At 50.2% G+C, this 115705-nt stretch overlaps 2 protein-coding genes across 3 annotated transcripts; one reads left to right on the top strand and one right to left on the bottom strand.

Annotated features, from left to right (window-relative positions):
* Positions 1 to 24606: 24606 nt before the first annotated feature.
* On the top strand, positions 24607 to 37412 carry Tbata (thymus, brain and testes associated). Of its 2 annotated transcripts, XM_041656481.1 has the most exons (10): positions 24622 to 24668; positions 25922 to 26160; positions 28619 to 28774; positions 29739 to 29802; positions 31337 to 31364; positions 32169 to 32339; positions 34119 to 34200; positions 34952 to 35096; positions 36385 to 36437; positions 37285 to 37412. In XM_041656481.1, the coding sequence occupies exons 1-10, from the start codon at positions 24622 to 24624 to the stop codon at positions 37368 to 37370; spliced, it is 1071 nt and encodes a 356-aa protein (XP_041512415.1). In that variant the 3' UTR covers positions 37371 to 37412. The 2 variants fall into 2 exon arrangements, with proteins under 2 accessions (XP_041512417.1, XP_041512415.1); XM_041656483.1 differs by lacking the exon at positions 31337 to 31364 and having other exon boundaries at positions 24607 to 24668; positions 29739 to 29860; positions 32163 to 32339.
* A 7720-nt stretch (positions 37413 to 45132) lies between these two features.
* Positions 45133 to 111848, bottom strand: Adamts14 (ADAM metallopeptidase with thrombospondin type 1 motif 14). Its single transcript, XM_041656010.1, has 22 exons — positions 111625 to 111848; positions 109609 to 110009; positions 94722 to 94878; positions 89792 to 89982; positions 75154 to 75237; positions 74528 to 74675; positions 72211 to 72316; positions 70338 to 70481; positions 69307 to 69439; positions 67928 to 68041; positions 66208 to 66356; positions 63129 to 63304; positions 59437 to 59570; positions 58986 to 59109; positions 57988 to 58068; positions 55080 to 55243; positions 53082 to 53250; positions 52547 to 52679; positions 50675 to 50882; positions 49406 to 49535; positions 48598 to 48708; positions 45133 to 47116 (listed from the first exon to the last, which is right to left on the bottom strand). Exons 1-22 carry the CDS (start codon positions 111704 to 111706, stop codon positions 46650 to 46652), a joined length of 3606 nt encoding a protein of 1201 aa, XP_041511944.1. The 5' UTR covers positions 111707 to 111848; the 3' UTR covers positions 45133 to 46649.
* Positions 111849 to 115705: the final 3857 nt, after the last annotated feature.

Here is a 115705-nt window from a genome sequence, read left to right as displayed (position 1 = left end):
GGTTCCCAAGTGCCTATAACTCCAGATCCACAGGGTCTGACATTCTCCTCTGGCCTCTGAGAGCATTCATAGACACTTGGCAAACACACACACACATTTACACATAAAAATAACCTGAACCTGGTGTGGTGGTTCACTCCTGTAACCCCAGCATTCAAGAGGCTCAAGAAGGAACATTGCTTCAAAGCAAGACTCCTACTCCCCTACACCACCTCCACCCCCACATACTGGACACAGCTGGTCACCTCCTGCCAGTGCAGGCCTGCACCACCTCCACCCCCACATACTGGACACAGCTGGTCACTTCCTGCCAGTGCGGGCCTGCAGACAAGACAAATCTCAGCAACCACTTGACCTGTAAAGGGATTTTACCGAGTGTCTTAGGGTTACTTATTGTTGTGATGAAATACCATGACTAAAGAAACTTGGGGAGGAAAGGGTTCATTTGGCTTACACTCCCACAGCACTGGTCATCACTGGAGGAAGTCAGGACAGGAACTCAAGCAGGAGCAATGGTGTCCATGGAGGAGTGCTGCTTGATGACTTGTTCGGTCTACTTTCTTTTTTTTTTTTTTTTTTGGATTTTTCGAGACAGGGTTTCTCCGTAGCTTTTTGGTTCCTGTCCTGGAACTAGCTCTTGTAGACCAGGCTGGCCTCGAACTCACAGAGATCCGTCTGCCTCTGCCTCCAGAGTGCTGGGATTAAAGGCGTGCGCCACCACCGCCCGGCTTCGGTCCACTTTCTTATAGAACCCAGGATCACCAGCCCAGGGATGGCACCACCATAGACTGGGCACTCCCCCATCAATCACTAATTAAGAAAATGTAGCCCACATCTGATCTCATGGAGGGATTTTCTTTCCTTTTTTTTTTTATTTGTTTGTTGGTTGGTTGGTTTTCTTTCTCTTTCTTTTTTTCTTTTTCTTTTTGGTTTTTCAAGACAGGGTTTCTCTGTGTATCCCTGGCTCTCCTTTAACTTGGTCTGTAGACCAGGCTGGCCTCAAACTCAGAGATCCACCTGCCTCTGCCTCTTCTAAGTATTGGGATTAAAGGCATGCAGCAGCACCACCCGGTCATGGAGGCATTTTTTTTTTTAGATTGAGGTTCCTTCCTTTCAAATGATTTGCTTGTGTCAAGGCGACATAAAACCGTCCTGCACATTGAGCGAGCAAGGGATTGGCCCTTTGTCTCTTTTCTGTGATTTTCCTACCAAGGTTGATGGTGACTGATGAAAAACAACATGGCAACTTGGTTCATGGAAATACCACCCCAGCCTTTAAGCCCCCAAAGGAAACGGAGGGCAAATAGTTTACTGGGCAGTAGAGCAAACAGCAAATACTGGACAGAGATGGTGTTTCAGAGCCAAGCTGGGATAACTGGGATCACTACTATTCAAGGATCTCATTAGCATCACAAAGGTCACCCTTCACACCAGGTGGGGGAAAAAAAACAACTGCCTCTCAAATAAGTTTGGTGGGGGGCTGGAGAGGTGGCTTAGAGGTTAAGAGCACTGACTGCTCTTCCAGAGGTCCTGAGTTCAATTCCCAGCAACCACATGGTGGCTCACAACCATCTGTAATGAGATCTGGTGCCCTCTTCTGGCATGCGGGCATACATGGAGGCTGAACACTGTGTACATAATAAATACATCTTTAAAAAAAAAAAAAACAAATAAGTTTGGTGAAACTTGGTGAAGCAGATGGCAGTATAGTTATAGCAATGACTTATATGGTAGGCTTTTTAAGTGATACCTGGATGGAATGGAAATGTCCCCATGAAGATACCTAATTTCATCCCCTTGTGAATGGTGATACTTTTGTTTTATTTTGTTTTCAAGACAGGGTTTCTCTGTGTAGCTCTTGTTGTCCTGGAACTCACTCTATAGACCAGGCTGGTCTTGAGCTCCACCTGCGTTGACCTCCAGAATGCTGGGATTAAAGGAGCGCGCCACCACTGCCCAGCATGAATGGTGATACTTAAAAAAGGCTGTCATTAGCAGCGCCATCCTTATCGTCATGGGGTGTGTCTAGGAGGGAACACTTTGCCTCCTCTGCACCCCATGGCAGCTACCCTCAGTCCCCCAAAGAAGTCTGGCAGGCTGTCTGGATCCTTCCTCACCCTTATACAACCAAAACTCCCAGGCATCTCTCTCTGCCATGCAGATCCCCCGGGCCAGCCCCTGATGCCCACATACCTCTGCACTCTTACTGTGTGTTCTCAGGGGTGTAAGGGCTATGATGTTCCAGCACCCTTCCAATGCCTGTTCCTCAAGAGTTACACCAGGCCTGTCCTACATATTGCCCATCCCGTTTTGTTTTTTACTTCTTCAGGTCGGAGGTACTGCCCCCAGCCCTCTAATTAACTGCCATCTCTAAGCGTACAATCATTTAGTACTTCCGAATGTCCCCTCTGTGTGTACACACGTGTGTGTGGCTGTGCATGAGTGCAGAGGTCTGAGGATGATGCTGAACAATCAAGCCCCCGTGATTCACCTGTCTGAGCCCCCTACCACCACCCCAATGTTGTTGAGCATGGCTATGTCCATGTTTCTGCATGGTACTGGGGATCTGAACTGAAGTCTTCATGCTTGCACCAGCTAAGCCATCTCTCTAGCCCCTCATTCTTGAATCTAGAATTCAGGCTTCCAGGTGACCAGAGGGCCATATCCAATCCTCCCCACCCCATGCATCTGATTCTTCACACAAATACAAACCAATTCAGCCATCTTGACTGATCTGATCTTTCAGGAAGAACTATGCTAAGAGCCTCCGTGTACAGGCTCGTTTCCTGCCCCGACTTGTCCAGATCTCTTGATTCTCCTTTGCAACTGACAAACAAAGGCACAGAGAGACCAGAAAAGATGACATCTTCCACAGACGCACGAGGGGAAGTGAAGTTTGGCAGCAAAGCCAAGGCTTCAGACTTCAAATGAAGCTGGGGGAGACTTGTTGATTATTCACATTTATGAATTAAAAACAAAGAGTGAGAGAGGGCCTTCGGCTATTTGTCTGATGGACTCCAGAGAGCACACAACAACACCGAGGCTGGAGAGGGAGCAACTCCTGGCAGCTTCCAGCAGAGTGGAGACTGCAGCACGGGTCCAGGCTTGCAGGCCTGCAGGCTTACACCCGCACAGTCCCCGTCGGTCCCTGAAGTAGCTTGCCCTCCCACGTGGGGTGGGAAAGGGGGAGACTAACTAAAACCTAAAACTTTGGGGCCCTCCTCCCACCCACCATCCTTCAATCTGTGGAATAACATCAGGGGGCCTTGGCCAGCTGGTGAGAGGTAGGGCTGCCTAAAGCCCCCTCAAGCACATTGTCCTTTCCCAAGAACAGCTTTGGCATCCTCTGGGAACTTGTTAGAAACTCGGGGTTTTAGAACCCCAATCCAGACCTCAATTAGTACCTACACTGTAGCAAGATTCCCAGATACTCTGTACATAACAAGATCTGAGAAAAAAAAAAAAAAAAAAAACCTCACCCTGCCCACCCCTCACCCTGCTAGCAGAGAAAAATGATGTTCTTAAGACGCATTTGTTCGCAGTTGTTTATGGAGTTTAATGAAAAACCATATGTCAGTGAAGGGGGAACTGAGGGCCCCCAAACTGCCCTTTGATACCCTTGGTGCCTCCCTAGATAATAGGAGACTGAGAGGGACTAAATGCAGCTGGGAACCGGTAAAAAGCAGACCGTCTTCCTGATTGAGAGTCTAGGGAAGGAAGGAAGCCACTCTGGGATTTTTTCCCCCACGTGGTGTCTTCAGTTTAGGCTGGGAGGATCTCACTGCAGTACCTGCACCTACCGATTGTGAAAAGCACTCACACCAGCACATCTGGTTCTGCTGAAAATGATAGCCATCCATGGCCAATAAGTGGTATCTCCTCCATATACAGGGGCACATCATCTCCCAAGCACACTTCCTCTTCGCCTTTTCCTCCTCCTCTTCTTTTCTTTTTCTTTTTCCTTCCTTCCTTCCTTTCTTTTCTTTTTCTTTTTCTTTTTTTGAGGGGGGACAAGTTCTCTCTGTGTATCTCTGGCTGACAGTCCTCAGTCCTGGAATTCACTCTATAGACAGGCTGACCTTGAACTCACAGAGATCCACCTGCCTCTGCCAGGGAGCTGTGTGTGTGTGTGTGTGTGTGTGTGTGTGTGTGTGTTTGTATATGCATGAGTGTATGTATGTGTGTACATATATGTCTATATGAGTGTGTGTGTATACAGGGCTGTAGAGAGATCTGAGATTTGTGGTTTCTGAGATCCCGCTGAAAAGGAATCTGGGAAAGTGAAAATACCCCAACAGTGGGCAGATAAACAGAACAAAAGTCACATGATTATATCATGGGATTCCAAGCAGGAGCCCCACAAATATGAGCCCGGAAGAAGGAACAAATCAAGAAAGTAACCCACAGAATCCAACGAAGAGTTCATAAGCAGTTAGGCATGGTGGTGCACACCTTTAATACCAGCACTGGGGAGGCAGAGGCAAACAGATCTCTGTGAGTTCAAAGCCAGTCTGGTCTCCAGGACAGTCAGCAATACATAAAGAAATCATCTCAACAAAGAAGAAAGAAAGAAAGAAAGAAAGAAAGAAAGAAAGAAAGAAAGAAAGAAGTTTATAAAACCATCATAACCAGACAGGGGCCAGAAACAGGCTTGTAGGTCCAGCAGCAGGCTGAGTTCATTACAACCTCTGAAGCCACAACCGAGATTAGCCAATGGCAAAGCAGGCCGACACAGCTGGAGGCGGGGGGCGGGGGGGGGGGTTGCCTAGAGAACAAAGCAGGTGCCTGGTCATTGCCATGAGACTAGAAGCAGAGAGGAGAAGTGAGTCACTGCACTCCCATGGCTAAAGTGACCCCCTGGTCTACCTAGGGTCAGTCTCAGTCATGTTTTAGGTACCAATCCCGAAAATCACTGTGAGCAAGCCATCACAAAACTGAGACCAGTTTTCCAAGGAAGTCCCACCCTTCCCAAAGATGCCTACTATGGGCAAAACATCAAAAACCGTGACTTTCTCAAAAGCTAAACAAATAGAAACTTCCTTAGGCAGAAGGAAGTCAGTGAGCCCTACAACAAAACCGCTTTGAAGACAGCCCAGCTGTACTCAAACACATCACGAGGTCGCCAGCTAGCCCCTCCCCCAGCCCCACTCCAATACAGAAAATTTAAAACTTTCCAATAAATAAAATAATTTGGACAGCAATAAAAGACGCTCTGGTTAAACTGCGCATCACGGCCTGAAACACAGCTTAAATAGCTTGGATCTTACTCTGGATGCCTGTGCTCTTCTTACCCAGCATCCTCCTTAACCAACATACAAGTTCCTTTTTCCTCACCGCCAGCCAGCCAGGTCCATGTGAGGGGTGGATGCTGTGTTTATTGTCAATGTGTTCACTATTCTTTGAGGTAAAAGGGGAATCACCCTCCTTTAAATCCTGTCCAACTTCTTTGCGCGATACAAAGTTACATATTGGGACTCAGAGAGATGACTCTGAAAGTAGAGACACTTGCTGCCAAGTCCTGGGACCTGAGTTCCATCCCTGGAATCCACTTGGTGGAAAGCGAGAACTGACTTCACAAGACATTCTCTGAACACACACACAAATGTAATTTTAAAAAACATACTAAAGTTAACACAACTGTAAGAAGCAAGGTGAGCACTCGACAGTGGTAGCATATGCCTTTAATCCCATCACTTAGGAGGCAGAGGCAGGCTGATCTCTGTGAGTTGGCTTCAAACTCACTCTGTGGTCAAGGTTGACCCTGAACTGATCTCTTCCTTCTTCCATCTCCCAAGGGCTAGCCTGATAGGTGTTTGACACCATGCTCATAGTTATACAGTGCTAAGGCTCAAACCCAGGGCTTTTGTGCATGTTAAACAAGCATTCTACCAACTAAACTGTAGTCACAACCCAGGGCTTTTGCGCATGTTAAACAAGCATTCTACCAACTCAGCTGTATTCACAAGCTGTTTTACTTTAGTTTTAGTGTGTGTGTGTGTATGTGTGTGTCTTTGTTTTGATTTTGTAGATAGGGTCACATGTTGCTCAAGCTGGCCTTAAATTTTATATGTAGCTGGGGATGGCCTCATTCTTGATCTTCCTGCCTCCCCCTCCAGAGTCCTGGAGTCACATATGTGTACCACCATGTCTGATTCCATGGCTTCTTTGGAAAGCATTGAATTTTTCTCTTGATTCTGTCTTATCAGAGTGCTGCTCCTAGCAATGCAGGGGTTGTCAGACATGTCTAATGGAATAAGGCACAGGCAAGTTGTTTTAACTGTCTGAGCTGGGCTTTCGTGACTCTCAAATGAGAGCTTATCACGTCTCTCTTGGGGCTATTGTAAGAGCTGTGCCCCGGCACCCACACTGTGCCTGCCTCTCCAGTTGACATTTACAAATCGTATTCCACCTTCTTCTGCCATCACCAGGTCCCTGTCAGAGTTCTGTGATGAGCTAAGCCCGGTCCAGCCTGTCACGTTAGGTCTGACCTCCATTCCTTACAGACCCACCAGCCTTGCAAGGTTCATCTGAGTACCAAGCTACCAGTTGCCTACAGGTTTTACTCCTCACAGGTGTGTATGTCCCCAGCCCTATCAGATCCAATACTTTCATCTTTCTAATTCCCTTTTACTATCCCAAAATCACATTAAAAATGTTTTCTGTTTGTTGATATATTTTTACAGGGGAAGCTGTATGACATGATGTGTGTGTCAAGGACAGGGGACAACTTACAGGAACCTATGTGTGTCCCAGGTACTGAACTCTGGCAGTGGGCACCCTTCACTGCTGAGCCATCTGCCAGCCCCTCAAAATCAATTTCCTACAAACTTTAGAGGAAAGGTTCTTGTTTTTTTTTTTTTGTTTTGTTTTGTTTTGTTTTGTTTTTTTTAACCTTCTGAAGGTTTGAGGATTTATCTATGGTAGGCAGATGAACAAGAGAGAAACCATACGATTATCTCATGGGATTCCAAGCAGAAGCCCCATAAGTAAAAGCCTCGAAGGAATCTAGATGATTGAGATTTAGCTAGCATCCTGAGCCACAGAGAGGAATGGAGCTTTGGGTGTGTGCCGAGGATGGTGGGACAATACTTGGCGTGGCAGAAGTGAGGGAACACACAATCAAGGAAGGTTGTCTTGTGAGGCACGGAAAAGGTCCCTCAGGGGGCCGCCATTAGAACAGGTGACAATGTCTGTGACACTACCCCCAGTCTCTGCCCTGGGTAATGCGACTGCTGTGGAAAGGGTGTGACAGGTGAGTCTTGTTGGATCTCCAGGAAGATAAGAAACTTTCAGAGAAAGCCTCTCCTTGCATTTCCAAGAAAAAAAGGGCGTGAGGTAGAAGCAGGAGGAGGAGGGTGTGAGGTGGGAGCAGGAGGAGGAGGAGGGTGGGAGCCAGGAGGAGGAGGGTGTGAGGTGGGAACAGGAGGAGGGTGTGGAGGGTGGGAGGTGGGAGCAGGAGGAGGAGGAGGAGGGTGTGTAGGGTGGGAGGTGGGAGCAGAAAGAGGCCAGAAGCACCTTGGTTGAAAGCACTCAGCAGTCAAAACTATAGGAGGAGTGTCCCAGAACCATAACACACTATCATCACAAAGGGAAGAGCTACACACACAGGCCAGTTACTATGTGAGTAGCCTTGTCATAGGATATGTAATTTTCCAAAACTACTGGGCTGGAGAAAGGTCTCAGTGGCTAAGGGCAGTTGCTGCTCTTTCAGGGGACATGCGTTGGAGTCAGACAACTCACAGCTGTAACACCAGCTCCAGCAGATCTGACCTCTGCAGGCACCCACATGCACCTTTGTGTACACACACACACACACACGTACACACACACACACACACACACACACACACACACACAGTACATCTTTACCAGATAAGACTTGACAAAATTTCAAACACTAGCTTGCAACACTGTAAAGGTATTCCTTCCTGGAAGAGTAAATAATAAAGCCAATCCTTCCCCCAAAAAAGTAAAACACCACTGCTGAGCATGATATTACACCCTTTTGATTTCAGCACTTAGGAGGTTGAGGCAGGAGGATCCTAAGTTTGAGGCCAGTCTTGGCTACATAGTAAGTGCCAAGCCAGACTGAACTACACTTGTGACTGTTTCAAAAAACAAAGCATAAGCAGGAACAATGTAAAGGAACAAAGCACTGCTTTTCATATATGAAGGGAAGCTAAAATTTGGATCCTGTGCCTTAGAATATTCTGGCAAAATGAATGGTGTACAGGCCTTCATCCTGAGGGGCTGTGTTCTGTCACCGGGCACCAAAGGAGCCGCTTCTGTCATTGTAATCACAAGTTTTCTCATCTCCGGGATGCTACAGAGGGAGCCTGCATGCATGTTTGTACACAATGTGTGTGCAATGCCGGCAGAAGCCAAGAGAGCATCTGATCCTCTGAAACTGGGGTTACAGATGATGGTAAGCTGTTATGTGGGGGCCAGGAACTGAACCCAGGTCCTTTGGAAGACTAGCCTGTGCTTTTAATTGCTGAGCCAAATCTCCAGCCCTGCTTTACATTTGGGGTGGGGGCAGGGAACAGAGTCGGGGGCAGGGACAAGCTAGCCTCAAACTCACTATGTAGGCAAGGCTGGCCTGCCTCCAGCTCCAAGTGCTAGGATTACAGGCATGTACCACCATGCTCAGCCTCCAAAGAACTTTTCAAAGTCCCCATGTTGAGATTTTCCTACAGTGGATAAAGAATGGAATCCTTGGCTATGTGCATGTTGCCCACTTCCAGGTAAAAGCTGGTGATTTTTACTTCCATCTCTTCCTATGCCTTGGTCCTACAGCTAGCAGAGACTGAACCCAGAACTCCTGATATTTAACCCCGGAACGCAGGCCCAGAAAACACAGTTGTTTTCTTGCGTTGGCTTTGAGAATATGTGCTATACAGCTTTAAATGCACCACTTGCCCTCTTTGGGTTTCAGTTCCCTCATCTCAAAACCGAGCGTGTTGGTACAAACCGGTAATCCAAGTATTCGGAAAGCTGAGGCAGGAAGCTCTCTAGTTGAAGGCTTGAGTCGCATTGTGAGACCCTATCTTACTCTTTTTACCCCCACTTAAAAATATTGAAGAACATGATTGGGTAGAGAGGGGAAACTTCTCTCCACGTCTGTGGTTTTTTTGAATTCTTCACAGCCTACTTGGGTTTCACTTCTCAGTGGTCTGTTTGGTAACTCTGGGTTCCTAGGAAGGGCTGTCTGTCATGCAATCATTTGTTGGAGAAGCATCTGCCCTGGTCTTGCTGGGAGGAGGAGCAGTACAGCCAGATGCCCTGGGAGACCAAGCTGGCTCCCTACCTTGTTTGCACAGACAGCCTAGGATAACCTAAGTCCGGGGTAAACAGAGGACCAATAAATTATTGCAAACCTAGGCACACAGTTTCTCCTGGTATGCCCCTGTAGAACCAGTTTTCAGGGTGACTCAGAGAGGCTGGACTCAGGGAAGGCAAGGCAGTACCGAAGTCTCCAGTTCAGAGGTCAGGAGAGTCAGCAGTTTCCACCACACCAGGTGATGAAAAGTCATTTATTATCTGTAAAGACTGAATGCAAAAACAGAGTATTTAAGTAGAGGTGGAAGGGTCAAAACAGGCTCAAGGCCGGGCTGCCTGGTCTGGGTAGCAAATTCCAGGCTAACCAGTGCTACATAGTGAGACTCTGTCTGTAAAAAAACTAAAAGGCCAGGTGGTGGTGGTGCACACCTTTAATCCCAGCACTCAGGAGGCAGAGGCAGCAGATGGATCTCTGTAAATTCAAGGCCAACCTAGTCCACAAAGATAATTCTAGGGCAGCAAAGAAACTCTGCCTGGGATGGATAGAGAGACAGATAGATGACAGACAGAAAGACAGACAGACAGATAAAAGAATAAATAAATAATAAATAAGCAAGCAAACGAAATAAATAAATAAATAAATGAGCAAGCAAGCAAGCAAACAAACAAAATGCCTGAGAAGATGGCTCAAGAGGTAAAGTACTTATCATGCAAACATGAGGACCTAACTCTTTGAGCACCCAGAACACAGACTTGAGCTTTAGAGCACACGATGCTTTTGCATCAGACCCAGGTTCGATCTCCAGCACCCACGTGGCAGCTCACAACCGCTCATAACTCCAGTTCCAGGAGATCCAGCACTTTCTGTTGGCTTCCATAAAGGTGCAAGTATTCACATGGTGCACAGACACGCATACAGCCAAAATATCCATACACATAAAATAATTTTTTATAAATTAAAACCTAAAAATAAAAAGCTGGACACAATAGTGTATGCCTATATCCTCTACTAGGGGGAGGGGCAGAGAGCTAGAATTTCTGCACTTTATTGGCCAACCAGCAAGTCTAGGTGAATCAATGAGCCAGCCCCAAGTTCAGTAAGAGACCCTGCCTCAATGAATAAGTTAGAGAACAATTAAGGAAGACACTCAAGGTTGACCCAGGGTCTCTACATGAACACATACTCACACACACACCACAAACTGGTCTCTACATAAATACACCCATACACACACACACACACACACACACACACACGCGCGCGCGCCACAAAACTAAACGTGAAAATTTTTCTCCAGAGGGTTTTTTTTTTTTCAAAAAAGTCTAAACAGCTGGATGGTGGTAGCACATGCCTTTAATCCCAGCACTCGGGAGGCAGAGGCAGGCGGATCTCTGTGAGTTCAAGACCAGCCTAGTCTACAAGAGCTAGTTCCTTGTTTAGTGGCACTGGCCTAAACAGAAGGATTTTACACAGTCCCAGCCAAGTACACTGGCAACTAAGGATTAGCCAGGCAGAGACAGGCAGGAAAGGCTCTAGCTGAGCAAAGTGTACTTGTTCGACCACTGGTGGGGGCAGAAAAGCCAGTGTGGCCAAAGACAAGACCAAAGGAGGGCCTGGCGTGCAGGTCAGCGGCCACAGATGCATAGGGCCATATATGGCCAGTGTGTCTGCCTTCAGCTGCCCCAGGTAGGTCACGTGACTGCCACCTGGGAATGTAAGCCATAGGCTCAAACATCCGCTCATTCAACTATTGAAATGCTAGGTGTCAATACCTTGGGTGTGGAGGATCTCACTGAGCAAAACAGAGCTCTGCCCCTGTCTGGTGGGAGGAGGCAGATAAGCATCATAAACAAGTTTCTTTTTTTTTCTTTTTTTTTTTTTTTTTTTTTTGGTTTTTTTCGAGACAGTGTTTCTCTGTGGTTTTGGAGCCTGTCCTGGAACTAGCTCTTGTAGACCAGGCTGGTCTCGAACTCACAGAGATCCACCTGCCTCTGCCTCCCGAGTGCTGGGATTAAAGGCGTGCGCCACCACCGCCCGGCCATAAACAAGTTTCTATATGTTGCCTTAGAGCGTGCTGGGGCCCTGGGAAACACAGCAATGAGATAGAATACTGGAACAGAGAGGGTGGAGCTTCGGGCCAGAGGTCATGGGCACTACAACTTTAAGATTTCCCAAGGCAAGACAAATACCCTTTTACCCTCCATAAATTCTCTCAATTTTACTTACTAATCTAGATCATTTATTAGTTGCTTATTTTGAGGTAGTTATCATTTTAATTTTATTTTTGGCAGTGCTGGCAATCAAGTCCAAAGCCTCACACATGGCAGTCAGGTCAGGCCTGCGCAACAAGGACTTTACCAACCGCGCTATCTCCGCATCCCTAATGGGCTATACATTTAACTCTCTGCAGCAGAACTGGGCCTCTCCCTAACCTTCAGCTTTCTGATTTCATGGTTTCCCATCAGTCAGAATCAGCACATTCGTAACCAACAGGGCGGTGTCTGTGCCGATGCTAAGACTATCTCTACTGGATGAGTTATGGCCCTGGTCTTCCCTGTGTTGAACGCCTAATCCTCGAGTCCCCAGACTGTAACTACCAGAAAATGAAATCATGGGGCTGGAGAGACGGCTCCACACTGACTCTTCTTTCAGAGGACCCAGGTTCAGTTCCCAGCACCCACATGGTGGCTCACAACTGTAACTTCAGTTCTTGGGGGCCCGGCCCCCTCACACAGACATACATGCAGGTAAAACACCACATGCACAGAAAAAAAATTTAAAAAATAAAGAAAAATAAAATTATTGTAGACACAGTTTGTAGTCCCGGGACAGGCCGGGTGCCTAGCCCCAAATGACTGGTGTAATTTGGGACAGCAAGATGGCTCAGTGGGTAAAGACACTTGTTCTTCAAGCCTGGTGGACTGAGTTCATATCTCAGAGTTCATGTGAAGGCAGAGGAGAGAACTGACTCTGATGTTGTCCTCTGACTGCATATACCTTACCCCCCCCCCAACACACACACACACACACACACAGAGGATTATTGTGTGTATACATGCATGGTTTGTGTGTGTGTGCCTCTGTGTGATTTCTTGAGACAGTGTTTCCTTGTGTAACTCGGGCTGTCCTGGAACTCACTGTGTATACCAGGCTGGCCTCAAACTCACAGCGATCCACCTGCCTCTGGATCTCAAGAGCTGGGGCTAAAGGCGTGCACCACCATGGTGGGCAAGAATACTTTTTTAAAGTAAATTTAAAAAGGAAACATTTGAACAGCTGTGGGAAGGAGGTGATGGCTTTAAGGCAAATCACCAGGAGGTAAAAAATAGACAGGAGGGCTGGAGAGATGGCTCAGAGGTTAAGAGCATTGCCTCCTCTTCCAAAGGTCCTGAGTTCAATTCCCAGCAACCACATGGTAGCTCACAATCATCTATAATGGGGTCTGGTGCCCTCTTCTGGCCTGCAGACATACACACAGACAGAATATTATATACATAATAAATAAATATTTTTTTTTTTTTTTGGGACACTTGCTTCAGTTTTAATTTTTATCAGTCCTATTTCCTTGGAGAATGAGTGAGCAAGAGTTTGAGATTTAGTTGAAAACATAATCTATGTCTTTTTTATTTCTAAAATTTGCCCGCAAAGCAGGCAAAAGCAAGGGTCAAGACGTTGGTAAGAGTCCTTTCCTCTCCATTTCCCAGATGTCCGTGGGTGACTTCAGAACAAGAGCAGAACTATAGCGCGGCAGAGGCGAGGTTGGGGACAAACTAGAGCATATGGCAGCAGGAACTGGGGGTGGGGCTGACAAACACTCAGGTCAGGGAAGAGAGAGAGCTTAGAGAAGAACATTTCTTGACTGATAAAGCACCAAGTAGTTTTCCTTCTGAAGAATGGACGTGGTCTTGATGAAGACATTTTTTACATCATATCAGATCACACGTCAACATTTATTATTTCCACTGGAGACCTTTGATGGTTATGATATTGTCAACTTGACAGAATCTATGAGATGGCTAAGGAACACTCCACATACAGTTTCTGTATAATTATTTCGGGTAAAGCTAGCCATGCGGGCGGCCGCATGCCAGGGACGCAGCCCTGCCGCTCGTAACACAACAAACGAGGGCAGCTAGCTTTCTCCTTTCAGTTCAGGACCGCACTCACACAGGACTTCCATCTCCATTAGGGACTGCCTTCCCACCTCAACCAGTGCAGACGAGAAACACTCACACGAATGTCCCCAGAAGTTGTCTCCTTGGTGATCGTATAAATAAATATTTTTTAAAAATAGACAGGAGACACCTTCCTCTCCAATCTTCGAAGAACCCAGCACCTTGATTTCAGACCTCTAGAACTGTAAGACAATAAGTTTCTGTTATTCACAGTGGTATTTTATCTCAACATCCTACTTAACTAATGAATAGATCTAGATTTTCAGGTTGTCCAGCTAAGCTTGCCCTGCCGTGTTTAGATGTGCACTCCCCCACCACCACAAAAGATCAGGTGTTGTAAATGTCCTCAATGCAAGAATGCGAGGGTGGGGGGTCCTTAAGAAGCTCTGACCTGGTGAATGAATTCCTAATGTCGGTATCATCTTCAAATTCTTCCTCCTCTTGCTCTCTCTGTCTCTCTTTGCCCTCCCGCTGGAGGATGACAGAGTCAGACGGCCCTTAGTAGATGCTGACCCCTGGATCTTGGACTTCCAGCCTCCGACATCATGAGCCAATAAATTTCTGATTGTTATAAATTTCCCAACCTGTGAGTGTACTGTCAAAGCAACATATGGGACAATAAGAACCACAAGCCCTCAGGCTCCAAAACCACAGAGAAACCCTGTCTCAAAAAACCAAAAAAAAAAAAAAAAAAAAAAAAGAACCACAGCCCTGAGAGGCTGGCAAGGGAGAAAGGGAGATAGGACAAGTGCCAGGGCCATTCTCGGTACAAATAGCTTCCTGTTCCCTTTGAATATCAGTGGGGACACTGGGCTGGGAGGTAGCCAGAGCCCTGCTCTAACCACTGCCTACCTGGTTCCTGATGGACAAGCAGCCTGCAGTTAGCCTTTGGGGATCGGCTTGAAGGGGCGGCTATTCTCAACTATTGAGTATAAATAGGAGCATGTGCTGCCAGGGGCACTGAGAGGAAACTGCTTGCTCAGACGTATTCTAAAGGTCCGCTCTTACTGTCGACCCAGACACCTAGCACTCCTCACTAGTGTACCGTCTTAGAGTCAGTTTGAACTGGTTTCTTTTACCAGTCCCTCCCACACAGAAATCCTTTCCTTTCAAACAAACAATCTGCAGCAACAAAGCCTTCCTGCTGACCCCAGGAAAAACTTGCAGGGTTTCTAGTTGAGAACAGAAGGTCCTGCGGGGATTGCCCAACATCTCTGGATGCAACACACAACCATAAAAAAACCAAACCCCAAGGCTTGTTGGCAGAGAATCAGTCATAGGACGTGCATCAGTGAGGGTCAATGGAGGTTGCCTGGGCCTTACCCCAGGCCATGTGGAAAGCTCTTGACTGGTAGGAATTTGGTACATGGTAAACTAGGGCTGTAGTCACCTGTTAGAGGATGGTTCAGGTCTACCAGTGAAGCCCACCATATCTGGAGAAGACATCAAAAAATAAAGACACAATCCAGAGCCTGGTTAACTGAAGCTGTTCTTGGACTTGGTACTTCAGGTCCCTTATAATCAGCCTCTGCCTCGTTTTACTCTTTTTTTTTCTTTCGAGATAGGTTTCTTTATTTAGCTTTGGTGCCTGTCCTGGAACTCCCTCTGTAGACCAGGCTGGCCTCAAACTCACAGAGATCTACCTGCCTCTGCCTTACAAGTGCTGGGATTAAAGGCATGCGCCACCCCTGCCTGGCTTAATTTACCTTTTCTCCTTTGTCTTCCTCACCCTTGGACGGCACTCCTGCATGATGTCTCCCCGCTATGTGAGGTGCCTGTGGAGGCTGGAAGAGGGTGTCAGGTTTCCTGGAACTGGAGGCACAGACAATTGTAAGCTGCCAAGTAAATTCTAGAAATGACAACCCAGGTCCTCTGCAAAAGTACCAGAGGTCTGAATCGCTGAACTGCCTCTCAAGCCCAGTGATTTCTTCACCTTTATAAACTCTTTAGCCTATTTCAATGTATCTCATAAATGATTCTGGGACTATCCTGGAAAGGGTGATCATAGAAAAAAAAAAGAGTGGCTGCATTGTGTGACTAGAACAAGACTACCTGGAAGTCTCTAGAAACACATATTTCAGCTAATATTAAGAACTTTCCAAGCCAGGCGGTGGTGGCGCACGCCTTTAATCCCAGCACTCGGGAGGCAGAGGCAAGCGGATCTCTGTGAGTTTGAGGCCAGCCTGCCTGGTCTACGAGAGCTAGTTCCGTTCCAGGACAGGAACCAAAAGCTATGGAGAAACCCTGTCTCGAAAAATCAAAAAACAAAACAAAAAAAAAAAACAAAAAAAAAAAAAAGAGAAAGAACTTTCCAGGCAACAGAACTATATCACAAACTTCAAGGCAAGCTTGGGGTACAGAGTTACTGAAGACTGTATACACCATCAAGAATGAGGCAGGGATCCAGGCAAGAAGAAGATAAATGGATTGGATAAACACTTGAAACTGGTTGGTTGATTGGTTGATTGTTTGATTCATTCATTCATTTGCTGATACTGAGCACCAGGTGTCATGGCAAGAACTTGCAAGGCCAGCACAAAACAAACACACCCCGTAGCTAACACACATATCAAGGTCACATGCTGGGTGACAAACAAGACAAAGGAAGCCTTTGACTTCCTGGAGTTTATAAGCTTGCAGAAGAGATACATATAATTATGAGGACCATTGGGCACCAAGAAAAACGTGGGCAGAGAACTAGGGTGAAGGCCAAAGAAAAGACATTTCAGTTGAAAAGGACCACCTGTAGAAAGCTTGTTTGTGCCTGACCTTGAACTTTCTAAAGAGTTCAGGTGCCTTCTTCTGGCTCGCACCTGCTCTTCTGGTTCACTAAGTCTTTTCTGTGTCGGCTTAGCCTAGCCCATGTGTGTCAGTCCTGGAACTGAGAGTCCTGCTCCAATGACAGGTAACCAGGCTGGTCGGCCCAGAGGACACAGGTGGGCTGCAGCCACGCCTCCCTCTTTCTTACCAACTCCACTGAAAGGCTAGCACAGACTTCAGGGTGAAAGGGCACCAGTAATGCTAGGGCATGTGCCAAGAGTCAGGCAAAGACTCAGGTTTCAGAGCAGCCAGCCAGCCCTCATTAGAGCAACTCAGTGACACTGGCCAGCATCCAAAGCAGAATGCATCCAACCTGTGAGACAAGGGCATGTGGGTACAAGAGTTCTTCCCACACACTCAAAGAGAATAACACCAAAATACAGCAGCTATTTTCAAAATATCTGCTTCATTGTGATAAACAGTAGGCTAGGTCTCATGCAGGCTATTCATATAGGCATTATATAATCACCAGACAGCCCCCATACGATGGGCAGAATCATTGCCCCTGTTTTGGAGAAGCTGCCGAAGTGTATCCATAGCCACACAGGTACTGAATGGTGACCCGAGTGTCTCTGGAGCCTGGGCTTCTCATCTGTTCTGGGAACCCTCTCACGAAGTTAGATGAGAGCCCACTTAAGCATAGTGAGTCAAAGTGAGCTGCCCTCTCCAAGTTCCAAATGCAAGTAAGCCCTCACCAGAGTGCAGTGTAGCCAGAGAAGAGGCTAAACTGTGAGTTTACAGCAGGAACAGAGCGAGAAGATATGCAAAGGGAAAGAAAGCGTGTTCCTGTCACAGAGAGGTAGTTAAATCCATATAGCCACATTAGAAAGATATAACAAAGCTCACAAAAATACAGCACTCGGTCATGTGAAGCCTAGCGGTGGTAGTGCACACCTTTAATCCAGCACTCAGGAGGCAGAGGCAAGGGGTTGTCTGTGAGTTACAAGCCAGCTGGTCTACAGAGCAAGTTTTAGGACAGCCAGGGTTACACAGAGAAACCCTGTCTGGAAATTAAAAAGGGTGCCCTTGAAAGAACAATACAAAGGCCCCTGTCCCTCCTGGAAAACCCTGACATTGTACAGCACAGTAGCTTGGCTGTGCTCCGAATCCTGCTGCATCTGCTCAGGCTACCTTCTCCACTATGCCAAGATGATTCGTGGGGTATCCACGGGCACTCAACCCACCCTGGCCAAGATGCAGGAGATAGGAGATAGCTATCAGAGGACGTCAAGCTTGAAGAAATCAGGAAGTTCTCTCAGGTGGTGTCCTGAGCAAAGTCCTTCACAAAGATCACTGGTAGGTGTTTGTAGGTGAGTCTCCTCAGGAAGACAAGCCCTTGACCCTGTTTAGAGGTCAAATACTTGATGAACTGACCTACTTCTAATTCTAATTCCTTAGTCTCTGTACTCGCCACACTCTGCTTCCTGGCAGGCAGATACCTGAGAGTTGAGGCCAGTCAGAGCTACACAGTGAGAATCTGTCTAAACACACACTTACAAACTCAAAAGCACAAACAAACATCCAACACCAACCAACAAATCGATAGGCATTGGTATCTTCTAAAGATTGCACTTCTCCTCACAGACCAGGGATTGATTCCTACTAAATCTCAGAAAGCTCTTGTAGGCAAGAAGAGTACTCTAAAATAGATACAGAAAAGGCAAAAGGCTAAGAATAGCCAAGGAAATTTTAAAAACCAGGAGAGGTGCTCATGGTTAAGAGTACTTGCTCTTGCAGGAAACCCAGGGTTCAAGTCCCAGCACCCATACATATGGTGGCTCACAGTTGTCTGAAACTCCAGTTCCAGGGGATCTAGTGCCCTCTTCTGACCTCTGTGGGCACCAGGCACACAGGTGATACCAGATAAACATGCAGGCAAAACACTCTTATACCTAAATAAAAATAAATCTTCAAAACAAAACAAAACAAGAAAAATCCAGAGCTAGTAGTCTTAGACTACTAGGTGTCAAGATTGCTTTAAACTGGCCTTGGGGCTGCAAGTTTATAATCCCAGCCTAAGGCAGAGGGTGGAAAGTTCAAGGCTAGTCTGTACAAACAAAAAGACCTCAAAGAGTACAAAGTAGAGCAAGGGTTTCAAATATAGCCTAGAGAGATAGCACTGGACTAGCACAAAAAAAAAGGAAGAAAGGAAGGAGCAAAAGAGAGGAGAGGAGAGGAGAGAGGGAGGGAAGGAGGAGGGAAGGAAGAAGAGAAGGAGGGAGGGAGTCAGGGAAAGATGTACATAAAGTGGCAATGATTAAGAACAGGCAGGCTTAGTGTAACAACTCAACAAACAGGAAGTTCAGAGAGATTCAGAAGTAAGGGTGCTTTGTGTTGTTGCTTTTAAATTTTTATTACATTTTCATTTGTGTGTGAAGGAGTCTGTGTGTGTGTGTGTGTGTGTGTGTGTGTGAGTGTGAATGCATGGGAGTGAGTGTGTATGTATGTGTGTTATGTGTGTGAGAGTGTGTGTGCGCATGAGAGAGAGGGAGAAGGAGAGGGAGAGAGAGTCCGTCTAGGTCAGAGGATAACTGGCAGGAGTCTGTTTTCTCCTTAATCCCGTAGGTTCTAGAGATTGAACTCAGATCATCAGGTTTGCCAATTGACATCACCCACTGGACCATCTTGTCAGCTTTGTTTGTTCTTGAAAGAGTTTCACTTTGTAGCCCAGACTAACCTTGAGCTCAAAGCAATCTTACCATAACCGCCTAAATGCTACAATTACAGGCATGAAGCACTATGCCAGCCCAAATAAGTATTTATTTGGAAAATATATCTTACCATTATCCTATGCCATACACAAAATCTGTCTCCAGTTGACCATAGATTCAAATTTCAAAGATAAACCAAACAATGTTCTAGAAAATGACATGGAAAATAGCTTCATAACCTCGGGTAGTCAAAACTATTAAGGATAAGAAGGATAATTGGACTATGATGAAATTAGAAAAATTTATCTTTACCAGAAGAATATGTTAGAGCTGGCATGGTGGTGTATACTTGTAATGTCAACACTCAGAGCTGAGACTGGAGACTCTTAAGTGACTTAGGGAGACCTTTCCTCTTGAGAGCCCATGGCCCCAAGTTCAATCCCCAGCTAGGGGTGAGGAGAACAGAAAACCAACAAATTAGAGATGGAGACATTTACAACCTAAAGACCTCCCTGGTCACAAGTTTCACTGGGTTGAGGGTTAAGTGAGATATAAGATCTGGAAGGGCTGTCACAGTGTTTGGCACACAGGAAGCCAGCCAAAATTTCTCATGGTGGGGGAGCTTATTGTGAAATTATTGTCAGGAAGACGTGCTACTTACAGGCACGATCAACGGTAAGCCTTTAAATTGGTAGAAGGCACTAAGCCCTGTGCCTTCTGTTTCAATACGAATTCATAATTATTTGACTAGGACAGGAACAAAATGATTGACCTCTTGAGATGTCACTCTTGTTCTGTGTCTTCTGTCAAGTCTAACATTATTTCTCTTCTACTGAGAGACTGAGACAGAGGACTCGCCCTCAAACCACTCCCAGGTGGATCTCCTTCCCTCCCTCCCTCCCTCCCTCCCTCCCTCCCTCCTTCCTTCCTTCCTTCCTTTCTTCTTTCCTTTCTTTCCTATTTATTCTAGATAGGATCTCTCTGTTTAGTCCAGGCTGGAGGTAATCCTCCTGCCTCAGTCTTCAAATGCAGCTCTGCTCACTCCTCTCTCCAACACTACTCAGGGAAGGGTCTGAGGGATCTCTTGCTCCTCTGAAAACCTGTCCTTAAGATGCTTAAGCTACCACTGGCCTTCCCCACCCCAGCCAGCAGCACTATGCGTACAGACCCTGCTGCAGCTCTGTATACAATGGAAGCATTAAAGGACACTCTGTGGGGAGGTTGGGAGGGGAGTTTCCCTTAGCTGTGTCAGCACTTGGTGAGAAATCCCCCTAGAGTGCTGGAACCCGCAGCGAGGGGGCTGGGGCTGATCACAGGACAAGCAAGAGGGACTTTTAAGCTGGTTCCCAAAGGGTCACCTGAACCTGGCAGAGGCAGGTCCACGAAAAGTCCCTTTTTAGGGAGACAGTGTTTTCCACTTAATGGGTGTGGAGAAGCTGGAAGCAAGGGCAAAGTCAGAGGCCTCCCTTCTCTGCAGTGGCCTGAGTCCCCCTTCAGCAGGGAGGGGCAGAGCAGTGGAAGAGCTTAGGTTTGCCCATAGCTGTCCATTTCAACCCCTCGTTCCCTGGGGACTTACCCACAGATGCCTCGGAACACTGACGTGAGCCAACCCTGACACAAAGCAACCCCATCCGTTTTGAAAATCAGCTAATTCCTTAGGTCAGCTTCCAGACGCTTTCTCAAGCCTTCTTGGCTTGCAGAGCCTATACACAAGCTTCCCAGCCCGTGATAGCCCCGGGACCAAGGATTGACCTTGCTCTTACTTAACATTATTCTGGTTGAACTTCAGAGAAACAAAGTGAATCATCACAAAAGGTAGTTATGGACAAAGAGGTCACCCTTCTGTAGATCCTGCTTCCACTTAGTGCCCGACAATGGTAGTCATCATCGTCCTTGTGAACATCTGTTTTGTGTGTGCACACATGTGCAGGTACAAGTGAACACACGTGTGTACATGAAGGTCAGAGAGCAACCTTATGTATCATTTGTTGGGCATCATCCACTTTTTGGTTTGTTTTGCTTTCGAGGCAGGATCTCTCCCTAACCTAGAACTTACCAAGTAGGCTAGGTGTCCTAGCCGGGTTACTGTACTCTGATGAAACGCCTCGACCAAAGCGACTGGAGGAGGAGAGAGCTCACGCTTCTACCTCACTCTCCATCACTGGAGGAAATCAGGACAGGAACCCAAACAGGGTGGGGACCTGGAGGCAGGAGCTGATGCAGAGGCCATGGAGGAGGCCTGGCTTTCTCCCCCTGGCTTGCTCAACTTGCTTTTCTATAGAACCCAGGACCACCAGCCCAGGGGTGGCCCCTTCCACAATGGGCTGGACCCTCCCCTGTCAATCACTAAGTAAGAAAATGACCTATAGTCTAGCCTACAGTTCAATCTTAAGGAGGTCTTTTCTTAATGGAGGTTCCCTCCTCTCTGATGACTCTAACTTGTGTCAAAAATAAAAAATTAGCCAGCCTAGTATGCTTGGCCCAAGAGTGTCAAGAAGCCACCTAAATCAGTCTGCCTGGTGCTGGGATTATAGCTATGGCAATACTATAGCCCAGATCTTTTTTTGTTGTTTGTTTTGTTTTTTTGTTTGTTTGTTTGTTTAGTTGGTTGGCTTATCAAGACAAGGTATCTCTGTGTAACAGTCCTGGAATTAGCTCACGTAGATCAGGCTGCTTCAGACTCACAGAGATCCGCCTGACTCTGCTTCCCTAGTGCTGGGACTAAAGGCGTGCACCACTATCACCTGGTTGGTTTTGATTTTTTGAGACAGGGTTTCTCAGGGTAGCTCTGGCTACAGAGAACTTGGAAGAACTTGCTCTGTAGACCATGCTGGCTTCAAACTCACAAAGATTTGCCTGCCTCTATCTCCTGAGTGCTAGGATTAAAGGTGTGTGCTACTACTGCCCAGTTTTTTCTTTTTAAAATAATTTATTTGTGTCAGATGGTGGTGGCATGTGCCTTTAATCTCAGAACTCAGGAGGCAGAGGCAGGCAGATCTCTGTGAGTTCGAGGCCAGCCTGGTCTACAAGAGCTAGTTCTAGGACAGTCAGAACCGTTACACAGAGAAACCCTGTCTCGGAAAAAAAAAACCCAAATAATAATAATAATTTATTTGTATTTTATGTGCATTGGTGGTTTGCCTGCATGTATGTCTACGTGAGGGTGTCGAATCCCCTGGAAATGGAGTTACAGACAGTTGTGTGTCACCAAGTGGGTGCTGGGAATTGAACCCAGGTCCTTTGGAAAAGCTGTCAGTGCTCTTAACCCATCTCTCCAGCCCTCTCCCCCCCACTTTTAACAACTCCCATGAGTACTGATCCCAAGAATCAAAGCTCACAGAGGCAGACTGTGATACAGGCAGCATCTGGCTGTATCAAACTAGCAAGACCAGAATCTAACCTAGCCAGAATCCTTGGCCAGATTTTCTCCCTCCATCTGCTGCTGACGGGTTGGACCAGGTAGTCAAGCTTCTTGTCTGGGTCTCCATTGGAAGTGCTTGCATAGGAAGTGGAGGAGGAGTTTCATGGGACAAGAGAAAATCCTTTATGAACTGTCTACCCCCCATGGAGGTGGGGGAGAAAGGTGCTGAGCTATGTTCTGGAGTTGTGGGGAAGGGGTAACCTAGCAACCCCTGGACTCTGCACAGTCACAATGCAACAGCTTTGTTAACAGTTCCGACAAGCTTTACCCTTGATTAGTCTTCTTGTCCGTCCTGGTAAGGCACCAGGGGCTTCTTGCTCATATGCTGTAGGGACATCTTCCTGGTAAGTCCTCTGGAGGCAGGAAATGAAATAGGCTCTCGCTCTAGGTGAGGACAAAGGAACGGGGCATAAGAGGGCATCTTGTGGTTAGCTTGGTGGTTACCTTCAGATCTCTTGTACCTGACTGTCAGGGAGCCCAGGGTCAAAGGCAGAGGAGAGCAGGGATGGGCTACAGTGACCTCATCTGTTGCCCCTGTTAGGTCCCTACTGACCCCTCTAGTGTGGGTGGTGAGCTCATTGAAGCAGTTTAATGGGTCACGTCTAACATGCATAAAGCTAAAACACACACACATACACAAACCAAATAAACAAAAATCACAAGAAGCAAGTATCCATGTGCATCACATGTATAGCTACTGTTTTAGAGTTTCCCATATCCATTGCACATGCTCTCTCTCTCTCTCTCTCTCTCTCTCTCTCTCTCACACACACACACACACACACACACACACACACACACACACACACACACGAACACACACGAATTGAGACCAGGGGAAAACTGGATTTCATGTTGTTGTGAGGTCAAAAGCATTAGAAAGTTTCTAAAGAGTACCTTTTCCTGTAGGCGGGTGGATGAGGGACTTCCAAAGGCCCTGTCTTCAAGCATGAAGCATCTAAGCATCTAAGAACCCAGCCCCTGCCATCTCTGATACCTGCCTGAGGTTTCCTGAGGAGGGAGCCCCTCTCTCACTGCTTTTAGACAAACCATCAGGAGCCTGTGAATCAGATGCTGGATGCTGGTCCTTGGCTGTGCAGCCTTAAATGAGGCAAGCCATCATTTACTCACCGGATGGAGATGGCACTGAGGCTTCCCAGAGAGCCTTGCAGTTCTGTGTCCCTGAGAGCCATTCTCAGAATACACTCAGTCCCGTCCCTCGCACTTGCATCGACTCAATCATAATTCTTGGTTTTTGACATCTGTCACCTTTCATCCATTTTCTTTAATTGGTTTGCTTAACAGCGCACTGACCTGTAGTCTGGTACAAGAACGACGGCATCACCAGTATCACATCTCCTGTGTCCTCTTCTCCTCCTTGTCCTACTCTACTTGTAGGAGCTGGTTTTTCTCTTTCCATCATATGGATTGCAGGGATTAAAGTCAGGTGTGGTGACAGGTGCCTAAAACTGTTGAGCCATCTTGCTGTCCCCGTGAAACTTTGTTTTTAAAAAGTATTCCCAAGCTGGGCATGGTGGAGGAGCTTTTAATTCCGGCACTCTGGAGTCAGAGGCAGATGGAACTCCGGGTTTGAGGCCAAGGCTGGCCTGGTCTACATATCAAGTTCTAGGCTAACTAGGGCTATTTTAGTAAGAGACCCTGTATCAGTGGTTCTCAACCTTCCTAATGCTGCAAATGACCCTAACCATCAAATTTTGTTGCTAGTTCATAGCTAATTTTTTTGCTACCGTTAAAAATCGTAATATAAATATCTGATATGCAACCCCTGGGAAAGGCTCATTTGACCCCCAAAGGGGCCGTGACCCACAGGCTGAGAATTGTTAGCCCATGTGGTTTTCTAAATCATGCTAAGCACCATGTGTGTAAGATTTATCCATGCTGTGGCCATCACTATGGTTCGTTGCTTCTCACAACACTCTAAAAGCTCCATGGTCTGAACATAGCCCAGGCTCACTCATGCTTCCAGATATATGTGATGGCATTGTGTTTTGTTTTTTTGTTTTGTTTTGTTTTATTTGCTGTTTTGGACCCTCTGAACAGCAGTCTTGCAGACAAATAGTGTTGCACATCTGTAGGAGTTTTTCTCATGTCTGGGAGGGTAACCACTGGGCGATATAGTGTTTTACTACATACTGTCCCCTTCTCCCCTCAGATTGCCTGTTCCAGTTTGTGCACCCACCACCAGTCCACCAGAGCTGCGCCATCTATCGAGAACACTGGCATTAGGATTTTAGTCTCGTTGCAAACCCTGTGATGACTACGGAGGTGAAAACCCAGTTGACTGAGCAACCACTAGTGAGGTGAGGGCCTAAATGCACACAGGCCAGATAGGAGTGTGGGGGAAGTTGAGGCAGGATAGAAAACAAAGGTAGCCTTGGAGGAACTTGGTAAACAGGGGTCCAAGTTCTAGGAAAGACCCTCCGTCACCTTGGAATGCCTTGTACCAGGGCCTGGGTGCTGAGTTGGCATGGGTCTCTGAACTACACGCAAGGAGGCAGCTGGAGCACAGGAGTTCCAGAGTTTCCAGTGGCTTCCCCTTATTTGGGGGTAGAGGAGGCTACTAACTGCCACTTCAGAGAAGCTTTATTTCTTTAAGTCCTAGACTACCTAGAGCTGAAAGGAAAATGGAACAGGAAACTCAGGGAACAGCCCAGTGACATCCTCCCAGGAATCAGGAAAGGCACCCCTGGCTTAGCATATTTCCAGCTCACCTCCACTCAACCAAGGGACCTCCCTCTAGTCAGGGCCAGCAGGAGAGGGAAGTACAGAAAGCCACCAGGCAGGTGGTACAGCAGGTTCTCCTGGGATACCTTTGGCTCTAGACTGACCTCCTCCTCATCCTTCAGGGACAGAGGCTAAGCGTCCTCTGATCCTGGGGCTGAGGTGCGGTGCTGGGAACCTGAGACAGCTGGTCTCCAGCCTAGCCCAACAAGACAAGAGCTGGACACTTCTCTGCCTCCTCCCCCCACTCCCCCCGCTGTATCTTTGGTGTCAGCTCAGCATCTTCTGGGAGGGATCACATGGGGAAAGGACTCGCTGGGACTAGCCTGACCTTGGCTCTAGTCCTAACCCCTGAGTGCTGAGTCTAAGATAAGAACAGCACAGGGGAGGGTGACAACCTGAAGCTGCTTCTTGGGATTGCCAAAATTTTGGTTTGGGGAGAGACTTCTAATGGGGCCAGCCTCTGTTCCCAGAGAATATATAGAGAAGGGGCTTTTTGGCGCATCCTAGGGGTGTAGTGACTAGGTGGGTCTGAGGCTTCTCTTTCTGGTTTTAGATCTGGTCTCAGGAAGAAAGCAGGGATCCTGGGAGGTTCCATCTGCCCTCTGACAGATGAACCCCAGCTCCCTACCAAGACAGAGGCTCACTGGGATCGGATGGCATCACTGGGAAAGGATTCTGGGGGAACAAAGCTTTGGGGGTTATAGGGTGGGGGTGCCACGAAGGCAGATTTCAGCCTCTGAGACTTGGGTTCTATGATAGGCACTTGAGTCCTGAGGCCCCGTGAGCCAGAGGAAACACCATTCGCCTCTCTTTAACCATCCTCCTTCAGTCCAAAGGCAGAGCCCGAGCCCAAGAAAAAACCAGAGCACTTTCCGAAGAGCCACGGGGATGTGGGATTCCAGAAAGAGCCTGTGGTCCCAGGCATTGTGGATTTCGAGTTGATCCAAGAGGAGCTGAAGACCTCCTCTAAGCCCCAAACACCAAGTGCCTATCGCTTCGGACGCCTCAGCCACCACTCCTTCTTCTCCCGGCACCACCCCCAGCCACAGCGTGTGACACACATCCAAGGTAAGGCCAAGTGGGCAGAATCTTGCTACAGGGCCCGGCAGAAGTGGGTATTACTAATTGGTCACGAAATCTGGTATAGAGGCGCGCATTCTTATCCATTTTCCGGCGAAGCCTAGAGGGCATGGGGCCTGAGGGGCATCCCACGGCTGCCCAGTGGCCAAGCCAGGACTGACCTGGGGGATTGGAGGAAAGTGCAGGCTGCAAGGGCATATCAGAGGTGTCCCCTACAGAATTCCCAACCCTCTGAATCAGAGAAAGGGATGAAGGTCTCATCCCCCAGAACGAGACGCTCTGACTTCTGACACTGGCTGCCTCGTCCTTTTTGCCATCCATCCATCCACTCATCCATCCGCAGCATATACAGAGTGTGAACTACAGATCACTTGTCTGGACTCCAAAGACATGACAATAGGCAGAACAGACCACTGTCACTGCTGTCCTGGAGCTTACATCCAGCTGGGAAGGATGGGACATAGATTAGCTGTCACAGTCAGGTTCCAGAGGGGGAGATGGTCACCCTCAAAAGGTTGTCAGAGGAGTCCTAGTCAGTGATAAGATATTGAGAAAGATTAAAGGAAGCAAGCGTGGGAGCCAGAATCAATCAAGCACTAGAATGTCCTGCAGAGGGACACAATGGCCCTGGCTCTGTTGGAGGTACAGCAGGAGAGCCCCTTGGGTGTCTGGAGCAGAGTCAGAAGTAGAAGGGAAGAGATGGTTTCAGAGAGACATTGGAGCTGGATCAGGTGGACCCTGCAGGCCATTGGTGCTGTCTTAAGTCACCTCAGCTTGGCATGTGTATACTTGTATAATGCTGGCATCTGGAAGGCAGAGGCAGAAGGATCGCCACCATAAGTTTAAGGCCACCCTGGTCTACCTAAGAGGTCCTGCCTAGCCTGAGCCACCTAGGGAGATTCTGTCTAAAACTTGTAATAACAATCACTTCACTGCATCAAGTGGGGGCCATTGGGAGGGTGGCAGTACAGAAGTGACCATGAGAGGTATTTATACAAGGTCCCGCTGGCCTGGATGGAAGCCAAACCATCAGGCTGTGGGAGATTCCACAGCTCTAGTCTAATGGTACAGAAGGAAGAACCCCTAGGATGTTGACCACTGACTGAAAGTGAAGCATAGGGCAGATAGGCAGCGACATCATTCCTTAATCAGAGTATACAAATACCAAGAAGCCATCAAGGGTCAGTGGAGTAGGGGATAGAGTTGGGGAGGAGCCACAGATGGAGGAAAACAGCCCCAACAGCCTGGGGAGACGCACTGTGAGAGCCATTTGAGAAAAAAAAAAAACAATGCATTGTGAAGACACAGAGTTTTGGATTAAGAGGTTGAAAAGACTGGGAGACATTAGAGAAGAAGAGAAGAAGCTGAAGAGTCTGGAGAAGCCAGGAGAGTGAGGATCCTGGGACCAAAGCAGTCAAGGCCTAGCCAAGCTTGGTGGCCTAGGTTTATAATCCGAGAGCTGCGGAGGTGGAGACAGGAGGATCCCCAGTGCTCATGGGCCAGCCATCCTAGCTAGATGGGTAAACTGTGCACCAATGAGAGGCTTTATCTCAAATAAAACAAGGTAGATGGTGCCCGGGGAACAAGAGCCAAGGTCATTGTCTGCATACACGTGAACATGCACAGGTATGTCTGTGTACACACACAGACACGTGTACATGCATGCACGCATGCACGTGCGCTGTTTGATTTTGTGTGTATAGTGTGTGCACGCACATTCACGTCTGTGAATTCAGACGTGAATGTGTATGCACCTATGCCTAGGTATGCATGTGGAGGTCAGAGGACCATCTCAGGGGTCAATCCTTGCCTTCCATCTTGTTTGATACAGAGTGTCTTTGTTTTTCCACTGCGTATGCCAGGCTAGTTGGCCGGCAAGCTTCCTGAATATTTTCCCTCTACCCTTCCCCACCTCCCCAGATTATAGATGCTCACACTATGCATCTGGTTTTTATGTGGATCCTGGACATTCAAACTCAGATCCTCCCATTTGCATGGCAAGTGCTTTTACTAAGCGGTCTTCCCAGTCCCTTTTTTTTTAAACCATGAGTCTAGGTACTGAACTCAAATCCTCTTGTTTCCAAGGCAAGCACGTACCAGCTGAACTATTTCCCTGGCCCCCCCAGTCTTCATCTTTGAGCCGCCTACAATTCATTGACTTGTCACAGGAAGCCAGAAGGACCTCAGGAAGTCCCACAAAGGCCTGACTCTGTCTTGCATCTTCCCAGCTCACTGAAGACCCTGAGTAGATCCTCCATGTTCGTGTACCCATGAGCATGGTGGTTGCTGGTCTAGGGTTTTGACTATGATGACGTGAGTTTGCCGTTACAGGAAGAGGAGCACTTGAAGCACTCTCTGGCCCTCATTACTTCTTTCCAGATCCCTGGAGCTCCTGGGAGTCCTCCAGCCCCCCCCCCCCAAACCAAAGGTCTTGTCTCCCCTGCAGATCTCACCGGGAAGCCTGTGTGTATGGTCAGGGACGAGTTCTCTTTGGCACCCGTGACTCAGTCGGCACTCTTATCCAGCTGTCTGATGGGGATGCCCACCATCTCAGTCCCCATTGGGGACCCACAGTCCAACCGGAACCCCCAGCTTCCTCCTGGTGAGTACTTGGGCCACACCCTTCTATCTGAAGGTTCATACTTCTCCCAAAGTGTGAGGCTGGGCAGGGGCCTGAGACGGAAAGGGACATTGCCCTTCAATGGGCCTTCCTTTCTGTGTTGTTCCCCAGGCCCTAATCCCCTGGATTTGAGGGGTTTTGTTTTGTTTGGGTTTTTCAAGACAAGGTTTCTTTGTGTAGCTTTGGAGCCTGTCCTGGAACTCGCTCTGTAGACCAGGCTGGCCTCGAACTCACAGAGATTCGCCTGCCTCTGCCTCCCGAGTTACTGGGATTAAAGGCGTGCGCCGCCACTGCCCAGTTGAATTTGAGATATTTGAGGAGTAACAAAGAGCTGGAGTCAAACTGATTTTGGACACAGTCATATGACTTGGAGCTAGAGACAAGAGTGACACTTGTAATATTTAGTGACTTGTGCGCAGGCAGCAGTGTTTCAGCCCCCTAGCTGCTTTGTTGGAGGGACTTTAGAGGCCAAGCCCTACTTTTCTGCTGCTAAGGTTTGGGAGGGTCAGGAGGGTGGGGTTGTGGTAGAAATCCTGTTGGAACGGAACAGGGAACAGGGTGACAGCTAGCGCAGGGCAGAGAAGTCGGAGGGCTGGCTGAGGGATACTATACCTGTCTAGAAAACAGTTCAACGTCTTAACAACAGACGTGACCTCTTTTCTGAATCTCGGTGTTGGCTCCAGGCATCTAAAAGGGAAGAGAAGCCAGATCAAACTGCTGGTGTTTAGGCACGGTAGCCTAATGCCCTCCAGCCTCCCCCAGAGAAGACTCAGGGAGACTGTCAACATTAGCAACCCTTATTCCACTGTGGTTTCTAATGCTTCTCCCTCCGGGGCAGAAAGGCTTGTAACGTGGAGGGGGCACTTCCGCCTAGAATCTTTCCCCCGTGATGGCACGGGGAGGGCAAACAGGGCCCCCCCCCCAAGATCTTGTCCTGTCCTCTCAGACCTCTGGAAGAAAAATCTAAAGGACCTAGCTTCCCGAGTGGCTGTCTTCACTAAGGAAAACGAGTCACGGACTAACGAGGCTGGTGCTGAACCAAAGAGCGAGCCTGGAAAGAAAGCCTTGGTGAGTCCCTCCAAAGCTCTGCCACTGGCATGAGAGGGGGTGCTCCTAAGGGGGGCACAAAATCACACCTAGCAGAGAAATCCAAGAAGGGTCCCCAGAAGCACCCTCTAGGGTCATCCATAGTTGCCTATGGGGATTTGGGACACCTTTAGGGAACGGAGCCTGGAGCACAGGGTAGAAGTGGGTAGCGATGGAGAGGTGAGGGGAAGACTTTGAGTGTGGAAGGAAGAATTTCTATCAAACTTCCCCACACAGGTTAGCATTCAAGCTCCTCTGGTGTGGAGAACAGTTGGAGGTTTTCAGACAGAATGGGGATGACTTCACAGGTGTCCTTCAGGGACAAAGTGGTAAAGGCAGGTGGTCTTGGGACAGACCTTTGTAATGGAGTGTGTTTTGGGGTAGTACACGTGTAGAGGGGGGGCATGGCTGCTTGTCCCTGCTTGCAACTGATGCACTGAAGTGCTCAGGATAACACAGCCAAGCGTGCAGGTCTGGTTTTCTTTAAAATGTGGAGAAAATAGCTGTGGTGATTACTTCTCTGATCTCAGCATCAGGGAGACAGAGGCATGGCTGCACACTTATGGCGTAGCCTGTTCTGCACAGCAAGTTCCAGGCCTGTCGGGGCTGCTCACTAAGGGCTTGTCTCAAACCAAATAAAAGCAAAGAAAAACAATGGGGGAGGGGGTGTTTACATGCTTTAGCTGGAATTACATTGGCAGGAGGCTCTAAGCCTGCCTTGTACCCAGCATTTTCCAGGGCAGAAAAAGGGTGTCAAGGGCTGGGAAGGCAGCTCATTCAGAAAGCACTTGCCAAAAAAGAAAGAAAAGCACTTACTTAAGAGCATGGTGGAGCATGCAATCTATCCCTCCCAATCCCTCCAGAGGCAGAGGTTCTGGGATCGGGAAGCTTTGTGAGTTTGAGACCAACCTGGTCTACACAGCGAGTTTTAATACAGCCAGGTCTATGTAGAGAGACCGTCATTCAAAAGCAAAAAGTACTTGCCTCCTAAGCCTGAAGACCTGAGTTCAATCCTCAAAACCCACGTTTAAAAAGCCTGAAGGGCCAGGCGATGGTGGCGCACGGCTTTAATCCCAGCACTCGGGAGGCAGAGGCAGGTGGATCTCTGTGAGTTCGAGACCAGCCTGGTCTACAAGAGCTAGTTCCAGGACAGGCTCCAAAGCCACAGAGAAACCCTGTCTCGAAAAACAAAAACAAAAACAAAAACAAAAAACAAAACAAACAAAAAAAAAAGCCTGAAGGTGGGAGCAGGGGGCTGGCTGGAGGAATGGCTCTCCAGCCAGTTAAGAGTGCTATTTGCAGGCAGGTGGTGAAGCACACCTTTAATCACAGCACTCGGGAGGCACAGGCAGGCAGATCTCTGTGAGTTCAAGGCCAGCCTGGACTACTTGAGCGAGAGCCAGGAGAGGCTCCAAAGCTACAGAGAAACCCTGTCTAGAAAGAAAGAGAGAAAGAAAGAAAGAAAGAAAGAAAGAAGAAAGAAAGAGTGCTGTTTGCTATTACCAAGGATCCAGATTCAATCCCAGGAATCTACAGGGTAGCTCACAACCATTTGTAATTCCAGTTCCAAGGGATCAGCAGAGGTCACTGCACACATGCGGTGCACTCCAGACATGCAAACATTTGCACACATGAAATTAATCTTTAAAAAAAAATCCTGACATAGCAATGCATGCTTGTAATCTTTACTCTAGAGAGGCAGAGATAAGTGATTTCCAGGCCAGTGAAGGACCTTATTTTGGTGGGGGACAGGGGGGAAGAATGAGGACTGACACTTGAGGTTGTCCTCTGACCTCTCTGCACACGCATACACACTTGAGCAAACATGTGTACCTGTATACACATGAAAATGCAAAAACACAGGCAGACACACATGCACACAGGCAGACACACATGCACACAGGTAGACATACATGCACATAGGCAGACACACACGCACTCACAGAGAGGTAGCAGGCAGAGAATAAAGGACGTTAAGCTGTGAGTGTGAGGAACAGACCTCAGATACAGGAGCAGCTGAGCTTGGAATCAGGGTTGACACAGGGGTCTTGGCCCGGGATACTGCTCCCACACCTCCGACTTGCCTCTGGAGGAGAACGAAGACCACTGGGGCTATAGTCATCCAACCCTGGGATGCTGGGTTAGGATGCAGAAGGAGCCAGGGAGGACCTGGGACAGGATGGAGACGGCTTGATAGCATCCTAGGCCTGGCCTCTTCTTCATTTTCCCCCTGCCTTCTCCCACTTTCGTCAGCTCCTAGAGTCTCTTGTCACTTTCCTTCTAGCCAAAGGAAGAGCCTCCTGTGAGGGAGCAGGGGGCAAAGTACTCAGCCGAGACTGGTAGGCTTATCCCGGCTTCCAGCCAAGCTCTTAGCCGCCGCAGCCGCCAGGGCCAGCGGGGCCACCCTTCTGCCAGAGACGGAGGAGCCCAAGCCTCCGTTCTGGAGGACCAGGAGCTACTGGTAAGCCCTACTCTTGAGGCAGGGACTGCAGTGTTCTCAGCCTCCAGGATCCCAGGTCTTCCAGCCAGCACCCTCCTGGCCTGCCTTAGGGTGGCTTCTCCAGAGACAGTGCCCCCTAAGACCACAAAGACCATGCCCCAGGAGTCAGCGTCCTGGGCTCTGAGCTCCTCTGCTTCTAGACAGCCTGCTGTCATCCTGACCCTCTCTGTGTAAGTCCTCTCTCGTGGGTCATTGGTTAAACTGGGAGCACGGCTATGTTAGCACTGCATTACCACAGAAGCAGCTCTCCAGGGTCAGCATCCACCGCTCTTGAGAAAGTGGCCCAAGGACTGAGAACCTAGGAGAGGGAAGGGCCTGCCCAGAGCATTCTCAATCTACAGCCTGCAAGGCTAGCCTGGACTGGGCTTCCTGTGGTCTTTTCCTCATCGAGTCTGGAAATGAGCCCCCAATGTGCAGCAGTGGACAAGGGCATCAGTGATCCCTGGGAGCGTGCATGCATGTCCCCCAGAGCCAAAGTGCCACCACCTCTCACTGAAGGGTAGTGCTTTTAGGCCCAGCAACATGGGTAGACCAGACAGATCTCAGGATCCCCATTCAACCCACAAAGAGGTTTAGGCTCTTTTGGGTGATGTTTTGTGGCCAGGTCTCCCAGCGGATGGCCAGCATAGCCAGGCTAGAATCGGTACTTTCTCCACCATAGGGCAGCTACATCGCATCTGGAGTTAGGTTCTCAGGTCCCATGGGGAGGGGGCCCAGGGCAGGTAAGGAGGATGGGAAGAATGGGGAAGGGCCAAAGGGCAGTTCAGGGTGGGTGCTGCAAGTGGGTGCTGGGTGGGTGGGTTGGGAGGATAGGGTGGGCATCTAGCAGATACAGACCTGAGGGAGAAGCCCAACCCAGTTCCTACTCCACCAACGATAAGGTGGGCCTGCCAGGGTCTGATAGACCCCTCCAGGTCCTTGGGGAGGCTGCCTGGAAAGGGCTGAGGGAACCCTACTTTCCTAGGACTCCCAGAGCTCCACCTCCTACGGCGGGCCCCCCCTCCAGCCCTCCATAGATACAGCTGCCACCTGCAACTTGGCCTAGGAGGTCCCCAGAGCACATCCTGGACACAGCTGGACCATATACTGCCGCTACTTGCCTGGAGGAGACAGGGGAAGCCACTGGCTGAGGAGGCAGCTAGGAGTCGAGAGTCCCAGCTGCTTCGCTGGATGGAGCCCCTCATTAGGCACCTGGCAGAAACAATCTACTCTCGCCAGCAGGCTGCCTACAGCGAGTCCCCCACCTCCCGGAAAACATATCCAGATTCTGGGCGCTCCCGGGTGGGGAGGCCTTTGGGATGCCCCAAACCACCACCCAAAAGATCCAAGAATGCAACACTCGGTGCGTCTCTGAGGTGGTGACTGGTCAGCACTGATTTTGCTGTCCCAGTGAGGGGCCCTAGGTTCCAACCAGCCCAGTGGAGACTATGGGGCTGAGAGGTCTAACCTGTCCCGTGTCTGAGGCTTGATTCTGTTCTCAAGTCCCCGCAGGACACCTTCCTTTCTCAAGGCCTCACAAAGAGCAATTTCACAGGGACAATTCTGAGAAAAAGTCCCCCTCATCAAAGTGCTAGGTCTCATGGAGGAACCTTTAGGAGGAAGCATTTTAGCCAAGCATGTGGCCCGGGGACCCCATGTCAAGGGGAGGAGGCTGCTGTTCCCTGACCCACGTTTGCCTGCACTTCTGGCTGGAGTGTGACAGGGGCTCCCACTGACTGCAGCCTGTCCTCTTTCACATAGATCTTGGAGCTTCTTTGTCAGATTCTACAGATGGATTCTTTAAGTGCCATTCAGTTCTGGCTGCTCTATGCGCCACCAAAGGGTGAGGACACCATAATGCGGCCCCCTCTCCATGTGGAGGGGGGCTACCCATTCCTTGCCCTTGTTCCTGATCCTGCAGGACAGATGTCACTCAGCCTTTTCTCTTTTCTCCTTGGGAGTCCCAAAGCATCCCAGAGGCTTCCCATTATCATTCCTCCCTCCTCCCCTACTTCCTGGCAGCATTTCTGTGGCCCTGTTCTTTGGAGGGGGTCCCTCTTTAGTAATGGCCTCAGACATAGGTGTCTGGACGGGGAAAACAGATAAAGATTGTTCCCAGCAGACCCAGCCCCTCCCGGTCACTGTAGGAAACATGCACATAAGTGCAAATACCAGAACACATAGGCTTGTGCAGAGAGCCCACAGATACATGTCTGCTTCGGAACAGTGAGGGAGTGGGGTGAATCCCCAGGGAACGAGTTTATAAGCTCACTAGAGGAAGGGATGGGAAAAAGGAAGAGTTGGAGGGCAGGGGAGATAAATCCCAGATTTCCAAATGTGATCCAGGAGGGAGGAAAGGAGGTGGGAGGAGCGGAAGGAGCCAAGTCCAAAGTGCAAATGGCTCTCATGGTAGGAGAGGGCGATGTAGAGGTAAGGGCTCAGCACACAGCTACAAGCACTGTGAGGATCTTCCTTGGGAGCGGGGGCCTATGAGGAGATGAAGGATGATTAGAGGAAGATGTCCTTCACCAGGGCTGGGACCAGCTGGTTGAGATAGGAAAGGGGCTGAGGACACTGCCCTGTGCTATTTATAGAAAAAGACTTGGCGCTGGGACTTCTGCAGACGGCGGTGGCTCAGCTCATCCCCCAGTCCCTCCCAACCCTCCTAGAGGAGAAGCTCTTGAACCAGCTCCAAGAGCTTCAAGAACCTCCTCAAGAGATACAACAGGCAACCTACAGGTGGGCTCCGGGCCCCTCATCTGCTCTTCTGTTTCCAGAACCACGCCCTGGGGGTCAGCATCTGCCTACCCTGGCTTTGTGACCCCACCTGTAATCCCAGCACCATAGCAAGGGGAAATGAAGGCAGGATCCTTGAAGAAGGCTGGGCTAGATGTGTCTGTGTGCTTCAGATGCAGTAGAGAGATCCTGCCTCAAGGAGTAGGGTGGGGAACACCCATGTGGGTGCAAGACGTCTGGTCCTCACACGCTAATACAGCAAGAGCCTTATGCACTTAGTCATCTTCCCAGCTGAACACCGAGGACTGGAAACTGCAAAGTTGGGAGACTGAGAAAAGACCATCTCAGGAGGTGGGAGGTGCCCAGGGCCTGGTGGTCAAGAATGAACAGACTGCAGGGATTAAATTTTGGGGTGCTGGGGCATGGTTAAGAAAGTGGCTTAGGTTTGGAGGAGGCATATTTTGGTGGGTGGTTGTTTTATGGGTCAGGCTGGCCTCAAACCGGCTTTGTACCTGAAGATGACCTTGAGCTCAACCCTCCTGCTCTGCCTCCTGAGTGCTGGGATTACAGGTGTTTACCAAACAGCGCTGGGGATGGAACCCAGAGCTTCCCACGCGTTAGGCTAGCATTCTACCACCTGAGCTACAACCCCTGCCCTGGGGCATAGGTTCTTGCTTGGGTCCTAGAGCTGGTTTTCTTTTTCTGCTTGAGAGAAGAAAGGATGCTCAGGAGCTGGGGTTCATCGGTAGATAGTTGTATAGGCCCCGGGTTCAATTCCTACTGCTGCAACACACAGTAAACATACCAGCGGAAGAAGAGGACAACAGGGAAGGCAAGCATTACTGTGCTCAGAGGTGAGACCCCAAGTTGGCCTCTTCACCTCTCTCTCAAGCCTCCTGCCAGAGGTGTGGGGGAACTGACGTGGCTGTGTGAAGGGTAACAATAGCTAACAGATCACATGAGGCAGAAAAACATTAGTCACTTGTCCAGAATTAGCTTGACAGACAAGAGGCTGTGGGATAGACCATAGCCCTGGCTATCTCAGACAAGAGGACCTTGGTACCCCATGGCTACAGCAGACACACAATCACAACTGTCTGCTTCCTGCTTTGGAGGTGCAGGAGGCTGTCTGGGTCCATCTGTGGACAGTTCCGCACCAGCTCTTCAGGAGGGGTGTCTTGCCTCTTCTAAGAGCTGGTGGCTGACCACACCTCTGCCACCTCCCAACTCCTAACCAACCTACCGTCTGTAGACTGGGTCTCCCAAGCCTGTCATTTGTATTTGGTTATAGTCCATCCCTGAAGAAGACGAAGACGCCGCCTCTATCCAAGACGGAGAAACCAGGTAAGAGCCCTCAAAGGGAGCTGTTTATTCTAGAGGCTCACTGAGGCCAGCTCTGGCTAGATTCCTGCCCAAGGAAGTTGGGTTACTTCTTTAATGCAGCAAATATTTATTGCATGCTTACTGTGTGTCAGGTTCTGGCGAGTCATGAGGAAAGAATTGGGACAAGTCCTATGTGATTGGGGCTTATATCTTAGAGAGGAAGTATACAAAGGGCAGAACCCCCAGGAGGACAGCAGGTTAACTGGGAGGAGCTCCCTATCCTGAGCCACAGAAATATCCAGGGAAGGCCTTGGATTAGAGCTCCCCATGCCTGGAATACTTATGGAAGAATAAGTTGGTTGGGGTATCCAGGCCTTCTGGGTGGAGGAGAGCAGTATGAGGTAAGACAAGCCTGGGCCTGTCTTTTGAAGAGTGTAGGACACTCTGGAGGGAGTAGGATGTAGTATGTCCCTGTGGTCACTGTGCAAGGCATGGATGGGGGTGGTGGTGGCAAGAGGGGACAAGGGAGCCCAGAGAGGAGGCCTTTGGAGGAGACATAGTATCTTAGACCAGACAGTGTGGGGACAGCTGGAAGGGAGAGTATGCCTGTCGACAGTGGATATGATTCTCCTTTGTCAGTGTGTAGCGTCCCAAGGGCCCAGAAGCGTGTCTGGCATGCAGTAGGTGCTTGACTCGTGTTTGGTATCCAGATTTAAAAAAAAAAAAAAAAAAGGACCGGGGAGTGGCAGGACTCACAGAAGTGAGCTAGTTTGTCCCAAGTCCCCCACTGAACTGAAGGCAATGCTGGCTTTGACATTGCCCTACCTCCCTGTCAGCTCTCTCATCTCTTGCCTCTCCCCTCCTCCAGAGTTCATTGGCAAAGCCCAAGTCCTCCGCGTGCATTCCAGCGAGGACTCAGAGGAGAAAACGACCAAGTCAAAGGCCGAGAGCTGAGGAACACAACCCAGAGCCCGGAGACTTCTGTCTAGCTCAAAGGCAGCTTCTAAGCTTGGGGCTGGGGGCTCCTGTCGCGCTATGTCAATGCCAGCCCCTGGTCTCCAGCCACACTCTACTAAATAAAATGCAGCTTTCCCCGGACGACGGCAGTTCTACCCTACCGCAAGATGGTTTTAGATGATTTTACTCTAGAAGTGTGGAGCTCCCTGCCATGGAGAAAGCCCAGGGTACCACTCACAGTTAGCAACGATCTTCCCATCAGTTAATGTAATCAAGATAATCTCCCACAGGCAAGCCCAGAGGCCTGTCCTGTGGGTGATTCTAGATCAGAGATTCTCAACCTATAGGTCACAACCGCTCTGGGGGGCCACCTATCAGATATGTACATCATGAATCATAACAGTAGCAAAATTACAGTTATGAAATAGAAGCAAAAATAAAAATAATTATATGGTTGGGGTATTAAGGGGTCACAGCAGTAGGAAGGTTGAGAACCGCTGCTCTAGATCCTGCCAGACTGACGACTAACATAAACCTTCACAGTCACCATGCCTGGCTCCAGCTTTCACTATTTAAGTGCCCCACTTTTAAAGCCCTTGGTCACCCTGTTGGTTAATTATTTCCCCCCAGTGGTGGTATAAGTGACAGCTGTGCCCATGGCTGCCTCTCTGGCTTTATCGTCATTCTGCCACTAGCTGCTTCCACATTTACCCCCCATCCATTTTTGGAAAATGTGGTCAAATATAACAGGCAAGTTATCATCTTAGCCACCCAGAAGGTGTGGTGGTTTGAACAAGAATGACCACCTTAGGCTCATAGATTTAGAGGCCCAGGGAGTGGCACTATTTGAACGGATTAGTAGCTGTGGCCTGTTGGACAAAGTGTGTCAATGAGTGTGGGCTTTGAGGTTTCAAAAGTCCATGCAGGGCCCAGTCTGTCTGTCTGTCTCTCTCCCTCCCCCTTTGCCCGTGGATCCAGATGTAGAACTCTCAGCTACCTCTCCAGCACTATGTCTGTCTGCTATGAAAATGGACTAAACCTCTGAAACTGTAACCAGCCCAATTAAATGCTTTCTTTTATAAGAGTTGCTGTGGTCATGGTGTCTCTTCACCACAACAGAACACTGACAAAGACAGAAGGGCAGTGGTCCCTCCATTGTGGGACCATCATCCATCTTTGAGGCTATTCCATCTTGCAGAAGTGAAACTCTGCACCTAAAGACTTAGTCTTGTCTAGTTGAACTACTACTACAAATATGTATTGGATTAGGTAATTCATAGACTACCGAAGTCCATTTTGAGCTCTGGAGATTGAAAAGCCCAAGGTTAAGGCTTGGGTAGGTTTGGGGCCTGGTAAGGACCTGTCACTCCTAGACGGTACCTTCTGTATGCCATGTGTGGCAGAATGGGAAGACACACTCCCATGAGCCCCTTTATAAGGGTCCCTATTCACTTCCTATTCATGGAGACAGAACCTGCATGAGACAACCCTTCCCAAAGGCCTACGTTTCAAATTGAGACAGGGGCTCACCATTTAACCCAGACAGGCTTTGAACTCCAAATCCTCTTGCTTCAGTCTATAAAGTGCTGGGGCTACAAACTGTGAGCCACCATGCCTGGTTAAGTACCAATTTCTTAATACTACCAGCCACCTTGGGGACACTACTTAATATTATCACCTTCCAACATATGAATTTGGGAGGGTAGGTGGGGAACCATAACGCCCACAAAACAGTAAGCCCCCACTCCCCTCTTCTCGACTATTGGAAACCACGCTCCAGTTTTGTGTCTGAGAGTGGAATAGTTCCCAGGCGTCCACTAGTACAATCCTCTTTGTCTTTCTGTGTCAGGTTTATTTTGCTTGGCATAACTTCTTCAAGAGTCAAACAAGTTGTGACGTGTGTCACAGTCGCCTGCCACCTGCTTTTACTGGTGTAGCAGTCAAGCTCTCCCGCCCGGACCACACAGCGTCATCAAGGTCTGAGCCCCACCGAGGATCTGTTCATAGCATAGGGCACATAAATACCATCACCTCTCTTCACTAACAGGTGAACTAACAAAGTATCCACATAGTAAAAGAATCCTAGACGACACTTGCCTCAATAATAAACAACCCCAGTTGGCATGAAAACCCTGACACTATGGTGGGCCTGTCTTTAATTTCTCAAGGTGTACTCCTGGGGGGGGGGGGGAGCTGCCACTGTAGATTCTCATGGTTTCAGTCCCTGGTCAGTGGCTACCCTGCTCTAGGCCTGAGAGGCAGAGCGTCAGGACAACAAATGAGAGGTAGAGGCGGATGCTCATTGCAGCCAAGAAGCAGAGAGAACAGAATGGAGGCTGGGACAAGACGGAGCCTCCAAGGACATGCCCCCTCCATTGGGTGCCTCCCTGCAGCTAGTCCTCAAGTTCCCATCCCAACCCCAAAAGTTCCCATCGCCTCCCAACAACTGGAATCCATCAATGGGTTAGTCCCGAGGTAGGAGCAATTTAATCACTTGGAGTTGAAAAGGTTTAGCAATTTGCAGGTTCGGGGAGGGCGACTCTACCTGGCATGTCCACTCTCCTCTTCCAAGGTTTGCATAAAGGCCAGCTCTGTCCAACCAGAGCCTAGTCCTTTGGCACAGGACTGGTTAATGGGGGTAGTTAAGTACTGGGCCAAGCACAAGCTACTTGGGAAGATTTTGTGCTGAACGTCACAGGATGCTGTCTATCACTGGTCATCACCGCTCCATGGAGACAAGTGCCGGACACATCTCACTGTTTGTCCCTGGTTCTCTCACATTCGTTCCCGTACAGGAAGTGTTAAAATACCAAGTGTTGCTGGGTTGTTGCGGTGCACGCCTTTAATCCCAGTAGCAGAGGCAAGGAGATCTCTGTGTTCAAGGCCAGCCTAGTCTAGGGGGCAAATTCCAGGGTGGCCAAGGCTACCCGCAGAAATCCTGTCTTAAAAAACAAAAACCAAAGACAAGTGCTAATAAGTGTTCATTTTTATGCTTACCATCTTCACCGTAAGAGCACAGCTCAGAAGCATCAAGAATGTTCTAACTGTTAGGGAATCTTCCTCATCCTCTCCCAGAGCAGCAAAACTGAACCTCCACTGCCATTAAGCAGGAACTCTCCTCCCTCCTCCAAGCCACTCCCAGCCCTGGTTCTTTGTTTTGGTTCCCACTGTTTGGCTGTGCCTTTGGAGCACCTGGAGTTTCCTGACTGGCTTATTCCACCTCACAATGCTTTCAAGGTTCATTTAAGTAGCGTTTAGGTCAGGATTTCCTACCTTTTGGAGGCTAAATAATATTCCACCACGTGGACAGATCACATATTTTGGGTTGGTGTTGGGGTGTGTGTACGCGCGCATGAGAGCACACTCCCGTGCGTGTGTGTGTGTGTGTGTGTGTGTGTTGCACTTGCTAGGAAACTGCTCTACTGCTGTGGAATATTATTTTTACTAGGCAAAGATGTGTTACATTTGTTTATGCTGCAGAGTAGTTAACTGTGTAAAGGTGTGTTCCTTTTTTTTATGCTGCATTTGTTTAATGATATAAAGATGTGTTGCATCTGGTTCACATTGCCTGCCTAAGGCACCTGTTGCTCTAATTAAAAGGTCAATATCCATAGCTAGGCAGAAGAGGGATAGACAAGGCTGGCTGGCAGAGGGAATACATAGGAGGAGAAATCTAGGCTCGGGAGAAGAAGAGAATGAGGGGAAAGAAAGGGACATGCCTAGGGCAAGAAGTCAGGCAACTGCCAGACGGACAGATTTGAGTAGCAGCGAAAGTAACTTATACAGAAGGAAAGAAAAGCAAAACGCCCCAAGGCAAAAGGTAGATAAAGAGAAATCAGCTACTTTAAGTTAAAAGAGCTTTCCAGAAACGAGGCTAAGCCAGGCTGATTATTCAAAACTAGTAAGTCTCTGTGCCATGACTTGGGAGCTGGTTGGTGGCCCCAAAGAAAAAGCCTGGTACACTCTCCCACTAAGTTCCCTGTCCTGCCCCTGGACCACATTGTTGATGTATTATTCCTCTGATAGATGATGTTAGGCGGGTCCCACTTTTGCCTGTTGTTTTCTCTGGGGATAAGCATCACAAGGATAGCAGGCAGAGTGCTGTGAGTTTGAGGCCAGCCTGGTCTACAAGAGCTAGTCCAGTCCAAAGCCACAGAGAAACCCTGTCTCGAAAAACAAAACAAAACCCAAAAACAACAACAAAATGAACTGGGTAGGGGGGAGAGGATCTGGAAGGACTTGGGGAAGGGAAAGATTGTGAAATAGAAAAAAAGTAATGTAAATTAAAAGGTCCCAATTACTCTAAATGAAACAAAATGTTCCTCTGCAACACCTCAGTTCATCTATTCGGCTACCAAGAGCATTCTGATCACACCTTGGAGAGTGCTGATGGGAAGAGATGGCGAAATAGTGCTACAGTGAAAATAGTTCTGTGGACATACACAGGAATGTTCCAGTGCCTGGTTCTCCCACTCAGTTGACTTGCTCAACAATCAGTCCCCTCCCCCGTTCCACTTCACTAGATGAGAAAGGGACAGAGAAACATTTTCATCAGTGACAGGGAAGTCTGTCCCACAGTCTGGCTTCAAACGCAGGACAGACAGGGAGCATGGCCTTGAACTCTTGATCTTTGTGTTTCCACATCCCCTGCGCTGGGACTACAGGTATGCAACCAAGCCTGGTTTCATCTTCAATTCTTAAATATTTAATCTACACAGAACAATTAGGAGGTTGATACTCTTGTTAAAATTAGATAAGGCGCTTAAAGAAACAATGTGTGGGCTTGGGAGACTGCTGAATGACCTGGGTTTGGATACTCAGAACCCACAGAAAAGCTAGGCACATCAGTGTACATCTGTAACCCCGGCACTTCTGTCGAGATGGGCGAGAGAGACAGGGGATTATTTAGAAGCCCACGGGTCAGCTCTTCTGGTACACAACGCGGTAGAGCACAAGGGACCCTGTCTCAAAAGAAGGCTAGGACTGACACCTGAGGTCTTCTGACCTCCACACACATGGGCGTAATAATAGCAGCGATCTTACCATGAGGACTCAAAGACATAATCTATAGAAAGTGCTATACAGGATGCTGCTTTTAACAGGCATTAGTGGTCCATGCTTTTAATCAACACACAAATCAAAAAACAACTCAGGCCCAGAGAGGGCTGAAGTGCTTGTTTTGAACATACACCACCAGACCTGAATCTGCTCTGGACACTACAGGAGTGCCCGGTTATTGTTCTTGGCAAAAGCTCTCAGGCAGTACACCCTTGTTTTCATGGTTTGCCTGGAGTTCAAGAGCCCTACTTAGCTCTCTCACAGGCCCTGGCTGCCCACTCTGGAGTACTCTGACACCCCATGCTCAATGATCCTGCGCCAGCAGCCTCCAGGCTGGGAGAAGTTCCCAGGCTCTTTCCATGTCTCTTGGCCGCACCATTGCCCGGTGAGTGTCTAGCTCAATTGCCTCTTTTGCAGTAGTGAAGCCTGCTGGAAGGGAAGCTATGCCCGTAGTCACACAGTAGGAAGCTCAGTGACACCCCTGTTAGGCCTTTATTCATAGACCTGCTTTTCAGTTATGCTGTTTTCAAGGCAGTCAAGATAAATAAGTGTATTCCCCCCCACACACCTTCCCAACCACTCCATCACTTTCTGATGTACGGTCTCTTGTATCCCAGGCTGGCCTCGAAGTATATAGCATTGGACTTTAAGTTCTGAATTTTCCTGACTCCACTTGCCCAAGTGGTGGGATAACAGGCACACACTACCACATCTCGATGACGCGATGATGGAGAGGGAACACAGGGCTTCCTGCAGGCAAGATGGATTAGTTGGCTTCTCTGTTGCTCTTATAAAACACTCACTAAAAGCAGCTTGGGGCTGAAAGGGTTTATTTGGCTTACATGCCCTGATCACGGTCATCTGAGGAAGTCAGAGGCAGAAACCATGGAGGAAAGTATTTTTTCTGGACTATTCAACTGGATTTCTTAGACCATCCAGAACCACCTGGCCAGGAGTGGAACTGTACACAGTGGGCTGGGCCCTCTTATCATTAATCAAGAAACTGACCACACAGACATGCCCACAGGCCAATCTGATGGAGACCATTCCTCAACCCAGATTCCTTTTGCCCAGAGATGTCTAAGTTTGCGTCAAGTTGACAGAAACTTGCCAAAAATGCTAGGTAAGAACATCTGAGCCATACCCCAGCCCACTCCCTGTTCATGTGTACAGATAGGCTGAGGGACCCCAGGAATGCTAGACCTGAGGACCCCTTGGCAAGGCCTCATGTCCAGCCTGGACTCCATGAGTCCCAAGGATATGTGGCAGCCCCAGGTTCCTGGGGCCCCTCTTCCTTGCTTGGGGCACTGAAACCTAAATGCTGATTGAGCCAAGGTTTCTCGTGTTGTACAACATTTAGACAGATCCACTGGCCACTGCCCAGAGCAATTCAGGGTGAAAGTGCAGTGACAGGCTGGTAATGTTGGCTGTGAGCACAAGCTGGGACACAGCAGGGTGTGTTCTACATGTCTCTCTGACCTGTTCAACAAGCCACACCACCGCCAGAGCTGGGGCCTCTAGCGCCATCTCCCTAGGCGAGTCCTCAAAGGTGTGCACTCCCAGGCCCACCTGGCTGTCTACAGAGACGCAGCTCCCAGAAGCAGCGTCAAGCATCCTGTCAAGCAGTGGAGATGGAGCTTGGCTGTGAAGCCTGCACTGTCTGCACAGGCATGGAAAAAGGCAGGCGCTCTAGGTTGGGGGGGGGGGGTTGCTGTCCCACAAATGTCAGGGAAGAGCCAATGTAGTGATAGATTATTCATGTCTGACATAGACACAAAGCAAGACATGGATTGATTCTTCCATCTTCCCGCTTCCCCAATCTCAGCTCCTCTCTTTTTTTAATTAATTAATTAGTTAATTAATTACGTACACAGTGTTCTGCTTGCATTCCAGAAGAGGGCACCAGATCTCATTACAGATGGTTGTGAGCCACCATGTGGTTGCTGGGAATCGAACTCAGGACCTCTGGAAGAGCAGCCAGTGCTCTTAACCTCTGCACCACCTCTCCAGCCCCCATTCTCCTCTCTTGGCAGTGTTGGGGTTTAAACCCAGGGTCTCAGATATGCCAGGCAAGCATTTTACCAACAAGAAGGAGGTGAAGCATAGACTGGTTCTTTCTCCCCTCCCTTCCCCCACCTCTGCAGTGCTGGGGACCCAGGGACTCTTGCATGCCAGTCAAGAACTCTGCCAACTGAACTGTATCCAACCCAGTGGACTGGTACTTTAAAATCACACAGCGAGTTTCACATCAGCCCTTCTTGCCCAATAAGATGCCCCACAACCTTTCCTCCTGCTTGGCATCCAGCTTCTGCTTGGATCCTTCCAAGGAAGAACTGTTTCATCACCACCTTCCAAGGAAACCACCCTTTGCAGGGTTGCAAAGCTCTGATCCATTCAAATACTTTTCTTGTTGTGGGCCCCAAAGATATCGCCCAGCCATCTCCATCCTTTGTGTGGAGGCTTGCCCAAAGCCAGTCAGCTCCTTGATGGTCCTTCCTTGTTTGTTCCCACCTGCAATCATCTTACGACTGCTGGGCCCAGACCGCAGAGCGCTGGCTTCATTGTCCCCATCCTCCAAAACAGAAAGGAAAAACACACACACAAACACACACACACACACACACACACACACACACGCACACACACACAGCACCACTTGTGAAGTCCAAAACAAAACACTGAGGGCAGTGTTAATAAATAGGTTATATTTTAAAAATCAGACTCTCCATGCTGGGGACTGACTCCGAGTAGCTCCAGCCACCTGCAAAGGGGACAGCAGTATGGGGATAGCACACAGAGTCCCTAGCACCCCTGCTCCCCACTACTTGCAGGCCAGGGGCCTAAGGTTTTCCTTCCTCTGTCTGAGGAAGGTGGACGGATAAGCACCTCTGCAGCACCTCTACCACTGGCCCTGAAAGTGAGGATCTAGGCCATTTCCTGAGAACCAGAGGGCCGTGGAAGATGAGCTTGACTCCACGCATCTTCCCTACCCTAATCCAGGAGCAGCAGCTGGCATCCTGCCCAGGCCATCCACAGGGTCCATGTAAGTGGACTCTAGTCCTCGGCCTTGTGACTCCCCCACACCTGCCTGACCTTCTGAGAATCACATACTCTATCCCAGCTGGAACCAGAAGGGAAGACCCCCAACTCCAGCAGGCTTTCAGCAGAGTGACGACTGAGGGGTATAGCCTGGGAAATGACATCTCTCTAGTACCTGGTGGTCACCTTTCTGCTGGACCTCCTTCAGGCCTTAGTGACGACTGAAGATGTTCTTCCTGGTCAAACCAGGGGTCAAGCCCCAGCTTAGAAACTCCTGGATGTTGAAGTTATGTATCCAGGCCTCCTTCTCTGGTAGATTGGATGCAAGATTGGAAGGTCAGAGCTGGACGGCGGTAGTGCACACCTTTAATCCCAGCACTTGGGAGGCAGAGGCAGGCGAATCTCTGTGAGTTCAATGCCAGCCTGGTCTACAGAGCGAGTTCCAGGACAGTTGGGCTACACAGAGAAATCCTATCTCAAAAAACAAAAAAAGCAAAGCAGAACAAAATATTGGGAGCCTAGTCTACAGCCTGGAGTCACCAGCGGTGACATCTACAAGGACAAAGTGAGTCACAAAAGTGACTCCACAGCCACAAAGGTGAACTAATGTCTGTCTGGGATGTCTGTCCAGGAGTTATTAGTGGCCCTCAGCTGAGAAGAGCCAGGCCTGAGAAGAACGCCTCTCCCCTGGCCCACCCTGTGTCAGGGAAGCATCACTACCACTTCCATGCTAGCCTTTCCCTAGTCTGCCTTTGAGTAGCCCCACCTCCTCCAGTCCCCTTTGGCCTTTGGGGAAAGTGGGGCTGTGTAGGTCTCCCTGGTAGTCAGAAGTCATGGACAAGCAAGCATCTCTGTCGGGCCCGCTTCCCCCTCCCACCCTCACTCCCTCCCAGTGGCTGTGGGAAGGGACTTTACTGAGCCTGGAGGAACAGATCTTAGGAGCCACTTGAAAGTGGAGCCCAAGCCCTATTGGCTGAGGTATTTCTGGTTAGGGCAATCCCTGATCTCTCTCTTCCCCCAACCCTGTCAGGGGGTCAAGAGCGTCACAGCCCCAAACAGAACAAGACAGCAAATAATTTAAAAGGAGACCTGTGCTACTTCCTGTCCCCTGTGCTTGAGTCCTCTGAGCCAGGGTCACTGGACCACATGCAGAGTGTAAATGTGACCAGAGGGACGGGTTCAAGTCACTGGGGAGGTAGCAGGAAGGCTGGTGCCTCTATGTCCTGGTTCCTCCCTGGATGGTCCTTGATCCTCAGAGGCTGTCATGGCAGTTTGAGTCCAGCCTGAAGGTGGTGGAGTGGCAGAAGAATTGCCCTCAAATGTTGTAGGTCTTAGCATCTGGGGCGTGAAGGGGTGCTGAGTCCCTGAGGAGATCCTGTCCACCAGCCGTGGTAGCTGTGTGGGATGGCTTTGCCGATGGTCTTCCACTCTGGTTGGCCCCTTTGAGGACTCCACATCCTCCTGGGTGGCCTTGGGTTCTGGCAAGAGACTCCCAGGAGTGGAGAAGGTGGGTAGTGAGGTCACATTGGCACTGGGGCCTGAAGTGCAAGACTCACAGCACAGCCGGTGGTAGCCAGGGATGGAGCAATAGCGGTCCAGTACTTTCATCCGGCAGAAGATGGACCTGTCTCCCACACAGGGCTCCGCTGCACATACACCAACACAGAGAGATGCCCATCAGGAGGGAACACTATGACTTGCTCCGCCAGCAATCCTTTCTCCTCCTTCTGCCCTGGCTGGAATCGCTACATAACTCTTTCTAGAGGGGTCATAGCTCCACCCAAGAAGACAGAACCCTTTCATAGGGAAGAGAAACTAAAGTGTCCCCCACCCCAGCATCAGCATCACTGGGACCTTGATGGTGAGGCTAGTTGTCAGGTTCTATGCAGACCTCTGGAGTACGGCAGCACTGTTTTAACAAATCCTCCAGTGCACGGGAAAACCCCGGGGCTGTGGCTCTGTCTGGGTCAACTAAATACTCGGCTATACAGTTTTCATCAAGAAGCTCTATCTGGAGAGTCTGGGCCGGGGCCTGAAATTCTAGATCCAGCCAAGTGTGAGAACCCTGCTCTAGGAGGAAGCCTGAGCCCCTGCTCTCCCTGCAGCCAATGACCAGGCTAAGGTCCAATGAGCTCACCTGTAACCAGGAGATCAGCATCCAGCCACTTGGGGTACAGGTGGAACATTAATCCCTTACCACTAAATCTCAACCAAGAACATTGAGGCTGAAGTGTTCTAAACTGCTGCTGGGACTGGTCCAGGCACAGCTCTTTAGAGAAAGTGTGATTGAGGGCAAGAGCTCAGATTTGTACTAATTGGAGCTCAAGACTGCTAGGATCAGGAGCCCGCTCTGAAGCGGGGACAGTGGAAGCCGGTGGCCTCTAGATGGCGCCAGAGCTCCAGAGCCAGAATCCGACCACCAGCTTCTGCTTTGAGGGATTTGCCCAGCCTTTTGGGGGGTTGGAGGAGCAGGGAGGTCAAAGGGTTGCACAAGGTCACACTCTTTAACTAGATTTGGGTTCTGTTCTTTGTACAACTCATCTTGCCAGACTCCAATTGGAGGCCCTAGAGAGAGGACTCTGGTAACCTAGGAAGGGAGTGTAGCATCGCAGGGGCAAGCCAAGTCTTTATTCACAGCGACATACCGGCAGGACCACAGGATGAGCTCACTGCTACCCCTGTGATGAGTTCACTGGAGTAGCAGAGGATGCTCACCCCATGGTTCATTCTCTCAGCTGCCCGGGAAAGAGTTCCTATTTAGGAAGGCAGACCCCAGAAGTGTGGACACAGACAGGATTCATAATTCAGAACCCTGGGGCAGGCTTTACAGGTTTATAAAACAGGACACCGTCACAACAGTGGGACAGTGCCTTGTCACCAAGCATGGCAATGTCTCTGCAGCAGAAGTCTATATGATTTCTCTTTAGCCCGGATCAGGTTTGGCCACCATAGGAATAACAGCAAATTTACAACTCAAGGCGAATGGAATCACGGAAGAGGACACGGGTCAGAGCAGACCCTTCGTGTTCTCTGAGGCCACCAGACAAGCTTTAGGTCTGTTCCACTGTCACTAAACCCTGGGGTGCCTGAAAGGCTGGGGGAGTTGAGGGCCAGAGGCCATGCTTACTTGTTGAAGTCAGGTTCGTGGGAGTCAGGGGCCTGGATTGGGGTTCCTGGTGCCCCACTTTGGTCACAGGGTCCTGGACCGTGGCTTTCACTGTAGAGTTCTGGAGCCCTCCTGTGAACAGAAATGGAGATGTACTATACACAGCAGGTGGGCATCCCTTGTCCAGAATGCTTGGGACCAGAAGCACTCCAATTTTAACAATTTCTCCTGCAATATGGAATATTTGCCGACTTAATGAGAGCTCTTGGAGATGAGACCCAAATCTAAACATGGGTGCATCTGTTTCTTCTTTACTTCATTTCTTTATATGTTGTTGTTGTGTGTACAAGGGTGGGTATGTATGTCCCATAGCATGTGCAGAGGTCAGAGGACAATTTGGAGAAGTCAGTTCTCTGCTTGGGTCATCAGGTTTAGTAGCAAGTGAGCCAAACTTTAACCACTGAGCCATCTTGCCGGCCCCACCTGGTTCTTACACATAAAGTGTGCAGTAATTTTGTACAATGTTTTAAATGCTTCGGGGAATGGGATGTGGTTTGTGTATCAAAGTGGAAGAGCCTGGGAAGGTCTTTTTTTTCCTCCTTGAGGATGCTGGCTAACTGGGTATTATAGTCTGATCACAACATATCCTACGCAGACAGGAATGCAATCTTCCATCTTTGGCAGCATGCCAGGGCTCCAAAAGTCCTGGATCAGAAAGCACTTTGGATTGGGATGCTCAACCTGTCTTTGGACTTAAGGGCCAGGATACGAGCTGTTGCAGGGTCATGGCCAGAAGATGGGTCTGGGCCTCCCCATCCCATCTACTCACCTCCACAGGCAGGCAGGCTGCAGACCTGCACAGTGTCCGGCTTGACCCCCTCGCACTGCCCGAGGGCATTGGAGCTGTTCCGGCACACCACCTGCCGTTGCTGGATGCCTTCTCCGCAGGTGGCAGAGCACTGTACAGGAGCAGGAAGGCCAAGAACCATACAATGCCAGGTGCAGGGTAGATAGGAGAGAGGGAAGAGGGGGCAGTAAACTCAGTGACAGAAAGGACCAAGAAGGCTGCTATGCGTTCCTTCATTTGACCAGATGGGTATGCAAGGTCTGTAGCCTCGCCAGGACCCTGCCATTGTAGGGTTCTCTGGAGCCAGTATGATGAACGCTACCCAAGCTTGGGACTCCTTATATCTTTCCACAATTTGAACTGTGAATGCATCTCAGGAGAGGGCTTCTGGGACCCCATTCTATCAACTGCAACCTGTGTTCACAGTCTCCTCTCAATGCCCCGTTTTCAACTATCTTACGTTTCATCCTGGCAGGCTCCTCTGTTCTGACTTACCACATGACATAACCTGGAGCTTCTAGGAGCCTGGTTTGCAGCTATCGATGCCACCCACACACCTTCCTTGCATCTGACACAGTCCTGACTGATAAATGGACTTGGGGGCACTGTAGGGGCAGGGAAGGGTCACTGGGAAAGCCCTATCGCCCAACGTGACTGGGTCACTTCTAGGCACTGCATAGAATCTCCTAGCAGGACAGGGAAGAACTTGTTCTAGGGCATGTAACCGTTGATCAAGACACAAGTGTCACAGAACCAAAGGGAACCAGGGAACACATGGCTCCTACTCCCTTGTGCCTGTCTCACCCCCTGTGACCCTTGCAAGTCCAGCTGTGCTGTGTAACATCTGCCACTGGTTTGTTTGTCTGTCTTGCTCCCTCACTGGTCTGAAAGCTCCATGAGGGTAAGAGACCAGCCTGTCCAGGGACACTGGGCTTCCAGCCTTCCTTGAATAACATCTTCCATACAGCTGTTGCTCAATAAATATTTCTCGAACATAAGAATGTGCCTTAATTTGGTCATCTATGACATAGGGGCATGAAGCTTAGAGGAGGTGAAAATGGAGGCAGGAGTCTCCATGAAGAACCATCACACATGGCGTGCCTGAAGGTTGCTCTCCTTCCTTCTGAGAAATGTCAGATCAACTGTGGACCCAGAAACCCCTGCCCACGGGTACACTGGAACTCAGACTCCTCCCCACCCACACTCATTTCTGTCCCACATGCTTCCACCCACTCTGCCAGGACCACTCACCTGGGACCAGGCTCCTGTCCGCCACTGGGCTGGGCAGGGCACACGGAGGCACGGCCTCTTGGCCTCTGGCCGGTTACCTAGGCAAGCCTTGGCTGGCATGGCCTTGCGGGTGCCGTTGGAAAGGGGCAGTAGGCATTGCACCCCCCGGGTCTGCAGCCCCAGCTTCCCACAGCTCCGGCTGCAGGCACCCCACTCTTCTGTCACCCACCTGGAGACAGACAGGACAAAGGCAGAGGGAGGTGGAACCATAAGGACACTTCCCTTGGGGCTGCATCCCACAAGACCAGACATGTGCTTCAGAATGCTGCTGCCTGGTTGGTTGGCCTCTGGGACTCTCTCTTGCTGTCTCCTTGGGTAAGGGGAAGGTACCTGTTTAAACCCTGGCCCCTCAGTTGTCCTTGGGCAGCTGTTAACTCCTCCAAGCCTCAGTTTCCCCATCTTTTCATCGGGATTGCTTTAGTCCTCCATAAAGAGTTCAGAGCTACCAGATGAAAGAACCATACTGGATGCTGAGACTCAAGGATGCCCCCAAACACACCAAAGCCACACTTTTTGTAGATTTTTCCCTCTGGTGGGGGCAAGGATTGCTCTCAGTACCCACAGGACTTCAGTGCCTATAGTTCTGAAGAGGGGAGTCTGCAGTCAGGGATGAGTTAGGTAGAGGGAAGGGGCCCAGACTCCTTGACTTTTAGCTAACTGGGGTGGGAGGCGTGTTCTCAAAGCCAATCCTTTACTTTGAAGAATAAATCTTGCCAGGTATGGTGGCATATGCCTGTAATCTCAGCACTTGGGAGACTGAAGCAGGAGGATGGCTGACAGTTGGAAGCTGGCCTGGGTTACAGAGTTCTCTCTCTCTCTCTCTCTCTCTCTCTCTCTCTCTCTCTCTCTCTCACACACACACACACACACACACACACACACACCAGAGATGGGGGAGAGGAAGAGAGAGAATTAAAGAAGAGGGGAAGGAAAGGGAAGGGGGAAGCGGGGAGAAGAAAGAAAATCCCCCAACAAACCCTAAGATTGTTAGGGAAAAACCCACCCAGAATCTTAGAGAGTCAGTCCTGCATGCAGGCCTCATGATCATGATGTAGGAAGTCTTATGAACGACAGAAAAAAAATAATGGGGGGGGGGCAGAGGGGATGACACTATGACCCTTCCTGGTTGTGTACCAGGGAATCACAGTAGACTAATATTGGCTATCAATTCTCATCCCAGCCCCAGATCACATGTCCAGCCCTGAAGAGCCCCCAGGCTCCATGGCACCCATTCAGGGGTTATTCCCAGGGAAGCAAGAATGTAAAGAAGACCCTCTGCAGTTTCCTACCAAGCAGCTACCCCCAGCTCTCTGGGAGTCCCCAGGCAGCACTGCTGCGGGCAGAGGGCACCAACATGGAGGTCTTAAGCCTAGCTCAAGTACCTCCCTTCATGCTCTTTTGAATCATGACCTTGGGCTCCAAATGCCTGTTCCTCAGGCTAGGGAATCTTAACCAGGGATTAGCCACACTGGGGGCTGGTCTCTCAGTGACCAAAGAGGGAGAAGGCAATAGACAGTATTCTTGCCCAGAGATAAGAGTCCCCTGCCTCACCAACAGAAAGCCCAGGTCCTAATAGCGAACGAACGCTAGTTGGGGCAAGGTACTGCCATCCTCTTCCTGGCATTGGAGATTGTCAATGAAGAAACCCAACAGGGATGGCAGGCCATGGAGGGTGGCACAGTGCCTGCTGTGGGCTGTTGTGTGTCCCCTAAGAACCTGGCTGCAGGCTTTCTGTTTGAGGAAGTGCTAAGCGTAGAGCAACTGCAGCTACCTTCCATGTGGGCCAGGGTGAAGAGAGGCAGAGGCCAGACTTTGCTCCTCTGGAACACTCACGTGGGCTGGGGACACGGGTGCTGGTTACAACGCCGTCGGATAGGCTTGGGCCTCTTTTTGTGGTCACACAGGTGCCGCTGCACCATGTGGTGGTCCCGGCGGCGCCGACAGCCGTATTTAGTGAACTGGATTCCTGCAAAGATGGGGCTGCTGTGGGCCAGCTCGAGGCCTTCTGCTCCAGGCCTCCTGCCCTTTCTTGTCCTCAGGTGGACTTTCTAGAAAGTCTATTTCCTCCTTGCCCCAGTACTAAGTCCTACGCAAGTAACTTTATAGAGGGGCTCTTCCCGGCCTGTCAGCACTGGCTGAGAGAGCAGTGGCTTCACAGAGCTGAACAGACAGCCTGCCCTGCAGCCTGCTCCCGCAAGCCCCAACTCCACCCAATGCTCTGCTCAGAATGGCCTCTAGGCATGGGAGATCAGTGAGAAACTGAGTCAAGAGAAGTTGACCCATCAAATGGAGGCACAGCTTCCTGACAGCTCCCTAGAATCTCTGATCTATTCTCCCCTACCCCCACCACTCCCACAACACCTGATACCTCCTCCACAAGCCTTGCTGCAAGGAGACCAGCTCTTGAGAGCCCACTCATAGGTGTCTGTCTCTTCCAGGAGCACATTATTGCTCCCAATGAGGGGCAGCAGGTCCTCGTGGATGACGTACTTGTAGGCCAGGCTACCTCGGGGTTTACCTTCCACTGGGGGGAGCACCTGAGGGGAGACAAGAAGGAGGCAGCACAAGGCCAGAGGCAGAAGCAGGGCCGATGGGGTCCAAGGGGGTCAAAAATATGTTGGGGACTGGGCAGAGGGCCTGGGACACGCCACGATGGCACTGTAGCCCACAAACACTCCATGAGGGAATCTGATCACAGATTGACGTGGGAGAACACACCCACTGCCTGAAACAGAAGCAGCCACTGCCCACAGCCACGGGATTCCACAGCGCTTTTGGGTTTGTAATTGAGACATAACTAACACCATTAATCCAGTGACTGTTAGTACCTGATTGGGGCAGGCGGGACAGTCACAAACTCCCACTGCCCATAGCACCTGCTATGTTCCAAACCCAAGAGCAGCCAGTACCAGGCCATGAGCCATTTTCTCTTCCATAGACCTACATCCTAAGTCTTTGGCATCTAAACTGTCTGACTTAACCAGGCTGCCAGTGAGCAACCTTTTAAACCTTCCCTCTTTCCTCTTCCTCCCACCCCACTTCTTAGGTCTCACATTGCCCACATTGGCCTTGAACTCATGTAGAATGGGATGACTTTGAACTTCTGATCACAGGGGTGAACCTCTAGGCCGTGTGCATAGGATGGAACCTGGGGCTTCATGCACTCTAGGCAAGCATTCTACCAGCTGAGTTACCTCTCCCCCATCTTCCTCTCTCCCTTTTCACTTCCACCCACCTCCCAAGTGCTGAGATTATAGGCATGTGCTACCATGTCTGGTTATTTTTACTTCTTACATTTTCTTTTGAATTATATTTATTATTTGGGGGGCAGGACTGGGGAAGGGGTGAATGCTGTGAGTATGGAGGCCAGAGGACGAGTTGGGGAAGTGGGTTCTCCCCCTCTGCCATATGAACTCTGGAAACTGAGCTCAGGTCATGAGGCTTGGCATTGGCACCAAGTGCCCTGAAGCAGGAACCATCTTGATGCCCCCCCTTCTTCTGGACAGTGTGTCCTTTAATGCATCAATGTCTCCAGGTTGGTGACGTCTAATGTGTTACGTCTATTCCTTTTGTCGCTTATCTCGTTACTGAAGAACAGAAGCTCGTGAAAACTTACTCATTTCCTTCTAAGAGTTACAGGCTACCATTCGTACATTTAGGTCTTTTGTCTGTTTTGCGTTACTTGTATATGGCACTAAGTAGAGGTCCGGCTTCAGCCTTTTACACCTGAAAATCATGCTGTCTCAGCATCCTTTGTTGAGACTATTCACACTCCCTCGACCCGCCTCGGTACCCAGAGCAGACATCAGCTGGCTCCAGGCACACGGGTGGCCACAAATACGAGGTGAACGGGAAGGATGTGTTAGATGGATTCTTACACCAACAGCCTCAGAATTTGCCCCCCAGAGCACAGCGTGACCACTGAGGGCAACACCAGGAACAAAGCCCATCCAAGGCCTCTGTTGTCAGCTCAGGCCGACGGCATGGGGAAAAAGCTCTTGTTGGCCAATCTGCTGAATTACCAATTCCTGCTCCATGAGGCCTGGTCTAGGAATAGGAAAGGGGGTATAGGCAGCAATGGACGGCAGTTAGGATAATGGCCCTATTCCTTTCTCAGAGGCTGGCACTGCCATGGTCCAAACCACCTTAAGCCTCACACATGTTGCCAGGCAACAATGCACAGGGACGCTGAGGGGAGCTGTGAGGACACAGGCACTGGCCCTAACTTCACAGGGCTGCCCTTCCACCAGACCCCGTTTCTCATGCCATGAAATCGGGAGCATGTAACGGCTGCATCTGGCCTCCCACACACCTGGGAAAGCAGACACAAAGGACAGGAAAGGCCACTGCAGGCAAGAAGGCTCACCAGGACGGCAATGGCTTCCGGCAGGGGCCCGCTGGTCTTAAGGCTGTCCTTGGTCTCCTCCGCAGTGTGCTCCCACTCCAATCCCAGTGCAGTGAAGGTTCTGCTAGAGACTTCCTTGCCCTTATGGTTGAGGATGAAGCTTCCGGTCACATGGTTCTTCACCGCTGGCCAGGGAGAGGGGCAAGGTTTTCTATTGCCCTCTACAGAGGCCCCTGACTGACAGTCACGGCTTTCCCAGGAGGCCCCTCCTTAGGTTGCTTCTCTACTTAGCTCCCTGAGCACCCCCATCAGGGCCACCCAGGAGCCCTCCGCAAACCTGTCCTCCCACTGGGTCCAGATGTACATCACTGACCCTTCATCAGCAGCTGGCTTCTTCCACACTGACTAATGGCCACCTACAGTTATGACTCCGTTTAACCCTTTTCAAAAAGCCCAGCCCTTAGAGATGTCCCTGTAGGATCTAAAGCAAAGCACAGAGCACAGGAGAGCAAGCTGTCTCCGTGCAGCCTCAGTTTTACCTTCTATATAAAGTGAAACTAGTCGGGCGGCGGTGGCGCATGCCTTTAATCCCAGCACTCGGAAGGCAGAGGCAGGCGGATCTCTGTGAGTTCGAGGCCAGCCTGGTCTATAAGAGCTAGTTTTAGGATAGGCACCAAAAGCTACAGAGAAACACTGTCTCGAAAAACATAGATAGATAGATAGATAGATAGATAGATAGATAGATAGATAGGAAACTAATGGCCGTAGCCAGCACACAGGGTTGCTTGCCCAGATAGACCTTAAACACACACACACACCCTCCCAGGCAATGAAAGGAACTCATGTATATAACAGCCTCGACTACCTTTGATGTGCACCAGTTGCTGCCCCTGTGCTCACAGAACTAACAATGGCATGATGCTGGTGCTGGGAGACCAGGACCCAGGATAGTTCTGTCTTATCTATCCTCCAAGGGTGACTAAGAACCCAGAGAAGGCCCTGAATTGACCCCAGGCCTCAGTTTCTCTGTGGCTACTGTGTGGATGCGGTATGGCCTTTCAGGTGCCCTCAAAGCTGGAAGAGTGGGAACCACCACAGCTGTGCTAGAAAGAGACACAGCTCCAGGAAGCTTGACGTTTCTCATGTTACCGATAATAATCTAAAATGATAACTGGAAACATTTTTATGATAGCTGAGCTTACCAAGAAACATTCCATTTCACGTAAGTGTTTGTGATGTATAAATCGAAAGTAGCAGGACTTGGTAGCCTAACAGGCTGGAAAGGCCTCTGTGACATATCACAGTGATAGTGTAGCCTACATATCCTCCACAAGGGGGTCTGAGCACAGACAGACATTGGAAAACACAGCCATCCCCTGAAGCAGAAGCAGCCACTGTCCACAGTGGACAGGCTGAGTTCCAATCTGCCCTCTTGGGTTTGTCATTGAGACGCAAGCCACACCGTGTAATTCGCCCTATTAAAGTGTGCAACCCAGTGATTGTTTGGCACATCTAATCATCATCACTGTGCAATCCCAGAATACTTTCACCACCGCAAAAGAACCCTAGCGCACATGCTCATTCATTGCACAGCCCGCCCCCCGGCCCAACCGCCATGGATCTGTGTGATGTCTTCAGAGAGGAATCTCTTTTGGATATGCTTATTTTTTTGACTGCCAATTGGGTTTCAGTAAAGACAAAACCAAACCAAACAATAAAAACATCTTTCATATTGCATTAATGTCTTAACATGAGCTTTTAAAATTGAAAAAAAATGTTTATTTATTTTTATTGGTGAGAGGAGCATATGCCGTGGCCTAAGAGTGGGGGGGGGGGTCAAAGGACAACTTTGTGGGCTCAATTTTCTTCTATCTTTGTGTGATTTTCAGGGATCAAATTGTGGTCACTCAGTTTATGTGACAAGAGCCTTTATCTGTGGACCCATCTGGATGGCTCTTAACTTGAATGTCTATTTTACTTTATTTTGAAATAGAATCTCACTATGTACCCATGGCTAGCCTGAATTTGCTATGTGAACCAGGCTAGCCTTGAACTTGCAGAGATCCTTTTGTTTCTGTTTTCTGAATATTGGGATAAAAGGTGTGCATCACTACCACCACTAAGTCTGGCCTTGACTTTTTAAGTTCAGTCTGTTTGGAGATTCTAATTTGTGTGTGTGTATGTGTGTGTGTGTGTGTGTGTGTACGTACGTACATGTACATGTTTTTTCATGTATGTACATGTTTGTATACGTGTATATATGCATGTATGTGTGTGGTTATAATGTGGAAGCCAGGGATCTTTGTCACAGTCTTCCTTAGTCACTACCTTATTTATCTATTTCCTCATTTTTGAGACCCTGCTACTGCAGATGTTCATGGAGCAGACATCCAGTAAACAGTCCCAGATTTGCTTGTTGGGGTTGGTCATAGCTCAGCCAACTGCCAATACTATCTCCACACTTCCTAGACCAAGTAGCCCCCAACTGGCCCACCAGTTGCCAGTGTTTGCCTGTTTGGGTTCAGGCAACAGTAGAAGAACCACCCAGCCAAGCCACTCATGACCACAGAACTGAGATCCCGTAAGAACTGCTTTTAACCCTTATATTCTGGGTAGTTTACCAGAAAGCAAGAGCTGCCTGAGCCCTTATACAAACATGACTTTTTTTTTTTTAAGTCATCTGCTCACATAAGAAATTTGAACAGTTGTTGCTCCTAGTGGGAAAAGACTGGTCCTGAGGGTTGGTTGTATTTGCTAAACTCCCCTTTAGGCCTTCGGGAATTTGAGTCTGGGACAGTTCATCCATTCAGCATAAATTTAGGAATTAGGAAGAGTTGCCTGCCTTTATCTAAGTGTGGGAGGCCCCACCTGCTCTCTGGGACCCGCCCTATCCCCCCTCCCCCTCTCCCCCCCCCCCCACAGCACTCACCAATGCGGTGGGGCATCTTCTCCAGCAACTCAATCTGAATGTGCCTGGCACCTGCTGGGATCTGCACCTGCTTGAGAGCCGCTGCCACCCAGGGGCATCCAGGAAAGGAAAGAGAGTCCTGAGAGGGTGGCTCCCTGCTCAGCACCCCACCCACCTCACCCCACGCCACTAGGAACACTAGAACTTCTCAGTCATAGAACCCTTCAGAACACAAAAACACCCTTGGGTGGAAACTGGGGTTGGGACCTTCACAAGGAGGTCAGGGGGGCACATGAGATGCGGTGGCTCCAAGTGTCCTCTAAGGGTCCTTCCACGTGCACTGATGTCCGCGTGTGTAAGTTGTGTTTATTTCCCATTCTTGGCTTCCTTTTCTGCTTTCTTTTCTGACCTCTGCTTTCCCTCTTTCCTTCCTAAGCTACTGTGGGGATTTAGACAAAATCAGCCGTGAAGGTCCTACAGGGCTGATTCAAAGCTTGGGAACAAGTCTTTCATGGTCACCAACCTTCCCCTGCTTCACAGGGTGAGGCAAAGCTGCACACTCCCCCAAGGGGACCAGACTCACTCCACACAGAAGTCTAAAGGAGGACTGGTCCTCTTCCACAGCGAGTTTGGTAAGGATGGAGGTGGAAATGAAAGAACTCAAGGTACCAGAAACTCAAAGCAGAAAATGTCCCAGACTTTGTTTTTAAAATGAGAACAGGAAATGAGCGATTCAGTCATGGCCGAGCCATTAATATAGTCTGACCCCCCCCCCTTGGTCCTATCAAAGGCCCAGGGGCAAAGAGATGGCTGGGCACATGTCCTCCCATGATATCTACCCCTTTCCCAAAAGAACTTTGTGAGCTCCTGGGCTCTGCCTATGCTAGCATGCCAGAAGAGAAGGGACCAACCACGGGTAGTTCTGAGACGGTCTGCAGACAGGTTCCAGAACCCTCCCCTCCCCAGCACTGGTCAAGGAGAAGCACACACAGCCCCCCCACACACCCAGCTGGGCTTACCTGCCTGCTTGGAGGCCTTCCCCAGTGTCCCCTTCACAGTCCTGCAGTGAGAGTTGTCCCCACCACAGACACCGCACTTGTCATCCGCCTTCATGGATCCCATTTCTTTGTCACAACCAAAGGGCTGGGGGTGGAGGTGAGGTCAGTGGAAGGAGGCTCCCCTGCCTCCACCTCTTAGGTCCCCTGGCTCCCTCCTGAGACTCCTGGCCCTGGCCAAAGGGGGAACCCTAGAACATGGGAACTCCCCAAAATTCTCCCTGTGACCCAGGTAAAGAATTACCCAGTGTGGTGATTAATGAGTCTCAAATTGCCTTTCTTCCCTAACTGTGTAGGGCAGAAAGGGACCCCCTCTGCAGCTGTCCTAGCTGTCCTTAAGTGTGGCAGGTGAGCAAACCCATCATCCTGGGAACCAAAAGGTGGCAGAGCATAGACAGCTTGCAGGGGTACCCACCACGCACTCGCCGCGTGCACAGACACTATAGGGGTCCCGATAGCTGCAGCGCGTTCCATCGTGGACTACTTGGTTCATAAATACCACATCTCCCGTGTCTGCAGACTGGCAAATGAGCTCACACTTCTGGGCGTCTGTGAGGAGAGAGACACTGCTAAGCCCCACTGGGTCGACAGAAAGTAGGAGGGTTCAGGATGTTACCAGCTTGTGATCTAGCCAAGAAGTCAGGGGCCAGCTCTGGGCAGGGATGGGAGCTCTGTCTGGGGGACGGGTTGAAGAGCCTTGCTGTGGCATTTATGGATTGGTCTCATAACCGGAGACGAATGTCTTGAGCCTTTTTGAGCCTCAGTTCCCTTATTTTCATGATTGCCAGTCAGTAAAATGTACTATCAGTTTGCTGAGAAAAATCTATTGATAAACCACCAATTGTAAGCCAACACCTACAGCTAGAGAAACAGCTCAGCGGTTAAGAATACTTGCTGCTCTTCCAGCAGACCTGCGTTCAATTCTCAGCACCTAGGATGGGCTGCTAACAACCAACTGCAACTCCAGTTCCAGGGGATCATCTGGTGTCTGTGGGCACCTGTATACACATTCGCTCTCACAAGTGTATGCACACACAATTAAAAATAAATCATATATATATATATATATATATATATATATATATATATATATCATATATATTAACCTAGCAGATGCTCACTGGCTACCAGATCCTCCCAAAGCCCTTTCATACTTTGAGAAACAATAGTAAATGCCTGTCACAATGACTTGATTCATCCCATTTCAACATCCGAGTGAGGAAGGTTCTAGTGGGATAGGACATACACTTATTTTTTTAGTGACCCAGTGAGTTTAATTAGGGTCATTTACACAAACATCGGTGAGGGTTACTTAGAGGAGCATGGGCAATTTACAGCTGCCACAACCACCTCACCCCACTAGGAGCCAACCACTTTGGGTTTGTAGGTGTGTATGTATGTGTGTGTATGTGTTGCATGCACGTGGATGAATGTATAAGCATATGGAAGCCAGAGATGGACATCAGATATCTCCCTCAGTCGCTCACCATCTAGTATTTTGAGACAGAGTCTCTCATTGAACCCGAAGTCCACTGATTTGGCTGGGATCAGTCTCCCTGCCCATCCGCACCAGTACTGGGGTTATACATATGTGCCACGGTGCCCAGCCTTTGTGTGGGCCTTCTTGTTGTTGTTATCTTTTATTTTAGGAGCCCTGCTAATCCTCTCTGTATTGTTCTAATTTTAGTATATATGCTGTCGAAGCGAGCACCCTGCCTTGTTTTTTGAGACAGGGTCTCTCATGGGATCTGGAATGTGCCAATCAGTCTAAGTTGGCTGGCTAGTAAACCCCAGGGACTCAGTTTTTCTATCTCCCTAGTGTTGAAATTACAAATATATGCCATCGTGCCTAGATTTATCTTTTAAAAAAGATTTGAAGAGTTATTTTTAAATTTGTATGTGTATGGGTATTTTGTCTGCACATATGTATGTGTGCCATGTGTGTGCAGTGCCCATGGAGGCCAGAAGAGGGCATCAGATCGCCCTAGAATTGGAGTTACAGATTGATGTTAGCCACCAGTGGTGTAGGGAATCAAACCTGGGTTCTCTGGAAGAGCAGTCAGTATTCTTAAACTCTGAGCCATCTCTCCAGCCCCAGACTTACCTTTTTAACGTGGAGTCATTCAACTTCACACATTTGCAGAACAAACACTTTACCAACTAAGCTATGTTCTCATCTCCCTTCCCCAACCCCAAGGAGTACTGGGAATCAAACCGAGGGTCTCATGCATGCTAGGCAAGTGTTCTACCACTGAGCCTCACCCCAGGCCAGGTTCTACGGCACAGAGGAAACATGGGACCAGAGGCTAAATCATTTTGCTTAAGGCCACACATGGAATGGCTCAGCCAAGTCTCTAACTGCAAAGTCACTTGGATCTTGCTTTGGCTCTGCAGCCTGGCCAGGCACACCAGTAGGAGAACTGTATGTCCCAAAGTAAAAAATGTTCCCTTCTTTCTCCCAGCTGACAATGTCCTAAAAAGGAAGTTGCAGAGAACACATAAACACTAGCTGTGTTTCTTAGAAAAAGTGAGGTTGGGGGCTTAGCTCACTTCCTGGAATTGGTCTAAGTTCTGGGAAGGCCTGAGGTCCAGCTGTTCCTCGACCTTCTTGCCCTTCCTGCCCAGGCCTCTCTGCTTAGCTCCCTTCCCAGTGACCTGCAGCCCATCCCGAAACCCTCCCAAAGAGTCCAGCCAGCGTCTGCTCCTCTCTCCAAGCTCCCAAGACACTGTCACTCCTTGTCTCCCTCACACAGGACTCCAGTATGGAGTCACGACAGCTAAGACCACTTAGAGAACCTGCTTGGGAGTCAGATTCCCAATGAGGTCTGAGTCTGAGAGCTTTACCTCCAGGTGAGAAGCAGGGTCCTTGCAGTGGGCCCAGCAAGCAGGTGTCTGGGCATCTGCTAGAGGCAAAGGAGTGGTGAGCTCCCCAGAGTGGGAGGCATCCAAGCAGAAGGAAGTCCCTGCCCACTCCTGCAAGGGCAATGCTGAGAAGTCTGGGACTCTCAAGTCCCTTGCAACCTGAGGAATCTCCCATAAGCCCGAATCCAGGAGTTCAGGATGGTGATGCCAACTGGGGCTTGGGAAGCCACTGTTCTCACAGAAGCTGCCTGGGATCCAAGAGGTGGGAATCACGGCACCTGCAAAGCCCTTCCAGCCTCCGGCCTGAAGAGCCAGGCAACCTGGCCATTCCTGGTCTAAGGCTGCAGCCGGAGCTCTCACCGGGCATGCATGCAAAGACTGGGGGTTGGTTTCAGTGTGATCCTAGCATCATGCCCTCTGAATCCTAAGGTCTCCATCTATTCTAGGGCAGCCTGGGGTGGGGGAACATGAGGATCCCTCAGGTTCCCACCCTCCTGCTTTTCAAATGACCTTCAGTAATGGCTAAATGAATGCTTTGCCCAGGACACCTCGAAGCCTAGCCTGCAGTGATGGAAGTTCTTCTGGACACAGTACTACGTCCTTGGGGCGTGACGAGAGCCCAGGGGCCACACAGTAGGTTTCCCAGGACTTGGAGACAAACTCCAGGAAGTAAACTAAGTCTTTGCTTTTCTCTCCCTCCTTCCCTCCCCCCTCCCTCCTTTCCTTCTCCTTCTCTCCCCCCCCCCTAATTTTTTGAGATAGTGTCTCACTATGTATCTTTGGCTGGTTTAGAATTCACTGTATAGACCAGGCTGGCATTCAACTCACAGAGACCCACCTGCCTCTGCCTCCTGAGCGCTAAGATTAAAGGTGTGCACCACCACATCTGGGTAACTTTTTCTTCAATGTTCTCTGTCATCTCTTTCCTAGGGCAGATGCCTTTTTATACAGGTAATGAAAAATATCTGAAAGCCATCCAGCTCTGTGACCAGCTATCAGCATTCCTGGAGAGGGGGCCCCTTCCCCAAGCTGCTTGCCTTGAAAGCATACACACCAGGGATGGTTGGCCTCAATGATGATAGTGGCTCTAGAAGTACAGGACACACAAGACACTCAGGCAAACCCAAAGGACTTGGGTGCGTCTGCCCACCAGCTCCCTGTGGCACCCCCAGGTCCCTGTGCCTCGTCAGGTGGGCGAACAGGAGCAGGCACATGCTTAGAGCTGGGCAGAGCGGGGCCACTCACCATCTTCAGGCTCGTAGGGCAGCCAGCTGTGCTTGGCATTCTGGTGGATGTAGTAGGAGTTGCGCTTGGCACACTGCTGGGCCCGGAAGTCCTCGTAGGGCCCAGGACAGTCGTCACTGTTGCAGATCTGGTACTCAAACATGGATCCTGAGCATGGGCGGCCTCCATAGGCTGGACTGCAGTGGCGGAGAGACCAGGTGACCTGGCTGTCTGGGAAGGCTGGGAAGAGGGGAGCTTCCTACATGACACTGCGACATTCAGTCCTATGGTAGCCGTGGGAGACCTCCACTGACTTATCCACTCTGTAGTGACCAGTGTTGGGTCTGCTGAACTCAGGGCCTTCTGAGCCGACTTTCTCCTTTCTTTTCTTTCTGAGACAGGGTCTCATATAACTCAGGCTGGCCTTGGACTACATAGCTGAAGCTGGCTTGGACCTTTGGATCTTCTAGCCTCCACCTGCAGAGTATTGGGAGGTATTTGCCATCATATCCAATTTATATGATGGCAGGGATTGAACCCAGGGCTGCACGCTAGGCAAGCACTCCACCAAGGGAGCTACAGCCCTAGCCTCTCCAGACCCTCTTTCTCCTGGACTATTTCACCTGCAAGAATAGAGGTAGCTCCTATCTCTCTGGCGGGGGGGGGGGGGGGGGGGAGGGGGGAAGGGGGGCGGGGCAGGGCAGAATGACAGACAGATACAGGGACTGGCTAGCCGGCCCTACCAGTCAGCCATTAGTCCTGCTTATTCTTCAAACCCCTCCAGTCCTTACTGCAGACTGTGTGTAGACTGTCAAGGACGAGGAGTTCTCCACATCCACTTTGTCTCATAGCATAATAAAGTAAGGAACAGCCCAAGAGACTTGGGTTTTGAACCAAAAGAGCTGACATCCTAGACCCGACCCTGTGGCCTTGGGTCAGTCACTTGGCCAAGCTATGCCTTTATTTCTCCCTTGTAATGTGGGGCTAGCCTAACTCACCTCCTGCTGTGACACAACAGAGTAGCAATCAGACACTCTTCCCCATTAGGTCAAGAGGATTAGAAAAGACTATCAATACTGGAGCTGGCAAGACACTCGGTGGTTAAGAATACTGGCTCCTCTTGCAAGTTCAGTTCCCAGCACCCACATGGCAATTCACAACTGTCTGTAACTCCAGTTCTCAGAGATCTGATGCCCTCTTCTGGCCTCTTCGGGCACTGCAAACACACAGTGCCCATACATACATGCAGGCAAAACACATAAAATAAAAGTAAATCTTTTTTAAAAAGACTATTAAGCCAGGTGTGGTAGCACACACCTTTAATCCCCAGCACTTGGGAGGTGGAGGCCAGCCTGGTCTACATAGTGAGTTCTAGGCCAGCCAAAGTTACCAAAGTGAGGTCCTATCTCAAACAAAACAAAACAAAGAAAGAAAAACCCATCAGTATAAAGTATCCATTTATAGGATGAACAGTTCCCTGCTCGGAGACACTAGGAGAACTCCAGGCTTACCACTTGAGCACATAGCATCCTGCACAGTGTTGAGAACGCTTCCAAACAACACCAGCTGTTGCCTCTGGAGCATTTAACCCACACTCTGGTGCTGAGCACACATATTATTCCATTTAAGGCGCATATAACAAAAAGCTATTACTACAGGAAGCTTACTAAACGGTAGCTGTCATGAGTTGCTGGCACATGCAAGGTGGTTTATCAGAGTAGGCACCATTATGCCTTCCTGCCTCCTTGGCTGCGGCGACTCCCAGAGAGAAAAATTACAAGGAAGTCCATGCCGATGGTCATTTGTGCAGCGTGGTTAGCAAAGACGCTGGTTGATCTGGAGGCAGTGAGCTGCCAATCCTCGCAGGTAAACAGTGCGCCACCAGTAACCACTGTCTCTTTTTTCTCTTACTGCATGTGCGTGAGTGTGTGGTGTGCATCTGTGTATGCATGGTTATAAGTGTATGGATGTATACGTGTGTGCATTTGCACAGTGGCCCAAAGTTGACACTGGGTGTCCTCTTCACTTCCCACTTTATTCACTGATCTTGCTGGTTCTGGCTAGTCCTCCCAGCCAGCTTGCCCTGGGAACCCTGCATCCTCATCTCCTCAGTGTTAGGATTATGAGCAGTCATCCTCACACTTGGCCAACTTTTATGTAGGTTCAAGGGAACCGAACTCCAGTCTAGCTTGCATGACAAGGACTTTAGTCACCAAGCCCCAAATGACTACTATGTCTAAGGGCTCTGGATCCACTGTGGCCCTATGACCTGTTATTATGAATGTTTATTATGTTACTTGGAACAAGGAGGGCCTCAGCCAGGCCCTGTGGTAGTCCCCAGACTAGTGGACTCGTGGCAACTTCATCCAGTTTGCCCATTCCTCATGACAGTGTCCAAAGCGAGCAATTTTATTCTGGGAGATGAGGACTGTAGGGAACCAGGGCTTGGACATTCCACAGCTGTGACATAGGGGAGGGGGTCCTACCGAGATGACAAAAAGGGTCAGACAAGTGGTGGGGAATGGAGGAACTGGTGTTAGACAGAAGAAGTTAGAAAAAAAAAAAAGAAAGCTGGGTGGTGATGGTGCAGGCCCTTCATCCCAGCACCGGGAGGCAGGGGCAGGCAGATCCCTGTGAGTTCGAGGCCAGCCTGGTTTACAAGAGCTAGTTCCAGGACAGCTACAGTTGTTCAGTTGTTACCAAAGAAACCCTGACTCCAAAAAATAAAGGAAAAGTAAGTTTGTATATGTGACAGAAAGCAAACCTGATGGTGTTTAATGCATTGAAACTTGTGTTTACTCTGAGTTTGGAAAGATTAGGTGGTGGGAGGCCTTGAGTACCTGGCAGAGTCCTGGGCCCACCCACTCTCTCTGGGGACTCCTCTGGATATGACAATTTGCAACGCGACTTCAGGAGCATTTCTGGAAGTCAGCCCCATGGCTCACTAGCAATGCAGATAGGAGAGACCTGCCTTGCTCCAACATTCTGGGTTCTTATCCAGGAATCACTTGACTGTAGGGGTTGCTCCCCTGTACCCCATCCACTACCTTCCCCTCTGAGTGTCTCTCCTCCCCTGCCCACCTCAGTCCACTGCACTCACGGAGGGTTGTCGCAGCTCCGGCTTCGGGATCGCACTCCACCTCCGCACGACCGAGAACATGAACCAAACTTGGTCCAGGAACTCCAGCCTCCATCCTGGCCATAAGTTTGCTCTGGTGATTTCCAGATGCAGTGACCCTTGAAGCACCACTGGGGTAGAACAGAGGGCCTATGGTCACTTTGGGCCACTGCAGTGGAGCCTACAACAAGGGTGTGGTGTCCCTTGGGGCACACAGCATAGCTGATAGATACCACGGCAAGGCCAGAAAGAGAGAGCCATTAAGAGATTAGCCTGGGGAATGAACTGGACAGGATCCCAGTCCTACTGGAATACAGGTAGCTGAGCCACCTCAAACAAAAGGCTTGCTGTCCTGGGTGTAGCCATCTTTCTCCAGTGCAGTGCTGGTAACAGCACATACAGCCCTCCAGAAACAGTAAACATTCATTATCCAATGATAATGAATGGGCTACTATTTCCTACATCACCCTGTCTGGTGTGGACAGGGCTGAGGGGGGAAGGAAAGACAATCATCTCACCCTGTCTGAAGCTGACCTGTTCCCTGAAATGTCCCCCTAGAGACCATAAACGTGTATGAACCAACTCTGTGGCCTGTAGCCAAGGGATAGAATCTGAACAGCCTGGGTTTGAATCCTAGCTCAGCTGTGCGTGTGGCCTCTTCACTTTATTGGAGCTCAGTTTACTCATTGGTTAAAATGCCCAAAGAACTGAAGGTTCAGGGCTGGGTACTCAGACAAGGCCTAAGATGAATAAACTCTTCCATTTTATCACAGGGGATTGGGAAAAATACAGCATTTTCTGGATGTTTCTTAAGAGATGAACTGTTCATCTTGGAGTTCCCTAGTGGGGACTGCGCTTCCCCAGACACCTGTGCTTCACCCAAACAGTTGAGCCAATATTTTAGGTTCCTGAGATGCTCACAGTGAAGGGTTCTTTACAGATTACAGTGGCCACTCATTCTGAGTGTACAACTCAACATCTCCACAATCCAAAGTGCATATCCTGCCCGCACCACAGTCGAACTTCAGAACATTTTCACCACCACACCCAAAACTCCTCTGTACCCCTCAGTGCCCACCTCCTACTCCAGTAGTGGGATTTATAAAGTTCCTCAAATGATGTGTAGCCAAGATGGAGACCCACTGGCTAACTGCATGCAGGACTATTACTGGGAGGGTATGCGACTTTAAAGAGGGCTACTTAGGGCTCTCGGACCGGACAGGGATTTCCCTGCACCATGCAAGCCCAGGGAAGCAAACACACACCCAGATAAACATGAAGGGTGAGCTGCGGAAGAGGAGAGAAGAGATGTGGGGTCGGGGAGAAGCACCAAGGAGCAGGGGAGTAGGTGGGATAGGTGGAGTCCCCCCTTTATCCCTCTTTGTTAGTCACTTGCCCTGTGGCCTGACCTTAACCCTTTTGGGGTTCAGTCATCTTATCTATGCAATGTGAGGAATTGAGCCTGCTGTAGCTCAAAGGACTGTGATAAATCAGGCTGGCCATAGAGGCCAAATGACCATGCTAAAGCAGGCTGACCATAGAGGCCAAAGGAGAAAGAGCAATGTGAAAGGAAGGGGGTCATAAAAGTACTCTAGGCATGTGTGCCATCTATGGAAGCAAGGTCCTGGCACCTATACCCATGTAAGGTATGGATGGTCTATACCTTAGGAGGGCCACGTCCTCCACAGCCCCACACAGGTACCTTGCCCGGTGCGCACTCCGTCCCATCGAGCGGGGGCCCCTTCTTGGTCTTGCAGAAGTATGGGTTGTCAGGATGGCTGCACCACAACTGCTTGCAGGGCTCGAAGGTCCTGAACTGTGAGGCAGGGGGATGAGGTAGATAGTGACAGAGAAGAAAGGAAGGAAGGCATGTGGATGCTGGGATCCAAGACACTACGAGGTAACCAGAACCTCATGTACCGTCAACTCCGCTCAACCCTAAATGCCAATGGCTCCTGGACCTTCTCTGTGCCCTTCTACAGCCCGAGAAGGAGCCCTTCCCAGTGCACATACCCTGTCCTCTCACTGTTCTTTACAGAAGCTGTCTGGGGGCTCCACAGAGGTCTGGGCCCAGGATGCCATTCATCCGTGGGCATGTGGGGGATCTTGAGGGGAAGGGGAACCATGTGAAGTTCAGACTCCCCCCTCTCCTTCTAATATGGACAACCAGTGAGGTCAGAGGTCAGTCGCCTTGTGATCTAGACTGGAAAGGCACCCCCAATTTCCTTACTATTTTCTTAGCATCTCCCCTAAGGCAAACAGGACTCCTACAAATACAGCACTTGGGTACTGAAGTCCACACCTTGTTTTTCAGCCCCAATGCAGTATTGTGTGTGTCAAGCCACACGTCCCAGTGTGGCCTAGAGGGGGGAAAATAACCACACAAGGGTTCCATGCTACCAAACAGAGCATCCTATCCCATCCTATCAAGGAAGGCCTCCAGGAACTTGTGCCCAGTGTCCTGGGCCCCAGCTGTCTCTTCCAAGAGGGGAGGGGAGGGAGGCTTCATTCTCTGGGTTTAGATATAAAGTCCTAACGCCTGTTCTTTAAATGCTCCTGCCCTGAAATGTCCTCTTGTGTGAGTCTCTTTAGGGTCAACCTTAAGGGTCAGTCATTGACCTGTCCGGAGGAGTAAGAGCACGGTTATGTTCTTTGGTATCTACGGCCTCCAGCAGGAGGATGAAGATGTGGGCAGACCCCATGGAGAGATAACTTTCAGATACAGGGCTAAGGAGACAGAACACCATGCCCACTACAGTGTCCAGAGGTGGGAACTCTTCTGACCCAGACCCAGCCCCTGGCCTGACACCTGGTTGGACTACCTCATAGGTAAACTCCTCAAGGGACCAGACCAGTCAGGGTATCAGTGGCTGCTTTCCCTCCTTGTCTCTGTGCCCAGGCCTCTCTATCTACATGACTTGAAGTGAGGACTAGATGGAGTCTTCACCCTGCCCCCTATCTCTTCCCAGTGTGCTGGAACCAAGCCGGCAAGCCCGTCTCTATGCCCACTGCTGGCAGGATTGGCAGTATTCTATAAAGCAACAGCCTGGGTTGTACTCGCCTGGCACCCAGTCTACTCACAGCCAAGCAGGTGTGGTACCCAGTGCCAAAGTCAAAACGGCACTGCTCGTCCATGGAGTAGTCAATCCCGGGCAGTTCAGGGGGCTGGGGCCAGGTGCGCTCAAAGGGGTCATCAAGGAGGCAGTCATAGGAACTGTAGTGGGGACAGGGGAGGTGAACCAGCCCGAGGGTTAGAAATCCCTTCCCTTCCCTTCCCCTGCCCTCCCTTCCCTTCCCTTCCCTTCCCTTCCCTTCCCTTCCCTTCCCTTCCCTTCCCTTCCTTTCCCAGGCAGGGGTTTTTAATGAGCAAGGAAGGCCATCCCAGGTTGGGGCTTTTAACTATCAAGGAAGGCCTCCAGGAACTTGTGCCCAGTGTCCTGGGCCCCAGCTGTCTCTTCCAAGGGGGATGGCCTGTCACAGCATCCCTCTCCCTCTGTGACAGTCTAGCATGAGGATTCCAGGGGCAAGGGTCCCAAATCCTGGCTAAAGAACTCAGGGTGGATTGAGCTGGCCTCCAGATTCAAGGGTCATCCCTTGCCCTATCCTTTGGGGTTATGTTCCCCGACTATGGCCTCATAGATATAGCTGATAGCTGGCTTTGGGTATTGGTTTGCACACACAACACGGTGCACTCTGGATAAGATTAGGAGTGGACTTGTGGACAGTTTGAGGGTACAACGCCTGAGTCAAAGTGTACCTACCATACAGAAGGTATGCTGGGAAGGCAGTGCCAGCCAGCTGCAACGGAAGGTCAGTGACCTGACCGGTGGCCCTGTCTCTGTCTGCTTGAAGCACCTGTCCTATACCTTCTCAGGCCCTCCCCACATCCCTGTCTCTGGGGCCCTGGGGGACTGAAGCTCTCCTCGCTCCCCCTGCAGCCCACTTAAGAAACACAGATTCCCGAGCCCAACCCACAGAGAACTCTAGTTAGCACCTGGGTAGAGTAGGGAACCCCGGTTTTTAATAGTACTCCCTCGCTTTGGGTCCCTTGGTCACACTGAGGTGGGCCTGCCACTCATTCCCATCCCTTCCCTGGGGTGGAGGGAACCTACGGGAGGTAGCGGCTGAGCTCCAGCTTGCTGCAGCGGGACCAATGGAACCGGTGGAAGGCAGCCTGCACCAGGGGTGCCATGACGCTGCCCAGGCTGGTCTCATCGTCACAGCCATTCCCCTGGCCATCATGCTCCATGCCAAGCCTAGAGGGCAAGGGAAAGTCATACTGTGGGTCCTGACCCTGGACCCCAAACAGCAGACGCTGCCTTGACTGGGCCTACTAGCCTCAGCCCCTTGACCATGCCTCTGCTCCTCTGCTCCCCTCCTGGAGACCCACCCCTCCCTCAGACCCTAAACACATCCTCCCAGCTCTTGAGTATGACCCATCTGGGACACCAATGGCCACTCACTCTTCCCATCATTCCCGTGGCCCAGGCCTATCCACATCTCTGGAAACACACAGCCCACGGATAGGACTGAGGAGGGTGTGCATTCTGTTCCTCTTGCACTACCCTCCCCATGTGGCTGGCACCAAACTGGCAGACCCATCCCTCGGACCCATTGCCTGCTGGATAGAAGGTCCCTGTGGGGGCTCCTGTTGCATGACCCCAGCTCCAGCTGCCACATCCATGGCTTACCCTCCAAAGCAGGGGCCACTTGCTCTGCTATCAACAGCTCTTGCCTTGTCCCACGGAAAGGCTTCAGCCTGTAAGGACCAGCCTCATTAAGTTCTACCTAGTAAGCCTCAGTGTGGCTTGTCGAATCCCTCAGTGTGGGAACGTCTTAAAACTCTCCTTGATGCCAGAGTGACCTACAGAGCAAGTTCCAGGACAGGTTCCAAACAGTACACAGAAACCTTTCTTGAAAAACATTTTTTAAAAAACTCAAAAAACAAACAAAACAACTCTCCTTGATGAACAGGTGGTGATGGTGCATGCTTTTAATCCACCATTTGAGAGGTAGAGGCAGGCAGATCTGTATGAGTTAGAGGCCAGTCTGATCTGCACAGTGATTTTCAGGCCAGACCACATAGTGAGACCCTGTCTGGAAGAAACAAACCGACCGCCCCTCCCTCTGGGTAGGATTCTGCATATAGAAGGCACCCATGAAAGCTTCAGCTGAAAACTTTGCTCTTTAAACTGGTATTTAAGACCAAAGTCCAACACCCCTAATTTCTGCCAGTGACTTCATCGGCCCTTGACCACTAGATGGACACGGCATAGACCTCTAAGCTTGACCTTGCCTCTCTGCAGGGAGGGGCCTCTACTTAGGAAAGACTGGGTATCTCCAGCCCTTTACAGTAAGTCAAACCCCCAGCACATAATAGGTGCTCAAGAAATAGTGAACGAAGCCAACTGAGGGGGGCGCAGAATCACAATCCCAGAATGTGGGTGATCTGAAGCAGGAGAATCCAGAGTTCAAGGCTACCCTCAGCCAGTCTGAGACTAGTCTGGGCTATACGAGACCCTGCCTCACAAACACACAAACAAATGAATAAAGCAAATACTGGTGAGGAAGCGAATGTGTGTTCTAAACAGCATCCGAGTCCACAGAACCGTTTGCCAACCCCAACTGGCTTACTGCCTGGCCTCAAAGTGTGCCTGTTTATGGTGGGCTTGGGCCAGCGCCTCAGAGGGCACAAGCCAGGGTGAGCTGGAACTGGTCTCTAAAGGACACTGGGGTAAAGACAAAGTGGAGAAACAGTAAGGATAGAGGCCACCCAGACAGCAGGTCCTGCCTAGGACAGGCATTCTGCCACTAGCCTGACAAAAGCCAAGGCACATGTGGTCCCCACAGCCATGGCACTGTGTCCTGCTCTGGGCAGCTGGTAGTTATCATCTGACCTTGTTCTTTTACGCTCAGGCCCCCTCTGAGCTCAGTACTTGGCCCATAGCCACAGAACCACCCACCCACCCTCCCCATGCTACTTACACGTGACCAGTCTCATGAGCCACCACAAAAGCTGAAGAGAAGCCATCCTCATGGTTGAGGGCACAGCTTCTTAGGGGGTGGCACATACCAGTGACAGGTGCATACCCTGCCAGGGAAAAGGAGAGAGGTCACCATAGGCAAGTGAGGTGGGGTGTGCTGACCTGTGTGCCCAGCCTGAACCATGCAGAGACATCCCAACCTGGTAGGTGCCAGAGGTTCCTGGAGAAGAGAGGTTCTCAATAATCTCTCCCCAGAGAACAAACAAAGGCCTGTTGCTACCGTGTCCCAGTTTTAGGACGTGTTCTTAGCCTATAGTTTTCCACATTGTGAACAAGTGGAACTTCCAGGTGAGACCCAAGCCTGCCCATACTCTAATTCTGTGAGTCACTCAATGAACAAGCTCAGAACATTTTCTGTGTGGAGGTCAGGGATGGCCCTGTGTCGGGACTGTGGGGAGCCAGGTACAATGGCACCTGCCTATAGCCCCAGATATTCTTGAAACTAAGGCAGGAAGGTCACATGAATCCAGGAGTTTGAGACCAGCCTGGACAAGATAAGAGAAACACATATTAACAACAGCAACAAAGAAGGGGAGAGAGGAGGAGGATTGGGAGAGGAGGTGGAGAGACTGGAGGAGGAAGAGGAGGAAAAGGAAGATGAAGAGGAGGAGGAGGAAGAAAAGGAGGGGAGGAGGAGGAGGAGGAGAAGAAGAGGAGGAGGAGGAGGAGGAGGAGGAGGAGGAGGAGGAGGAGGAAGAAGAAGAGGAAGAAATCTCTGTAGATACCATGGGGAAAATGGAGACAACCATGCCTCTACTACCAACACACCCCATCATTAAGGAGGTCTAACTCAGCAGGCAGATGGGAACTGAGCACACATGGGCCTGAGGACCACAGTTCAAGGATCAAAAGTTCTAGGAAGAGGTGAAGGGAAGGAAAGGAATGATCCCCCTGGAAGGTTAGATGGGCCTAGGGAAAGAAGCCAAGGAGTGACCTCTGAAGGCCACCAAACTGGAAAACAGGAAAGACAACCCTCCTAGGTTTGGGGAGACACAGGCAAAGGTGTAGACGGCCAACATGGACATAGGTCAGGCAGCAACGCTGTTAGTAGGCACCGCTGTGTGAAGCCTGTGTGTGAGCAAAGGGTCTGATTTCAGGAACACCTCTAGGGCTGAGGGCTGGGGTTCAGTGGCTAAGCCTAAAATGAGCTTGCAAGGGACCATGCAGTTCATCCCGGGTGGCAAATAAACAACCAAAACAGATGCTAATTGCAGCAGGAAGGCTGACTGGGACAATTTGGAGATGGAGGTGTGGACGGGAAGGGCTCTTCACCCAGGCCTGCAGCGCTCTGTGATGTACAGTGGCACTGATTCCACCTTCCGTCTTGACAGGGTTTGGGAAGCACAGTGCCATGGTACATGGCATGAGGCCTCTTAGCCTGCAGCTCTGGGGTTAGCGCTACGGGCTATACCATTCCACACACACACATGTGCGTGTCTGTGTCTTGTGCACATACGTCTGGGTGTCTGAGTGTAACTGCACGTATATGTACAGTGTCTCTGTGAACATGCATATGTCTATGCATGTGTACGCACACATATGAGTCTATACACACTTTGAACCTGGTTGTTCAGGCAAAGCAACCCTTGGGTAGTCAGGCTAGCCAACTCATTCCTACCATTGAATGAGTAAAACACCCCAAAGCCCTCAACAAGAGATCTAGAGAGCCAATGTGGCCTTGGTGTGTTGCCTGTCTGTAAGAGGCACAGGCAAGTCTCTTCACCACCCTGTGCCTCAGTTTCCCCATATGGTAACTATGACCAAAGCTGCATGTATATAGATGCTTATGGTTGTCAGCACACCCCTCTACCCAGTGAGAAGCTGGCAGATGGAAGACAGTGAATATTACATTTTCCCCCAGTTGCAACTTGGAAGAATCCAGAAGCTGAAGAGTTCCACGATCCATGAGGTGGCATGGAGCATGGGCTTCCTTTCCTACAGCCATACAATCTCCCTAAGTGCTCACAGTCTGGAGTAAGCAGAATCATGCCTAAGGTCTCTGAGGTCTTCAAGCAACTGGGGGCTTCAAAGAGCAGCTCCAGGTAGGACTGAGGTAGTGGCCACCAAAGTGGGCTATATTCCCTGGCCACAGACCTTAAGTTCCAAGACCATTTAGGTCCATCTAGGTTTTGTCCCCTCTTCTTCCCTGAAGTGAGCCCCACAGACAGAACATTGCTCTCCAGGTCCAACCTTGAATCTCCACTCCTGCCCTGCAGGCTGCTCACGCCTGACCATGGTAAGCACAGTCCCTTACATACCTGAGGGGCCGAAGTTCTGGCGGGTGAGGAAGATGACGTGGTCGTGGTGCTCAGTGTGGTTAGGGTCTTGGCGCTGCTGGGAGTGCGCCCAGCGACACACCTGCTCCAGGCTGCGTGCCGGGTTCCCTCGCTCGATCAGGCTCAGGGACTGCAGGGTGCCGACAGTGGAAAGGTTAAAGACCTCAGACATCATGGGAGCTCTCCAGAGGGTAACACAGAAGCTCCCAGGGTCTGCAGCGCCTCTCCTAGTGATCACCAGCTGTTGCCATCTGGCTGCTGCTGGCACAATCCTCCCTCCACTGGTGCTTGCCAAGCACTGTTCCGTACCCATGCCCACTAGAGACTCAAGGCATACAATTTCTATCCTCTTCAACCTGCAACTTACTCCCTCATCCAGTCTCTATGGTAACTTATGAGGAAAGTGTGACTTCACCCCTATTAAGGAGAACAAGCGCCTGGCTTACGGCTGCAGAGGTCAGGGTCCCTAAGCTCGACAATGATGGGACTTGTCCCTGTCATTGTCCCACCTCCAAGCCTCCCTTTCCCTACAGACTCCTCATGGAGAGGGATTTGGTGGTCTCCTGTTTGTCATCCACCCTGCCCCCCTCCAGGCAGCAGGGGCTCACCTGTCGGTAACCCACTATGATCAAGCGGACAAGAGCGATGTTCACGTGGGCCCCCAGCGATTCATCGTGGTAAATCTCATCCACCTACAAGGAGAGCAGTATAAAGGCAGCAAATTTCCCTGAGAGCACCTACTGCATGCTACACGTCAGGCTAGGATCTAACATACGGCACCGTTTCACCCCTCCATGACCTTATCCAGCAGGACTTTTCCTTCCCAATTTACCATGTAAGGAAATTGAGGCCAAGAGAGGTGATGACATGCCCAAGGACACATGGCTGGGATTCAAACCCTAGACACTGAATCCCAACTCTGAGCTCTTTCCACAGAGCCCACATCTATGGGAAGAGGGATAGCTTGAAGCTTAGTGACTGACCAACATGTTCATCAAGATGCTCATCTGTCCCCTTCGGATTAAGATCTGTCCCCCTCTGATGAGTCTTTCCAGAGAAGTCACCCAACTCAAGGGTCCCCACTGAAGCTCCCTGTTGTAACATCGCTAAGTATTTTCCAGTTATCCTGGGATGGCATTACTTGGTGGTGCCCACACAGTGAAGCCCAAGCCATGGACCCTTCCCAAGGGAAATCCCAGAATAGGACAATGTTCAAGGGCCCTTGGATGGACAGTGGCAGCATCACCCGGAAGCATCTTAGAAACAGTATTCACAGCCAAGTCTTCCCAGTCAGATCTGTGTTTAAACAAGGTACCCTGGACATTCTTAGACTCTTATCAAGCGAAGGAGCTCAGCTCTGAACAATCCTTTTGTCTCACAGGTCCAGGATCTGGGAGACTGGGGAGTCCCCCACTGGCTGTATCCAGAAACCCAGTCCTAGGTACTCCCCTGTCAGGAAACCTGGATAGAGAGGGATTGAGCTTGTTTATCTACTCCCAAGGATGGGTTGTTTTTGCTTTTGTTTTCCCAAGACAGGGTTTCTCTGTGTAACAGCCCTAGCTGTCCTGGAACTAGCTAGGCAAACCAGGCTGGCCTCGAACACACAGAGGTCTGCCTGCCTTTGCCTCCTAAGTGCTGGGATTCAAGGCATGCGCCACCACCGCCCGGCGTCAAGGATGGGTTATTCACCCTCTCCTGAGGATGTCCATCTCCTGAGTTAACTGGGGACCTGAGTAAAAGCAGGGTGAAATAGCACATGCCTTGGTAATCCCAGGGTTCCTATAGCGAGATGGGAGATGGAGACAGAAGAATCTCCACAAGCTTGCGGTCCACCCAGCCTGGTGTTTGTAGCAGTGAATGATGAAAAAGACCCTGACTCAAGCAAGATAGAAACGACAACCCAAATTGCTGTCTGATCTGCACAGTCAGTGTGCCACGCACACACCACACACCTGTGTTGGAGCCCAAGGATGTAGATTCCCTCCAGCTTGACCAAAGGTCAGATGATTCAGGCCTATTCTTGCTCCTTCAAGGTTGTGACAGATTTGACCCAGGGTGTGGCTGCCTATGAATGTTTGGCCTAAGGTATGGTCCCTGAATGTCCTGCCTTAACAACAGAATTCTTAACTCAGGGTATAGTTGCTTGATGTTTCGGGTAATTACTCTGTTCCCCTGCTTTGGGATTGGGATGTACAAAGCCTATGGAAAATAAATGTGGGTGAATTCAATATTCACTCAGTTGCCCTCCCGACTCTATTCTGTACCTCTGTCTTTTTCTTTTGTATTTCTGTTTTTTCTACCTAACATTTCTAATCCACACGCCCCTACCCTGGAATGTACAAACCTGTTGAGGCTGGACCCCAACACACCTGCACATCTGCACCCCCCACCCCACCCCACACACTCATACACAAAGGCTTTTGTAAAGGCTTAAAAACCAAACAAAATATTTCACTGTAAACACACACACACACACATATACACAAAGAAAATTAAATCACTAGCAACCAATAACAACAAAAAAATGACTACAGTTAACAAACTTCCCATCACATGTGCATGTCCATGTGATAGTTTATGCTGAACATACTGTTTGTGTTTTGCTGGCTCCGGGGCAAATGTTCTGTATCTTTAACTGTGGTTCCTGGTGTCTGCATAGAATATGCCATCGCCGATGTGACTAACATCCCAGATAGCAGGTGGGAGTCTTAGGGAGAAAGAACTTCTTCAGCCAGTCAATGTAGGCAATGATAAAGCAGCTTCTTGGAGTCCTGGGTTCAAATCCCAGCTCTGGTTTCTTTTTTTAATTTTTAATTTTATGTAGAGTATTTTACCTGCCACGTATGTATGTCTGTGTACCAAGGGCATGCGGTTCCCACAGAAGCCAGAAGAGGGTGTGGGATCCCCTGGGACTGGGGTGACATATGGGAAAGACCTGGACTGGGAGTCGAACCCTGGCCCTCTGGAAAGACAGTACTTTAACTGCAGAGCCATCGCTCCAGCCCCCTCAGCTCTGTTTTTTTGTTTCGTTTGTTTTGTTCTGTTTTTTTAAATCACCTAGCTGGCTTGGGGCACGGCACGGAGCTCCTTTTTCTTTTTTTGCAGAATGGAAATACCAATGGCTGTTTGAGGGCCGCCCCCATATACATGTCTGGAACCCACAAGTGCGACACAAGCCCAGAGGCACTGTCAGTGACACACAGCGGTGACCTCTGACTCCTGCTGCATGGCTTTCTGAGATCTGGAACAGTTTCACCGCTGCCTTTGTCTCACTGTTTCTGTCCCGTGTCCTTTAGCACCAGCTCTTTCTCACGCACATAGAAAGTAACCGACCTACAGGCTCTGAAGGGGTGACTGCCCACTAAGCAGAGAGAACACATCCTTTCTAACTCAACACATGAGTCCCGCAAGGAGGGAAACCCAGAATGGAGACCTGATGGGCCAGCACAGGATGAAACCAGGCTGTGGGCCCAGAACCATGGATTAGAAGCTGCCTACACTACGGAGCCCAGACAGCAGCCCATTCTCCCAGTACCCAAAGCTGGCAGTGGCCCCTGTATATGAATGTGCAGACCTCAGGGCAGCCAGCATTGGGCTTTTGCCATCGGCTTTCCTGGCGCCTGTGTCTGAATCCAACTGAGTACTGAGACCAAAGTCTAGCACTAGATCCAACTGAGTGCTGAGACCAAAGCCCAGTGCCTGCTGTGGACAAACACACACTGCCAATCCCCACCGCAAGACATGATGGAGAGGCCCAGGGCAAACGGTTTCCTCCCATCTTCCAGAGCAAAGACTTCATAGAAAGAAAGTGCTTCATTGTGTAACGACAGCAGCTTCCTCTGCCCACATGCCTGAGACTTATCCTAGGAAGCCTGCAGCTTCTATCAGCTACACCCAACATCCACGGAATGACAATCTCACGATATTTTACTGATACCTGCAGGGAAGTGACCTTTTTTACATATATGAGGCTGCATTTATGTTGGCACACCAAGTGCATACCTATTGCACACGGAAGGCAAAAGAGAACCTTGTATCCTCTGGGACTGGGATTACTGACAGCTCTGAGCTGTCATGTGGGTGCTGGGAATCAAAGCTAGGTCCTCTGGAAGAACAACCAGTACTCTTAATTGCTGAGCCGCCTCTGCAGCCCCATGAGAAGTGACTCGTGATTTTTCAGCCCCTTTAGCATCAGAACACAGCCCTTCTTCTACACAGGGCTGGGGCAGTACAGTATGTGGGCTCTAAGATGGCCAAGGAAGACAGGAGAGGCACACACCATTCAACTAGGTCAGTGACACACACTCCACAGCCTGTCCCAGAACAAAGAGAAGACAGAGACAACTGGGACATTTAAGTAAGGATATATACTGGGTTCTGGACATCTGGAGGGACTCCCGAGTTATTGTTGTTTTCCATGTGTCCTCGAGTCTATGGGTTGTTGAAAATGCTGTCTGGATCCTGCATGTGGCAGCCAGCCCTCTGTGTTGGAAGGCTTTGCACCTGCAGGCCTAACCAACTGTACACTGGAAATCTGAGGAAAAACTTTTATATAAAACACGTGCTTTTGTTTTTGTTTTTTTTTTCCTTTGCCACTACTCCTAACCAATCCAGTTTAGCAGCTATGTGCACAGTTCTTACATTGCATCCATTTTTCAAAGTCATCTAAAGGGCTGGAGAGATGACTCAGTGGCTAAGAGCACTGGCTGCTCATCCAGAGAACCTGGGTTCAATTCCCAGCAACCACATAGCCGCTCAAAACTTATTACTCCCGGTCCAGGAGCTCTAACTCCCTCTTGTGGTCTCTATTGGTACTGCATGTATGTGGTTCACAGACACAGACGCAAAACACCCATGCACATGACAGAATAGAAAATCGTAAATCCCAGCACTTGGGAGGCAGAGGAAAGCGGATCTCTGGGAGTTCGAGGCCAGTCTGGTCTACAAGAGCTAGTTCCAGGGCAGGCACCAAAGCTACAGAGAAACCCTCTCTCAAAAAAACAAAAAAAAAAAGAAAAAAAAAGAAAATCTTAAATAAAAACTCAATCAAAGCCATCCTGCAATGCTGTAAATCACAAAAGCTGAGGGTTTTTTGTTTGTTTGTTTGTTTGTTTGTTTGCTTTTTTGAGACAGGGTTTCTCTGTGGTTTTGGAGCCTGTCCTGGAACTCGCTCTTGTAGACCAGGCTGGTCTCAAACTCACAGAGATCTGCCTGCCTCTGCCTCCCGAGTGCTGGGATTAAAGGCATGCGCCACCACTGCCCGGCCTGCCTAGTTTTTCAAACAAACAAACAAACAAACAACAACAGCAAAAATGAGCAAAATGCAACTTGGGAGGAGAGGGTTTATTTGAGATTACAAACCCAGCCAAACGTCATCATGAAAGGGAGTCACGGCAGGAACTCATAGAAGCCATGGAGGAACACTGCTTACAGCCTTGCTCCTCATGATGTTTTCTTCTAGCATCAAGACCACCTGCCCAGGGGTGGTACCACCCACAGTGAGCTGGGGCCTCTCGCATCAGGAATTAATGAAGAAAGTGCTCTACATACTTGCTTACAGTCAATGTGATGGAGGCATTGTCTCAATTATGGTTCCACTTCCCAAATAACTCGAGGTTGTATCAAGTTGAGGAAAACTTAACCAGGACAAAAGTCCAGAACTGGAAGCAGGGGAGGAAGAGGGGGGAGAGGAAGAGAGGGGGAAGAGTCAGGACTGGAGGGACAGAAGGAGGGAGGGTGGCAATCAGAAACTTGTATACGTTACAAAGGAGATTTGAGCATCTACAGATTTGGGGACTCAGGTGGGGTCTTAGAAACTATCCCATTGGATCCCGTTAGGACAGAGGGACAACCATACTCATTTTGGTCACTTGCTCAGCAGACCACATCTACTCATCAAGGACTTTTTAACATACTTTATTTAACTTTATTTTATGTGCATTGGTATGAAGGTGTCAGAGCCCCTGAAACTGGAGTCATGGACAGTTGTGAGCTGCCATGTAGGTGCTGGGAATTGAACCCAGGTCCTCTGGAAGAGAAGCCAGTGCTCTTAACTGCTGAACCATCTCTCCAGCCCCTCATCAAGGCTTTCAATAACCCTTGTTCCAATTGCCACCCAGCCTAGGACACTGGCAGACGGGATAGGCCCTGCCCTCCCAAGCCCCTGCTCCAGTTCTCTGGGCCCTGGCATGTTCATCTCGAATACCCCTTCCAGTCCTGGCCCTGGAGTCGGGAGCTCAGAGTCGATCTGGCTGGAACTATGTCGTGTTTTACATGGGCCAGAAAAGTGACTGAATAGGGCCATCATATTAGCAGAAACTGCCCCAACACATGGTGCCACAGCCAGAGGGAGGTGTGGCTACCTGGCAGGCCCAGGAACCTATCAACCCTAGGACACATTCACAGGGACCCTCTGACAAAATCTACCCTGGCTGCACATCCAGGACCTGGCCCAACACCCTCAGTCTCCATGGCTGTGGGAGAGGGGGTCAGGGAACAGTTAGAAATTGCTTCCCATGGTTGGACACAGAACGGCCACAAGACACACACCCACATGGCAGAATGAACAGTGTGTCTGGTTTCCTCACTTCTCACCTCTAAGCCAAGTTCAAGGCCACCTTTGCCAGGACTCCTAGGTTAGGGTTTGACATCACCTATTGGCCTGAGATAGCCACTGGGTGTGTACCAGAAAAACAAGCAAAGGTCAGGATGCTGGCCAAGGGGAGACAAAACAGCAGAAGGGAGGGATCAGGTGGAGAGTGCTGGGCTGGAGGGGTGCGTTGCTGCTCCCAGAATAACTACCGTGTGCCAGGCACCAGGCCAGGCTTTCTTCACCACCTCCTAACCATCTTAGAGAACAGAACTATTCCAGTTTTATAAGCAAGGAAACAAGATTCTCTTTCATTCATTCTTTCTTTTCTTAAGTGTGTGTGTGTGTGTGTGTGTGTGTGTGTGTGTGTGTGTGCGCGCGCGCATCTGTGCGTATACAAGTGTGTGTGTAAGGGTGTGTGCCCCCATGGGCAAGTGTACATGCTCATGCCAGAAGAGGACACTGGGTGTCCAGCTCTGTCCCTTTCCACCTTATTCCCTTGAGACAGGGTCTCTCACTGAACCGGAACCTAAGCCAGCAGCCAGTAAGGCCCAGAGATCCTCCTGTTTCTGATTCCCATAGTGCGAGGTTAAAGGCCATGCCCAGCTTTCTTTGTGAGTCCCAGAGATTTGAACTCAGGTCCAAGATTCCATGAGGCTAAGTAACTGCCCAAGGCCCCCCATCTGGGAAGTGGGAAACTGGGATTTAAACAGTGGCCCCTATTTACACTCAGGGTTGTCAAGACAGTTTCAGGGTGACAGCAAGCGGGCTTCCCACAGCCCAGTACAGAGAGATCAGAGGACAAAGTCAGCCCTAGCCGGGCACAGAAGCCCTGAGCTAGCAGAGGATGGCACCAGGAGGAAGCAGACAGAAGCTGAACTCTTACTAGCCAGGGCTGTAGGTGCACCAGCAGCACTCTGCACCTCGAGCTGTGTCTCCTCAGGTCTCCTTTCAGAAATATGGCTCCTGGGAGGGTAGGTTTGTGGAGAAACCCTGTTGCCCGATGTCTGACGGTCCCACTGACATGAGCTGCAATTTGGGGAGATGGGACTGGGAAGCCACGGGAGCGCCATGCACCCAAGCCCTGAACACAGCAACTTCAGTGGGACAGATGTGGAGAGAAAGCATCCTCTGTGACAGGAGTGAAATGAAGGACGGCAGTGGAAGGGGACCCTGAGCCAGGACCCTATGCCTCGAAGCTTTCTGGAACCTTCTCCCAAATAACCCACTTCCCAAAACACACGGTCTGACTTCCAGATCACAGAAGACTTCCCAGGTTGCAGAAGAGGGTTTCCTAGCCCGATGGAGAGCAAAAGAGCATTAGCAAAGACACCCTCCCCTTCACCCTGGCCCCCCCTCCCAGTCCTGCGGTATGAGAACTATACGTATTTTTAGACTCTGAGCCTGAGGTGGGAGAGCCCCAGCTTCAGTCTGTGGCTAGAGGGGTAAACCAGGCCCCCAGGAGAACATGAGAAGGCTGTGGGCAGTCTTCCCCTGGTTCCACATCAAGACCAGTCTCTCCTTGGCAGAGCTAGGGCAGACAGCTCCACGGAGCACAGTGACCTGCGGTCTGCATTCCCTCTCTCCTGAGGGATGATGCTCGGAGGAGCCGCAGGATAGACTGACTCTCCACCTCTGTCAAAGGGCTCATGCAGGTTTCAGGCCAGGAGACAGAGCAGAGACAGCACCAAGAGGCAAGACCCTGGAATGTAAGGCACCAACTGGAGGCAGAGGCACCAACTGCCACTAGGTGCTAACCCAGCCTACGGGGGTCCTCCCTGCCTCACGTCCCTCCCTGAATCCTAGCAATCTTTCCAGACAGAAGAGGAAGCCCTGCCTGCCTGCCTACTTGCTTGCTTTTTAAGAATTTCAACCATCTATATAAGGAAATATGACCATATCTATTCCCCATGTCCCTCCTTCAATTTTCTTCATGCCCTCAAAAACATATCCCCCTCCCAACTTCATGTCTCATACACACACACACACACACACACACACAGACAAACACACACACGCATGCACACACATCACTGGGCATGGAGCCATCTGCTGGAGCATGGGAAACCTGCCAGTGGATATATCTTCAATAGAGAACAATTCTCCATTCCCCTGTGACTGCCACTATCCTCAGTATGGAGTGGGGCCTGAAGATCATTGCCTGCCCTAGCTAGGTAGGGATTCTGACTGGCTTGTTCTTGTACAGACCTTGTGCAAGTGATCACAACTGCAGTGGTTCATGTCCAGAAGATAGCATCCCACGGCACTCTTCCCCGCCCTCCATCTTACATCTTCCCCACCTCGTCTTCTGAGATGTTGATGGCGGGGTTGATAAGAATGTCCTGCTGGGGCTGAGCACTCAGTGGCCTATCATTAGCACAGTGAGCATCTCCCCCACTGACCGCTTCTCTGTCCAGGGTGGAGAGCATCCCAGGTCTGTCACCGCCAAAAGCTGTGTGTTACCAGTTCCGTTTTCTTTCTTTCTTTCTTTTCTTTCTTTTTTTTTTTTGTGTGTGTGTGTTTCGAGACAGGGTTTCTCTGTAGCTTTGGAGCCTGTCCTGGCACTAGCTCTTGTAGACCAGGCTGGACTAGAACTCACAGAGATCCGCCTGCCTCTGCCTCCCGACTGCTGGGATTAAAGGTGTGCGCCACCACCGCCCGGCTTTCCATTTTCTTTTGAATTACAGGCTGAACATCCTAAATCTGGAAATGGGTTCTAATTTACGGAGTTTATTTGTTAATTTGTTTACTTATTTATTTTGACTGCCAGAGTAACACTAACACTGTAGGTGGAAAATTCCATACCTGGGCTGGTTGATGGGTCGCTGTCAAAAAAATCAGGTGCACTAAAAATAACATCTGAAATTACCTTCTGGCTATGTATCTAAGGTGAACATGAAACACGTGTGAACTTCATGTTTCGACTTGAATCCTCTCCCCAAGACTGCTGCCGCTGGCATGCAAACATTCCAAACCCCAAACACTCTGGTCCCAGGTGTTCCAGAGCAGAGATACGCAACTCCTAAGGAACCTCTCCTAAAAGAGAAGTTTTAGGCTTGCAGAGAATTTGCCAGGCTAGTAGGGACACCCCATGCACCATGTGCCCATCTGTTCTCACTGCCAGCATCTTGCATAAGTATGGTTCAAGTTATCAGGATGAGCCAATCTACACCGGCAGGAAATTACTAACTCAAGTCTGTGTATCTATCACTCTGGCCCTCCAGTGTCCCCTAACTTCCTATTTTGCTGGGAGGTGGGGTGGAGGGGACCTCATTCAGGATACAATAACGCAGGTCATATATCTGCCACCATTTCTTAGCCCTTCCTGGCTTTTGGTGGCTTTAATGATTTTGGGGAGAACTAACCTGGGACTTTAGAGACCGTCTACCAATTTGGGTACCAGATATTTTTTTTCCCTTTTCTTTCATTTCTGTATGAGGAGGGAAGGGACAGGGGTTTCACAAGGCAGCCCAGGCTAGATTTAAACACAGGGTTCCCCAGCATTGGTTTGTCTTCCTGGTGCTCAGCCTGACCCCTACAATTGCTAGGCCTGGCGCCAAAACCTTGTCCCCTAGGAGCATACCTTGCCAAGGTGCCACCCTTCCCCATGTGCCACATCAACAAATCCTGCCTCGAGTCACCAGCACGGAGGTGAAAGGAGGATGCCGAGTCTCCTAACTTGTCCCCTGGCCCAAGCCAATGAGCACGACCTTATATTTCAAAGGGCTGGTGTGGACTCCCAGTGAGCGGTGTCCCCTGCCTGCCAATCAGTACACAGTAAGGGAAATGGTGTCTCCAAGGCTCCCCAGAGCCTAAGGGCTGGCCTGCATAGCTCCCCTGGGATGGGGCTGTCTGGCCCACCTCAGATCCAGGTTGTTTGTGCAGGGTGGCTTGGAGAGCACAGGGACAGACCCGCCCAGCCCAACAGAGACCTTTTCATCCATCTACAACGTTCAGCATTTATTTCCCCCCAACCTACTTAGGAAACACAGCGGCCTTGATGTCCCAGGCAGGTCCTCCTGCCTGCGTATAAACAGAGGCACGAGGAGGCCTGGCAAGCCCAAAATGCAACATTTTCTGCCTCCTAAACCCACTGCGTATCTCTATGGTGTGGAGGACGAAAAGGGACAAATTTCCAGTTCGGGAGCCTGGACTTAATCAATGGCATCTGTTTGATTAAAACTAACTTCTATTTAGGGAGCCACTGTCCTGGAAATAGAATGTCTGGAGTCTCCTTTGTGGTGGCTAACGTGGAATTGCCATAGGTAAAAGTGCTCTGGGGACAGGAAGGCCCGCTTTGCTCTTTGCTGACATGATTCTCATGCTGGGTAGGGGCAGCATCTGTGCTGTGCCTTCTATTGGGGTGAGAGCTGTTTCCTCTCAGGCTTAGAAAACATCCATACCTGTACGTAGCGGTGGGGGCAAATACCTTAGAGCAGGGGCTTCACCTGCCACTGTGGACAACTTGACACTGGCTGGGGAGCTGCCCCATGCACTGTAGGATGCTAGGGGCTCCCTGGTCTCCACTCATGAGATGCCGGCAGCATCCCACCTCCTTCAGTTCTTATAAGGAAGAAATATAGCCTGAAGCTGCCTGTGCCTTCTCTTTGGTCCCATGCCTTTATCGCTCTCCCAAAACCTACTGCTTTTTTGTTTGATTGTTTGGTTGGTTTTGGTTTTGGAGTGGTTTCGTGTTTTTTTTGTTTTTGTTTTTGTTTTTGTTTTTTTGCTAAATGTTAAAAGCAACCCATTTCAAGGCAGTGGTTCGTGTGGTGTGTATGTGTGTGTTACTGGGGATGGAACCCGGCCCCCACCCACACCCCATGCACATTAGGCTGGAAGCCCAGGACCTTCCTTCTCCCTTCTCCACAACTGCCTGTCAAATTCTGCAACGGCAGAAGTGGTAGGTAGGAAACAAGCCAATAGATGCGACCTCCTAGGGCTATGAGTAGGGAGCCAACAAGCCAGCTGTAAAATGCTCAGGCTGTTGCCTGCATGGGACAGGTGGTCCTGCTTCTTGGGCCTCTGCTGCCTCTAAGTCCTTCTGCACTGTCCTCAATGAATCTGATTATCCCAGAGGCCCGAGGCTTTTCTGTGCAGCCTGACTGAAGCTTTGAGAATGTCAGGCTCCCAGCAGGTGCAGGCTACACCCTGAAAATAACTACTCATTATGTTTCAGGGGCTCAAAGGGCTCCCTAGCACTGAGACTTGAAGACGCCCTAAGGAAAGGGACCTAAGGTACAGAGAAAGACCAGGCACCCAAAGCCTACCGTCAGGTGAGAGAGGAATTAAGGAGTCCCTGCCCACAATCTGTAGCTGTGAATCTTTCTAACACAACCCAAGTGAGTGCAGAATTAACCTCGAAGCAGGCTAGGCTTGGCATGAAAGCCTGCCACTCTCTCTGCAGCCTTGACTGCTCTGGGGACAGGATCTCCTTGGATGATGGTAACTGCCTCTCTCTCTCTCTGAATCTGCTCCAACTTCTCCCCCATCTCACCCCAGTCCCCACGTACTAGTACAATAAAAGCATCAGTACTGGCAACCAGATATCCTCTGTGATCCCACCAGGCTAACCTTGGCAGAGACAAGGTTGCTCAGGTAGGCAGAACTTCAAGGCAAAAGTAAAGTGACACCCGTGTACTTTACTATGAAGTCTCCCCAGGGCTGTCTGTGCTTCCAGCATCCCAACCAAACACAATGAAGAGGATGAGCTACGGGTCCCATGGGAGGGCGAGGCTGTCTGCCGCCCATCTGCTCACCTCCAGGGGCAGGAAGTCTGGCTGGTCATGCTCTGTTCAACAAAGTCACAGCCCCACACAACCGGCTTGCCTGACGGCAGTGGCAGGTATATATAGCAATCCCATAAGTCATAGTCTGTGTATGTACCGTGAACATCCATGCCCTGGAAGCTGGGTTCCATGGTAAGCACTGGCCTCAGCTGTGCCATCCCAGGCCCTGTGATTCCTCTCCAAATGGCAAGGCAGCAGTGAGCAAGCAGCCAAGACTAAGGCACTGAACCCGAGTTGGACGTAGTGGCCCATTCCTGCAATTCCAGCACTTGGGAAGGGGTGGCAGCCTGGACCACATACTAAGTTCAAGAACAGTCTATGATACACAGGAAGACACCAACTCAAAAATAAATAAGCAAAAAGACAGGAGGGGGGATGAAAGGAGGAAACACAGAAGGAAGAAATGAGAGAGAAGGGGAGAAGAAAGAATAGGCCCAGTCTACCCACACAGCAGTCACCAAAGAAGCCCCTCAGAGCATTGTCTTTAGGGGAAGCTGACAATGATTCCTGGCCAAGGATATAAGCCAAAGGTTGGGGTCAAGGGTCAAAAATCAGGACATAGAAATTGAATGTTCCAAGACAGCCAGGGAGGGCCACAGGCCTACTTTGTCCAACAGTAAAATATGGGGAAGTGCAGGGGACCTGGGAAAAGACGGCCGCTGGATACTGACACACACACACCTAACCTCCAGAAAGAACTTCTCATCACTTCCCCACCACTCCAACAGCATTGTCTTACAGTTCCTGAGCTGAGGAGGCTTACCAGATCCTTCTGAACCAGAAGTATCCTTCAGAAACCTTCCAAGGGGTTTACCAGATCATGTCTCCCTGCGCTAGTTTCAAAAGTGCTCTTGCCTTAGAAAGGAACAGTCTCTTCACAATCCATCCAAAGGTCTCTTCCTAGCCTTGGCTAAGCTGTGATGGCTCAGGCTCTAATCTCAGCACTCAGGAGTGAGCTCAGGGCTAGCCTGGTCAACTTAGCAAGAGGCTGCCTCAAAATAAAGAGTAAGACACGAGGAGCTGGGTCAGAACTCTGTACAAAACTCAAGGATCAATTCCCCAGGACAACAAAAAGGGAAAGAAAGAAAAGAAATGCCAGCTTGAGTTATTTAGCAAGATCTGCTTTCAAACCAATAGTGGCTAAGCTGGGCATGCAGCCTGGTCTACAGAGCAAGTTCCAGGGCAGCCAGGGCTGTTACACAAAAAAAAACCCTATCTCAAAAAGCAAAACAAAACAAACAAACAAAAAAACCACGGGTTAGAGAGATGGCTCAGAATTCGGTTCCCAGCACCCACTGAATTGGTAGCTCACAACCACCCATAATTCCAGTTCCAAGGGAACCAACACCTCTTCTGAACTTCTAGGGCAGGAGACACACATGTGGTGAACAGACATACATGCAGGCCAAATGCCCAGACACATAAAATAAAATGAATAAATTTAAAACAACAACAATAATAACAAAAATGCATGGCCTCTTCCCGTTTCTAAGGGAAGCCCCATATCTGGCTGGTGCCAACTTCCTGCCATTCTCTCATCCTCCATCATCCATCAGCTCTAAACCTCGAAGTCTCCATCCCCTGGTCACTTGAGGCCACCTTCCACAGCCCAGAACCCACACACAACGGTACGACCCTAAGGCAGAGGGTAAAGGCACCTCCAGGACATCCATGCTTGTCTTGGGGCAGAGTGGTTAGAATACTGTAAGATGAAAATATTCTTAGTTGAGCAGACACAGAAAGAAACCTCTGGAAGTTCCCTTACTGAAAGAGCAACGGTTTTTTAGAGAAACAGAGCCACAGAAAATCCCTTGGAAAGCTTCACCATGAAGACAAACCTCTGGGGCCTGACTGAGCAACAACCAGGAACTTCCTCATCTCCATGTGCTCTCCTTCCTTTAAGAACCCACCTGAGGGTCTGAGAGGTGGTTCAGCAGGCAAAGGCGTTTGCTGTCAAGCACAGGGATCCAAGTTCAATCCCTGGGACCAGCACAGTGGAGGGAGAGAAACCAACTCCCCACAGATTGTCTTCTGACCCTCACTAGCTCTCTGCAGTGCAATCAATCAATCAATCAAAACACACACACACACACACACACGCATGCACGCACGCATGCATGCACGCACGCACACACTCTATAATTTTATAATTTTGGTTGTGAGCCTAGCCTTTAACAGCTGAGTCATCCCTCCAGGCCACACTATAATTTTAAAAGAACCTATTTGACCTGAGCAAAATTTCCAGTTTAGGCCACTTCTTTGAGTAACTCACTTACCTGAGATACTCAAGGTAACTCCCCTGCCTCACACCTGAGGGTGTGATAAACTATTCCTCTTGCTCATTTGTCTCCCAAGCTAAGAAGGGAGAGAAAAAAATCTTCTCCCTCCCCCCACACACACCAGGGTCACTGGTCATGGAATACCACCTGGCATAAGGCCACCATTAGAGGGCAGGCTTTGAATGGACACAGTAACACTTAGATGCCACCTCACAAGAGACCAGGAAGTTACAGCTGGTTCTGCCACCTCCGGCCAAACACTACTACATCCTGCCATGTGGTCCTAGCTGGACCTGCAATTTCTACTCTTGGGTTGAGCAGCCGATACTCCTAGGAGGTAGGTGTGTCCACATCCATGGCTATCCTCACTTCCTCTTCCTGGAATTATTTTATGGGTCCCACATTACCTACTAGGCTAGAAGAAGCCACATGGAGGTGACTAACCAGGCTTGTAGCACTCACACATCCCTGCACTAATTACAAGCTGTCACTCCCCCACACCGTCTCTGAGGAGCTCCAGGCCTGAGACAGCAGCACTGGGAGCTGCCCACCCACCCACCCGCGCCACCCAGTGCCCAGGGACACTCACGATGTTCATGAGCGTGAGGACATAGTTCTGAGTGTGCTCCTTGCCATGGAAGCGAACCACCGAGTCATCCACCGCCAGCAGCACCTCGATGCTGTAACTGCCAGGCCTGGCATGCCGCCGCTTCCTTTCTGTGTCACCCAGCTGGTCCCCAACCAGATCCAGCACGTTGGGCAGGTCACCAAGGCCAAAGGCTAGAACCGGGTAGAAAGAGTGGGAGGCTGTAACACATGTGGAATCAATCTTTCTTTCTCTTTCATTCTTCTTCTCTTTTTCTTTCTGCTTTGTTTGAGACAGGGTTTCTGGAAACCTGCAGGCCTGGCCATCCTGGAACTCACTCCATAAACCAGGCTGGTCTGAAACTTAGAGATTTTCCTGCTTCTGCCTCTGCTTCTGCCTCCTGAGTGCTGGGATTAAAGGTGCACACCTCCACCACCTGACCCTTTCTCTTTTTTTCCTCTCCTGTAGACCAGTCTGGTCTTGAACTTATTATGTAGCTGAAGATGGCCTGGAACTTCTGATCCTCGTGCTTCTACTTCCTGAGTTCTGAGATGACAGGGCACGCGCCACCACATCATTCCAAGGGGTGCAGCTGGGTGAACCCACTAATGGAGCCATATCCCCAGCCCCTCAGACTGTTCCTAAAAACACTCAGGAATCCACTTACCTCAAATCCCATTAGAGTGGGCCCTGAGCTAGGGGTATGAAGATCCCACAACCGCACTCCTAGCAGCTGGCAGATGGCTAGACAAAGGGCAGCTGGATGATAAACGGGGAGGGGGCTGCACTGGAGTCTACACTTTAGGTCAGGTGACAGAAATGGAATGGTGCCAACATACAGTTTGAGGGCTTCTTATCCATTTCAGATCAGCATTTTTGGACTTTGGAACTCATACACCAGGACAGCTGAGCATCCTTGATCCAAAAATCCCAAATTGGAAAGGCTCCAAAAAAATCCAAAACAGTGAAGATTCCCGGCAGCCCAGCATCTAAGCCCAATGGTGATTCCACCATCTCAGAGGAAGGAGGGAGCAATCCTGGCAGGGTGGGGTAGAAGGGGGGCAGGGGCGAGGAAGGAGTAAGTACTCTCCATGAGAGGGGAGGGAGCAACAGTCACCCTAGTATGTGAGCAGCACTCAGATACTCAACAGCCCTGGAGTCTTCCCTCTACATTCACTAAAGGGAGGCTCAGAAAGGTCACCTAACTCACTCTAGGTCACATAGCAAATTAATGGCAGGAGCCCAAACTGTAAACCTGAGTCTCCCTCCACACCCAGGCTGGGACTACCCAAATTTCCCTCTCCGCAAATGAGAAAAGGGGAGTCATATGTTAACTGGGGTGTCATAGGTACCTCAGTCACACTCTCTTCTCCGTGACCCTCCAGGCACAGTGAGCCAGAGCTGAGAGCCATAAGGGAGCCCACCCAAGAAGCCCCAAGTGAATGGAAAATGTACAGCTGCCCAAAACCATCAGCAATCTCCAAGCTCTGAAACCTAGAGGGACCCACGGATTCCATTCCCAGACCACACCCAAAGCCAGCTGGATTCACCGAAAACGGCATGCATGCATGTGTTCAGACCAGCACCGTCACAGCGGCCCCAAAGGTGTGAGGACAGAGGAGTGCAGGCGTGAAGGGGGAAACGACTGTGCTGTGCACATGGGCTGAGACCGCTGTAATACGAAACCTTAACGCTAAAGGGAAGACGTCAAACAGGCCTCGAACTGTATTCCTGTGTTCAGAGGGATCCACCCTCATCGTGGGGAGGACGGAAGATTTTAAAGAGAGTGACAAGCACGTTTTGGAATTAAACAAAGGTCTTGGTTGCACGCATTGTGAAGGCGGCGTAAAGCCACACAGCTATGCATTTTTAAAGGGCGAGTTTGAGAGCTGAGGAGACGGCTCTGCTGGTGAAGGACTTCTACACGAGCATGTGGCCCAGATAAATTCTGGGGACGTGTGGCTGCCAGCTTGTAGTCTGAACAGGTGGGAGGCAGGGTCAGACTCCTCAGAGCAGGCTAGGGAGCTAGACGACAAATCTTTGAGCTTCAGATCCGAGTGCGAGAGCCTGCCTCAGTACACAAGGTAAAGAACCGTTGAGGAAGACAGACACGTGAACACACATGCTCCCACAAGTACACATAAGCAAAGCATGCACACGAACACACATGGACATACACCTCACACACATACACTCATGGCTGAGGCCCAGAGCTCGGCCGTAGGTGTCTATGCTGGTTCACACATCCAGTTGCCTCTCAAGAAGGATGTGGGAGGAAGGAACAAGGCACAGGGCAGGCCAGGGCTGAAAAAGAGGGCAGGGTTAGGAGATGGACAGGGAGCTGGGGATATTGAGGTGCAGCCAGAGCATAGGGGGATACCCCAACAGCCTGGCCGAGCAGTTCAGACTTCTGAGTGCTAAGGAAGCGCTGACTCCATTTTCTTTTTAAACAATGTTTGACTTTGATCATGTCCTTAGCTACAAGTCAGGTTTTTTTTTTTTTTTGGACTGGCTCTTCATCAATAATCTTGTGAATTACACATTATCAATTGTTTCCATTGTTCTGAGAAATGACTGACCAGAAGATGTTTTGTGGTATGTCAACTGTCTGACCATAAACCCACACACGTACCCTTCCTGTGATCATAAAGATAACTGCAAAATTTTACTTTTAATTACTGGCTGCTTGGTATAAGGGGACTCTACCTTTAACCTGGGTTATTTATTTTCATTTCTCCTACTATGGGAGACTGAAAATACGGCCCAGGCGTCATTAAATTTTTCCTTTCCAACATCTCAGTGTTATCTCCTGGTTTTTGACACTGTAACACTGAAATTGGGCCATTGCATGCTTGGCCACGCCCTGAAAGAGATTCTTTGGGGGCCCAAGTCTCAAGGGCCAGTGAGCAAAAGTGTGAGGGTCTGGGCATAGTACACACATGTGTGGGTGTATGGTTTGAGAGTGGGGGAGGTGCCCACAAGGTCAACCATGAATAGGCAGGCGCTCATGAGGGGAGACGTTACTGTAGTGGGTATTTCACTGTGTGAGAATGTCTGAGTGTACAGACGGGAGTGTGAGACTGTGTGTAGGTGCAGGAGTTTGTGTGTGTATACAGTAACAGTATGTAGGTGTGCAGGCCCTGGAGGAATAATCCCCTCCACCCCAAGTTCATGGGTGAATGCTGTACCCCTTAACAAAGAAGCCTGAAGGCAGTCTGCCCTTCCAGAGGCAGCTTGAGTAACAGGCTCACCCGATAAAGCCCTTCAGGCCTCCTGTCTGTCCTCCTCCATACAGCTGGACACCACCAACACACACAGAGAGACAAGAGTCCATATGGGGGGGTCACACAAAGGTGATGAAGCCCGGGGGTCTGTCCCTCGGGAAACACCCCCCGCCCCAGCGTCTGAAGGAGATGGAACAATAGGAAGCAGTGCTGACTCGGAGGGACAAGGAGAGGGACACTCACACAGGATATGGATGGGCAGATACAGGGTGGCTCAAGCTGGGGCGCCTTCTGCCAGGCTCAGAAATGATTCCCCACAGGCTGGGCAGAAAGCAGACCTAAGAGAAACCTTCGGCTTGGGATGGCACAAGGAGACAGGCACCCCGTGATCCTCTCACAAGTGTCGCTACAGAGTCACAGGTGCCCAACAAAGCGCTCTACCATCCCTTGCCACTCGGACGAAAGACCCTGGGTGGCCAGGCCCTGACCATTGGCTGGTACTCAGGGGTTTCACCCACGTAGCTTGAGGTACAGAACACCGGACACAGTTCCCTGGGCTGATACCTCAACTCTGCAAGCTTGGCCTTGGGGCCTCCATCGTGTGGCTACAGAGGAGACTGGGGTCAGGCTAATGGAGAGAAGTTTGACTTCTCCAAGCCTTTCTTCAAAGACAGATCCATAGCTTTTGGTTCAGAATCGGGAAAAAAAAAATCCCATGTTCTCCTTAGAAAGGAAGAACCATGTCCATGACAGCCTGACTCACACTGGCCAAGAGCGTCCATCCCATGCCCACCTGCTGGCCTGCAGCCTCCCAGTTCTTACAAGTGACATTTGGAGCACAGCTGAAGCTTCACAGATGTAGGGAACAAGTGGCTTCTGGGCATTCCTTCACACGAGGCCCCACCTCACGGGACCCTGGTGTGAGGGTGTGGCCACTCAAGACCAGATTCCAACCAGCCAGTATCATTGCTTCTCAAAAGAACTCCATAGGGAAGCTACAACTCACTGTGAAGTTGGCCGCAAGGCCGGGAACAGCACCTGTCACATTCCCTACATCCTTCTCTCAGCGAGGGTGCCCAAGTACTGGGAGAGAGTTGCTCCTGCTTTTAAGGGGTTCCTACCTACTCCAAGTGACTGCAGTGAGACCTGCCGTTCATCAAGGGTCTGCTGTTCGCCTGACTTTGTGTAGACTTTAGTGAGTACTCCATGAGACATGCCATGGCCTTAGCAGATAGCTTCCATCAATTCACCTCACTCATTTGGAAGCTCTGAGATGTTAAAGTACCCGCCTAGGATCACAGAGCAAGAATCCAAAAAGGTGCACCAGACACCAAGCTGTCCCTGCTGCTCCAACACCAGGAACTGATTAGCAAGGACCTTAAGGATCTTCTTGTGGTGCCCACACAGTGGGGTTGGGTTTTAGCAGGAAAGAACCAATAGCCATTCAACCTTCTGCTTCAGCTTAGCCACAGCTTCCATCATACCGAGCATCCTCAGAGATGCTGAAATCCTGAGGACCCCTGTTTAAGACCCGAGTGGCTCTCTCTAGTTTTTGGGCATTTTATAGCCACTCAGTCAATCCACTGGGGCTACTCTCCTGGCTTGGCCGCTCCTTAGGGCCCAGGCCCATTTCACAAATGAGAAAACTGAGGGCAAGTACTGAGAGCTTAAACCGGAAGTTAAGCTTGAGCCCCCTGCCCATAGCCTACCTTCATTGTGAAGGTCCCCATGAGGCTCTGCCCACTCCTGCTGGATGGCTTCCCGGCGGTATACCACATGTGTTCTCCCTCCAGCCTCCTTCTCCTGCTGCCCTCGCTCCAGAGGCTCGATGAAGTAGTCTGAGCTGTCTGTGCGGATGAGGCCAGCCTGCGGGCCAGGGAGAACAGGAACAAAGCAAGAGACAGAAGAGGTGAGAATGGGGGACACAATTGGGGCTCTCCCTGCAGAGCCTGGGAAGCCCTAGGACTTCCGGATGTCCCATGATGGGGAAGCGCAGAGAAGTTAGGAAGGCTGATCGTGGGTGGGGGACCCCCATTTTAAGCGCAGCAGGACCTGCCTTGCTTGTTCTAGTCATTTGAGGCTTCATGTGAACAAAGAGTTCTATTATTACTTTTCAAGGTAAGTGGGCGCACACAGCTAGGCACAGTATTCTGACAGTATCCTACTCCCCCTAAAGGCAAAAGGGAAAACCCCAGAACAAAATGGAAAATCAGTCTGTGGATAGGTGTGGACCCTGCTCCAGTACAAAGGGTTATTGTTTCAGCCCCAAAGCGCACGTGTATGGTACGGCAGGGGCTATGGGCCCCATAGGAATCTAGCCAGGATGCTGCACCAAGGACCCAAGGACACAGGCTCCACTTTCAATCTCACATTCTGTCCACATCAAAATATTCCCTTAAAAAGAAAAAAAAATCAAATCAACAGCTGGCCTTGGAAATCAAAATACAAAAATCTAACCTTGGCCAAAGCCAGAAAATGTGCTATTAGCCACCAACCAAGACCATAATGAAAGAGGCCAATAAAGCGTATAAAGAGATGTGTGTTAATATGTATATGCCTGCATATGTGTATAGACACACACGCATGCACGTCACCTCCATAAAGCAGGCCAGCCCGCCTACCATGGTGCGCGGAAAACAGCAGATAATGTTTAATAAATAAATATTTGTTGAATTCATTACTTGTTCTAACAAATACCCACTGAAAGCCCTCAGTATCCCGTACACCGGGAGCCCAGCTGCGAACACAGAGCCGAGCTCCAAGGCACATTTTATAAGCTGACGAGCCTTCTCCATTTGAACCACAACTCCCTCCTTTCTTAAAGCAGCCACTGCACGCGTTCAATTCCACCCACCTCCCCAGCTCAGCCTGCTTGGGAGCTGAACCTCAGGGAAGTCCTTCCAAGGACCCCGTGCACCTGCCGCGGCAGCATTGGGCCCTTTTCATTCGCTACTGAAGCAGAAAACCAAGCTGGTCTGGACCGAGACGGTCACCGTCACACCTCATTACAGACCCATCTGGGAGGCCAAGAAATGCTCCAGAGAAAAATGGTGGCATTGTGACAGTGTGTGACCTACCCAGGCTCCATTTCGTCAGGTAATGGGATGGTCTGAGAACACCCTGGTGTTTTTGTTAAAATGCCAGGGACAGGACTCTCGGGCTGGGAAGACTGAGTATAAAGCACTTGCTGAATAAGCCTGACAACCTGCATTCAGATTCTCAGAACCCACATAAAAGCTAGACACAGTAGCCCAGGCTACCCCCATAGTCTCAGCATGCCTGGGTGGGGGACTGGAAGCTGAGGCAGGAAGACCTCAGCTAGCCTGGCATAAGAACCATGAACAAGAGATCCTGTTTAAATCAAGGTAGAAGATGACCGGACCCAAGCATGTTGCTCTCTGATTGCATGCTGTGGCACGTGAATGACTGCATGCACACGCTTGCACCACACACCCACAAGCACACACACACACACACACACACACACACACACCCCACATGCAATGTCAGCATTATCATTCCTTCAAAAGACTCAGCACCTACCACTCGCTCCGGGAAGCAGACAAATAAGGCTCAGCCTCTGGCTCTGGAAAGGAGCCAAGGACGAGGACCGTCCAACCCTGCCCAGCACTAGGACAGGTGTGGTCCCAAGGGATGGGTGTGCACCCGCTACCTAGTTACAAGAGCTAAAAACACAAACTGACACCCCTGCCCAAAGGGGTCTGTGTTGGCCCCATGGAAATACTAGCCAGAATAGGGACTAGAAGCAATAGGTTCGAATGCTCTAGGCTTCCTGGCACCAGCTTCATTCTCTCCCATGTTGACAGCACACCTCCACTCTGCCGCCAGACAGTGCAGTCTGAGGAAGAGCGGTGGTGGTTGCAGCGGTCAATCAGGCACCTGGAGACTGGCAGCCTGGGCTAAACCCCACGGCTTGATGAACGGAAATGAATGCGTAAGAGGAAGGGAGAATGAGGTAGGGTGGTCGAAGGAAGCCACCCAAGATGGAAAGGGCATGTTAGGTGGACGGAGGCCTTGGGCAGCATACAAAAGCAGGGACTGTGCCATGGATCAGAGAGGCATTGGGGGTCACAGGCAGAAGCTGAGCAACGACAAGAAATAATGCTGTGGTGATTTGAAAGAGAATGGCCCCCAAAAGGAGCAACGCTAACGGGAGGTGTGGTCTTGCTGTAGTAGGCGTGGCCTTGCTGAAGGAAGTGCTTCACTGTGGGGGCAGGCTTTGAGGTCTCCTATGCTCAAGTTACAGTCTAGTGTCTCTTAGATCACTTCCTGTCTCCTGGAGTCAAGATGTAAGGACTTTTAGCTCCAGCACCATGCCTGCCTGCTGCCATGTCCCACCACGATGATAATGGACTACATCTCTGAGTATAAAGCACTTGCTGTATAGGCCTGACAATCTGCATTCAGATTCTCAGAACCCACATAAAAGCTACACACAGTAGCCCAGGCTCATCTGGGCTAGGATCCGCCCTGGGGGTCCTTTCCTAATCCCACCTGAAGTTCTTGGCTTCTGGTAGAATCTGACTTTTAAGAACACGAATGCTCAGTCTCACTTCTGGCCAGCTGTTCCCATGGACACCTCCCACCATGAGTGTGACAACAGAGGAGGACCAAAGGACAGGGCTCATAAAGGGAACAGTGCCCTCCCACTCCCGGGGTGACTTCCCATCTCTCAACCAGAAAGGACACTCAGTCCACACTAACCTGCCTACCACACCCCCTCAGCTCTCTGACACCTCAAACTCCTCGGTCCTGTCTGCTTAGGCTCACGCCTTGACCCAGGGCAGAGCTTGAGAATGCCCCCCTCAAAAAAACCAATTTACTAACTATGGCAAAAGAGCTAGACCCAGCAACTAGGGGTACACTTTGTGACTATGCATCTCATTGGTCCCCAGAAATCAAGAGCAGAGAACAATCCAAAGATTGTTCTTATCCCATTTGGGGCATGATGCCTAGGCCTGGGCCAGATCTGGGCAGTCTCTGGGCCTCAGAGACCCTGGTCTTGGAGAGAGGATGAGGAGGCAAGCCTGGCCCTGGACCCCAGCTCCAGTTATCCCTAACCTTCATGGAGACCTCTAGGGTATGACCCACTGGGCAGCACAAACCCTGACCCTTCCCCACCAGCTTTTATTGCCTCCCTGACACACAGAGAGGCTTGGCACAAGTCCCCTTGAATCCCTGCCCAGGCCAGGAAGCCAGGCACTGCGCAAGGCCGTCGGCCTGGCAAGCAGGGACTCCTGGCTCCCTGCCTCCTCACTAAACCACCCCGGCTCTCAATTTATGCGACGTTTATATTTCTGAAAAGTGGTAGCTAATTTTAAAGCACTAAAATCAAATCAAATTTCTGGATAAAACATCAAGGAAAAGGGGGAAAAAGGATTTGTGGAAGGGTTGGGAAACGAATGCCGGGCCTAGCTATTTCCACCCTGCTGCTTCTTCTTTCACAACAGTACATAAGTAGGAAATGCACACTACAAAGGTTCCTCACACAACAAAAGCAAAACAAAGAATGAATCCTTGGTTACATCTTAGAGAGCCAGATACCAGGTGGGCCCTCAGCCAGTCGCTCAGGATGGAAACCCTCAAGGGAAGGCCAGGCCACCCTAGCCTTGCACTGAACTCCCTTCAATATGGTTCTCTCTGCAGTGTCCTTCCTGAGAGGCATAGGGCTAGTGGGGGCAGACATACATCACTTCAATAGCAAAGGCAACAGCTTTCTCTCTGTCTGCATCCAGAGGCCTCCAGGCCACACTGAGGTTCTTCCCAGTTGTCCAGGGCAGGGAAGAACTCACAATTTCAGTGGAATCCCAGGGCACCTGAAGAAGTGGTCACATGACAACTGAGGTGGAGAGCGGGGAGGGGGGGTGTTTAGAAATCACCTTGTGTAAAGCCGGGCAGTGATGGTGCACGCCTTTAATCCCAGCACTCATGGGAGGCAGAGGCAGGCGGATCTCTGTGAGTTCGAAGCCAGCCTGGTCTACATAAGTTCCAGGACAGCCAGATCTGTTACACAGAGAAACCTTGTCTTAGAAAAAAAGAAAAAAAAAAGAAAGGAAGGAAGGAAGGAAGGAAAGAAGGAAGAGAAAACACTTTGTGATCTGCTATGGACCTAACTGAGCAAGTTCAGTTCATGACCGGTAATCATCTACCATCAGTATAAAGTCCCAGATATTTCAGTAGATAATGGAAGCCAAATTATTTTGAAATTTGTTCATAAGTGTGAGTTTGCATGTATAAGCATGTTAACTCCAAAGATGCATGTATGTACATGGAGATCTAGAGATAAGCGGACACTGAGACAGCAAACAAACCTCCAGGGTGACCACAGGAAGGCTTGGGCTAAGTGTTCTCAAACAAAATGGAAATCCAAGCTTAGAAATAGGCCAGGCTCGACTCCTGTGAGTATGGCTGTCTCTTCGGCAACACCACATGCTCCTCTGCTAAACCCTCAACACTGAAGCCCATCCACAGATCTCCCCTCCCTACCCAGCTGCGGCTCCAGGCTCACGGGAAAGAGACACCTACACTCGTTGCCCAGTGTCTCACCGTCTCCCTGTCTCTCTCTCCCCATCGCAAATGGGCTTCTGGAACCACCACTCCCTGAAGGTGCTCACCTAGGACTAAACTGTGGCTAAAGTTGGCTAGCGCTTCTTTGCCCTGGCCTGGTCTCCTCTAAGCATACACTCTCCCTAAGCTTATCCCCTATCCTTGTTTGAAAGACCTCATGCAGGCATCTAATTCCTGATCATACCAGCCATCCCATCCTTCTCGGAACTCCGTGTGTGTGTGTGTGTGTGTGTGTGTGTGTGTGTATTCCTTTCATGTTTACCCAACAACCCCCTGGACAGAGAGCGAGCCAAATTTCCACCAGCCAGGCAAATTTCAGAGAACTCTAGGCTTGTGTCCAGACCTACTCTCCCTCCCTTCTTTGACCCATCTATGGGGGAGAAAAAACCCAAGGTAGGCTAAGACTCAAGACCTGCAACTCCTGGTACCCTAATCCTGCAGTCAGTTCAGTTGCATGCAGCACCCCAGGGTCCCTGAAAGGCCATGCTGGACTACTGTCTCTGAGATATGTCATGAGAGAAGCGCCATCCATCTGCCACCTTAGCGTGGGGTTCCCGTCAGGGCTTCTCTATTCCCCGGGCATGATGGGGACCAGTCAAGAAAAAAAAAAAAAGACAAGCCTCTACTAGTCTTAATGAACTCATATCTGGATGATACAACTTTAACAACTTGATAATTAAGGCAAACAACCCAATTTAAAAATAGGCAAAGGATCTGAGTAGCCATCTCTCCAAGGAATATATTTAAATGGCCAATGAAAAGGTGCCCAGTGTCATTAGTCAGCAGGGGAACTCAAATCCAAACCACAATGAAATGCTGCTTCACACCCACCAGGCTGGCTAGAATCAAAGTAAGATAATAACAAGTGTTGGCAAGAACGAGGAGACACTGGAGCCGTTACACACTGCTGGTGGGAATGTAAAATGTACAGCCACTTGAAAGCAGTCTGGCAGCTCCTTACACAATTAAACAGCTTTAATACAACTTACAGAAAATCCCCTCCTGAGTAGAGACCCAAGACAAACAAAAACACGTCCACACAAAAAAACTTGCCCACGAACTGTTGACATTTATTGTCAGCTTGGTTGGATCCAGAACCACCTAGGAGACACACTTCTTGACTGGTTTGGGAAGGCATTTCCAGATAGGTTTAACGGAGGGAGACCCACCCTGAATGTGGGCAGCAGCATCCCACGGCCCCAATAAAAAGGAAAAATGGGGACAGCAAGCTGAGTGGCGGCCTTCACCTCTCTCTGCTGCCTGAACAAAGGTGCAGTGTGGCCAGCCGCCTCACAGGCCCGCCGCCTCGTCTCCCCACCACGTCTCCCCACCACTACAGGCTGTACCTCTTGTTAAACCCTGCCAGACATTTCGTCATAGCAACCAGAAGAGCACCGAACACCAGCACTTACAGAAGCATTGTTCATAGCCATCACAAAGGGCAAGTTGTCCAGACGCCTACCGTCAATATGACATATCTGTGCAATAGAGCCGGCCATAAAAATGAATGAAGTCCCGATGCATGCCACAGAGCAGATGAGCCTGAAAATGCTGGGCAGGGTGAAAGACGATAGATATGAAAGGTGACGAATTCTAGGAGCGCCTTTACAGGAAAGGAAATAGGAAAATGTGTGGAGAGAATAGGTGAGTGGCTTCAGGGAGGAGGGATATGACCAGGGCAAGAGGTAAGGGGTACCCCCTTCTCTATGAGCCAGCAAAAACTTTGTGTTGGCTATGGAGACAGTTGCGCATCCCTGTCTAAAGAAAACCCCCTGGAAGCCTGGTGTGGTGGTGCACTTCAACCCAGCAGTCAGGAAGCAGAGGCAAGCTAATCTCTAAGTTCGAGGCCAGCCTGGTCTACAGAGCGAGTTCCAGGGCAGCTAGGACTACACATAAAAACCCTGTCTTAAGAAGAAAAAGAAGAAGAAGGAGAGGGAGAGGGAAAGGGAGAGATAGAGGGAGAGGGAGAGGGAGAGGGGGAGAGGGAGAGGGAGAGATAGAGGGAAAGGGAGAAAGAAAGAAAAAAGAAAAAGAAAGAAAAGAAAGATCAAATTCACTGAATTGTGTGCTCTGAACGGGTAAACTGCATGGCGTATGAGTCACATCTCAGTAAGGCAGCTGCGGACTCGGGGAGACTAGAACACAAGAGGAGACACACGCACAGCACCCAAGCTGCCTGCTTCCTCAGAAGTGTGAGTCAGCATGGCTCAGATGAAAGCCCAGGGATGCTGCAAACTCAAACCTGATGTGAGGCCCCGACTGCGGGCGATCTGCTAGAGGCAAGGGCAGCCAAGGCCTCGGCCTGAGCCCAGGAAAGTCTGCAGGCTGATTCAGACTGAATTGCAGCCTTGACAACAGGCAGCAGCATGGAGCCCTTACAGGATGGGGCTGAAAAAGCCAGACTTGTCCTCAATGGGTATGCTCTACCATCCCCCCAGCCTGCAACATGAGGACTCCCAGGACAGGACAAGCGCTGGTAGAAACATCAGGAATCCAGAGTCTCTACCAGTTGGGGCTATTGCCTGGGATGGGATGGCCACTAAGTCTGTTTCCAGGGTTGTGACCTCTGCAGGCTCTGGGAGGGGCTAAATCTAGCTCATCTGTAGCAATATCGTGGGTAATATGGGGAAATGCAGAGACCCTAAGTTCAATGACTTGTCGTTCAAATCTTGGCTCTGCTGTTCATCCAGGTAATCTTGGGCAAGGTGACATTCTGTGCACATATCTGGTAAAGAGGTAATTACACATGCCAGATAACATTTCTGCCTTCCAGTGACAGATGTGGAGAATCTATATTTTCTGTTGTGGTTGTCCTTAACATCACTCAAAACTATGTTTTAGAGCAGTGGTTCTCAACCTCCTAGTGCTGTGATCCTTTAATATAGTCCCATATTTCGTAATGATCCCCAACCATAAAATTATTTTCATTACTATTTCATAACTGTAATCTGCTACTCTTATGAACTGCAATGTAAATATCTGTGTTTTCTGATGGCCATAAGCGATCCCTGTTAAAGGGTCCTTTGACTCCCAAAGAGTCACAAGCCACAGGTTGAAAATCAATGTTTTAGAGGCTGGGGGCTCAGAAAGGGGATGGTGGGCCCAAAAGACAAAGATGGGAGCCCAATTCTTAAACCCCAGAAAGGTTTGTCTCTGGCTCCTGGCTCTGCCACAACCAGGCTTTTACCTGCTCAGATCCTCTGCTTGGAAATGGGAAAAGACATTCCCAAGAACTGGGGGGGGGGGGCACATCCCACAGGTAGGAAAAGTCCCTAACAAGAATAGGAGGCTGGCAGAGGGTAACTTTACCCAGGAGTGATTTCTTTCTATTTAAAATGGTGTGTTGTCTGACTGGCTTATGGCTTCCTTCTCTCAGAAGGCAACGGAACTCTACAACTCCCCTCCCCTAAAGCAGTTTCAAAAAGGAGACTGTGGTCATCAGCTTTTCGTGGCTGTGACAAAATGTCTGAGAAAATCAAGTTTAAAAGAAGGAAAGGTACATGTGGCTCATGGCTCTGATCCATGGGGGTTCAGAGTCTGTGGTGGCACCGGGCGGCACGGCAGAGGACATGGGGTACAGCAAAGCGGCTTATTTCATGGTGCCAGGAAGCAGTTGGGGTCTCCATATATCTGTTCAAGAGTCTGCCTTCAACGGCCTAACTTCTGTTAGTCTCTACCTCCCAGCAGCAGCACAAGTTGCTGACCAGACCTTACCACTAGAATGTCTGGGGGAACATTCTAAATTCTGACCACAGCACCGCTACAATGGACTCTTCCTTCTCTCCCACCAAGTGGTGGTGAGGCTCCATGGGGGATTGGCACGTCTGAGACCCCATTCATGCTAAGTGGCACAGGTCTTCTCCAAGCCTCGATTTCTACTTCTGAAACCAAAGGGTTGGGGGTGGGAGATAAAATGAGGGAGGGAAAGGACGAAGTCTCCTGAGGTTTGACGCCAGCAGGGTGGGGTTTTCTATTTTCTTTCCTGATCCCCCATAATCTGACCTTCACTTCTCTGTCAAATACGTGGCTATGACAACCGTCCTCCCGCCTGGACACTCAATTTCAATCATCCGAGCAATTTGCAGATCTATTGTCACCCAGGCCATGCCCCAGCCCCGTGACATCAAAGCTCAGTTGGAGGGGCCTGGACATCAGTATGCCCTCAGAGTTACCCAGGTGGATCTCCACACACAGTCAGGACTGAGAACCACACACCCGAACTGAAAGCTTCCATTCCATGAGATGGTTCTCAAAGCGATGACTAAGGGCTTCCAGGTCTTCTTCACAGATGGGCGGGTCAGCTTGGGGTAGTCAGAAGAAATGCAGAAAGCAAGCAGGAAATAGAAACCCCAGCGAACCGTCTGTGCACGCCCCGAGTGGGGTTAAGCCAAGCCAGGGTGGTTCTGCATGCCTCTGCCATTGGGAGCACCCACACCCCTGGAGGGAGCGACCAAGGATTCTCTCCATCTCAGGATCTCATTACCTCCTCCCTACAAAGCCAACACCTCTGAGAGAAAAGTCACTGCCCAAGCAGGGCAGTGGTGGCACACACCTTTAATCCTATCACTGGGGAGGCAGAGGTAGGTGGATCTCTGTGAGTTTGAGGCCAGACTAGTCTATAGAGAGAGTTCCAGGAGGAGTTCCAGGACAGCCAAGGCTACACAGGAAAACCCTGTCTTGAAAATCCAAAAAGGGGAAGAAAAAAAAAACTATCTAAGACTCTCTTCAAAGACAAGAAGGGTCTTGAGGTCCAGGAAATGGTTGAAGGGTTATGACCTGCAGATGGCCAACAGCAAGTCAGGCAAGTCAGTGGCTACCCAAGGTGAGGAAGACCACAGTGCAAATATGTTCATGCCCCTCTGTGGTTTTGATGGTGATGACGATAATGACGACAATGACATAAGTGGTGACAATGAACTGTCCTCTACTGCCAACCAGAACTCAGTTGGCTAGTAACACTAACAACTTGGCTATTTTATTTCCATGCATGCCAGCTCCAGAAGGAGGGGTCCTGGTGTAAGTGGCAGGGCAGGGTTAACACCTACAGGTGTCTTGAGCCTCCCCTTCCTCCGCAAACCACGTCCTGGAGGCCATCCAGAGTCAGAGCATTTCTCCCTGGGGGCCGAAGCCACCACGTTTCCATTTCCCTATGCCCAGAAGCCACACAGCTCCAAGGCTCCCCCATCCCACTCCATCCTTGCCACAGCCCACCATGATCGGACTGGGAGCTCTGCCTGGCCCCTTGCTTGGCTCCCAGTCCTGGCAGCAACTGTGGCTTCAGGACGAGGAGACAGGAAGCAGACCTTCAGTGCCAGAAGGCAACGTGGCTGCCAAGCCTTGAACTGAGGAACAGCTCCCTGCACGGAGGCCCTGCTGTCTGCTCCCTGTGGGCTCAGATGCCAACCAGAACACCTGGGGCAGCTCCAGCAAAAGGGTACAGACAGCTCCCTCAGCAGGGGAGAGTCAGCGAAGGGAGAGCCCAGAAGTCCTGCCGTGGCTCTAAGCTATATCTCTCCCATATTAGATAACAAGTATAAACGTCTATCTCAGACTCTGACACAGGGTCAGTCTGTGGCAAGTGATGGATGAGCTCTTGTGGCAGCCTAGGAGAAGATTCCTGTGCGAGTCAGGGAAGCACAGGAGAGTAGTGAGTCGGGTATATCAGACACCCAAATCCCATGTCAACAGGCACCAGCCCCAGTGGCCCTGACAACACACTGACCCTTTGGGGACCCCAGTTCCCTCTACCGAGGTGCTAGAGCAGACGAAATACAAGTAAATTCTCCTTGGGGACTGCACTGCTAGAATATTTCATATCGCCAAGCTTCTGACACCTCCCCTGTGTGACTCTCAGTTACCAGCAGCACAAATGTTTGTGCTTGCAGCCATAAGGCCACTCACCTGCAGTGTCATCCATCCATTCATTCATTCACTCATCCATCCATCCATCCATCCATTCATTAGTTCGCTTCTTAACCATTCATCAGGGAGGGGCCACTCTAAATACTCTCAATACAATAAAAAAAAAAATAACGTGTCCTTATACCCAGGGAAATGGCCCAGTGGGTGAGAGCACTCACACAAATGAGGACCTAGCATCAGATCCCCAGTATGTATGTAAAGAGCTAAGGGCAGTGTGTGCTAGGGAGGCAGAGACAGGGGGATTGCCAGAACAATAAGTTCTGGCCAGATTCAGTGAGAAGTTGTGTCTCAAACAAATGATTGATAGAGGAAGCCATCTGATATCTTCCTCCCATTTCTCTCTCTCTCTCTCTCTCTCTCTCTCTCTCTCTCTCTCTTACATTCATACACACACACACACCTCAACTTCACATTGAGCTACCACTTCACTGAGATGGAGACAGACAACAAACACATCTATAGAACTATAGCATCCCAAAGAGGACCATGGTAGATTATATAAAGCAATTATAAAGGCCCCTGGAGACTAGGATTGTATTTGTGGCACGGCAAACTGAAGTTGGGGCCTTGCGAATGCTAGCATGCTGTCACCGAGCTACATCCCTAGCCCTCTTATGATTTGTTTAAATTCTGGGACAGGATCTCACTAAGTAACCCAGGCCGGCCTTCAACTCGGGCAGGCTTTCGTTTCTTCTTAAATAAGACAGAGCCTCATGCTGTAGCTCATGTAGCCCGAAACGCTCTATATAACCCAGGCTGGCACCAAACGTGTAGCAATTCTCTTGGCTGAGTCTCCCGGGTAGAGCTGGTTACAGGCATATGCCACCAAGCCCGAGGAGGTTGGACTATGGCCATTACTTTTGACACTAGAGAGATGACTCTGTGGTTGAGAGCTCTTGTGGAGGAGCGAGGTTCAGTTCCTAGCCCCCATATGGTTGTCCACAAGCAGCTGTAACTCCAATTACTAGGAATCAGACACCCTCTTCTGACCTCCTCGGGAACGCATATGGGGCACAGACATACATGGAGACAGAACACTCGTACACATAAAATTAAATAATAAAAACCATCTACTTTCCCACAACAGTGGCCATGGTTAAGGGGCCAGCAGGAACTGTGGGGACAGTAACCCCACATCTCCATGCCAGGAGCATTCTGGAAGCAGTCTGTGTCCTGACAGATGCTCTCACCTACAGACCTCCCTCTTAAGCCAGCCTATCTAAGTGCCTGCCACAACGTCACTGAAAGCTAAGCAGACCACAAGACTTGCCATGTTCTATGACATGCAGTGAGTTATTTCATAGCGGCCCACGATGAGATCTGAAAATGGATAGAGGACAAACCACGTGATTTGAGGCTAGGAAACCAGAAAGTTTCATTGGGTCTAAAGCCCCCATATAACATTGGCCATTGATGCGTCATTTTTCTTAGTTGGACTTCAAGTTCTAAGGAAGATAATGCTATATAGAAGGCTGGCAAGTTAGCTCTTGGATCAGGAGCCTTAAAAACACCTCATTTAGCACCCTACCGATCCCAGGAGTCCCCGGAACAGCCCTGTGGCTTTCAGTATCCAGGATCCTGAAGCTGTTGCTATGACTACCATCTCACTGGCCATCACTGGCCTTGAATCACCACCCCTGTGAACTTTATCCTTTTCCATTGAGTCAGGAGAGGCTGAGGGATGGTGGGAGGTGCCTTGGCAATCACACCCACCCTGAGAAGGCATTCACTTGCTTGTATGTACCCTGGGTCTCTTCCCATCACTGGGGTTTGCTTTCTTAGCTGGGAAATAAAGAGGGAGACTGAGCCCCAAGAGCCTCTTCCAGACATAGTTTCTTCAAGGACGGGAAGGGGCTGTTCTGAGCTGAGACCAACTACAGAAATTTTTGTGCTAGGGTCATCTTCAGACATGGGTAGCTGACCTGCCAGGGATGAGACATCAGGTGGACAACGGTGATGGGTTCAGGTTTTTCAAGGCAGGGAAAGGCCTATGTGCTGTTTCTAACAGCGTGCCAGGGACCTGGCAGGACCTTCAAAACTTTCCATTGCAGAGCTGGGAGAGCTCCTGCAGGCGCTCACTGAGAGCCCACCCAGGTCTCTCGCATGGAGACCAGGAGGTCCACCAGCCCCAGCCACCCTCCCCTCCAGCCACAGCCTGGAGATACAGCTAAGGAAGAAAAATCAACGTTTTTGCCCAGCAAGTCCCTAACCAAAGACTAAGCCAGCTCCCAGGATCACTGCAGCCCCGTTTTAAGGTAAAAAGACTCTAGTTCAGAGGTGGCTGGGACCTAGTGGTGGGAGAAAAAGGAGGACTGGATCCTGCCTTCAGGGCCCCTCCCCAACCCCACCCTATGTCACTAAAAATGTAGCATTTGCAGAGTGGGAAAATAGAACCAGATGTGACAAATCTTACACATGTGGCCACTTCCGCACCAGACCTTGACTCTGAGAGACACTGAAGACAGACAGGGAGCACTGTGTAGCCGACTCCCTTAGAAGCCCAGGACAGGGCCTTGAGGATCAGGACCCGGGGAGATAGGCTCAGCTGATAATCTGGATTCTGGGTAGACCCAGGGAGGAGATAGCCCTGATCAAGAAGCAGAGACCCCATTCTGAATCCTGAAGCCCCTCCAGCACCCACAAAAAATTGGCCTCTACTGGAACCCCATGTTCCTCCAGACACAGAGCATCAGTAGCCATGATGAGCAACCCTTTGGGTCACTTGATGTCACCTGGACACAGTCCCAATCTTGATCCTTGGGCCTGAAATTGTCCCAGCCTATCAGCTCCTGAGGGAACCCTTCCCAGGAGGCGAACTGGGCCTTCTACAACCCTTGTTTGCTACCTAAACACTCTCAGGCCTTCCTGAGTCCGTCCTTCACTCTGCCGTCAAGAGCCCACAAATGCATCCCTATTGATGATGTTTGGGCAGTTCTAAGGCAATAGCACCTCCTCCCCTAAGCCTGTCTAAGCAGGGGCTCCACCCTCATTTGACCTGTGACCTGCACCCGAAGCAGTGACCCTCATCGCCCACTCTACCATCCAGCCCAGTGAGCACCTAGGATAGATCATATTGTGTACTGCAGTTAATTCCTGCCTATCACCGGGGATGAACACAGCTAATAAATAAAGGCGATAAAAAAAATTAAGTGTAAATTCTAGAGATGGGAAACAACTTGTCCAAGGTGACATAGCTAAGGGGGGGGGGGCATTTACACAGAGGCCACAGCAATCAGCAACACCAACCTAGGCATGTCCAGCTCCAGGCCCACCCATCCACCAGCCCTGGCCACCAAGCACAAGTGTCGTCAAGTGCACTGCACCCTGTGGCCCTGTAAGGTACATCTCACTAGTAGTCAGAGTCACATGGCCCTGGTCCCTGCAGCATCTAGCAGTCAGCCACTTGTCAGCAGACCAGTGAACTGGTTCAATGACAAGGACAGTTCCTGAGGAGGTCTGAATAGTTCTGCTCACCCCCTTCATACCTTAGTTCAGGCCCAAGATACACAGGCAAAGCATCTCCCCATGCCTCGACCCAGGTGTGCATGCAGACAGACTCGGGGGAAGAAGCACAGAAAGGGTAGCTCGTCCAGATCTGCATAGGTTTTGAGTACAGCCACCAGCACACCCGACAACAGTGGTTCTCAACCTTCCTGCGGCTGGGACCCTTTAATATAGTTCTGAACATTGTGGTGGTCCCCCAATCATAAAATTATCTTCATCACTACTTCTTAACTGTGATTTTGCTACTGCTATGAATCATAATGTAAATATCTGATATGCAGATGGCCTTAGGTGACCCCTGTAAAAGGGCCATTTTATCCCCCTCAAACGTGTCATGACCCACAGGTTGAGAACCACTGACCTGTTTCAGTCTGGGCCCAGAGGTCCCAGCAAGTAGCTTATTGGTGGTTTCCTGTTGAATAAAAGGTACTATCCCACTACAGCTACCTCACACCTGGCAGAGCATGGCAGCCAGTAAGGGCATGGTGGTGGCACTGTGTACCATGTTCTTGGATATGGGTAGGGGGTGAGGGCTGTGAAAGGAACTCGATGCTCAGAAGGAGGGAAAGTCTTGTCCCTTACCAATCCATCACAGTTGCTGATGGCAACGGCTGCCCCGGGCATTCCAGTGACACCTCCAGTGTACACACACTCCTGCTGCAAGGGTTGTCGGAAGAGCTCCCGGAAGTCCTCGTGCCACTCCACAGGGGCGCCTGGTGCCACCAACCTCCGGTTGGGCTGCAGGCGCAAGTGAAGCAGCCTCCCAAAGACAGTCACGTTGAAGTAGAGGAAGTGGTGCCTTGGACCACCAGGCCTCAGGGTCTCTCTTTCCAGTCTTGGGGGGCTGCGAGCCACCCGGAGGTGGCTATGCGAAGTGGCTGCTGTGGGGGCTGAAACCACATGGGACAAGAAGCGTCCCCGAAAATCCGTGCTACAGGGCACAGTCACGACGTAGTCACGGAGTTTCCCAGAGTGGTGCCCGTCTGCTGGAGGTAAACACAGAGTCACTTCATGGTACGCTGTACAAAGGTAAGAGGAATCTGGGAATTCCCTTTGGGGAGGGGGAGATGGACAGACAGCGGTGAGCATCACCTATCACAGAGCCCTTAGCCCAAGTTCATTCATTTTTCTCCTCATTACTTCCTGAGCCTGTACAGTCACCCATTCAGGTAGACATAAATTTGTGAACGTACATTCTTTCTGTAGCTGTCCGGTCTTTTTTTTTTTATATATATTTAGCAGAAGTAAACAAATGATGTCAAACAGAGTCCCATCACCATAGCAATAAGCCTTCCAACTTTGAGCACTGCTTAGAAAGGGCTGAAATTCCAGACCTGCCTCAACTCCCCCAGTGTACTGAAGTCACCAGCCAGGGGTAGAGACCTCGCCACGCTCCCAAGAATGCCGCTGCCAAAACAAACACACCTAGAAACCCAGGGGATCCGGGCCCTTGACACAGATAAAGGAGGGGCTGGAGAAGGGAGTGAGGGAACGCGCCGTTATATATTTTTCCGAGGTTAGAAAGGAAACTTTTTTAAAAGCATCGAAGTGGCTGTGAGACATCTGCACTGCCCAGCCCCAAGCAGGATAAATATAGAGCTTCAAAAATAAAAAGAGACACGGGGGGTGACCTGCCCACTTGGGCTGACTGAAGTGTGAGGTCATGGCCCTGCGCTGTAGGCCATTTGCCAGTCAGTGGGCCCCATCTTCATGCAGTCCTCTCTCTGTGTGCACAGCCAGGCAGGAATGACAGCTCACTGGCTCCCAGGCCTGGTGATTCATGGACACAAGTTGGAAGGAATTTCCACTTCTCCATAGTCCTATCCCTCGCCTCCCCAGCTAACAGCACTGATAAAACACACAGAGAAGGATGCTCCTTTAAGATCCCCCGGGGGCCATTGTAAATGGGGGGTGTCCCTTTATCTTTTCGCTGTGACGGGCAAAGGAACCCAAGACTGTGTAAAAGGGGTCCCACTTGCACACATGAACCTTCCCTAGAAATGACAGAGCCTTTCTGTATGCCCCCAAAGCACCCAAAGTGTACCCATGCTGTAAGATGTATGTGGTATGTCTCTGGTCTATGCCTGGGAGACAACCTATATAGTATCTGAGGATGCTATGTTGTGGGCTTGGAGGGGAATAGGGGAAGAGCCTTTTTTTCTGATCAGAAGCAACGGTGCCCACAGTTTTCTGCTGTGGGAAGCAATCACCTGCTAGCCTGATTCCGTGTGGGACAACCAGACATGCACACTCAGACACGCATGTGCACACAATTCCACAAGTGCCACCCAAGTTGGAGACAAGGCATTAAAGATCAAGAGAAGTGGGGGAAGAAAGGGGGAGGGGTAGCTCACTGTGACTTTTTCTCAGGGGCAGAGACGCGTGTTCCCAAACCCCTCCTGCAGGTCACTTCGCCAGTGACAGAATGGCGCAGAAATGGCTAAAAGCAGCCAAAACGAAGCAACTCAGCCTGAACCTGGTGCACACCACCCTCCACCCGCCTCGAACCCTGCTAGACTGGCTCCTGCATCCTGGGGCTACTCGGACCCCTAGTACCCCAGAGACCCCCACGTCCCCGCGCTACCCGCACGCACGCACCTGGGGTCTGACTGCCCGCGGCCGCGCAGAGCGTGCAGTACCAGGGCAGCAGGCAGGGCAGCAGCGCGCAGAGCCGAGCCATGTGGCCGCGCGAGGACGGGAACGGGCAGGCGCCCGAGTGCCCGGTCTGCCAGATCGCAGAGCGCCGGCAGCCTCCGCCTCCTGCCGGCCCGCTCCCGGCCCCCACGGCAGGGCGCCCGCACTGGTAGCTCCAGCTGCAGCCGCTCTGTCCACCCGCGCTGTCCCGAGCCGCCCGGACTCGGCGAGACCGGCTAGGGGCGCGGGGCGGGTACACGGGCAGGGCGGGCCGCGCGGCTCGGGCGGGGGGCGCGGGCGCTGGGGGCGGGGGCGGGCCTGGCGAGCCACGGCGTGCGGCCCGAATCGGAAGTGCCACGCGGAGCCCGCGCGCGGGGGCTCCTGGCGCACGGGGCGATCGTCCCTTCAGACGCCAGAGCTTTCCGGAGCCTTTGCCGGCTCTGTGACTACTCCAGAGCCATTGCTCTTAGGGGTGTCCCACAGCATTTTGATGATGAAGATGGGGAGTTCCCACCACCTCCCGGGTTGCCCTACTAGTTCCTGACCCCTTGGATATTCCCACTTTGCAGATGACAACACCATGAACCCTAGGGTACTTCTGCTGTCCTGTGTTCTAATCAAGAGCAGGGCGCAGGAAGGTGAAGAGAGGGGCCCTGTACGGTCACTCAACCCAACTGCCCAGATGGAAATCCCAACTCTGAGCCTGTTTCCTCATCTGTGGCATAGCTGTTAACCACAGGACACAAAAGACACACAATAAACGAGGAACTCCCAGTATGTCCACCCCACACTCTATAGCCTGAAGTGGGAAGAACAGGCACAGCAGATGCTGTCTTGACAACCTGTAGAGACCAGTTCCACAGTCAGGGCCCACAGCCCATTAGAAAACCCCACGTTCTTGTTCCACTTTACAAGTATGTTCTTAATGATTTGAAATTAGGTTATACTTCAAAGTACTCATAGGTGGAGACTTTGAGGAAGGAGGATATGGTTGGCTTCGCTATTTTTATTGTTTTCTTGTTTGTGTTTAACTGTGCCTACGGGTTTGAAATGACGCTGAGGTCTGGGGAGACCAGCTCATTTCTGAAGTCAGCTCAGAGAGCACATGCCCATTATATTCCAAATGACATCGAAGCACTCAGTTATAAATGGCATCAACCACCAATGAGGTCAAGACAGGGCAGAGGGGGCTAAGTGTGAAGTTGATGTGGGCAGGAAGTGGGCCAGGGTCGAAGGAGGGTCAAGGAGATAAACAGGCTATGGGCTGCAAAGGTTCAGCTTCAGAACGCTGCAAACCTACTAAATGATTCTAAGATAACGACTTGCCTGCCTGGGGCCTCAGTCTTCCAGGCAGTGAAGTGGGAACAGATGTGGCAAAGTGATAGAAGGATAGCTCCCTTGCTCCCTATGGGAAAAGCCATCCCAGAGATTACTCTAGAAAGCTCAAGCACCCTGGCCCCACTCCTTCTTCTCCTCCTTCTCCTCCTTCCTGCCCCCAGCAGAGCAAGTCAAGAGGCACAGACTGCAGCTGCAGCCCCAGAGGCTGAGTCATGAGCTGTGGGCTGGGGCCTTCCCTGGAGCCAGCCTTGGCAAAGAGAAATCAAAACCTCATCCTATTTCTCTGCCCCCACCCCCTTTCCCTAAGGCTACAATGGTTGCTTGTGTTGGCCAAGGATTATGTGTCCAGGCCCTTTTCCACTGAGAAAGGCTTTGTTAGGGAGAAGGCAATGGGGACAAAAGGTGAGGAAGTGGCTGGGTAGCCCTGCCTCTGGACGTGAACAGGGCCTTGTGAAGAAACCCACTCTTGTAGCCTGGAGGAGTCTCCAAGGAAGGCAAGTTCTGGGTTTCCCAAGCTGATGCCTTGGGAGAGTGGCTTGGAGGGGCGGGTGGGTGGCACTCCATGGGCAATGGCCTTCCCACACTTATCCAATGTTCAGTGCAAGGTTCCAGGGAGGAAGATGCTAGGTGTCGTTTGTCACCAGGGGCCAGTCAGAAGAGATGGCTCATGTTCCAATAAGCTTTGCGCCAGGTGAGAGAAGTCTGGAGAAATGCCAGTGGCTAGAGGAGCAGGGTGGCTAGTAAGGACAGGGATGTCTGGGAGGAGAAGGAGCCTGGGGAAGACAGAGAAGCCAAATGAGCGAAGGATGTGTCCTGGCTGGGAGGGGGCCATGCACAGAGAAGGTAAACCAGCCTGCCTGGGTGAATATCCCACACAGAGGAAAGGCAGCATTAGCTAGACGCCATGATCCAGTTACCCAGAAGGAAAGAGGAAGCAGGCGTGTGAACTGAGAGGTTACATTGTAGCAAGTGTGCATTGAGAGGTTACATTGTAGCAAGTGTGAGGGAGAGCCACTGAGCCGGCTGGAGATGTGCCCAGCCTCCAGCCTGAGCTCCTTGGAACCACCAAAATCCCAGAGGGTAGGGTCTACAAGGGTCAGTCTTCAGCTCAATAGTTCCACTAGACAACTGAGGTCACACAACTGACTCAGCTGGGGGGCCAGACCCCTGACCGAGGTCCCTGCTGCCTCTGCTGTGGAAAAAGAGCCTCCACACTTCCTTCCCTCCTGCTTGTGGTCCAGGGTGAAGATTAGCTGGCTCAAGATTGACACACACGTCTTTACCTTGGGGAGTTCCCGATAGCCCCTAAGGGTGTGAGTTTGTGACAAGGGGCAGTGTTGTCACAGAATGTATCCAGCAGGTGGCTGAGGTTTGTTAAGTCTCAGCTGCTATCGCAAACAAGTCTGATTACTAGCCGGAGGAGGTGAAAACCCCAAAACACAGGAAGGGGGCTCTCATCTTAGAATCCCTGATATAATCAGTGGCTCTGAAATTCTTAAGAGAGGAAGAGAATCCCACCAGAGCTCAGTGCAAGTCACCATGTTCACCTAGACAATCAGGACACCAGGTAGCCTGGGGCTCCCGGGTCACTTCTAAGTTCATGGAGCAGACTCGAACGATCTTCCAAATGCAGCATCCTCTTCCTAAGACGAACTCATACCCACAGCACCCAGAACACAGCACACTTTTCCTGAACAGCACGTGCTGTGTTTCTAACAGATCTCCTCTGGCCCCTGGAATCTTCTCTAGTTATAGCCAGAAGAGACACCCCCTCACATCGTGTGGCTCTGTCCGCTTTCAAATCTCTAAAGCCTTCATCAGGTTCAGGATAGAGGCTAGACCCTTTGTTGCCCATCCTCCTGCCTCCACAGCCCTCCAGCCTAGCTCCTTGCAGGCACTATGCTCACCCGGCCTCAGGACCTTGGCAGGGCTCTTCTCTCTCCTCCAAGGGAGCCAGTTCTTGCTACATTCTAATGTCATCCTGTGTGATTTCAAGATCAGCATCTGCTTACTCCCGTCTTCCATAGGGAGCAGGGACCTGGGAGGGCTTTTTAAATTCCAGGGTCCTCAATCCCTGTACTGTGTACATAGTAGGCCCTCACCAATGCTAAATCATCAAATGAGTCAGAGTCAGAGAAGGATTCATCCCTGGAGAATCTGAGGGCTCAGGTGATTCCCAGAACAACCCTCACTCCAGGGGAAAACTCAAGACATGCATGGGAACTGGGAGTCTATGTGAAGGTCTCCAGATCCACACTGGGGCAGGGATGGGGAAGAGGAGAGATCTTCCTGGTTTCTTAATCTTAAAAGATGTTGAAAACAGAAGCAGTCATCATAGCTAACACTTGACATGCCTACCTTGATCTTCTCAACAGCCCCAGGTCAGGCAGCTCAGACCAGAACCCACAGCTGGCAAACATCCATGCCCAGGTAGTGTCCCACAACCAGTGAGCTTGCAAGCACAACGGCCCCTGGGAGATGCCGCCTCCCTGTGTTCCTTTTTAGTTTTCAAAACGTCTTCATGATGGCAACAATAGTTGTGCTGACTAGACTGATGTCAAATTGACACAAACTAGAGTACTGGAGAGGAGGAAACCTTGATTTTAAAAAGGCCTCCATAAGACTGGGCTGTAGGCAGGCCTGTAGAGCCTTTTCTTTTTTTAATTTTTTTTATTGATATTTATTAAGCTCTACATTTTTCTCTGAT

Source organism: Microtus oregoni, unplaced genomic scaffold, assembly GCF_018167655.1.
Source record: "Microtus oregoni isolate MIOR12 unplaced genomic scaffold, Mior012 000007F_ref0000211, whole genome shotgun sequence".
Classification (NCBI taxonomy): domain Eukaryota; kingdom Metazoa; phylum Chordata; class Mammalia; order Rodentia; family Cricetidae; genus Microtus; species Microtus oregoni.
The sequence above is the reverse complement of the archived record's forward strand: the minus strand, read 5'-3'. Positions and strand labels throughout refer to the sequence as shown.

Bases quoted from the DNA above. Each gene is read 5' to 3' on its own strand.
- Tbata (XM_041656483.1), top strand. From the start codon at position 24,622: ATGACTACGGAGGTGAAAACCCAGTTGACTGAGCAACCACTAGTGAG. The intron at 24,669-25,921 runs GTGAGGGCCTAA...ATCCTCCTTCAG, and splicing joins ACTGAGCAACCACTAGTGAG to TCCAAAGGCAGAGCCCGAGC. The intron at 32,340-34,118 runs GTAAGCCCTACT...TCTTTCACATAG, and splicing joins TGGAGGACCAGGAGCTACTG to ATCTTGGAGCTTCTTTGTCA.
- Adamts14 (XM_041656010.1), bottom strand. From the start codon at position 111,706: ATGGCTCGGCTCTGCGCGCTGCTGCCCTGCCTGCTGCCCTGGTACTGC. The intron at 110,010-111,624 runs GTGCGTGCGTGC...TACCTCCAGCAG, and splicing joins CGCGGGCAGTCAGACCCCAG to ACGGGCACCACTCTGGGAAA. The intron at 74,676-75,153 runs GTGAGCCCCTGC...GGCACCCTGCAG, and splicing joins TCATAGTGGGTTACCGACAG to TCCCTGAGCCTGATCGAGCG.